At 38.8% G+C, this 125,049-nt stretch overlaps 6 protein-coding genes across 7 annotated transcripts; 3 read left to right on the forward strand and 3 right to left on the reverse strand.

The window, feature by feature from the left end:
* The first annotated feature begins 33,662 nt into the window (after positions 1-33,662).
* LOC134316853 (E3 SUMO-protein ligase CBX4-like) lies at positions 33,663-44,763 on the forward strand. Of its 2 annotated transcripts, XM_062997358.1 has the most exons (5): positions 33,663-33,884; positions 34,041-34,084; positions 36,409-36,474; positions 40,962-41,028; positions 41,816-44,763. In XM_062997358.1, exons 1-5 carry the CDS (start codon positions 33,816-33,818, stop codon positions 42,986-42,988), a joined length of 1,419 nt encoding a protein of 472 aa, XP_062853428.1. In that variant the 5' UTR covers positions 33,663-33,815; the 3' UTR covers positions 42,989-44,763. The 2 variants fall into 2 exon arrangements, with proteins under 2 accessions (XP_062853428.1, XP_062853429.1); XM_062997359.1 differs by lacking the exon at positions 33,663-33,884 and having other exon boundaries at positions 34,058-34,084; positions 35,569-36,474.
* A 10,837-nt stretch (positions 44,764-55,600) lies between these two features.
* On the forward strand, positions 55,601-59,588 carry cbx8b (chromobox homolog 8b). Its single transcript, XM_062997361.1, has 5 exons — positions 55,601-55,774; positions 55,953-55,996; positions 57,030-57,095; positions 57,211-57,277; positions 57,441-59,588. The coding sequence occupies exons 1-5, from the start codon at positions 55,706-55,708 to the stop codon at positions 58,236-58,238; spliced, it is 1,044 nt and encodes a 347-aa protein (XP_062853431.1). The 5' UTR covers positions 55,601-55,705; the 3' UTR covers positions 58,239-59,588.
* A 1,988-nt stretch (positions 59,589-61,576) lies between these two features.
* On the reverse strand, positions 61,577-66,332 carry c6h17orf67 (chromosome 6 C17orf67 homolog). The gene is given in 4 exon segments (XM_062996572.1): positions 61,577-61,662; positions 62,491-62,624; positions 65,025-65,113; positions 66,278-66,332. Coding segments are annotated over 3 exon segments (258 nt in total). The 5' UTR covers positions 66,330-66,332; the 3' UTR covers positions 61,577-61,662; positions 62,491-62,507.
* A 2,930-nt stretch (positions 66,333-69,262) lies between these two features.
* On the forward strand, positions 69,263-77,597 carry dgke (diacylglycerol kinase, epsilon). The gene is made up of 11 exons (XM_062997363.1): positions 69,263-69,699; positions 71,461-71,620; positions 71,730-71,849; positions 72,010-72,153; positions 72,519-72,676; positions 73,380-73,428; positions 73,529-73,642; positions 74,188-74,259; positions 74,940-75,067; positions 75,792-75,903; positions 76,911-77,597. Exons 1-11 carry the CDS (start codon positions 69,263-69,265, stop codon positions 77,130-77,132), a joined length of 1,716 nt encoding a protein of 571 aa, XP_062853433.1. The 3' UTR covers positions 77,133-77,597.
* A 2,239-nt stretch (positions 77,598-79,836) lies between these two features.
* On the reverse strand, positions 79,837-99,906 carry trim25 (tripartite motif containing 25). Its single transcript, XM_062997362.1, has 13 exons — positions 99,819-99,906; positions 97,711-98,338; positions 96,679-96,774; positions 92,588-92,821; positions 91,891-92,059; positions 91,699-91,797; positions 89,807-89,842; positions 89,164-89,232; positions 88,819-88,854; positions 87,008-87,121; positions 86,688-86,747; positions 86,147-86,283; positions 79,837-84,544 (listed from the first exon to the last, which is right to left on the reverse strand). Exons 2-13 carry the CDS (start codon positions 98,311-98,313, stop codon positions 84,152-84,154), a joined length of 2,046 nt encoding a protein of 681 aa, XP_062853432.1. The 5' UTR covers positions 98,314-98,338; positions 99,819-99,906; the 3' UTR covers positions 79,837-84,151.
* A 2,729-nt stretch (positions 99,907-102,635) lies between these two features.
* card14 (caspase recruitment domain family, member 14) lies at positions 102,636-121,063 on the reverse strand. The gene is made up of 21 exons (XM_062996573.1): positions 120,853-121,063; positions 118,829-118,966; positions 117,793-117,999; positions 117,257-117,375; positions 116,824-116,982; positions 116,528-116,647; positions 115,974-116,099; positions 112,276-112,419; positions 112,063-112,194; positions 111,112-111,218; positions 108,854-108,924; positions 108,558-108,588; positions 107,199-107,415; positions 106,985-107,111; positions 105,627-105,864; positions 105,478-105,541; positions 104,919-105,024; positions 104,650-104,814; positions 104,342-104,460; positions 103,691-103,806; positions 102,636-103,184 (listed from the first exon to the last, which is right to left on the reverse strand). The coding sequence occupies exons 1-21, from the start codon at positions 121,061-121,063 to the stop codon at positions 102,977-102,979; spliced, it is 2,925 nt and encodes a 974-aa protein (XP_062852643.1). The 3' UTR covers positions 102,636-102,976.
* Between the last annotated feature and the right edge of the window lie 3,986 nt (positions 121,064-125,049).

The raw sequence follows: 125,049 nt of genomic DNA on the forward strand, positions 1-125,049 counted from the left end.
GAGATGTTAGAAAAAAAAGTGATCTGGTTGGTCATCCTATACACCATGTTCTCCGTCAGTGGGCGGGTGCATGTTTGTTGAACAACAAAAGGCCAGTATGTACATCTTTCGAAACACTGGGTGTAAGACACCATGGACAGGCAGCAATGTATTGCAAGGCATCATTTACTCAGGGATTATTGAAAGCAGCAAATCTATCTTTTGCATGTTGTTGAGCATGCCAGATAAAACAATAGCTGTGTAATGAAACCCATGCAATCACTGGGGAACATGCAACATCTTCTTTGTTTATTTACCACTGCTGAATCCTGGTTAGGGTCAGAGTGGGTCTGATTTATTAGATAGGTAGGAAACACCTTGCCAGTCCATCACAGGGCACACACTTACACATGACAATAACCAGTAAATCCTAATGGTTTGACTTGATGTTTTTAGACTTGTGAAAGGAAACCGGCACACCAATAGGAAACCTACAAAGAGAACATGAAAGGACCCTAGGCGTGTCAGGAATCAAACCCAGGCCCTACTTGCTTTGAGGCAACAGCACTACCCACAGCACCACCATGTCACCTTGTAAAATACTTAAGCAGCATGAGTAACTAGACATCTGTATCTTTATCATAAAATGATAAACAAACACGTCTTACCTAAACCGATGCTGCTGCTGTAATGTTTCTGTTTCCTGACTGAGCATGTCTTGTTCAGAAAGCATGTGTATTCAGAAGTAGATCGGTTTACTGCAGGAGGCCTCGTGAATACCAGCACTGCATCACATTTCAGACTTCTGAATTTTTCAACAAGGAACACAGATCTGTCCAATCACAAACTTCAGGGAAGGTCCCTTCTTGTTTTATCATGACTGTGCCCCTGTGCACAAAGTGAGGTCCATAAAGACACTGTCAGAAGACTGACCTCAGTTTCACCTTTGGGATGGATCAGAACGCCACTGTGAGTCAGACCTGGACATCCAACATTAGAAAATGTAAATGAAATGCCTGACATCACACATTCTTGTTTGATTTAATGGGCACAAATTTAACTTAACTGCATTGAATTCAGCACCACCTGGATACACTTGACGCAGATTAAATAGTTACTTCATTACTCATTCACACATCTGCAATTTAGAGCTGCCAATCTACACTATATGGCCAGAAGTATTTGGACACATGACCATGAGCTTGTTGGACACCCTATTTCAAAAACAATTGGTATTAAAATAGATTGTGTGATCTTTTCAACACCAGCCACTCTTCTGAGAAGGCGTCTCACATGACTTTGAAATATGTCTGTAGGAATTTCTGCCCATTCAGTTAAAGAGCATTTGTATGGCTGAGCACTGAAAAAGCCTCAACTGACTTTCCAGGTCATTCCAAAGCTGTTCAGTGAGACTGAGGTCAGGGCTCTGTGCAGGTCACTAGAGTTTCTTTCAACCAGGCTTTTCTTTATATCTGTATAGACCTTAATTTGTGCACGGGGGCTCAGTCATGAGTGCTTTTAGAACATGGAAAAAACCTAAAGGAATCTCATACAGAAATTGGTAAAACATGCCATATTTGTCTCAGGTAGTGACCGGAGGTCCCCAAGACCCTGGTAACTCCAGTTTTAATTCTTTAATTTGCCAATAAAAGTCATATATTACCATCAATAGAATTAGTCTCTATAATAAGTGCAGTATGGTGCTCCAGTTCTCTTATTGTATTTTCTATACCTACACATCTCAGTCATTCAGAAAATTATTTGGCTTGAACTTGATAAATGATAAACATGATAAACAACGGATTCATTAGTAGAGATACTCTGAATGTTAGACTGGATGTAAACATATTTATATTGGATTGCAGGACTTACTAATTACTATCATGTTTATCACAGGTTAATTGACTACTATAATTAAACAACAATGAAAATGTTCATGAGCTGTTCAGTGTGGGATCTTCAGGACCTGGAACAGAAGACATGCAGCACACCACCATCCAATGGCACTGCACACATTAGTCCAGCAGGTGGCAATATTGACCCTATATTGTGGATTTGCCAATACAAGGTGGCCACCTGATCATGAGCCTAATGGACATTCCGTTCCAGTTACACTTAAACAGAAGTGGACCCTGTTCCAAAGCAAGGTCCATAAAAACATGGTTTAAAGGAACTGAAGTGGTCTGCAAAGAAGTCTGACCTCGATGAGTTTGTAATCCAGATGTTCTTGTGCAACATCAGTGCCTGACCTCACAAGGGCTTGTTGACTAAATGAGCACAAATGTTTACAGACACACTACAAAATCTTGATGTTACCGCTGATGGGGTAGGAGTTATATACTAATCTTAATGGTACTTAAAAAGGGCGTCCAACAAGCTCATGGTCAGTAGTCCACATACTTAATATTTCATAATTCAGTCATGTTATTAAAAACATATAATGTTATCAAGTCACAAATGAAAGGTAAATAAGGTTTTTTACTGGACAGCACTGGCAGCTGGTGTAGCGGGCGCACAGCAACATGGGTTTTGGGTTCAACTACCTCCTAAAACATGCAGAAGGTGGACTGGTTACTGGCTATAAGTGTGTGATGCACATTGCATATGTATGGACATTTACATTTTCGGCATTTAGCAGACGGCTTCATCCAAAGCGACTTACATTACAGTTACAGTATACAGTAACTATACAGTAACTAATATTTTTACCATATTTCTTTTAGTTTTTCATGCTCTTCTAAATTGTAGTGTATATTTTACTATATTTTCTTTTAGTTTTCATGTTCTTAATTTTTTTATCTCTCTTGTTTTAATTTCATATTCCCTAAATTATAGGTTATATTTTACAATATTTTCTTTTAATTTTTCATGTCATTAATTTTTTATCTCTCTTGTTTGAATTTTGTGTTGTCTTAATTGTAACTAAATGTTTGCAAGAAGTCTTTCTGAGGTTCTAGATCTCAGGAATGTTTTAATGCTTTTAATTAATTTTTTCCTTATGTAAAGCACTTTGAATTGCCACTGTGTATGAAAGGTGCTATACAAATAAACTTGCCTTGCCTTGCCTTACAGTCTGAGCAATTGAGGGTTAAGGGCCTTGCTCAAGGGCCCAACAGCAGCAACCTAGCAGTGGTGTGGCTTGAACCATCAACCTTTGGATTAGTAGTCCTGTGCCTTAACCACTAGGCTACGGCTTGCCCATCACAGTGGTAGCACAGTGATTAAGGCACTGGAATCGCAATTGGAGGATCAATAGTCCAACCCCACTGCTGCTGGCCTGCCACTGTTGGGCCCTTGAGCAAGGCCCTTAACCCCCAGTTGCTTGGAGTGTATTTGATTGCTTTGTATAAAAGCTTTTGCTAAATGTAATTGATGTTATCGATTGGTTGATGTCTTGTCTATGGTGTTTTACTGTTTTGCGCCAGTGTTTTCTGAGTGGGACCAGATTCACCACAACCCTGACCAGGATGAAGTGGTTCATGACATTAAAAAAAGATATATTTTATTTGTAGAAAGTGTAAAAATGATTGCATATTTGATATTGAGAGCAGTATCAGATGTCTCGTTGTTGATTTTGCTGTAGTGTGTGTTGACTGCACTGACTTCTTGAAAGGATTTATTATTGATGGTTTATAAATTAGTTTTCATCTCTGCTCTGTGCTGATCCTGTTCTCATTTCTCATCTGTTTCCCAGCATACTTAGGTCACTGTATTGTTTATAAATAAAGAATGAATAAATACATAAATTATCATATAAATATTACATTTGACCAAATCTAGAGCAGACTAGTTCGAAGAATCTATTGCTTTTTCCAGGCTGAATTTCTTTTTCCACTCTCTTGTTGCTGGGAAACATGACCACTGCTGTGTGTGTGTGTGTGTGTGTGTGTTTACCACTTGGGGTAACGGAAGTTTCTCCTCACATTTCCATAGCAGCTGCCCCAGGTTGCCAAGGGAGACAGGAGAGTGGGCCAGTTGAGGCGTCACTGGAAATTAGCCCTCGGACAATCTGATTTGAGTGTCTGGTTTCTTGCTGAGATCCCACTGCACAGATCGTTAAGGAGGCCCTCTCACTACACAGCTCATTTTGGAGGCCCCCTCACTGTAAAGTTAATCCAGAAGGCATCTTACTGTCTTACTGTACAGGACACTCAAAATGACCCCCAAGTGTACAGGACATCCAGGTAGACCTATTACTCTGCAGCTTGTCCAGGAGATCTTCTCACTGCACAAGACATCCAGAGGCCCTTCTAGTGCATAGCTTCCCAAACAGAACCTTTCACTGCACAGCTTATCCAGGAGATCCATGATGATCTGTTCATCTACAGCTTATCAACAAGGGTTTTTCTTAACTCCCACCAATCATAAAACACCCTTTCCTACCTCAGGGCTCATCTAAGGGGCCTAGTGTGATTCAATGGATGGATGGATAGAGGGATGGATGGATAGAGTGACCAATGGACAGTTGAATAGAAGGAAGGATGGAAGAATGAATAGATGAGTAGATGAATGGATGGTTGAATCAATGGATGGACAGAAGTATGGATAGACTAATAGATGAATGGATGGCTGGATGGATGAATCCATGGATAGATGGATGAATCGATGGAGTGATGAAAGAATAGATGGATGAATCATTTGATGGATGAAAGAATGGATGGTTGGATCAGTGGATGGATATATGGATGGATAGATGTATAAATTGATGGATCAGTGGATGGATGAATTAATGTAGATAGATGGATAAATGGACGAAATCGATAGATTAATGGCTGGGTGGATAGATGGCTGGACAGATGGATGGATAAATTAAAAAGTGAATAAATGGATGGATGAATAGATTAAAAGATGAATTAATAGATTGATGGATGGATGGATGGATGGGTGGATGGATAGCTTGATGGGTGAGATGATGGATGGATGGAGCCTTTTCTCAACTTTTAGCTCATGCTAACTCAATCTGAGGCTTTATATGGAGTTACACATGGCCATGGGCTTGTGATGTGGCCTGCATGCAGGCAGAATAAATTCCCACTGGATAGAACACAAGACTAACTCGATAAGCAGCCGAAGGCACATGAAGGGGGGCCAGCAGTGATGGATTGTGGGTTTGTGGGCCTTCATGTGAGGTTTTGGGCCTCTTGTGGGTTTGGATTGAAACAACAGACCTTTTTTGTTCATTGAGGTTGAAGTCTGCAGCCCTCTGAGAGTCCTTCAGTGGTTTAGAGGTTGCATGCTTTGAGGTTAACCAGCCAGACGTGTCTTATAATGAGGGACCTTTTAAGTCCTCAGTTCTAGAATCTAGTCTGCCAAATGGGGAACATGTTAAATATTCGAGCAAATTTAAGACAATGGGCTATATCCCAAACCTGCTGCACCAAGAATGATATGTATGTTCTTACTGTGTTCATGTGGGTTTCTTTCAAGTAATACACTACCATCTTCCAAAAACCTGCAGAATGTGAATTGGCTGCTCTGAAGTTCCGCAAATGAGTGAGGACGTATTGCCCTGTGGTGGATTGGTAGTTTATTCAGGGCGTGGTCCTGCCTTAATTACAGTTAAGGGGGTCGTGAAAATGACTAAAATAACTGAACTCAACAGAACTTCCCATCAATACTGTGAAGAAAACTGTCATAATTAACTGAAGTATTAATAAAATACTGGTATTGATTATTAACAGTGATGGGTTTTTACCATGATTTGGGGTAATTCAGTCATCAGTAATAATGCTTTTTGGGCAGATTTGACAGAAAAGACAGGTTTGTTTGCTCAAAACATTGTTGTTAGATCTTTTACCTGTGGTTGGAGAGTTACTGTAGCATTCAACATCAACCATCTACAAATAAAGGACATCAGGTGCAATTTGTGTTGCGAACCAATATTCAAACACACATTCATACCTTTATTAGAAGAAGGCAAGAAAAGTAGAATGATAATTTTGCAAAACATATCCACGTCCTGGTGCTGGGGTGGAGCAGTGCTAAATAATGCCAGCACACTACTGCTGGGATCCAGGGTTCTAATCTGCAAAGGTGCAATCGGCTGGTCGGGTGCAATCGGCTGATTGGATATGTCTGAAGAGGGGTGGCTGAGGCCCGGGGTGTATTCCTACACTGTGTCTAGTGATACCGGGAAGTCTGACCCACTGTGACCCTGACCAGGATAAAGCCGTGGTAAAACACAATGTTTTTTTCCTCAAACAATACCCAGGAGAAATCCTGCTGTAACATGCTTGGTAGAAATGTTGTGTTTATTTTTAAATAACCTTCTTCCCTCTCGTTTTACTATCTTGGTGGTGATTATGGAACCTAATAGACAAAATGCACTCGATTATTAACAAAGGGTTCAGGGTTTTACAGGGAAGAGGCTCTTGAGCAGGATATGGGTAATAAAATAAAGAACAAAGCAAACAGTGTAAGCATGTGATGGTTAATCTTAAGTACTGCAGAAATGCAAACAAATGTAAATTATGTGGGTGAACGACTAAACTTCTGACTGAAGTTCTCTTAGGATTCTGGCATCTTCTCATTTGGTTATTATTCTGGAAGTAATGCACATCCCTATTAAATACATAACAATACCAAATCACATAACGTTCAGGCTTTGTTTTTGTGGATTTTCCACCTGAAGGACATACCCAGTTGTTAAGGTTTTTATTTAGCAAGTTAATAAACATTAATAAAAGAATAATAAAAGTTTAATATTACAGAAAACCCCTTAAGGTATCAAAAACAATTAAAGGCCATGATGCTATTTAACCATGCTTTTATGATTTTTACCTTTTTGAAATCCAAAGTTTCAGGGACTGTATTTATTTATTAGGATTTAACATCATGATTTACACACTTTTGGTTACATTCATGACAGAAACGGTAGTTATTCGTTACACAAGGTTCATCAGTTCACAAGTTTAATGTCAAACACAGTCATGGACAATTTTGTATCTCCAATTAAACCCACACAGACACAGGGAGAACATGCAAACTCCACACAGAAAGGACCCGGACCGCTCCACCTGGAAATCGAACGCAGGACCTTCTTGCTGTGAGGTAACAGTGCTACCCACCGAGCTACTGTGCTGCCCTTCAGGGACTGTAAGTAGGAGTGAAGGTCTGGAATGCCATTACCAACATGTCTTTCATGTGCCAAAAGTTGTTTTCTTGTCATCATACCAAATTTACTATACTGCATGACTATATGGCAGAAAGTACTCCAATAAATGTGTAACATTAATTATTTGTATATTTTTTGGCTCATTTTACAATACATTTGTGCCTTTCTGCCTCTGAATGCCTTGCTGAAGTGGTACCTTGGTTTTAAGATTTAATACGTTTAAAGCAATAAAACAAATCAAATAACTAGCATAACAAATTTAAAAACTTGTACTTATTGTCTTTTTCAAAAAATATAGTGACTTATTACAATTCACTGCAAAACATTTGATAAATTGATAAAGTTAAGTCTAAAAGTATGTGGACACTCATGCTAATTACTGCCCATGGTTTTGTGTAGGCTGTAGAAACGGAGATCATTAATTGTTCCCTGTGTAACTGTTGTTTCAGTTGCTTTCAGGTCATTCTGCAGTTCATTTTGGGTACATGCTGGGTTTTTTTTAATCTCTTATTTTGCTTTCAAATTGGGACTGGCACGCCTGTCTGGGGATGACTTGTGGTTCCCTGAACTTTCCTTCAGTCTATTGGGGAAACAAAATGCAGTATGTTTGAAAAAATGTTCTGAAGCAGTAGCATCTATTTATTTTTATTTAACCATAAGATTTATTTATTATTTCTCTGCAGAAAAGCTAATCTGAACGCTTGCTTTGTTTCATGTAATAAAATGTGGTAACATGTATTATATGTAAAAAAAAAAGTCTTTAAAGAAAAGAGTGAAAAGCATGTGCAGCTCATTAAAACCCTGAGTGCTGTATTGACTGAAGCTCACGTACCCCACCTTTATAAATTCGTACCCGGCCCTTGTTTTAATCCTACAATCAATCACAACATCCAATTTCACTGTTAACAAGCCAATAGTGTGGCTTTAACCGGATCTGTCCAGTGAATCCTCATGGTTTAATCTGCTCTCCTCTCTCTGATGGATCATTATGTGGTTAAGAGGCCAGCACAGGTCCGGCTTTTCAATTCCTCCACTGATAAAAGACAGAGTTAATGGTTGGTATTGACGGAGCGAGAGTGTCTGATGGAGGGTGAGGTGTGAAATAGGTCTGCTGTGGTGATGTGGGCTGACAGTAAGCGCTAATAATAGATTTAAGGCTTTTCATCTGTCCTCCACATGAAGGTTATTATAGGCCCTGTTCAATTTAACTCAGGATACAGATATATAGTGACAGAACTAAACTACATGGTGAAAAGCATGTGCACAGCTGACCATGAGCTTGTTGTTGTTGAGTCTCATTACAAATTCATGGGCATTAATATATTGTGATAATAATAGTTAACACTTCTCTCTGAAGGCTTTCCATAAGATTTTGGGGTGTGTCAAAAAAGCCTTTGGAGGTCAGGCTAAGAGTTAAATGAGAAGTTTGTGTTGAGGTCAGGGCTCTGTGCAGTTCCTCATTTTCTTGAACTGTATAAAGTTGTAAGTTGTAAGTCGGCCTTGAAAAAAGTGTCTTCTAAATTCTGTAAACAGAAATGTATACACTGTACGTGATGTATCGGTTTAGTAGTTCTGGTTTGTTCTGAACACTGGTGTGTAGCTGGAAGGTTCTGAAATGAGTAATGCTGCAAAACATACAACAGTGTAAACAAAGCTATGAACATATTTACTCTACTGGCAACCCTACTTGTACAGTTAAAAGACCAGTGGCAGAAAAGGCCATGGGTGACGAGCAATGTGAGGCAAAATTACTACCACAGACAGACAGACACACACACAGAGTTATCCTCTCAGAGTCAATAATGGCAGGGCAGTGTCAGTGTGTGAGAGTAATGACGATACTTTTGGGATGCTGTGCTGTCAAGCCAACCTTTAGCTGTTAACGTTTCATTTTAGCAGCAATTTGGAGAGATTTCTGAAACTATCCCCCTCTTCACACCATCCTAATTCCCCCTAATGCCTAGTTCACACTACACAATTTTTGCCATGATTTTTGCTCGTCAACTGGTCGGTGCAAGATTTGCCGGCTTGGGAGCATCTCGGCGTTCGCTCTGCGATCGAAACTCGACTCTCAATCAATATGTGTGAACTATTCAACAACTCAGTCCGAGCGGCTCGCCTGAAAAAATATCCAGCATGTCAAATATCTGGATATGAGTCGCCCAGCTGGCAATGAGTGCTATGTCGAACAGCCAATGAGAACGCAAGATACGGTGTGCGGGGAAACGCAGGGGAGGAGCTGTAAAAAGGTGGGACAGGGGCATGATATAGTTTATATCAGAATACATCGGCGCACACACAAGGTTTACAGTATTTCTGACCTTATCGTTCTCTACAAAACATAACACCAATGCTGCATTGCAAAAAAATATGTATTAACCTCCGACTCACTATAGAACAATCCCTGTTGTTCACACAGCCAAATCCACTCAGATTCATTCATTTTTTATCCTTGATTTTACACTGCACATCAGCACACAAACTTTGATTTTTTTTGGACAGGCAGTGATGGCATAGTTACCTTTAAAAAGTAACTTAGTTACTTTATTGATTACTTGATTTTAAAAGTAACTAAGTTAGATTACAAGTTACTTTATTAGTTACATTCAGCAGCTGCCGTAATGCAACTGGAGCTGCGTAGGCAATTGAAGCAGAATAAGAAACAAGAAAGATAGCGGAAAACGGAGTCCTCTGTTCACAAGTGTAAGTAAGATAAATAAAATAGAATTTTTAGAGACAAATAAATAACAAAAAGACGATAAATATCCAAATTTTGGCCGAGTGGGGTTTGTAATGAGTCTGTAACAGTGGTGGCTGCTGGTCTTTCAAAGAGGGGAAGCTCATTGTCGGCTTACATCATAAAATTTGTCAATTTATTTACACATAAATTCTGCCCTCTGTTCCTTTTACAAGAAAATGGCCTGAAATGGGTTGCAGTTTGTCTTTCGACTTCACTCGCAAAATCCACGATGGGACTGAAGCTCCCAGTGATTAAGTGACTAATAGAGTGTATTGCTTTGGCAATACGAATGTCCCTATTTGTCATGCCAATAAAGCTTCTTTTGAGTTTGAGTTTGAGAAGTGACGGTGTAGTGCTCAAACTAGCTGTCAATCAAAACGGGATTCAGCCTTTCCACTGATCCTCCAATCATCTTGCAGAAGCTCAGCGTCCAGACCCGCCCACAGCTCCATTCACCCCCAGAGACGCTTAGCGTCCGGGGGTGGGACAAAATCGAGGCATTTATCCAATGACCGGCGAGTTTCGGAGCATAAAAAAAAAACCTCAACGCAGTCCCTTAGAAGTGAAGAGACGCTCAGCTTCTGCGGGCAAATGCATTGACGCTACGGGAAATGTATGAGTTAAGTTAAGAAAATCGAGTCGATTTGTGATAATTAGCTGATTCTGAACGAACTCGTCTTCGAGATGAACGTGTTCTAACGCATTTGTAGTCAATGAAATGTTAACACAACTGTACATATTTGACCATTTAATTTTGGACATTTTAGGGGAAGCTGAGCTTCCCTTGCAGTCTTAGAGAAATTGCCACTGGTCTGTAACTATGGTGATATTACGTCATCACGTCCCCACGTGTAGTACGTAGCGGTGTTGTTTGCATACTGCACACTTCTGTACTGAAAGTATGTACTTCTTTACCGGCCGAGTAGTGCATACTTCCTCCAATCTAGTGCATACTCTGTAAGTATGCGATTCCGGACGCAGCTCGTGACTTAATTGTCGCATAGGCCAGACGTCACTCCCCGAGACGCAAAAATAGTAACGCACAGTAACTTGGATAAGTAACTTTAATCTGATTACTGGATTGGAAATAGTAACGCGTTAGATAACTTGTTACTGAAACATTTGGTCAGATTAGAGTAACGTTACTTACATCAGTGTGGACAGGGTATCATTAAACTCCTTGTCACTTTGTTTGTTTCCGTGACAAAACGTAGACTGGGAGACCAGAGAAGCTCGTCTGCAATTCCAGTTGGTGATAGATCATATAGTGTGAAACCCCCTATTGCCAGTCAGTCGTGTAGTGTGAAAGCCACACAGACCTGAAAGACTCCCGATTACAAGAGATCCAGTTGTGTAGTGTGAACTGTACAGTGACCTGATGACTTGGATAGTCGTGTAGTGTGAACTTGGCATAAGTGTCCTGCTAATTCCCTCTATAACTCTGAGCTTGGTCTTTCACAAGCTGGCTGAGTTGCTTGCTTTCTCCATCATTTAATTCTTTTAATTCATGAACTAAGACATAAATTATATCTCATTCTCTTGTCTCTGTCCATAGTTCTGATCCTGCAGTGAAGCTGTTAAAGTGCACAAATCTGTTTGGCAACAAGTGTATGGCAAGAAATGTATGTGTGTGTATGTGGTCGTCTGTATTCATTAAACCTAGTCTGCTCCCTGTTGGCCGCTGATCCAGTAATTGATAATTAAAAAGCAATAACACAGCAGTCAGTGCAATCTCTCTGCAGGAGCTCACACACACACACACACACACACACACACACACACACACACAGTCTGGACACATGTGTTGCATGGGGGAGGGGTTGCTTAGTGTGTTAATAAAATGGAGCTTCTGCCAAACAAAAGAAATATCAAACAACTCTGAATTAATGTGCATTGCTTGGAATGGAATGTCCAACAAGCTCATGGTCAGGTGTCCACATACATTTAGCCATAATTATGTATATATTAATCTTTTTTTCTATTTTATTTATGCATTTTCTCCCATTTTCTCCCCAATTTAGCGTAGTCAGTTTATCTTCCACTGCTGTGGAATCCCTGATTGCAGTTGAGGAGGGTATATTGCTGCTCACGCCTCGTCCGACCCGCATGCAGCCCTTAGCGGAACCCTTTTTCACCTATGCACTCTGCACAGGCGCCTCTCTACCTGCCTATCATCGTCCTTACACAGTGTTTGAAGACTCCACCCACATATTCCGGTCATCCCGCCCTAGCAGAGACATGTCTGCTGCTGGCACTGCCAATTGGATGCCGCCCAACCGACCGGTGGCAACGCCAAGTTTTGAACCGAGGAATCGTGATTTCAGAATCGGCACTGGTGTGCTAGCGGAATATCCCGTTTCTTATGTAAAAGTGACATAGCTTATGCACCCACTAACCCACTAACGAGACCCTTGCTGGCTGAGCGGGGTCTAGAACATGCCTCCTCGGAGACAATCAAAGCCATCAATTGCATCTTTACACCAACTAATCAAAAATTCTCAAACCTGAGGGTGACAGCAAATGTATTTCTGTTTGATGATTGTTCTCGTAATTTTGTTCTCTGTACTATTTCATTACAAAGTGGCTTCTATTATTTCCTTTGTAAGAGCTGCAAGATTTATTCATGCTGGTTTAGGCAATATATTTTATTTCCTCCAACCATAATTTGTTCATCCCTGCATTTATTCATTCCATCATCTCGTCATCCCATCATTCCTCATCCCATCATCCCATCATCCCCTCATCAACCCCTCACTGTGTCTGAGATGGATGCCATGTAATGTAATAGGACAAGGCAGGTTTTCACCAGGGAGTTCCTCACACCACAATGAACCATCACACACACACACACACACACACACACACGGGGAGAATAAATCTGCAGTCAACTAGGCATAAAGACAGTGATGTGGAGTATTCAACTGCTTTTTTTTTTTTTTTTTTTGTCTACTTACAGTCTTCCTGAAAAGCACCCAGTATAGCCTTCCCTCGATAAATCACATTTACTGAGAAATATATCCGAGAAATATATCAAGAAAAAGCATTTTCTAAATTGCTGAACCTGCATGAATGCAGGTGGAAATGTTTTGCACAAGCATTACTGTGAAACACATAAAGAAAAATAATTCCCACATTTTTACTGCAAACTGCCTAAAATATTGTACTTCATTTTACAACTTTCCTCAGCTTCCATGTCATTGAGGAGATAAAAAATTTGAGCTCAGAGATGCCTGAGACTGGTGTTTAATTATTCATATGGGGGACATGAATGCCATTATTTTCACCTGAAGCAAAGTTTCAATTAGATCTTGGATGCTGACTCTGGGATTGTTTACTACAGAGGTTCTTAATCTGTGATATTCAAAGCTCACATGGAGATGTGGTCTGCATTTTTGTGCTATAAGCTTATTATTTCTACAAACGCATTTTTGAATAAATCATCACAAATTCCCAGATATACAATCCAAATGTCTGTAAAAATGTATCAGAGGAGTGGAGCTTTTTTAGCTGCAGGAATAGGGGTAAGGGTGCAACACCATATTAATACCCATGGTTTTGGAATAGGATCCCAAATATGCTCATCGTCAAGTGTCCACATACTTTTGGCCATATAGTTTAAAGTATTTAAATTGAAATAAAACATCCACACATTTAATCCCCCTATTGTGTGAGGTGAACGGGGTAAAACTGTCTCTGTTCCAGACTGTCCTCCTCTGCTCCGTCCTCCATCACGCTCTTGCAATTTACTCATCCATCACCATTATATCCATTGCTCCTCTCCCGTCCAGTCACCCCTCCTCCTCTCCACCTCACCAATTTACCTCCTCCTCGTTCTCCTCACCCTTTTCTCTATCAGGCCCTATTGTCATCGCCCATCTCTCTGTTTCCTCCCTCGTCCTACACATATTGTTCTACTGTAATGAGTTTATGTGGAGCATGCTGAGGTTCTAATTTGTGTGTGTGTGTGTTTGGGTTGGGTGGTTGGCATGTTGCTGACTATTAAGAAATTTCAGAATACAACAACAAATTAAACGCAGCATCTGTCAGTCGTCAAATAAAATGTGTGATGGTCGTCCCGTGGATCCACTAGCTGTTCTGCTAAATATTCAGAACAAAAGTGACAAGCAACTGCTCACAACACACACACACACACACACATGATCTGATATTTATTCATTTAATAGCCATGATGAGAATGTGTGACTGTTAAATGTAAGCAGTTTTATAATTGAATAGAAAGTGATCATTGTTCATTTGCTTCTTGTGGTTTTAATTTATGGAATTTATTAATATCACTGACCTGCAAAACACAGCGCCGTAATGCAATACACAATACAGGTGGTAAAAAAACAGAAACAGACAATAAAAAGCAACTTGACATTGAAATCACTAAATCACAGTTACAATCACAGCTGCCTATATCACAGTCCAGTAATAAAAATAATAATAATAATATTAATGATAATATTAATAACATCAACAACAAAACAACAGCTGCAGCAGCAGCAATAATTTTCATAATTAAACATAATATTATTATAATTATTATTGTTATTATTAGTACTGTAGTTGTGTAAAAAATCATAAAATAAAATAAAATATATGGAATTTAAATATTTCATTATTATTTTTTTATTATTATTTATTTATGTATTTATTATTTCTTGTATTTATTATTTATTATTGTTTATTAGTTATTATTTCATTATTTTAAATATTGCTGTTCTAATCTCCCTCAATAACTTGCCTCACTTGTTTTTCATCTCAACACTGAATTAACTTTTTTTTAACTTTCTAAAAATGAAACAAATAAATCTATTGTTTAAAAATTCTAAAATTTTATTAACTATGTGAGTGCTTGTGTAAAAACTTGTGCCATGAGGGATTTGTTTTGATCTGTTTTAATGGCACAAAATTTCAAACTGATGCTACACATTTTTACACCCACCTTTCAAACCTGTAAATATTGACAATTACAGTAATTTTCAGCATTTTATTCAAAGCAACCAACAGATAAAACAGATTTTAATCTGAGCATCTTAAAATCAGGCACCTTGTTTAGGGGCCAGACAAAGGCGGCTTGGTGGTGTTGAATCTTCAAACTTGCAGTTATTAGTTAATTAGTTAATAGTTAATAAAAAAAGTAATTTTCTGAGAACAGATTTCTGTGGGAGGAAACCAGAGCTCCCGGAGGAAACCCACGCAAACACGGGGAGAACTCCACATAGGAAGGACCCGCCTTGAAATCGAACCAAGGACCTTCTTGCTGTAAGGCGACAGTGCTACCCACCGAGCCGCCCATAAAACAACATAGAAGTATTTACTCCCCACAGTTCATTATTCAACATAAGAAAGAAATGCAACTATATCTGTTATTTAAATTCTGACCTCTGCATGACCTTGACACTTGAAACTAAACTGAGGATTTATGATGAATTTGAAACATAATTATGTGTATAAGCCCTGTTTTGAAGAAAACAGCAGTATAAAGATTTTGTTAAGAAGTTGAATGTTGGAGAGGAATCACTGTGAAGCTTCAACAGTTTTTAAATGTACCTATTTTATTGTTATTGATTTTAGAGTTACAGTATATCATAATGATGAGAATCAGCTGCTCTGTTTGCAATATAAAAAAATGTCAAGCAAAATATTGACTCAGTAAAAAATGTTCATTTTAAAATGTATTTTTTCTATGTAAAAACTGTTCTGCTGCTATTGTACAGTATTATCATGTAAATAGCAGAAAAGCTAAATCGGCTGTAAAATAAGACCTCATGGATGCATATGATCTTAATATCTCCAAATATACTGTGAAATTAAAGCATAACCCAGCAGCACTGTGGATTTCAGGAGGCTAGCTTGCTCTAATTACAGTGTAACATGAATCATGTCCTCAAGAGTCTTTTTGCACAAAGATATTAATGTGGTCCCCTTCAGGAGACGTCTGATTTCAAATAGAGACAAATACAAATTTGTGTGTGTGTGTGTGTGTGTGTGTGTGTGTGTCCTCGTCTGTATTCATTCAGTCAGTGCAGAAGAAATTCATTCCGGATGTCAGAAGGTGAGATGTTTTTCAGACGACGGGTGGTGAGAAGGTTTTATTGGTGTATAGGATCAGAGCAGGTCAGTATCAGACGACTCCTCCATCTCATCATCTCATTTTCTCTCCTACGGTTCTCCATCCTCCCCCTCCTTTTATTCACCCATTCATCTTCAACCACTTCCACACCTCCCATCTCTCTCTCTCTCTCTCTCTCTCTCTCTCTCTCTCTCTCTTTTCCCCAGATGCTCATTAGCAGTCATTAACCTCATCATGCTGGCTGCAGAAATTAAACGTCTGCAAAAATGAACTATCACATCTGCTGCGTTCTCATTACGGACGTGCAGAAATGTGTGTCTTTCTGTGTGTGTGTGTTGGTGTATGTTTCAGGTGTGTATATTTGTAACTTCCAGACAAAAAAAATATCTCACATCCACCAAACTAACCACATTTATGATCAGGATCAGTTGACAGGGATGGAATTGGTCATTTTGAGCCCAGTGGCTAGGTGGGTAACCTCACAGCAAGAAGGTCCTGGGTTCGATCCCCAGGTGGGGCGGTCCGGGTCCTTTCTGTGTAGAGTTTGCATGTTCTCCCCGTGTCTGCGTGGGTCTCCTCCGGGTGCTCCGGTTTCCTCCCACAGTCCAAAGTGGTAGCCATTATCTCTAAATAGAGAAGACCTGTAAGCAATCAAAAATTGATTTATTGGACAACAAAAAACACAACATGTCTTTCAAAGGGCAAAATCCAGCATTTTATAGTACCAGCCTTCTATCACCAGTCAGGCGTGGCAGTGGCATTGTGATGGCATAATGGTGTGCGGGTGCTTTGTGTCATTAGGTAAATTCTTACAACTGCATCATCAACATCCACCTCATGCAGAACATTTGCATAGGTCAGAGAAGGCCACAGACATGCTGTAATTCAAGTATTTATCCTCTGCTTGGGCAGACAACTTGACAGACAGTTGGACGTGACACCCCATTTAATCCTAGCTGTCTCGGGCACAGCTGTGTCAGTAAAGCATTAATTCAAGCTTCGATTTTTAAAAATATGTGATTTATCAGCATGGAACTATTGTAGATTAATGGTTTGTAAAAAATCTTCTGTGACCCCTAATCTGCATTTTAGACTACTCCATGTGGGTCCCAACTCCAAGATTGAAAACAGTTTAAAAAAGGCAACCAACAAAGAGGCAATTACAATTTCATAACTGTGATATGGGTGTTGGATATGTGTGTTCCTAAATGTATTTTATTATGTTTATTTAAGTATGATTGGTGTTATCTATTTTATGGTCAAAAGTGCGAGGGATCTTCAGAAAGTTTCCACACTTTTATATTTTGGTTGAAAACAGTGAGGGTGAGAGGAATTGTAATTGGTTGTGTCTGAGAGACTGAGAAAGAACTTATAGTCCGGATTTAGCAGCATCTGATTTTCACCTTTTTGGAAGCTCAAAGAAGCTTTAATTATTGACTTCAGGTGTTTGAGTCACACAGATTGTTAGCAGGTGTAGAAAATCATTTCAAATAATTTTAAATTCTTCTAACTTTAAGGCAACAGTTTATGGAAGGTCCTTTCATGTCTCAGCATGATCGTGTCACAAAGGCTTTAAGGCACCATCCTTTGTGAGGTCAACAGATGCAATTTGTTAGTCAAAGTTCAACAAATTGTAACTTTTTTCTTTAAATTCAAATGAAATGAATGTCATTTCTCACGAAACATGAAAGGGTTGTGGCATTCCAAAAATAGTGTGTGACTGAAACTATTCTGAAACCTGAGCTTGTGCTGAGACATTAGGAACTCTGTGGATTCTCTTTACTCTCAAATGGATCAGTTTTGATTTTGGTCATGAAGGAATTCACAGGCAAAACCAAACACGTTTCCATTCCACACCTTTATTTCTAAAGTATTTTTCTGGGCCATTTGGAAGGGAAGGGAAGGGGTAGATTTGTTCACCTAGTGTACTTAAAGTAGGAAGCTATATGATTTCATTCATTTATTTATTCATTTACTCATTGTCTGCCACCAACTGCTTCATCCTGGTCAAGGTCACAGTAGTTCCTTACCCTGAATGGAAGCCTGAGTGTGTGCTATGATTCAAGATTTCAAGATTCAAAGTAGCTTTATTGGCATAACTGTAGAAAACAATTGCCAAAGCTTTACAACAATAATGACAAAATTACAAAAGAAACAAAAGATGACAATAAAACAATAAACAATACAAATATTTTGGCTAATTTACAGAAAGACATACAGACGATATTTAAATGTCCTTTACAAACATATGTATGTACACACAGAACTGTTACTCACTGTCTCTACCCACTGTTTAGCACTGACACATACTGTGCGGCGAGGGGGGCAGTACGCCCTTCTCCCAGAATTTTTTTTGTAATTTTTCCAATTCTGTAAGAGTTTGGTAATTTGGGATCAGTTGTTTAAATCTGTCTGTAAAATTTTCTCATGTTGCTTTGAATTTTTGGCAGTGAAGAAGGAAGTGGATCTCTGTCTATGATTGTGCTATGTGTGCTATGATTGTGCTATGTGTGCTATGATTGTGCTATGTGTGCTATGATTGTGCTATGTGTGCTATGATTTTGCTATGTGTGCTATGTGTGCTATGATTGTGCTAAGTGTGCTATGATTGTGCTATGTGTGCTATGATTTTGCTATGTGTGCTATGATTGTGCTATGTGTGCTATGATTGTGCTATGTGTGCTATGATTGTGCTATGTGTGCTATGATTTTGCTATGTGTGCCATGATTGTGCTATGTGTGCTATGATTGTGCTATGTGTGCCATGATTGTGCTGTGTGCTATGATTTTGCTATGTGTGCTATGTGTGCTATGATTGTGCTAAGTGTGCTATGATTGTGCTATGTGTGCTATGATTGTGCTATGTGTGCTATGATTTTGCTATGTGTGCTATGTGTGCTATGATTGTGCTAAGTGTGCTATGATTGTGCTATGTGTGCTATGATTTTGCTATGTGTGCTATGATTTTGCTATGTGTGCTATGTGTGCTATGATTGTGCTATGTGTGCTATGATTTTGCTATGTGTGCTATGTGTGCTATGATTGTGCTATGTATGCTATGATTTTGCTGTGTGCTATGTGTGCTATGATTGTGCTAAGTGTGCTATGATTGTGCTATGTGTGCTATGATTTTGCTATGTGTGCTATGATTGTGCTATGAGTGCTATGATTGTGCTATGTGTGCTATGTGTGCTATGATTGTGCTATGTGTGCTATGATTGTGCTATGTGTGCTATGATTTTGCTATGTGTGCTATGATTGTGCTATGTGTGCTATGATTGTGTTATGTGCGCTATGTGTGCTATGATTTTGCTATGTGTGCTATGTGTGCTATGATTGTGCTATGTGTGCTATGTGGGCTATGATTGTACTATGTGTGCTATGTGTGCTATGATTGTGCTATGTGTGCTATGATTTTGCTGTGTGCTATGATTGTGCTATGATTGTGCTGTGTGCTATGATTGTGCTATGTGTGCTATGATTTTGCTATGTGTGCTATGTGTGCTATGATTTTGCTATGTGTGCTATGATTTTGCTGTGTGCTATGATTGTGCTATGATTGTGCTATGTGTGCTATGATTGTGCTATGTGTGCTATGATTGTGCTATGTGTGCTATGATTGTGCTATGATTGTGCTATGATTGCGCTATGTGTGCTATGATTGTGCTATGTGTGCTATGATTTTGCTATGTGTGCTATGATTGTGCTATGTGTGCTTTGATTGTGCTATGAGTGCTATGATTTTGCTATGTGTGCTATGATTGTGCTATAAGTGCTATGATTGTGCTATGATTGTGCTATGATTGTGCTATGTGTGCTATGATTGTGCTATGATTGTGCTATGTGTGCTATGATTGTGCTATGTGTACTATGATTTTGCTATGTGTGCTATGATTGTGCTATAAATGCTATGATTGTGCTATGTGTGCTATGATTGAATGGCTCTTTGCTTGGCGTGTGTTCCTGCCTTGCACCTACGTTTTAGGCTGGCACTGACAGCACCATGACCCTGACCAGAATAAAGAGGTTGTTAATGAATGAATGGTTGGGAAACCCTGCCCTGTATGAGACATTGTTGGACACTATTCTGTTGCAGTGCATTGTGGAAAATCAAAGCACTTGTGGAACATCATTAAATCAATTGATGGGTTCTGAAGTGATTTCAGACTCTTCCGCTTCCCTACCGCTAAATGCTAATTAGGTTAGCTATGGAGAGAGTGCTGAGGGCCCTGTCCCACTGTGAGCAGGTGAGGGAGAAGCACTTAGTTAAGAATCTAATCTTCAATGAGAAACACATCATTAAACCAGGCAAGTGTTAATTACCCATAATGAGAAGAAAGTGCCGGAAAGGATTGAACTTTAATCCTGTACAACATGAGCATAAAGAAAATGTACAATCAAAGTTAAAAGTTTACATACACTTGGCCAAATGTGGATGTGGACCATCAGCTTGTCTGACAATCCATCGGCAGCGTAACAATGGTCTGGGAACCCTGGAAACACTTCTGGTGCTCAGCAGTCCAGGGTCTCTGTTGCGCTTCATGATGCTCCTCATGTTTTTAATGGGAGACAGGTCTAGACTTCTGGCAGACCAGTCTGGCACATGCACTCTTCTACTTTGAAGCCCAGTTTGTATGACACATGGAATGTTGCTTGGCAACGTCTTAATGAAACAAGCAGGGACATTGTTGTACATAAAGACGCTGAACCCTGCGCCCCTTACTCAATGTGTGTTGTGTGTGAGTGCTGGAGTCAAATTAGAGAAATCTAATCTACATTAGTGTCTGTAACTGAATTGGTGGTGGTGCACTCAGACTTTCAGGCTCGGTGTATGCGAACAAGCACTTTGCATTGAACAGGTGAGAAAATAAATACACACACACACACACAGACGCTCAGGTGGCGCAGCAGTCTATTGCGCTAGCCCAGGATCTTTGAACCTGGATCTCTATCAGCTGGTGGAGCTTCTACACAGACACTCATACTCTCCATGAGAAAAGAGCTAAAGTTCATGTATTACATTCTAAAATTTTCTTTCCTCTCTCATGTCTCAGTTTTCTTTGGTTTAGTGTTTTGTCGTCAGATTTTACTATAAAATGAGACATGACGCTACTCACCTCACTCTCAGTTCACTGCTAGCAGGCACCGTTTGCACCTGGTTTGAGAACCATTTCATGTAAATGGGGATGGGGGGGAGTGACTGTGTAAATACAGAGTCTCTCTGGGTGTTAACTTTTTACCAAACAAGGTAAAGAAAATGTTTTTAAATAAATTGTTCCATTAATTTTAGGGCCCTTCTCAGTCACAGGCCCTTGGAATCCTAGTGTCCTAACACCACCCCATACGCCACCCCTGATAGTACATCATGTTCCTATTATTGGTAGATTTTAAATAAGCCTTGTGGCATCAGATCACAAGACCTGCAATCCCTAGTCATTACCAAAGAAAATCTGTTGAGCAACGATGAGCAATTTCCTCTGCAATAGCAAACTGGGTCAGACTTTTTTCGTGCACTGTATTGGTGACAAGTTAAGAGAGAGAGACAGAGAGAAAGAAAGAGAGAAAGATTCTAAATAGTATTATATTAAATTTGCATTTTGATAAAGCAAGAAGGAAAAATACAGCAATTTGATAACATTTATTAAAAGGGCATATACACCAATCAGGCATAACATTATAACATAACACCTTCCTAATACTGTGTTGGTCCCCCTTTTGCTGCCAAAACAGCCCTGAAACTGTGATGCACTGTGTATTCTGACACCTTTCTATCAGAACCAGCATTAATTTGAGCTACAGTAGCTCGTCTGTTGGATCGGACCACATTGGCCAGCCCTCACTTCCCACGTGCATCAATGAGCCCAGGCTGCCCATGACCCTGTCGCCGGTTTACCACTCTTGCTTTCTTGGACCACTTTTGATAGATACTGACCACTGCAGACTGGGAACACCCCACAAGAGGTGCAGTTTTGGAGAGGCTCTGACCCAGTTATGCCATCATAATTTGGCCCTTGGCAAACTTGCTTAAATTCTTACGCATGCCTATTTTTCCTGCTTCTAACACATCAACTTTGAGGAGATAATGTTCACTTGCTGGCTAATATATCCCACCCACTAACAGGTGCTGTGATGAGGAGATAATCAGTGTTAGTCACTTCACCTGTCAGTGTTCATAATGTTATGCCTAGTCGGTGTATTAAGCCTTAATAATAAACTAAATGGCCTTAAGTATGTCCTCTTATATTGTAGAGTCATGCACACTTCTAACTTTAACTAAGGCTAAAAACATCTTATTTGATTTTATTAATTATACGTATTATTATAATAATGTTTTATATATTAATCTGAGATCAACCATTGTGACAAATATGCAACAACAGGCAGTAATCTAAAGGGTGCAATTACTTTTTCATGGCACTGTATGTAGTCTCTCTATCATCCCCTCCCCCCAGTAATGGTTGTTGAGTGTCTTTTCACGACCCATGCCTCCCTCTGTTTGTATGTGTGTATTTGTGTGAACTTTGTGTGTGTGTGTGTGTGTGTGTGCTGGAGGCCCTAATGACACCAGTGCTGCTATTTCAGAGCAATGATCCAGAAAACACACTCACACACCCTACTCATTCATCTTTACAAACACACACACACACACACACATTGTATGTGTACATTTGTATGTGTGTGCGTATCTTGTTGCCCATGATTTATCATCATATTTGTAGCCACCATTTGACATGTTTTTAATAAACTCTATTGATTTTGAACAACAAGAAACACAACCAGCTGCACAGTATGACCATGGAGAGGCATGGAGACCTGAATTCAAATCATAATCAGGGCCAGTCTTTGCACCATGCAAAAAAGGGAGTTGTCTAGGGTCCCATGTGCTATGGCTCAATGAAAACACAAGTTAGACATATGTGTTATTTAGTGTTATATAACAGGTACTTCCCACTACAGAATCTGACTGACCGAAATATGTTTCAACAGCACAGTTATTTCACCATTTCTGTATTATTCTTTACAGTGACGGTAATGATCTTCTCACCTTTGGCAAACAGTTTAATTACATATGAAGATAGCATTGGATAGAATCATCTGTTTGACGTTCATTGAGAACTCATAGTAAGTACATTTTTGCCCCACTATTGATCTTAATCCAACATTTAGAAAACATTTAGGATGCACTGAAAGACATGAAGCAAGCCCAACAATCGTCCTACAGCTCCTATAAACTTTATTCTCTTTAACTGCACAATGAACTCAAGTATTAAAAAAGAAGAACAAATCTAAACAAAGGAAAAATCAGCATGTCTGTTCATCACTGCATTACTTTATATGATATTATGTTGCATAGCAACAAGCAACTTGTAGGACTACTGTACATTTCTGCTGGAAAAAAATAACTTGATTTAATTGTTTTATTCTTAAATTTAGGAATAAAACACTCAACGTTTGTGTGATCATTAACAACACCTGGGTGCCGTGAACCACTTTCCCAGTCCTTCACCCCTGATCCGGGTTCGAATCTCAGCAGTGCCATCCACCTGTGAGGTGTCTACACAGACATGCTGTCTGATGGGGGGGGTGGCTGAAGCTCTGTGACGCTTTGGCATCCTGTCCAGGGTATTCCTGTCTTGTGCCCAGTGTTTCCAAGTGGAACTGGAACAGTTGCAACCCTGACCATGGTGGAAGTGGTTGATAACAATGTAATAAAACAACATGAATAAATAACAGTTTCTTACAAAAACATAACAGCATGTTGATTCGTTGCTCATGATTTAAAAGAGGTTTCCTGTGACTGGTGCCATCTTCAGTGCATTCAAACTTTATACCCTGTTTCCATGATTATGCTTTGGACTTACCACAAACCTGACCAGGATAAAGTGCTTATAAAAGGTTAATTATATGTTGCATTTAAAAGCATTTACATCCATTAGGGATAAAATTATCTGCTTTTGCCTGATTCCATTTAACAAAGATTCATGCCACAATTGAAAGTATCGCTGTATTCATTATTCAGTGTATTTTCAATAAATACTCATTTATGTATTCATTCGTCGGAAAAACACTGGGCACAGGGTGAACAAAATCTAGTAAGGGCACTACTGGGAAACGTGAACTCATTTACTTACACCAAGGGGCATTTTTGTGCAGAGCAACTGATTGAGAGCAACTGACATTGGTCAAGGAAGCCTCACGCAGTCCGTTTCCTGTGGTACGCACGCTGAGACTGTAGCCTAGTTGTTTGTAACTATTAGCTAAATAACTAAATAACTTTTGATATACGTATGTTTTAAACGTATAATTTAAACGTTAATCTTTCGCGCGTAGTTTATATAGAGTGTTATTTTGTCTATCGTAAAAAAGCGCTTGTGTTTACGCTTGTGTTTACTAACTTAAATCCATGCTTGTTTTTGAAGTCTGTTACTAGGAAACTTGCTAGGTCGATGTCTGAGGCAGTAGTGTGCTCTGGCCCCTTACCGATTCGACCCAGTGGCGAAACCTACAGCAGGTTATTGTCGCTGAACCGCTGGATGTCTAAATGGTGCTCAGAAAACTGCATTGATTTTGTAGATAATTGGTCCACTTTTGAGGGAAGGCCTGTTCTTTTGAAGTGGGATGGTGTCCACCCCACGTGGGAGGGTGCTGCTCGCATTTCTTGCAGCATAGGTGAAAGGCTTTACCACCGTGTCAGTGTAGCGGCAGATAGTGTTAAATGACTACCCGGAGCCAAGACCAGGCAACAGACAAACAGGTCTAACCGACTGTCTGCGAGTCGCCATCGGACGTCACCCGGAATCCTTAGGTCACAAACCATTGAGACTGTGTCTGTTTACCGTGGCAGGTGTAAGCCAAAACTAAATCGAAAAATATGTCATAATAACTTAATTAAAATCAATCTAAATGAGCATCATGAAAACACTAGTAAGGCTAAACTAAAGTTAGGACTTCTAAATATCAGATCACTTGCATGTAAAACTGTAATTGTAAATGAAATAATTACAGATAATTGTCTTAAGATTTTTTCCCAGCTATTGTAGAGCCCCTGCTTACATTAATCAATGCATCCCTTAGCCTTGGGTATGTTCCTAAATTGTTTAAAAGCGCTGTTATTAAACCACTGATTAAAAACCTAATCTTGATCCACATGTTCTAGCTAATTATAGGCCAATTTCAAATCTTCCTTTTGTCTCTAAGATATTAGAAAAAGTAGTTTCCAAACAGTTATGCTCTTATTTGAATGAAAATTGTATTCATGAAAAATTTCAATCTGGATTTAGACCCAACCATAGTACCGAAACCGCATTAATTAGAGTAGTTAATGAGCTGTTAATGTGTTCTGATAATGGATGTGTCTCTTTTCTTGTTCTATTAGATCTTAGTGCAGCGTTTGATACGGTCGATCATAACATTTTACTGGAGAGGCTAGAAAATACAGTAGGTGTTAAAGGACTTGCACTCTCTTGGTTCAAATCATATTTGACTGACAATTTGTTTATGTAAATAATAAATGCTCGGAAACAACAAAAGTAAAGTGTGGTGTTCCACAGGGGTCAGTACTGGGATCGCTATTATTTACACTCTATATGCTTCCACTAGGAGAAATTATTCATAAACATGGCATACATTTTCACTGCTATGCAGATGACACACAGCTGTATATATCAGCCAAACCAAATGATACTGACACAATCAGTAAGATAGAAGATTGTGTAAACGACATAAAAAACTGGATGTCAGGTAATTTTCTTTTACTTAATTCAGATAAAACAGAGGTTTTACTTGTTGGCTCTAAAGCTGCAAGAGACAAGTTGTCTAACCTAGTTCTAAACCTAAACACTTTCTCTGTTACTCCTAGCTCTGATGTAAAAAACTTAGGTGTCACAATAGATTCAGATCTCTCCTTAATATTACTAGAGTTGCTTTCTATCATTTGCATAATATTTCTAAAATAAGAAATATACTATTTGTTAATGACGCTGAAAAACTGATCCATGCATTTATAACTTCTCTGTTAGATTATTGTAATGCTCTTCTAACTGGATGCTCTGGTAGATCCATAAACAAACTCCAGTTGATTCAAAATGCAGCAGCTCGAGTGCTAACTAGAACTAAAAAATTTGATCATATTAGTCCTGTTCTATCATCTCTACACTGGCTGCCAGTTAAATTCCGCATTGATTACAAAATACTTTTACTAACCTATAAAGCGCTACATGGTCTGGCTCCACAGTATCTGAGCGAGCTTATTATATATTATATTATTAATCACTTCGCTCACAAGATGCAGGGTTACTTGTAGTTCCTAGAATTAAAAAGATCATGGCTGCAAACTTTATTAAAGACTAGACCGAATAATAACTCTATTATTATTTATTTCTTTATTTATTGCCAGTTATAACTTTTAGTTCATTTAATTCTGTGTTTGTATGATTTGTGTAAATCCTATTTATTTAAAGTATCCTCCAGACCACCCAAGAAGGATGGGCCCTGCTGAGTCTGGTTCCTCTCAAGGTTTCTTCCTGTAATTTTCAGGGAGTTTTTCCTTGCCACAGTCGCCCTCGGCTTGCTCAACAGGGGTTTTTGTATCTGTTGGTGCTGGATTTTGTAAAGTTGCTTTGAGACAATGTCTATTGTAAAAAGCGCTATATAAATAAAGTTGACTTCACTTGACTTGCAGCCAGTTTACCTTCGAAAGGGGGGAGAAATTCAGAGTACCTAAAGGAAACATGGAAACAGGAAGATCTACTGTACCAGCTGTGACACCAAGAGAGAAAATGTAAGGGGGTAATAATGAAACACATAAAAAAACAAAAACTGACTTTAAAAGGAAAGTGGAAGACGACTAGACCAGATGATGTAGCTTGTAAAGGGGAACGGGGGCAGAATTAAAGTGGATGTGACATTTAGAGTGCTTCAGTGTGTCTCTACATGCTGTTGGCTCTGAGCTCTTGTGTGCAGAAATAATAGTTTTGAGGAACAGCAATAAACTGTTAAAAACTGATCATAATTTCCCAAAACCTAGATGAATTCTCTGTTGTTTAGAAACATGCCTGAGTGTCTGACACTGATAAATGTACTTCAGTGTGGTTTTCTATTCTATGCCACATTACAAGGGCTAACGATTGATTCATTTATTTGCAGTAACCGCTTCCTGCTAAGGACCTGGAGCTACGTTGAGTCTGAAGCGACGTTGAAAACCTTATAATAGCAAGGTCCATTCCTGTCAGTGATTTCCTTTTCAGCCATTGTTCCTTATTGCTGGAGCTGTCCATGTTTGACCTTCCTTTTCCAGACTGTTTCAGTATCAGTTTCACTATGTGGCCACTTTGCAATGTGTTGCATCATGTTGCTTTGAAATCTCACATATTAACGTTTAGTTTTTTAGCTTTTAGCTAATATGTCAACCTAACTGAGTCACCTGTAATAATCTGATAATCTAGTTATCAGATGAACCGCCTTTATTTGTCATATATACAAATACACATGTACAGTACAGTAAAAAAAAAATTCTGCATATTCCAACCTCTTTGGAGGAGATAAGAGCACTGGGGCACCCATTGTACAGCACCCCTGAAGCTCAGTGGCCCAACAGTGGCTGCATGACAGAGCTGGAATTCCAATCCACAGCTTTTCAGCTGGTAACCCACAGCTCTACCTACTACCACCATCCCACTGTGCACCTGTGACTGTGATTTGATCTCAATGGTGGTAAGATAGTGTAATAGACCACTTGATAGTCGTAGAGAATTAAGGTAAGAAAATATTATTATTAAATAATATTATTTAATATAAGAAAATATTATTAAATATATTTTAAGAGAAAGAAGTCTTACAAAAAGGTAAATGTAAAGAAGGCCACTCAGGTGGCGCAGCGGTAAAAACACACGCTGGAACCAGAGCTGGGATCTCGAATACATTGTATCAAATCTCAGCTCTGCCTACCAGCTAAGGCTGAGCAGCCACATGAACAACGATTGGCTTGTTGTTCAGATATGGGCGGGACTAAGCCGGATGGGGTCTCTCTCCCATGACTGGTGCAATTACGATCTCTGCTGGCTGATTGATGGCGCCTGCACAGAGATGAGAAAAGAGTTCTCTCAGGATGTGTCCTCTCCGTACGCAACGCTGAGCTGCACTGCACTCGTCAAAGTGCAGGTGATAAAATGCATACGGCTTGCTGCCCACATGTCGGAAGGGGCGTGGGTTAGCTTTGTTCTCCTCAATCAGTGGAGAGGAAGCATGATGCAATCGGGCAATTGGACGCGCTAAAAAGGGAGAAAAAGGGGAGAAAATGCATAAAGAAAAAAAAAAAGTAAAACCTGGAGGAGTGACAGCACTGTGTTTGTATGAAGACACCCTGCACAGAGAGCCAATCCATCACAGGACAACACACTACTCACTTAATTATTTACCCACAGCAAGAGGCAATATAATGTAGCCTGTTCACCTTTTGCATGTTTGTTAAAGGTGGACAAAAACCAGAATACCAGAGTACCATACAGACACTGCAAGAACTACCAGCTGTGCCATGCTTTAATAAAAAAAATCCTGATTGCATTGTTAGAGGTAGAAAGCAATGTGCAATAACAAAATAAAAAGCCAGTAAAAAATTGACCAATTACATCACTGTGTCTGATCAAGAATCAATGTAGCAGGACAATCTCATAGGACATGATGACGTCTTTAATTCAATTTACTGACATGTTTCATAAATCATAAAATTTTTTACTATGATATTACCAACCCCCTTTTTCTAATGAAAAAGTCAAATAAGACTCGTTTCCTTTAAAGATAATTAAGAATTATTCACTGAAGCACACTTGCTATGAACGTCATCAACACACCACATCTCCGCTCATTAACCTTTCTGTCTTACAGCCCCCAGTACGTCAGTGGTATGGATGAGAAAGGAGGCTGATGAATAAAGGAGAAGAATTTTCCATGATGACTCATTAGTTCCTCTCGTCATTGTTCAGTAGCTGCTCATGACGTCTAGCTCTGCTGGTTAAAGGCTGTCTAAATGAGCTCAGTTGATTCACGTTAATGGCAAGGCACCGTCCATTCCCTACGGATATGAGGCTTAATGGTGATGTTCATCAGTCATATCTGCTGAGGCTACTGATGCTTCTGCTGTTGGTGTGCATACATTCAGAACAAGAAACATTGGCACAGAGTGAAAAATAGGATTATGTTTAATGTTTGAAGTCTTAAAGGTCAAGATATTTAAATATATATATATATATATATATAAACTCAGCATCTATAAAGAGGAACAGTGGGTGCAAGTGAAAATGGACGCTCACTGACAGGGATAGAAGCCCCACTTTACAGGGCTTTCAGTATACCCCCAAAATCCTGATAGCCCTTCAAAATACCCACACAACTGAATAAGCACCTCAGTCCTTTCATTGCTGCTATTCCAAAATCTTTTGCAAAACAAACAGTTTTTTTAAACATTTTCTACATCTGAACGGCTTATTGTTACGCAGAGACCAAACTATGTTTATAGCCAGCAATGCTCTGCTGCCACTGCTCCGTATGGTTCAGGATCGATATTGGTAAGAAAAGAATCTGATGGAAGATTGCTTGGCATGATTTCTTTTAACAGCCAGCATTTTTACAGGACCAGGTGCACCCTATGGTGCAAGCACACCAGGTGATAATCTAATGTTATAAAAGATAACACATTGTGGCATGTTCGTAGTAACCTGTTGATTAGTCTGACACCAAAACCCAAAATATATATGCAAACATTAGTATCTGTTAGTGTATTAGTAAACCATGTGTAAGTGGTTTTACACATTACAAAGCTTTGTGTCTTCGAGTATTCATATATTCATCTTCAGTAACTGTTTTATCCACTGGGCCAAAGCCTACGAGCAAATAGCTGTAATACTACTATACACTCATGCACTTTACACCTCAGACAAATAGGCAACGCACAGCAGCCATTTCACTTACTGGCATGTTATCAGGAGGCTGGAGAGTACATTTATGATACATCTCATTAGATCCTAATGAAAAAAATCTGGTGTTAATCTTGCACAGTCATTTTTCAAAAGTGCTTGCAGTCACGTGGCACATTTATTCTGTTGCCTGTAAAAGGTTTTGGTGCATGGTTTAATAGATGCCTGATAATTTCATTGCATGTCCTTATAAGGAAAGTGAATGAATCGTGCAAGCCTGTAATAGGCTGCAAACTAGCGCGCGCTCATGCGGTTACACATTTTCAGACAGGGTTTCGATGAGGCGCGAGCAAATGTGCAATGTATGTGCGCGTGTGTGCGCGTGTTCTCAGATTCAGCGTCCAACTGCACGATATGTAAGTGCACATCTTCCGCGCGCACGTTTTTCAGCCTATTGCAGACGGGCACGTAGTTTTCACATCTGACTTTTAAATATCTGGTGCAATTACAGGCTGCACCGTGCAACACACATTGCTCAAGCTGACTGAAATACTACTGGAGTAATGCAAACCAAATTATGCATTTATTTCCAGTTCTAAAACTGAATTAAAAAACACGTTTGGTTTAACTAAAATAAAAATAACAGTAATAATAATAATCAGGTTTGTTTTATTGCTTTTGTTTTTTTTCTATCGATACACTTTCTACAAATAACTCTATAGTAAATATTCTCATTAATGAGCGAAAAATTGATTTTTTAGGGTTTTCTGAAAACCCTAATATTGTAAAAATAATGATCTAAAAATAAACAAAATATGTAGATGAAATCTGTGAATAAAAGGGCCTTTAATGTCTTTACAATTCGCTGATTGAAAGTTGGAATTCGTTAAACGGGTCGCTTTTCAAGAGAATTATCTTAGAAAGAGATAAAAATGTGCCAAGCAGCCACTAGACTTGCCAGATTAAGACTTTGCTCACTTTCAATTTTAAAGTAAGATACAGTACATTAATTCAGGCCAACAAACTATACCAATTAGTGTGTTGGAAATTGTCCAATGGTTGATGAGCTGGCAACCCTGTGAGTGGGTTAAAACTGCAAGCACAAAAACAGCAAAATAATAGAAACTTCATGGAGGGTCCTTTTGAAATTTTATTGAGAAATAGCTCAGCTTTAGAGAGATCAAACTACAGTATGCACAATATGAAAGCATATGCACTATTTCAACTCTTAAAAAAAATTCTACTCTTAAAAATAACAGGTTTGAACAGGTTGATGCCATAGAATTCATATAATGTTTGGTTCATGATCCTTTAGATTTTAACATATTAATTCACACACAAAAAGCTTCTATATGAACATTTGTAATAAACATGTATTAATTTTTGTTGCACCAAGTCCAATTATCTAAGCTTTTTAAAGAAATAAAGCATGGCTCTTTTGACAGTGGTGAAAACAGCTTTGCTGGCACCTTCAATGTGGAACACCCTGAGATAGGAAAGTGCAGATCACTCTTCAGCTTAATACAGAAGTGTTTGTGCTGGAGAAATGATTGGTTGTATTGCAGAGCAAATATCTGATTCAACTAAAAACTCAACATCAGAAATGATAAAAAAAAGACACATAGAATATGGACATACATTTATTATTATCCAACAGGTTCAGCCCATTTGTGTTAAGCTCAAGAAACAAAAGTGGTTTAATAGATTTTCAGTGATGTTAAAAAAAGAATCATTCGCTTTCTAATTGCCCGTTACTGCATATTTATAACACAGAAATCCATCAATAACAATCATTAAGACTCTTCTTTGTAGTTGCACCCAAGTGATGGAATACACTTTCACTGTTGGTTCAAACATCTGAGTCTCTCATCATGTTCAAAGTAGGACTAAAGACCCACCTCTGTACTAAGCACTTTTACTAAACCAACATGTACTTACTAATCTTTTACACTATTCATTACAAAAACACACTTCTATCTATACTATTGTTCTAACAGGGTTTCAGCAGTTATGTATTTTTCGTTGTTATTCGTTGTCTACTTAAACCAGAGTAAGGAAATGTCTTACTGAGGAAGCACTTTCGTAAGTCACTCTGAATAAGAACATCTTCTAAATGCTGAACATGTAAATGTAAATAACATGTAAATTTTAAACAAAAAACAACTAACCACACAACATTTGTAAAACTATTATAATTTATTTAAGGAAGTTATTCAACACATATATCACCCTCATTGACAATCCCCTTTAATAACTGGTTGGACCACATTTAGCAGCAATGAATGAAATTAAACACTTATATAATTTGGTCTTTTTAGACTCACTTACATTTTTTTATTTATTTTAATCAACCACTTTATCCTGGTCAGGGTTGCAGCAGGTCTGGTGTTTCCACCAGGAAAAATGGCCAAAAGGCAGAAATACCCTGGACAGGGCACCACTCCATGGCAAAAAAATTACTTATTACTCCTCATTAGTTCTCCCCACTAATGAAATTCCTCGCTCGTTGTTTTAGCACAATAAATCACATTAAGTTTTGCCACAGTTAGCGCAAAAGTGGTTTTGTCACTTCTCATGTGAATTACTGGGCTCCACAATCTCCACAATTAATAATGAAACAATCAAGTGAAGGTAAAGTGCAGGTTTTATTGTATGTTTATACAGATTTTTTCAAAAACAACTCCATTATTTTACACTAGCCTAAAATATATGCAGTTTCACGGCACCATGGAACGCATTAACAGGTTTCCTAAACATCCTTATGGGAAAAAAGATCTTTAAACTCAACGCCTTTAAAACTCAACGCCAGTCCCTGAACCAACTGATGTCGAGTTTCAAGGTACAGCTGTATTTCATTTATTTAAAGCAAAAACAAGTTGTCTAAAATGTTGTACCTTGGTTAAAAAGTAAATGTTTACTTATTCTAATTACTGGTTACCAATGAGGTACATATTTAAATGAATTATTCATTATTACAATGTAATCAGTAGGCCCCTAAGATCAAGAAGAACACAAAAGCAGAAGTGATCATTTTTTTTACTTAAAATTTATTAAAATTCGTGGCATTTAGCAGATGCTTGTATCCAAACCTACTTACAATTATGACTGAACTGATGGTTAAGGGCCCTGCTCAGGGGCCAAACAGTGGTAGTGGGGCTTGAATAGGCAACCTTCTGACTACTAGTTCAGCACATTGACCACCGAGCTACCACTGCCCATGTTTGTTATATTGGTTTTTATGTATTTATTAGGATTTTAACATCATAATTTACACTTTGGTTACATTCATGACAAAATGATTCATCAGTTCACAAGTTTTTAATGTCAAGCACAGTCATGGACAATTTTGTATCTTCAATCCACCTCACTTGCATGTATTTGGACTGTGGGAGGAAACCAGAGCTCCCGAAGGAAACCCACGCAGACACGGGGAGAACATGCAAACTCCACACAGAAAGGACCTGGACAGCCCCACCTGGGGATCGAACCTTCTTGCTGTGAGGCGACAGTGCTACCCACCAAGCCACAGTGCTGCCCAATCAAAGAATGTACCAAATGTAAAATAAAAGTATATACATAAAGAGGACAAGCTGTGACCAGCCCCGTCTCCAGCCCCGGTCTCCCCGATGTAAATTCAGTGACGCAGTAAGAACCAATGATTTGAATGCGCGTCATGTAAAAGTCCTTCACCTCTGCAAAACCCGGAACATGCGCGCTCAAGCGTAGCTGTGGTACTGCGCATGTGCATTTGATACACACCCCTCCTATTTTTGACGTCACACTGGTGCGTATTTGCGCGCAGTGTGTTTCTGCGGTTCAGTCCAGACGGAGAGCGCGGAGATCTGCGCGGATACACGGCGAGAGTAACCTGGACCCACGGGAGGATCTGTGCTCGGGATTTGTTCTAACACGGATTATACAGATATGCTGGCGCGCTGAACGTTTCTCTGTGTGCTCGTGTTTTATTTTTAAAGCATTTATCCTACTATAAACATGGAGCTGGCCGCGGCGGCGGAGCATGTCTTTGCTGTGGAGAACATCGAGAAGAAGCGCATCCGAAAGGTCCGCGCGCGTTTCTTTCATTTTCCCGTCATGCAGTCGCGTGCACGGAGAAATATATCACATAACATTCGTGCTTTGCTTTTTATTTCTGAGACATTTGCAGGTTTTACAAAACTTTTGCATTGTGTAACTGACGCATGTTCGTGCTTCTTTCAGGGGAGGTACGAGTACCTGGTCAAGTGGAGAGGGTGGTCACCCAGGTGAGTGGGGTATTTATGTCTGGAGCTGCACCAGTATGGTGCGTGTGCATGCGCGGTTGCGCTCCTGTGTTTGTCAGAGAGGAAGGAAGAAACAAAAGGAAACACTTTCATTCTGCGCGGTGCTAACGTGCCATTTCCTTCTGTTTGGAATGAATGAATAAATAAACTGATGGATTAATAATGCCCTTGCATTGGCTGCGCGCAACCTTGGTACTTCTCTTTCGGCGTGCCGAAGGTCTATGGATGAAAACAAGTTCTTACTGAAACCATTAATTCATTTTCACTAACAATTTCATCTTGGTCAGGGTCGCGGAGGGTTCGACACACGTCTAAAAACACCCCGCACCCCGGGCATGCCCTCACTCATAACTAGGAGCCTGCCGCATCCACTCAACCAGCTGCGCTACTGTGCCACCTAAACTTAAAAGCAAATTAAAATGTGTGGTATGTTCTCTTCAAAATATGTTGTAAATAAGTACAGCGAATTAAATTGGCTTGAATTGAATGTCTGTGGTATCTTCCTATCTAGCGCTTAGGAATGCCAGTAACACCTGGGCACACCAAAACCCTGACCAAGATGATGCAAATACAGCTATTTATGGTTTCAGGTTAGACGTAAGGTTGCCAGTTTCAAGCTATGTTATAGCAAGGATTAAAAGGCAACTGAAGGATCTAAAAGCACAACCCTAGTTTCTGCGCAGATGAAATCTGGCAAAACTCGTCTAAAGTGCATTTGATTATATTAACAATGACAGTAAGTTTCATTTAGTGTTTTAAAGTTTTTGCACTTTAACTGACAAACATAAACCCTTCTTTAAAATAGTATATAAATATATATTTTTTGTATGTTTTTTCTTTGTTAAAAATAATAATAGAAATCAAAGAGCAGTGTGAAAACATAGTGCTTTTTGTTTACATGTGGACTTCTTGTGCACTACTTTTATTTACAGTTTTGATTATAATATTAATAAAAAAGACCATTTGTGTTAGTTCTTAACTTCAGATTTAAAAATCATCGATTTTGATGGCTATGTTGGTGGTAACTGGTAAATCTTGTGCCCTTGGTTTGGTCAGTGATATTCCTGTTGCTCAGGCATGAATGACTTGAGGAAACCAGAGGAGGAAAATGTATGTGTTCAAACTGCATAAAATGAATGTTATGCTGTAAACAACCTGTTTTCAAATACATACCTGTTTTACTTCCAGTAACATCATGAGCACATCGCCTGCATGTTTTGCTAATCTGGAAACACCAACATTTTACTTCATTTAAAATACACTGCAATGCAGATGCTGCTTTCTGCTTTATATATAAATGTGCAAATAAATGCAAAACACAAGATACACTGCATGGCTAAAAGGACACTGTAAGGACAAAAAAATGTAGACACCCGTTTGTAATTCATGTGTTTCAGCCACAACAACTGTTAACAATTATAATAAATGAAGTATCTAAAGAAAATTATATGCTTTCAATTTTACAGCAACAGTTTAGGGAAGGCTTTTTGCTGTTCCAGTTTGACTGTGTCCCTGTGCGCAAAGCAAACTCATGAAGACATGAAGAAAAGCTTGTTTTAATGAAACTCCAGTGACCTGCACAGAGCCCTGACCTCAACCCCACTGAAGAGGTTTGGAATAAACTGGAACATCAGTTGAGATGGTTTTTTGACCAACATCAGTGCCCAGCACAAATAACCACAGACATACTTCAAAGACTTGTGAGAAGCCTCCTCAGAAAAATGGCTGTTGTTATAGCTGAAAAGATCACACAGAGGTCACTTTGTTTTTGTTTTTAAAATGAAATGTCCAACCAGCAAATACTTTTGCTGGAAAGGCTTTCCACAAGATTTGGGTGTTGTAAGGTCAGGCCATGATGTTGAAAAAGATGGCATGGCTTGCAATTAACGTTATAATTTATCTCTGTTAAGCTCATTAAGTGTTTAATGGGGTTGAGGCTCAGTGCAGGCCACAGAAGTTCCACCCCTAAACTGGTTCCACATTAAAAGCAGTAGCTTATTGTGTTTGATTTCTGTGTCTCACTAAAACACCTGAACTTATGATTCATTTTACTCACTTAGTGCAGGTCTTTCTGGTTGGTTTCATTACGCACTGTGTAGTCATGATGCTGCATGTCCACTACATAACATTTATTGCACATTATGCACATGCACTGTCCAACTGATACAATACTGCAGGAGCTGCAGAACTGCCCTGCATTTCTCAGTAATGCTGACACCCTTGTTAAACATGGTTTGGCACCAGAGAGCTGAGTGGACAAGCACACCCTTTGGCCTTTGTTAATTCCCTTCTTAATCTCATTACAGGTACAACACATGGGAGCCTGAGGAGAACATTTTAGACCCGCGTCTCCTTGTTGCCTTCCAGAAAAGGTGAGCAGAACCAGACTGGTGTTTTAGCACTTTCGGTGCTGTAAAACATTATTACAATACATGATGTTCATTCATTCATTCATTCATGCATTTTTAATAATACTTTTCTTACCTGGTCAGGGTTTTGGTATCACTGAGCAAAAGGCAGGAATGTACTCTGGACAGGGTTTTAAGCCATATCAGGGCAACACATAAAAATGCTCACATATTTACTTACTCGCTTACACCTACAGGCCATTTAGTGCAGACAATCGATCCTTTGCATAGTTTTGGAAATTAGGTGAAAATCAGAGTAAACAGGGAAAACCCATGCAGACACAAAAAGAACATGCAAAGCTCCTTACAGACAGTGACCAGAGGCCAAGACCCATTGTACTGTGCTGCTCCATTACATGTGTATCTCAGTAGTGACAAAAGTCCAGCAAAACGTTCATCATTTATTCATTTTTACTAAATTGCGGTGGGTCTGACGCCACCAGTTGGAATCACTGAGCGCTCAACAAGATAGCGTGCTCATCCATTCCAGAAACTCCTCTCAGTGACTTGAAGTGAGGATCAAACTTAGGTTCCCAAGATTTATCTCGCTGTGTACGTTGCACTTTACCAGCTGTGCCACTATGTCTCTTTTAAAGTGATTAGTAAAAACATGTAAATAATAGTATATTTTAATAAATAAATATAAAAATATATAACCATATTGTGGTAATGTTCATGCATAGGGTCAAGAAACAATAAAGCAGATAACTAAAGCAGGTAACTATTCCAATCCAGTGTCATAAAAAAAATACAAAAAGAGCATCTGGCAACCCAGGCAACATTACATGCTGGCCCTGTACAGGTAAAGAATGAGGTGGAGAATGGAGGAATTTACACTATAAGATCACATTGTCCACCTGATGGGAAAAGGGTGTGATGAAAAGACAAATGGGAAGAGCGTGCCTGTATGTGTCGGAATGGTGAATGAATTCAATCAATCAGAGGAAGGCATTTAGCTGGAAGCACGTCTAGAAAAATAGAATCACATCTCACATAACAATGTTACACTGAATAATCATTTTAGTGTCCATCTACAGCTGAGACCGATCAGATTACATCGCACCATCCAGATGTGTTGCTCATACTTTTTGGTGTCGGCATGTCCTGATAATCCATTAATTCAGTCACTGATTCATCTCAGTGACCATTTTATTCTGGTAAGTAATGTAGTGGGTCTGTAGCTTATACTGGAAACAGGAGGACTGGGCAGTCATTCAGTCATTTCTCACATACTTAGTCATTTACACTTACCCACACCTAGGGGTGATTTAGAGTATCCACACCACCTACTGACATGTTTTTGGAGGTAGAATGAAAAAGATGTAGCCCTGAGGAAACTTTGCAAATAAAAAAACTCTTTACAGACAGTATATGAAGACAAGGATCAAAGCTTCCTTGTTTGGCTGCATTTTTGACATACTGATATAAAGTGCATCTCATTTCAGAAAAGAATACATTTACATTGTAATGTAATGCAGGTGTAATACAGGTGCGGTTTTTTTTCCTTATTTAGTCATTACCAATGCATCTACACCAGCTGAACTCACTATATAAAGAGTCAACTCTGAATCATGAGTCAATGTACAAACTTGATTCAGCTTATATTTGCGATGTTGCACATGGTACGAACATGAAATCTATGCATTTGGGATTTTTATCCCCCTGCATGTGCCCATTTTTGCTTGGAGCATATTCCCCTCTCAAGGACCCGTTCATGCATATGATGTATTTAACAAATGTATCCATACAAACCATTTCTGTCAAACCCATTGCTAACCCATTCCTAGGTCCTATGCCAATCCAATGCAGTGCTTTGGCCACCAGAGACATTGCCAGTCATGTCTGTGTTGACACCCATCCGACTGATAGCTGGACTAGCACAATCGGCTGCTGTGCCACCCGAGTGCTGCTAAGAGTTGTATAAAATAATTTGCTTAAAATAAACTGTGTGCTTAGAAATGTTTTGGCAACAGTTTGCGAAAGGCTATTCCAGCTATACTATAAAAACATGATTTTGAGTTTGGTGTGTAGAAACTGCTCAGAGCCCTGACCTCAGCTATATTAAACAACTTTGGGATGAATTGAAACATTAATTCCAAATCATGCTCTCTCTTTTAACATCAGTGCCTGACTCAGTGTGCACAAATTTCCGCAGACACACCAAAATCTTGTGGAAACCCTTTTCAGAAGAGTGGATGCTGTTGTAACCTCAGTCAGGGGCAACTCTTTATTAGTGGCCATGGTTTTGGAATAGGTCAGGTGTCCACTTACTCTTGTCAATATGACATGTCTTGTCATATAAACCTGTTTTTGATTACTGACACCACACAACATGGTTGGGAGTGTTAGCTCATTACCTTTGTTGCTTTAGCAAATAAAAAGTGTTTTGACAACAAGCTTGCTTCATGGATGGGCTGATCCACAACATTTACAACATCTGTTAAGGGGAATATAGTGTATTCAAACTATTCCTTTAATGTTTCACTTCAGTGGCTAATCATTTCTGCGGTGATTTATATAAATAGATCCGACATGGGCCAAAACACACACAGCATATTTTCCATTATTCGGGTTCAGCATTTTCACCCACGCCGTTTAACTGCACGGCCCTGCACAAATGAGCATTTTCCGTGTCGCTACATACATTAGTGCCACCCCCCTCCCTTAAAACACCCCCGACCATTTGCACAGGGGCATTCTGCACATTTAACTGGCATCTGTTTGCACCATTAGCTGACGGGGGAATTCTGCTGTGAATAATTGCACGCCTCCCTCGAGTCTTTGCAGTTTCGCCAGCACCTAATTAGCTTTTTTTTTTTTCAAAAGAAAAGAAAGCGAGCTGTGATGATAACCAGTTAAACCAAATCAGATTTCTCACAGTTTCTTACTTTATAGGCTGGTGGGGTAAGGAAAGGGGACAAAACAATAAAAGACATTAGTCAGTGCAGAATGTCCAGCTGGGTTGTACACAGCAGCGCTTTTCAAAACCTGAGAGACAATTATTGGGAAACTGGACAGCATTCATTACTGAAATATATTGAAAGTCATTTATTTGGACAATTTGAGAAATCGTGCTGGTGCTTTGTGTCTCACATGCATGCTAGCCTGTTAAAATAAGCTTAACACAGTTTTCTACTTAAATAATTGACAATAATTAAATTCTGCATATTATTGTTTTTAAACATTAATAATAAAAGGATGGATGGACAGACTGATAGACCTTTTGTTTCTTCATGCCCTTATGTGCTGTTTTCTGTAACTAAGGTACAAATAGCAACGGGAATGTTTAAAAATAAGATTCACACCTTAAAGGGGCGGCACGGTGGTTAAGTGGGTAGCACTGTCGCCTCACAGTAAGAAGGTCCTGAGTTTGATCCCCAGATGGGGCTGTCCGGGTCCTTTCTGTGTGGAGTTTGTTCTCCCCGTGTCTGAGTGGGTTTACTCTGGGTGCTCCGGTTTCCTCCCAGAGTCCAAAGACATGCAAGTGAGGTGAATTGGAGACACCAAATTGTCCATGACTGTGTTCGATATAACCTTGTGAATTGATTAAACTTGTGTGTAATGAGTAACTACCGTTCATGTCATGAATGTAACCAAAGTGTAAAACATGACGAAAAAATCCTAATAAATGAACAAACCTTAAAGAACAACATTTAAAAAGTTGCTTTAAAACCAATCAGTGCATCTGTCAAATCATATTAATCTGTTTAAATTTATTTGTTGGTGCTTGGGTGGTGCATCAGTCTATTATGCTAGCCCACCACCACTGAGATCCAGGTTCAAATCTCAGCACTGCTGTTAGTAGATGGAGTTGTGTTTCTTGGTGGCCAATGCCCTCAGTGGACTGGCACCTGGTTTAAAGTATTCCTGCTGGTGACTTCCTGCTAACAGCTAACTCCTTCACGTGTCTAGCTAACTTCATGTCCCTGTGAATTAAAACTGTTTTTTTAAGCATTTCAGGTAGATATTTTAGGATATAACGTTTGGGTCATCAGTGTGAATATATACTGCATCTGTGTTTGTAGGAGGAGTACTTTGGAGGCGTTTTAAGGGTACAGGACTGTAATAAGTTTTGAAACCTCTGTCTTTAGGGAAACTGTTTTTATTTTAAAGCTCCACAGTGCAGGAAGGAAGTTCAGAAACAGAAATACTGCCAGGAAACATTTGATAATGATACGATGTCAATTTATTTTAGCTACAAAAATTAAGTTGACTTAAAAAGTTGTTTAGTGTCATATCTCAGGTTAAAGAAGTTACTATATTATTCATATAATAATTTTTTAATATTATTATTATTATTAATAATTATTATTTACTATGATTACTTTTTGCTACACTATGCCTGAATCCTCTAAATGTTGAATGTGCTTAACAATTCCATTAATGAATGATGGAGTTGGTGGGACACAAATGTGTTGAAGTGCTTTAAATAAAACTTGTTTTGTTTTCAGGGAGCGTGAGGAGCAGATAATGGGTTACCGCAAGAGAGGTCCAAAACCAAAGCACCTCCTCACACAGGTGAGAACCGACCTCTTTACCCGCTCTTAAGCAACAAAAGTTCTTTTGGTGTATGGGTTACTTTTGCAATGCAAACAGAAGTGGGGTTTTTGTAGATATTTTATGCAGCACAGCTGGCTTTTCCTATTTCTATTTATAGGAGTATGCAAATTTGTACCAAATTCTTATAACAAGCCGCCATTAGTCAATGGTTAACCATTTCTTGACAAGCTCACTGAGCTTTATATGAACAAGGTTTCAGACTTTACTGATGTGGTATTGTTTTATTTTTGGCTGTCCTGGTGTAAGTATATCACAAAGTTAGATAAATGTCACTGCATGTCATTACATGACACCAAAGTATTTTTTCATCAGTCAGCTGGAGATCCTTTCAGAACGTCTCTGCACATACAGAGGACCATGCTACTCTTTCTGTATTCTTCTTTCTAAAGAGTATGAGAGTAGAAGCTGTTGCAGCTTTTCCTAATTTGGCCTCTTCTTCCTTAAACAAAACCAGTTGTGTCTGTAAAGCACCTGACCAGACTGGTAGCATTGCGTTAGTGGTCTGGCGTGTCACCCACTATTTCACAGCAGCATTTTAACTTAAAATTCCACTAGTTGGGAATACAATGCAAATTAGTTTGATAAGCTACAACTTTAATATATTAAACATTAATGTAAGAATGTACATCTAAGCCATAATTTGAAGACAATAAAACTGACACAGAACTTAAACATTAATAGTTGATGTAGAAATGTATGGAACTTCTTCAAAAAAGCCTAAATCTCTATTTAATTTTGTTCTCAGCTTCCGTCATTTGCTCTGAGATCCAACGTTCTCTCCGGCCTCCAGAAAGCATCACAGGATAATGTGGTCTCGATGAAACCAACCACGGATGCAAAGCAGATGCATCAGTTTGAGCTGAACAGCAGGAAGCAACACCAGTACCAGCAGGTCTGCAGAGAAAGCCCAGATGATGTTCTGTCTACCAGCAAAAGGAAGCACTTCTACCAGCTGAACAGCAAAAAGCACCACCACTACCAACCTGATCCTAAACAGTACCAGAGCATGAAGGAAGCTTTAACTCCTGAATGCTTGGATCTACAGCAAAAACAGATTGAGGACACAGATTTAGGATGTCTCAGGAATGTAAAAGACAACAGTAAGGAAGACAAAAAGCTTATGGGTGAAAGTGGCTACCAATCAGAATTTGCTGAGGATGGATTAAAGTCTGTGAATGAAACAAGCAGTAAGCTAAAAATTGTGAAGAACAAGAATAAGAACGGACGGATCGTCATCGTCATGAGCAAGTACATGGAGAACGGAAAGCAAGTTCAAAATGGGGAGGACAAAGTTCTGGGGAGTGAGACAAATAGCACAAATGGCACTATGGACACAACCAAACACTTAGACAGAAATGGATTTAACAATACTGAGCCTCCTAACTCTGGATTTATGCATGGATTAATCCACCCTGACTCAGCTACTTCAGTTCAGACAAACAGAGCAGAGGATTCCCAAAACCTGAAACTACCTGATGGAGAGCCAGTACAGCTGACAATCCCAAAGGATTTGACAAAGGGCTCCCAAAAGCGGCGCCACTCTGATCCAGTTAGTGACCCTGGACAGGCGAAAAGATTCTTAAATTGTCGAAGTATAAGCGCACCACATACGAACACGAGTCACCATGCAAGCAAGTCCATGCATGTCAGTGGACACCAAAACTCTACGCTTGATTTCTTGAATGGCTGTCAGGACGAGCCAATAGATCTGAGCTGCGCTCGGGTGCGGGATACAAGGAACTCTAGTGCAGACACTCAAATCAATGGGAACCCCAAACCAAATGAGAAAAAGGCAGTGCCTTCTCAGCAGGTGTCAGAACCTTCAGCAAGTTTTTCACCTTTTCTTGGAAATATAATAATCACAGACATCACAGCAAACTGCCTCACTGTAACTTTTAAGGAATATGTGACTGTTTAGAATGTCCAAAAACGTGTGGTATGATCATCCTTTTGTAAATCTGTAGAAATGTAAAGAGTTTTCAGAATGTTTTAATATAAAAAGCAGGTCTTGATAGAGCAAGAGCAAGTTTAACCTGCAGTGATATTTTATTCAATTTATTAATGTATTTCTATTAAAATTGAATGTTGTTTTTGTTTGTTTGTTTTCCAGCTGCATTGCTTTTGATTAACTCAAAGTTAAACCTGACCATGGCAATATAAAAAGTGCAGACTAAACATTCATTTATTTATTTTCACTAACCGCTTCATCCTTGCCTAAGTCATTTAGTGACACTAGGCGCAAGGCAAAAATAAATCCTGGACAGTTTATATATGGGCACTTTACACATACCCATTATTACATACTTACTCCTAGAAGCAATTCAAAGCAGCCAATCTACCTTTTGCATTATTTTGGGTGCATTTCTTTCCTCTATATAAATTTCTTTGGGGTAAAAACATCAGAAGATTGGATTGTTGATTGGCTCCAACAAATTGCTCCTAGTTGTGAGTGAAGTGCTGTGTGTGTATTTCTGCCCCGCTGCCACCAGACCCACCACAACCCTGATCCGCATAAAAAATGAATTTTGAGTGAATTAATTAAGCATTTATAAATTTTACTGTAATCCATGAAGCTGAAAGTCAGGGATTAAATTCCTGAACAAGTTTAGTAACATAATTTATTAACAGATTCAAAAAGTACCAAAGTTATTATTTTGCCATCACCATAATAATATCACTGTTTGTTGTATCTTGCACATATTTACAACGCTGGAATTCTCAATTCTGATTGGTCAGAAGGCTTGGCTTTTATGATGTAGCATTGTATCAGTGTGTCAGTGAACATAACCTTAATATTTTTATATTTACAAAGAGTCTGTATAGTTGGAAAAAGGTAAAATTGCAGACTCTCACTGTGAACCATACAGAATGCACTTTTGACCAGGGTTGCCAGATTTGCACCCCCCAGAAACGGGTTGTGTTTTGTTTCATACACTGAATGGCTAAAATGGTTTCAAAAAGTTTCCAGCCACATCCCATGCTAACATATTTATAAAATCAATTATATTGAAAAGAAATGAAATGCTACCAACTGTGTTTCAGTTTAGACATCCAGTCAGATCTGGTAAATTTTATTTTACTTGTTTTGTAGAAATAAAGGTAATTTTTGTGTCTGCTTCTTATGCTGTGGCTCTATAAAGTGGAAAATACATGTACATGTAAATGTTGTGATACAGGATTTTCTGTCACTGAATTGTTTCAGTCGTCTGCGCTTGATCAGATTGCTAATATGTAAAAGAAGCACTTACATATGCAATGCTAATTTTCATGTCCTGTCTTTTGTACAGCTGATTTTACACACAGCGTGTGTTTATCATTGTCTCAGCATATTAAAAGCTTATTTTAGTGTAAAAAGATACTGTAAACATCTCTCTGTTTCTCTTTCTTTATGTGTGTGTGTGTCTGTGTGTGTGTGTGTTGTATGAAAGATCAGACTGTGTAAACATTCAGAGAGATAATGAGACATTTCTTTGTTTCTTCTTTGTAATTATACAAGCCGTTGGTATCGGACTGCACTTTGCACTATCTGTTTAGTGTTATCAGATAAGAAGTCTGCAATGTTTAAAATCCTTATCACGCCTGCGTTTTTGCACTGCTACTTTTACTCACTCACACAGAAACAGAAACAGGAATGTGCTGATGTTTTCAAAGTCCTACTGGTTCTATTTTGGAATAAAAGAGCTTTTGGTATTATATTGGAGCCCTAGATAATTTAATGGGAAGGGTCCAGAAAAGGAAATGCTGTTCATTCACCAAAAATAATTAATGCATTTAAAGAAAATGTCAGAATAAGCTACCATGAGCTGCCAAAACAGTTGTAGTTAAAAGTTTACATAAAGTTGTATAGTAAGGGATGCTGACAGTATTGAGATTTCATTGTTTGTTTTGTTTAATTCCCTTTTTTGCATTGTCTAAATCTCTGCCTTTTGCATGCCATCCTTGGTTGGCAGCAGGTTAGCACACACCCTATTTAACACTTTCCAGTGGTGGATTCTTACAAAGAGCCTCAGCTCATATGGAGGACCACACTCCTCTTTTTGTATTTCTTTAAAACTGGCATTGTATTTTTCCACTCTTGGTGCCATAGCTGTCCAGACAGCAGGAGTCAATGATTTGATTTGATTTACCACCTACCTACCTACACCCTGGTAGCTAAGTGGTTGAAGTGCTAAAATAGTGTAAAGAAGGTTGCTTGTTCAAGCACCCCCTCTAAGTTGCTAATGTTGCTAATGAGACTGTGGTTTAACTGACTGCTACAGAAACTGAGTGAATCATTTCCAAACTGTAATAATTTCTGAAACTTTTGTTGGTGGCTGAATCACTGCAGCACTATCAAACAGACAAGTAAAACTGATACTTAATTAAACCCATGCAGATCATTTAAGTCTATGACAGTCTATACAGTCTTACTTTACTGGATAAAAAATGATTAATCATGATCAAATTATTTCAGTTTTTTTTTTTTTTTAGATCAGAATACATATTTAATTTATCTGCCCTCCCAGGGCAGTCCCATCACATGGCCCAAAACACTGCGACACCAGAGTGAGTTTCCAGAAAGCTAAAGAATTCTGGCATCACACACCAGGAAAGTACCAGACCGGGCTAAAGTACCATAGCTTCAGAGAAAAGCAAGTGTGCCAACAAAGGAGCTGGCAAGTGTGAAAGGTAGAAACTGTGACATATAGAAGAACCTCCATCTGGAGCAAATTAATGCTCATGAAGCACAGGTTATTATCAATCAAGGGAGACTGACACATTAATCATGTGCACCTCCGTGCCCCCTCTGCTGACCAAAATGGCAACACAGAAGGACTCGACTCTTAAAGCCGCCAAAGTATATTCAGCAGCTGCCACATTACACACTCGTTGTCTTTCAACAGACTCACTTTTGTATGGACTAACCCTGGATTTAGCTACATTTAAAATAGCTTTATTTATATTTGTTATTTCTAGGTTTAAGCTGAATGGTTTAAAGACAGTTGCTTATTGTAACAGAGCAAAAAAATCTCCTAAGAAGAATATGAACATGTCAACATGTCACTGTTCTTGTTTGTAGCTTTGTAAAAAACAAGGATGTCATTGTAGAGCATGAAGTCTTCAGCTGTATTAAAAAATTCCCCTCACACACATTCCACCTCTAATAAAATCTGCCTGATTATGATGGAGCCCGAAGAATCACAGTCCTGTAAGGTCCCTCCAAAAATAATTTTATTTTAAATTATTTTCTTTGTTGTGTTTTTTTATAATTTCACCATTTTACCCCCAAATACAACAATATAAGTCAAAGTTAAATTGTGGAGTAAAAGTAATATGGTGGAATGAATGCATTCATTTTAAACAAATCTCTTTGTATGACATTAATTAGGAGTCTGGTTTGAAAATATGAATTTGGGTCTATAAAATTAAATAATAAAACTCTAGGAAGTAGAAAGTCACCAGGAAAAGAATATTAATGCACAACAAATAAACCATAAACATCAACAGCTGATTATTTTCAACTTTTTATAGAAAATCTACTGAAAGGTGACCCATTTTGCTGAATTTTTATGACCTGTCCTGTAATCTCTAAAATAACTACATCTGTCTAATTACTATAAAATGGTCAAATAAAACTGGTAGTTTTTTAAACCCACACAGAGGACTTTACACCAGTCTGTACTCACAGTGCAAATGAAGTGATTTTACTGCTGGATTCATTTAAAGTAAAATCCAGTTTCCACATAATTTTATTATATTCATTCCAAAGGCAACTTTTAAACACTGTAAAATGATTTAATAATATTACTAGTTTATTCAATCAATATTTGATTAATATGATTTATATTACTGCTTGTACCAATGTATGCCCACTAAACGAAGTTATTGTACCACAGGGTTTTAAAGTAATTACTATCCAAGACTATCAGTCTATGGTTTTATTATAGTTATAATAGTTAAATAAGATATTTTGTCAAATCAACACAGATGACCCATACCATATTTAAAGTAATGTTACTCTAGGGTTATTTAATAGGCTAATTAAATCCCAAGCATACCAAACCAGCTTCATTTTAGCCATGGAAGCATGTTCCAAACACCGCAAAATGTTTAAATAAAACTAGTAACATCGTCAACAGTGCCAGTCTAAACCCAGAGCAAAAATAAAGCAATTTCTAAAGGATTATTAATTAATGAAGTAAATAAATACAAACACACATTTACAAAGAAGGACTTAGAAAATGTATTTGTTTTAAGCTTATTATACAAACAGTTCAGACGAGAAAGAAATTCTCTAATTGAAATTTTCTAATTTTTTAATTTAATCCTCTAGAACAGAATGATCAGTGATTTATGATTTGCTAAACTGCCGCAGTTGATCATCTTGCTAGTCTAATAACTTTAACTTTAGTTTGGCAGCAGATTAACTGATTGGTTGATCGAATGTTTGTCATCTCTAATCTCAGAAACTAAATATTGAAATATACCAAATATTCTGCTGGGAATATAATGATATTCATCAATTATATAAATGATGTTCATCAATTGATGCAAGAAGTATCAACAGATTGAAAAGCATCATTTATTCGTATAATTTATATTATTTGCACAATTCATGTTTGATTATGCTTAGATTGCACAGCAGAAACGTCCCAGTTGACTTAAAGCTGTGGAACAGCGTTTTTAATCAAATGAGCTGCAAAAGGCATTAACATAGATTCATCAGCTATAGTATCTACGTAAAGAATGAAGGTTTCATTGTTAAACATCAAACCTCTTGAATCCTAGTCCGATCTGTGACAGAGAGATTCCTTTCTTCATTCCTCAACCACTCAAAGCTTGTCACACAAATACTTAATTCATGTATTTCAATTTAACTCAATTATGGTGCATGGTACAGCTACACTCTGGACCTATTTAAGGAGCCATGTACATCCTCAAAATCCTAGTTTTTAGATCATTAGGACTTAACTGACCAGTAATTACTGACCAGTAATGATGAATGTGCAAACACATTACACAATAAATCAACAGCTCTACACAGCAACGCAACACAAAGACTGTAATTATTCATTGTTTTTTATTCATTGTCATTCCTAATAAAAAGTGAAAATTAGATTTTTAGCAAAATGAATTTAAACATCTTTTTATTGTGACTGAAACGCTTCGACCTTCTTCATGTTTATTTCTGAAATCATACCGACATTAAAGCGGGACGGAAGTTTTTCTATAGCAACCGAATCCACAGCTGTGTGTGTGTGTGTGTGTGTGTGTGTGTGTGTGTGTGTGTGTGTGTGTGAAGGAAGTAGGCAATGAGCTTCCTTCACACATACACACAGAGATATATCACCACAGGGGTTTGGGTTTGACTATACAATGTCCAAAATTGCAAATGATAAAATATTGAAGTAAACGTGTGCAGGTTAATGTGACTTGAATGCAACTTGCTTATACAAAATCCACACTGAGCTAAAGTATGCATTATATGTTAATGTACACTTTAAACATTTATTCTACATAAGCTGTATGACATTCTTAATCTTAATTAAACAACGAAACCAATGAAACCAGCAAGCTGTTGGTGATCTGCACCGTTTACTTAACATGGGTCATTCTTTTATTTCATGATCCAAGTCATCTAGAAAATGTTTATTTGAAAGGAATTTATGTTTTTATACTTATTATCATTATTATATCATTATTTTTTCCGATTTTATTTTTTTTATTATTAAGTAAGATTTTTTCAGCATGACATGAGCCTATATACTCTATGTATAAGTTTTAAAATGTAAAAAAAAAAAAAAAAAGTACAATTATTTGTTTTGATTTGTTTGAAAAGGCTATTTAGTCCAAAAATCAATTACAAAAATAATATACAGCCTATTACAAACCCCAAAGTCTTTAATCAGGTCTAAGTAACGTACAAAATAACGTACTAAGTAACATGCAAAATAACCTGGTTTGGTTTCTTTGCATTATTTCATGTCATTGATATATTTTTCAGCATACCATTTTGCTATAACATTAAGTTCTGCTCATTACTTTAGATACTTCTGGGAGAAAGAGAATCAATAGACTAAATCAATAGATTAACCAAAATTATTTAAACCTAAATGTACTGATCCTGTAAAAGCTTTCACTCTGCATCCTTTTCATTAGATTACTTATTATAAGGGATTTCATTAAAAAGCATAACGTACACAAACATTCACTAGCTGTTAAAGACTATTTATTAAGCAACCAATCAGAATTCAGATTTTTATTTTAACTCTTTGGATTTTTATGCATATTCAGGCGTAGTGAGGTATTAAACAAAGCCATTAAAAAGGAGAAATATATTTACTTTGCAAGAGAACTGATTAGTTTTCTCAGTAATAAGATCAAAATAACACAGTATAAGTATAATTTAACAACAACCAAACACTGCAAGCAAGTCAAAAACAAGTACTATCCACTACATTTGTATCAGGAATTGTTGTTTGTAAAGTAAATATATGATCAAAATGAGCACAAACAATGACATTTTATTTAGTTGGGATTACATGTATTGTTTTCGAAGACAGCTCTTATAATGTAAATATCCATTTAGCTACACATGCAAATACCAAGCTACTCATCGATCTGTGGTTGAGAAAGGGGGTCAGACATGAAATCCCTGTAAATGTTGTTTTTTTTGCATCCCTTTATCCACCAAATTCGATGACTGTATTATATTTAGACTTTTACTGATGAGATTTGTTCCAAATAATCGGAAAGACCGTGTCAGTGAACTCTCAGTGTTGTGTTTTAAATGGATTGAATGATCAGAATGAAGCTCTATCTGATGCACACTCGAGCACAGAGGTGATTCTGCTGAGTCGGATCATTTCCGTTCTCGAGCTGTGCGCAGGGCTCTGTTGCTAGGCGCGAGCCACGTTGCCCGGAAACGCACGGACCAATCATTTTCTTACAGCTCAACTCGCGCGCCCACGTACGGATGTCACCTCTGCTGCACTGCGACACCGCAGCGGCCAACCGCGCGCCTTCCGCTCCTCTGACGTCACAGCCCTCACCTGTTCATTAACCTGTTCACTAACGCAGAAAGAGCTTTCACAAACAAACACCAATAACCCTGACTGAATGAGTGACTGAATGAGTGACTGAATGAGTGACTGAATGAGTGAGATTTTTTATTAAAAATCTAATGATACGTTTTCTGTATAGAGCTTTAAAGATTTAACAATTGTAAAGCGAGCTGTATATATATATATATATAATAAATATATATATATATACGTTTATAAATATAACTATATATATACAGTATATATATATATATATATATATATATATATATATATATATATATATATATATATATATATATATATATGGATGGATGGATGGATGGATGGATGGATGGATGGATGGATGGATGATGGATGGATGGATGGATAGATGGATAGATGGATAGATGGATGGATAGATGGATAGATGGATAGATAGATAGATAGATAGATAGATAGATAGATAGATAGATAGATAGATAGATACTTTCCTGTATACAATATTTTTTTTTCTATACTATTTTTTCTATATTTTTAATATACTATTTACTTTTCTGTCTATATATATATATATATACATGTATATATATATATATATATATATATATATATATATATATATATATATATATATATATATATATATATATATATATATACATATATACATATATACATACACATATATATCAATATACTATATACTTTTCTGTCTATATATACTGTACATTTCTGTCTATAAAGACTTACCAATAGGTACCACGAATTAGAACATGTTCGAACACGTGACTCGACAGTCAGGAGGGCTTGGCATGACGTTTGGTCGAAATCTACTAGATGGGTTTAACTGAAGGTAAGAAATTTGACCATCAGTCCAACATCTGTATAGTCTGGTTCCAAATTAAGGGTAAGGAATCAGTAAATAAATATTAAATTACTTTATTTAGAATGTTTCTTTGTTCTGGTTGAAGAGGAACATTGTTGTATGTACATACATCACTGATCCTATGACACTTGCTGTGTGTCGTTTAGCACGTTTTCCTGGGATCGACGTTGGTTACCGGATCGTCGTTTCCTCCCACTTCCCCAAAACAAACCATCAAATGAAATGGCTGCTCTAACTTGTCTCTGTAGATGTAAAATGTAAATAAGGTGGGTGACTGTGTAAGTGTGTGTTGGCCTGCCATGAACTGACCCCCTGTCCAGCGTTCCTGCACTGCACCCCTGTCCCGGGAACAAACAAATAAAAACACACCCCAGTTACCTTCCTACTACCATTAACTAACTGTCTGTCTGTCTGTCTGCCTGCCTGTCTGTCTGTCTGTCTGTCTGTCTGTCTGTCTGCCTATGTGTGTGTACAAAACTTATAAAAACAACAATAAAACAATGATGATACAAAATATGATAATTTTTTGAGGGAAACAAAACTATATATTTCATAATTAATTAAATAATTATATAATTAAATAATTCATATATAATTACTGCTTGCATGAAGTAATAATTTGTAAATAAATGTAATAAAATTTTTATGCTTTAAAATGTCTTATTTATTTATTATCACAGTAAGCAGGCTAACAGACATAGCTAAATTAAACTCAACACACCTGTGTCTGTTAAAAGAAATAATTATCTACAGATCAGATATGCTGGCAGATTCAAATCAGTGAATTTTACCTGTTCACATGGAAATTCAAAGGACATGTGAATAATCAATTTATTTATTCTACATAGGTAGCTATTTGATGTCTGAGAGATTGTAGCCTCTGGTACCATTTGGAAGAGTGACCAAAATATTTAAGATGAGAGCAGACGTACAGGCAAAACATGTCCAAATTCACAAAATATAAATTAAAAAAATAATTTTAGTGAATTTACTTAATTTTACTTTGGCCATGACCATGGTTCATATGCAGATTTATTGTCAAGTCACAGTTTAGTTACACTAGTATACAGTATACAGGTTTGTGAGATACCTGGGAGCAGGGTATACTGTACAGTATATCATTTCATTGTTTAAACGCAGAATACATATAGGCTAAAAATACAAGAAATAGGAAGAAAATTCATTTGAAAACATGCAAAGCATTCAGACACTGAATTAGCTGAGATTATTAGTATTTAAAAGTTTATTTGAATTTTTCAAATATGAAGTGGCTGTAAATGCCTAAAATAAATTTGATTGATTTTTTGATTTGATTGATTGATTGATTACTTATTTGCAGCAAAAACGAAACAGGTGAGTTGTAATGATTTATTTATTACTTTATCCGTATATTGTGGTTGTTATTATTGTTGTTATTTATAACAATACTACAACTAATAATAATAATAATAATAGTAGTAATAATAATAATAATAACAATAATAATAATATTAATAATAAATTATTATTATTATTATTATTATTATTATTATTATTATTATCATTATTATTATTATTATTATTATTTTTTTTATTATTATTATTATTATTATTATTATTATGAAAGGTTTTGATAATATATTTACTCTGTGAGGGAATTCCAAGGTTGTTTCTCTACAACTTCTGTCTTTACTCAGTGGATGAATGATCTTCATTAACATGTGATTTCCTTAGAGCAGATAAACAGTGACTAATTTCCAGACTCGGGACCTTGTGTCGGTCACTAATGCTATAATCTGAGATGTATAACAGTAAATGTATCTCCAGTGACATTAGATGAAGCGGCTTTTCCTTTTAATAAGGAACAAATGCTGGTTGGCTGCGCGCCTGCTGGTGCATTTTACGGGAAATTTTAAATCAGTTTCACTCTTCACACGTCCTTCTTGGTTTGTGGAAAAATCCATTTTACATGAATGTGATTGTGTTTCCCCTTCGTAATTAGTGAAAACCTAAAGCGGCTACACTAACCCCCCGTCTGCGCTCGTATTTGCGTATAGGTTTTGCATCCTGTATTGTTTAGCTTTTTTCCACAAACCAAAACTGAGTCAGATTTTCTGTGGTGCGTTTTAACGTTTTAAAGCTCGAATCAAGTCCGGATTTTCCGTCATGTGGCTGTGCCTGGATTTCCCGAAGTTTCTTTTTACATGCTACATAAAAATCATGTTCATTTGATTGATTAACCAACGTGTGAGTGATGTTTGTTTAATGAATGTTGCTGAAGTTAATGCAATCATGTGAAATTATGTTTAGTTCAAATGCAAAAACAAAGAGAATCAGAAAGGTGGTTATTACATTTTCACATCACAGAATAAATATACACAATACTATTCTACATTAACTTGCTGATAGAAGTATAGTAAAAACGTTACGTAACACCAAGAAATTTGCTTACATTTAAATCATATTCCCATTTAAATATGTGCATCATTTCCATTTCCACTGTTGCATCAGGACAATTGTTGGAAAAAACATTATTAAACATAAATTATGTTAAACATTATTAAACATATTATTAAACATAAGGCAAAGTCATTTCTCAGTGCATATTAAAATTATTTTCTTATGATAGATAATAAGATTTAATTATTATTATTTTATTAATTACTATTGTATTTTATTTCTCAGTTTTACAATTTTCCATAATCTGATTTTGTGTTGGTGGATAAAACTAGATAGTTCTCTAAATTTCATTCAATTTGAACAAACAATAATAATAATAATAATAATAATAATAATAATAATAATAAAAATAATAATAAAAATAATAATAATGCTAGTAGATTAAAAAAACCTTCCATTAATCACTCAAAAAGATTCATTTAGTGCAACTTTTTATACAGCGTAGGTGTGTTTATTGAGTGCGTTTGGTGGATCAGTGGAGACATGGGAACACTGGCATCCAGGTTTAATTAATGTGGATATTTACCAAAAATTTTGTAAATTTTCAGGAAACATTTTAATAAAAAATGACCTGGTTACTTCAGGCTTACTGAACTTTTCAATGAGTTCCAATGACAGCAAGACACCATTGGGCCTTTGAGCAAGACCTTTAACTGTCCACTTCTTTAGTTCTGTCCTTTTATTAATAATTGCTTTAGCTGTGAACTGTTTAAATAAAAGCATCTTCAAAACAAATAAAGATTATTTTAGCTAACAACCACAAAATGAAGGTTCGGAATGTTTTGAGAAATTTTTCAGTTCTACTTAGACTATGTATATTATTTCGTGTATGATAAATTTGGGTTAAATGTTGGATTCTTAGGTCATTTTTTGATTAGTCTCCCAGATCAGCTAAGAAAATCTTCAAACAATTATTTTTTAAATAAAAAACATCCCATCTTTATTACACTAATTTAACTTCTTAATAATCACAATAATTAAAAATAATCTGTGATGCCTTCATATTTAGACTGCTATTTATTTACCTGTCTGCTTGTTCTAAATGTATGACGTCATCGGTAATATTTACATGTTTCATGTTACATGATTCATCTGATGCAGCATTAATGTGACGTTAAAGATGTCGCTCACGCCAAAGAAATGAACACCAAAGATTTAAACTCGCTTAGCCCTAAACCAGAGGGATATGAACATATATTATTTACAATCACTGATACATTCAAAACACAAACTAAATGTTGTTAATGACACTGCAAATAAAAGCCACGTTTGAACATCCCAGATTTAATCATTTTGGGTTAATTTATTTAAAAATATAGGAATTAATGTCAGCCAGGCCCCTTTAAAGATGGTGGGTTATTGCAGAGCCTTTGTTAAAGTTGTTTACAAACAAATTAAATGTCATTGAAGACAACTGAAATAAACATGACCATTAAACAAGAGTCTTAAAATATGTTTCTCATTTTCATTTTTGTTTACATCTAGACATGCTTTCTAAATGTATAATTTTTGGATTAATTTGAGTTAGTAAAGCAAAGTGCTCTGGTAAGTTTGTATGCTTATATTAAAGGCAAGAAAAATATTTTATGCTACATAATCTTGCAAAACGTAATTCAATATAAATTTAGTATCTTTATATATATTTTACATGTTTTTGCTTTATATATTGGGATGAGGTGATCGGATGTTGCTTGACCCACTTGTGGTAAAATGTGCACTGAAAAAAATAAATAATGCAAAATAAATTGCATCGACTTTATTAAATGCAGGAGTTTGTTTTTATTTTTGGACAGTGTTTTGCGTGGACAGTGTTTTGCGTGGACAGTGTTTTGCGTGCACACTAAACCCCTTTCTGATGAATTATCGGTGCATTTGAAATAACGAGCCCGCGTGATGGTGCACGTGAAAGTGGGAAATCAAGGCTGTGCGGATTGGTTGGTTAAGAGCAATGCAGATATTTACTACATTAACGCTGCACATTGTTCACGTTTACGGTGCAGATCGTTCACGCGCTGGGAATCATTTTGCAAACCCGACCATTTGCATTTTGCACCGCCGAGCGCCTAGCAACAGCTGAACCAATGAACCTCCGGTAAAATGGTTCCGTCCGGAGCAAGCGTGATGACGTCTCGCGCTGTATGTTGCACCGGCTGACTATTATGGGCTGTCTGGAATTGTGCAAGCGTCGCGAGAAAACGGAGAGAAGAGACGGGAGCGGAGCGGAGCGGAGCGGGCGGACTGGACTCGGCTCGCACGCCTCGCGCGGCTAAAGCTAGCGATAAACATGGAGCTGTCTGCCGTTGGAGAGCGCGTGTTCGCCGCCGAGTCCATCATCAAACGGAGGATCAGAAGAGTGCGTGCTGCATGCGTGCTTACACGTTGCATTTGTGTTTCCTGCATGCATGCATGCACGCATGTGTATGAACTGGTATTGTCATTATCGCCGCTGCTGTCGCTGCTGCAGCCTCAGCCTAACCCAAATATTCTCTTGTATTTTTTCTCTCTTGCATGTCTGATGATGGCGCGTGCAGGGTCGAATGGAATATCTGGTCAAATGGAAGGGTTGGTCATCCAAGTGAGTAATGTCGGACTTCATGACGTTTCAGATTTTTGTTGATTTATTTTTTGGCTGCCTGTCAAATCAGTTAGATAAAGCTGAAGCGGCGCGAGTGAACGCAAACGCACACAGGCTGGCAGGTTACTTTACACACGCATGCGCGCACACTTGGTTTTACCATATTTTGGCAAAATTATGGCGACGATTTAACCAAAGCGCCTTACAGTTGTGACCAGTTACAGAGCAAGCATTTAAGGGTAAAGAGCCCAACAGTGGCAACTTGGTGGTGATGGTGCTTCCTCCGATTACTAGTCCATCACCTTATTCACTGGGCCACCACTGCCCAGATAAATAAAGCTTTACCTACATACACCCAGACAATATAATGCAAAACAACAGCACACATACCTTAAAAATTTGCCATGCATTTAGTCACCTGGTTGCGTGGTAAAACAATTTATATATTAACTTGATAATAAATTCAAATCTTGCAGAGGCCATAAAATGCAGCTTTGCTATGTGAAGTATTCACCAAAGGAAACACCAACAGGGTAAACAGAAAATGGTCCACTCTGAGTTGATTACCCTCGAGGGGACTTTGTACTGTTACTCACGCACCAGTCATTTGTGCTGTCACTCCAGACTGATTATAGGAAAAAGATTCATTTAGAAACTATTTAATGAAGTTCACCCTACACCCATTCCCAGGATTCTTTGCAGTGTTTTACTCTTTTTGTAATAGTGACAGCAAACAGTGAGTTTTCCTTTAATTGCTGTTTAAGTACTAATCATAACATTTATTAATATTAAACCCTTGTGGGTTTGAAACAGACGTTGGAAGTGTGTTCTATGTCTGTCTTTCAAACCCCTTCAGTCTGAGCCCTTCAGATTAATCACTGCACAGGTTGTAGCTTTCATAAGGAAATTGGTCAGTCATGATCCCTTTAGAATTACACATTGTATTAATCAGGGTTAAAACAAGTGGAGTTGTGTATATATGTATTTATAATTATATTGCACATACAATATTTTTACACATTTTTAATGACAGGTACAGTACATGGGAACCAGAAGAAAATATCCTGGATTCACGTCTTTTTGCTGCTTTTGAAGAAAGGTAAGCTAAAACAGGTTGCATGCTGTAAAATCTGATTGTGACCTCAAGCTGTGGTGGCTTGAGGTCACAATCAGACTTGTACTTGACTTTCAAGTGGGCCTACCTGCCTTTTCAGGGAACGTGAACGGGAAATGTTTGGACCCAAAAAGAGAGGACCGAAGCTCAAGACATTTCTTCTAAAGGTAAAGCAAAACCTCAAGGTGTCTTGTCATTTTCAAATGATCAATCACACCAAGCATGTATGTAGGCTGGGCACTATGGGTATATGATATTAAAATCATGAAATTACACTAATACACTTTCTGGAAGTATCCTGAGTTAACTCTTAAATTCCTTTCTGTTTAGGCCCAGGCAAAAGCTAAAACAAGGTCTTACGAGTTCCGTGGTGAGTCTTCACGCAGCATTCGTGTGACCTACCTGAACTCGGAGCCTTTGGTAACACCAAGAGCCAGAGAGGGTCTCCGTGCTGTTGTTCCAACCATCTTCCCCCCCAGTACAGTAAACCGAGGAGAGAGCGTTCGTCCTGTCTCTTCAGAACTGTCTCGAGACCATCGTCACAGAGACCTTCAATCTCCAAATCCTATGAACCCTTTAGATGGGATCATTCGTGTGCCCAAGAAACGAGGTCGGAAACCCAAACTGTGGTTTAGGGAGGGTTATGCAAATGCTCAGCACTTGGAAAAATGCAAAATGGATGATTCCATGTCTGGAATCCCATCTAAAATGGCACGTCTGGAACTCGGGGAAGATGATGAGGACAGACAAAAAGCAAAGGTCCAAAGGCACCAGAATTCTCCTTTTCACCCCAGGACAGTTACTTCTGTAGACTGGAGAGGAACACGTGACCATTGCAAGCCTAGGGAAAATTCAAATCATTTTTACCACAAGCATATGAAGTACCTTAAACACATTAACAATCAGCATAATCAGCCATCTCTTATCGCCAAGATTCCTATGGCACGAATACATGGCACAACAGAGAGGCAAGACAAAGTAGAACAAAAACGAGAGGAGGAAGATGTATGGAGGCCCTGCTTCAGCAACCTAGAGACGGTCACAATCACTGATGTGACGACAAACTTTTTAACAGTGACCATCAAAGAGAGCAGCACAGATGAAGGATTCTTTAAAGACAACAGATGAATTTCTTCCAAACAGGCATGTGCCAATAATCACACAATATTTTACAACATTTGCAGTATTATGGAGACCAAGAAATACCATTGACTGCCTTAGTTGGCAGCAGTCTTGGGGCAGGTGAAGCCTGTCTCATTCTGCACCTTACACCCTTTTCAGAGAAGGCTCTGATCACATGACTTTCTTATAACACAAATCACAATGTGTAAATCTAATGGACATAAATAGAACATTTAAAAATCACATCTTTTCACTACTGTTGTCGATTTACCCTGCTTTTTCATAAATCATTTATTGTCCCAGCATTCTATAAATTGTATATAAAAGATATTTTATTTTACTTCTGGTGTTATACACTGAAGTGTGTGAAGCATCATGGTGGACAGGTGATGAAATAGGCCAGTGGTGAGCGATCTGCATGCACTAGAAGAGGTCAGCTGTGAGCTGACTTTAATGTTCAGATGTGTTACAGTATGTTTGACTCACAGAGTCTGTTTCTGTAAAATAGACACTTTTTATCAGAACGTGTATACTAAATACATAAAGCTGCTGCTCTTGAGTGTTTGATGTCATGAGAATTTCTAAATATTTTTAGTTCTAATATTTGTAATTATCTGAATTATTTCCTTGTGTTTCTGAAAATGTGCACATTTAAAAAGCATCTACAAACTTTAAACATTTGAAGTTTGGATCTTTCATTTCTGATCCCTCAGTAAAACCTTTATTTTTCTGAAGTTAAAAGTTGGCATACACTTGTAAGGGACTCGCAGGTCATGCTAGTATTTGGGGTTTAATCATTTCTACAACTGTTTAAGTGACTGAATAACTGGAACACATACTTTATAAAACAAAATGAACATACATAAAGCTAAATAGAGGCTGTCCTACAAAAAAGAAGCTGCTCTGATTCTCTTTTTTTACTCTGTGAACAGCAGCAAAAGTAAAGCTTTAAAGTATTAATTTTGGAGAAAGAACCTCTTTCTTTCACAGCTACCTCTAAGACCAATATGATGCTTGTCAACAGTGACACCAAAGTCGAAGCAGCTTTCAATTCTTGCCAGACCAGTAATCTTCCCCTCCCTGTTCTTGAATTACATTTGACTATATAGACACATGTCCTCTCAGTGTAAAATGACACCATTGTTCCATATTATTTGTAATAAGTGCAATCAAACTAGACATATTTACATGGGCACTAAGAAGACACCAGTTATGGTCCTGCATAATCACTAATAAGAAATGTGAAGGTCATGTCACAAAATTTAATGGAACTTTGTACACCACTAAATGATCCATCTAATGTGCTGTATTTTTAACGTAATTATTAAAAATATCTTGATAAAATTATTGATAAAATTTATTCTTTGTGTTCCAATCATTTACTCACAGATCAAGAAGAGTATCAGAAATTACTGAATATGTGTGCCGTCACTATAGCGGTGTTATTATTATTTTTTATTATCTTTGTGACGTGATATGCAGTTTGGAATGCAGCAGTGCCCTTTGGAGAAACATGCTGATTGTTACAAGGTCTGGGGTCTAGAAAGCAATTTAATTGAAGGAAAACTTTGTGCCAAAGAAAATATACTTTGGCACGCAATAAATAACAAATATATATATATACGTTTTGACATGATGTTTTGCTCATGTTGGACTGTAATATATTAGTAAAATTCTTAAATTACTGAAGCGCAATTACTAAAGTGCTACTTTATTTTTGTACTATTAAAAAGTCACAAAAAGAAATTATACATGAAAAACTAAGAAACATACTGGGTGTTTATTTCATATAGAGACTGTATAAGCAGAAAAGCTCCCTCACATGGTATTAAAAGAATTAAGGTTGCTTTGAAATCTAAGGTCTCCACAGATTAAAATTCGTTCTGAAAGTCTTGTAAACGACAACTTCTTTCAAATGAATTATTATTGTTAATCATTTTTACTGTTCCGAAACATGACAGCCAGACAAGGCCTGGATTATACTATACAGTATATTATTTACATCAGATTATGTTAATATGACTTTGCATGTTGAGCCCTATAAAATCCGATTTATTTATTTTACAGGCGACTAAGCTGTGATCTATATGTCTGTAAATCTTTTAAAACAATAATGAAGGTTTAAACACGATTTTACAAGGTTAAGATACTACTTTACTCAGAGCTTCTGTGACGGATTAAAAATGATCAATTACCGCTCGACTCATTACTCCTCATCTCTAAATGACGCTCAGTAATGAACATTCTGTGCAATATAAACATAGTGACGCACTGGGGAAAACCCATGACGAGTGTGACACGTTCATGACTTTTAAATAGTCACTTTTTTAAAAAATATTTTAAAAAAATTCCTGTCTTACCTCCAAAGATCAACACCATGCATTTTCCATCACAAGCGTTTTGCTCCGCGTTCCAAAGGAAAACACTTTCAGCTAACTGAACTCACAGAAAAGTCCCGTATTGATAAACATTACACCAGGAGTTCTGTTTTAAAACGCATTGTGAGTGCGTTACTGATTTTAGGTTAAAACTATTTCACTTTCAGCCATAAGAACATAATTATAGTATTTACACAATCATGGCAGGTTCTCTTTTATTCTCTGAAGGTCTTGGGTTCGATATAAACTTGGTCCTGGGTCCTTTCTGTGTGGAGTTTGCATGTTCTCCCCGTGTCTGCGTGGGTTTACTCCGGGTGCTCCGGTTTCCTCCCACAGTCCAAAGACATGTACGTGAGGTGAATTGGAAGTACTAAATTGTCCATGACTGTGTTCGATATAACCTTGTGAACTAATGAACCTTGTGTAATGAGTAACTACCGTTCCTGCCATGAATGTAACCAAAGTGTAAAACATGACGTTAAAATCCTAATAAACAAACAAACAAGCTCTTATTCTCTTCAGTAAACATGTAAAGGTGATAAACTTTGATAAACTGATATTGGATTATTTGCTTGAACATTTAAGGTCTTACTTAAAGATTTGATATACGTGCATTATTCTGAAGAACATAAACATCTTCTAAATGCAACTAATAAACCATACAACTGGATTATTTAATGGTTGCATAGTCTGCTCATTTTTTAATTTTCTTGAAATAGTTTAGGACCACAAGACACTTTTGTATTTATCTGCAAAACTATTGTTTATAAGAATTTGCTTTATTACTTGCTCAGGAACTGTACAATAATAATGATTATACAACGCATTATGAAATAGCTTAAGAATTAAACATAAAAGTCACCTGAAGACTTTCAATCGTATACTAAAATAAACATTAGAGTTAAACTTGTTTTTAAGCAAAGACAGTCTAAATACTTGGTGTCCTACGAATAAAGAAACATTAAAAAGCAAAGCAGACGTGAGCAAAGCGAAAAGACTGTAAGTACAGTTCTGATAATCAAATCATCATCATCATCGTCGTCGTCTTCATCCTGCGGATAGAAATAAGAAGTTAAATATTAGTACATTTTTATTTATACTAAAACAAGATCCAACATATCCAACACATCCAACGTATCAGATTCAGGTAAAAGGTAATTTAAAAAAGATTCAACAGTAAAATATTTTTGTGGTGCAAATCCATTATACATTTGACCCAAACTGACTCTTTGGGGAAAATAGAAATGGAACACTGATAGGTCTTCAAAGACTGAACCAACATTTCTCAACACCAACAACTGAAAGGATTTATTCCAGTTTATTATTTTTTTTACATGACCTCATAGCCCACACTACATTCTACAATTAGTTAATTCTAAAACAAGCTTAAATTTGAGAATTCTAAAATCCACCTGAAATCTAATACTCCCAAAAAAACAACAGCATTTTAGAACTTCCAAGCCAACCAAGATCTCTAGGATTAAAATAGTAAAACCATGTATTGTGTAACAAAGTTTTGGAACACTGGAATGAATCTAACTTTAGTGCATTTCTTTGGGCCAGACCTCAAGAAGAAGAAAAAGAAGCTTTTTTTTTTTTTAATTTCTGGGTACAGCAAAATTGCAGATCTTTCAGCTAAGCATGAATTAGACAAATACCTGAAAGTTTTAAATGTTAAGTTTTTGATGTGTATTTGAGAACATTCTGGAAACACTGGGTAATGTTCATTTAAAACTTTTGCGTAAGTTTTAATACAAAATTACATTCGCATTTTTTGTTTCTGATGCCATAAAACAATCCCCCCCTCCCCCCCCACACACACACACTTAAAATCTTCTCGCCTTGACGTTGTTGTCATTGATGATGGGCATTTCACTTACACGATGCCACTGGGTGATCAAACTGGGTAACCATAGTTACGGTCACAACGAGGATAGCAGTGAGGGTTCAACCAGTTTTCTATATTGGTTTCACGAGCTCTCAGTTCCAAATGCTGCAAATACAACAAGTGCTCCTACAGACAGAGAGAGAAAGTAGAGGATTAGTGGGTTAATACTTTACATTTTAAAGATGTAGTCAGTGATTTTTTTTTTTCAGATTTAAGCTATTGTCTTGCACTTTTTGTTCTGTGTTGCACCCTGGTCCTGGAGGAACGTTGTTTCCTTTCAATATGTACTTGTATATAGCTGAAATAACAATAAAACCTCTCTTAAACTAAGGTTGCTTTGCAGCTCAAAATAATCCCCCAAACAAACACGTTTCCTTTTTATTGCCTTGCAGGAAAGTAGAGACACCTGGTGGTGACATGTCTTCATTGGCTGGCTGTTGGCCTGTTTAGAGAGCCCAGGAAACCACGTACAGCTGTTCGTTGTTCATTAAGCAGTTGTTTTATTAAGAGTTCACTGATTAATATTTTATTTTCACCATTACAAATAAAATAAAAAAATGAAGTACTTGATGAAATAAAATGATTAAAACTATTAACACCTGCAGCTTCAAAACAAAAATCTAAGTCTGGGTTTGACTTCTGATGTGTTTAATGGACATCCATACTGTTAGTTATATGATAGACATCCAGCCTAGAACCCTGCATTCCATAACTGCAAACATGTCAGACTCGCATAAAAACAGCTTTTTTTAATAGTTTATCTAGTAAACACTAAATTCTTCCAACTGCACCTTTAACAGCTGCTCAAATATAGCAGAAGGTTTACATAGAACTACATTCACAGTGTATGCTTATTATTTTCACATTTCCTACTACTTCTGGAGCTAATTAACATAAAAACACAAATTAATTTATGTTACATGCATCCTTTGTCAATAAAAACTACACTATATGGACAACAGTATTGGGATACCCCTTTTTTATTTATTGAATGTATGTGTTTTAGCCACAACAATTGCTAACAGGTTTAATAAATAAATATATACAGGAAATCATATGGTTCCACCTTTGCAGCAACAGTTTAGAACTTTTTTGTTCTAGCAATACTGTGCTACTGTGCACAAAGCAAGCTCTATAAAGACATGAAGAATAGCCTGGTTTAAAGAAACTTCAGTGGTCTGGACAGAGCCCTGACCTCAGCCCCACTGAACAGATTTGGAATTAGCTGGAACATCAATTGAGGCTTTCTTGACCAACATCAGTGCCCAGCCACACAAATGCTCTTTTGAGTGAATTGGCAAAATGTCCACAGAAATACTTCTTGTGAAAAGCCTTCACAGAAGAGTGGCTGCTGTTCTTGCTGAAAAGCTCTCGTAGAGGTCACTCTATTTTAATACCATTTGTTTTTGAAATGGGATGTCCAACAAGCTTATGGACGGTTGTCCAAGTACTTTTGGCCACATAGTGTAAATATGTATGGTTGCTCAGTGTTTCCTGGTGATCAAAAGGTTGTAACTTCTACATTAAACCCCTGAAAAAAAGCATGCTGCAAAGATAGGTACTAAAACAGGACTTGTTATTAAAAGCGAGCCCATTCGCACACTTAACTCTAAATATCTTTATATTGCTGCTCACCTCAGATTATTCCCTTTAAAACCTAACCAAATTCACAGCGTTATGGCTAGGAACTATTAATCCTTAGTTTAGACCTAAGAGTCAAGATAATTTAAATGTAATTTAAAATGAACTCTACAAATGTAAAAAAGCAACTACAATTACCTTTACTTATTTATTCACCATAAAATGTTAAACTAGGGGGTCTGAGCTGTCTTGCATGTAAAATACGGTGGATAAATTTAAATAAACGAGTTGCTCTCAAAGATAAGTACATCTAGTGTGAGTATGTTTGTGGTAACTTGAGATAAGTGTAAGGATTAGAAACAGTGGTAGCCTAGTGGGTGGACCTTTGGGCTATTAAACAGAAGGTGGTGGGTTCGAATACCGGTTCTGTCACTGTTGGGCCCCTAAGCAAGGCCCTTAACCCTCTCAGCTTCAGGAATGCCATACAATGGCTTCCCCTGTGCTCTGACCCCAGCTTTACAACAAGCTGGAATATGCAAGACTGTACTCTATGTGTAAAGTATTTACGCCTGATGCCATTCCTGACACAACACCTTCTATTTATCCAGGCTTGGGACCAGCACTAAGGGTGCACTGATATGTATCACCGTAATGGCTAGGTTCACATTACACCGTGCACCTTCTGTATTGTAAGCCCTACCAGGGATTCGAATCCTAGAACTGAAGCACTGCTGTTACCCTTATCATTACACTAAAGCAGCCTACTAAAAGCATTTCATCTACTCTGAATTATTACAAGCTTTAACTTTATAATCTGCAGGTAAAATGATAAGATCACATTAGGAGTTTTTTTTTAGGGGGGGGGGGGGGGTGCTGATATTTCTATATAATAATGTGTAGTATTTGATGTGTTTGGTGACTGCAGGTGCAGGTTGGCTTTCGTACCCTCATAGGCTCGTCAGGGTAGCCTGGCTTCTGTCTCTTACTGCGAAGAAGTTGTTTAGCAAAACTTTATTTGATCACAGGATTGGCTTCTACATGAAATAGAACATTTTACATTAGTTCATATGTACTTGAATATGTTATAAAATGTAAGAAAATTATGCTGGTCCAACTGAATGAATTGTGATATAAAACACAGTGTAAAAGGTGCACTGGTCAATATCTAGATGCTAAAAAACCACCCAATGTAGCTTTAAAGCTTCATGGTCTGCATTTGTATTTTCCAAATATTGCTGGAGACTGGAGTTCATGGCTTTGGTTTCACTTCGTTCAGCATGGTCAGTGTGTTCCATGTACCCAAGTACAACAAAACAAAATTGATTGATTTATTTATAAATGCCTGAAATGTTTTTGGCTTTCCTATCCTCCATCCTGCCCCTCTCTCTTACCATCCCTCACCCTCTCTGTTTGAACACAAAGTGCTCATTCATTCCCCCCTCTGTCCCCGGGGAGCCCCTCATGACCTGCAGATCAAACCTGGAGGCTCAGTACTGGCAAAACAGCCACGTAGCACAAATATTCACACCTTCATTTCCACACAGTACACACTGCATGCAAAAACAGAGCTTTCATATAATATATTATTATAATGTATAATGTTTTGTATAATTTTATTACAATGTATTATATTATTTAAATGATTTAAGTCGTATTATTATTATTATTATTATTATTATTATTATTATTATTATTATTGTGTATTCAGTACAGCAGCAGTAAAAATATAAAAGATCACACTGTAGCACAGTGAGTGATTATAGATTTTTGTGCAAATATAGTCTAAATAAATTCAGTTTATTATTGAATCATACATATTATTAATATTAATAATATTTATAATATGAATATTATTTTATATTAGATTAACTTGGATTTGAATGGTTCATTTTACTTTCAAATGACTTTGTATCAATGTTTATTTATGCACAGTTTACATTTTTATTACAAGCTTTAATACATTGTTCAATTATTTGTCCCTATTAATCATTTTATTAATTTAATTAACATATGTAACTGAAGCAATATATAAATATAAACTTACATTTATATCTCAACATTTTACCAAAATGTATTTGATTCTTAACAGATTTTTCTTGCACCAATAACAACCTAGCCTAAAATACAAACTTTTTAAAGCACAGAAATTATATATTGTTTTGCATTATGAAAATAAGGACAAGAAAAAACATGCAAACCTGCGCAGAAGGTCAGTAGGACCACGCAGAGCAGCAACACCAGCAGCTTCATGATGAGATTTTGGTGCAGGAAAGCTCCTCCTGTACTGATTTAAACCAGATCCAGACGATCAGGTAGAACACGTCACATGAAACATGATCATTGTGGTCCTTCTGAAATTCATTAATTACATACAAACGCCCATAAATCATGTATTTATATACAGGCATCTAGTTACAAACTGTAAAATTAAAACTAGTGACGCTGGTTTTACCTTCACATCTAAACTAGAGTTGTTGTAACTAGGAGTGTCCACTAGAGGGTACCATTCATTAACACAGACATTAAGGCCAAAACTACTGTATTTACCTCCACTGTTTTTAAATGGCTTGGGGATTTGTGCTAATTCATAAGAGCATTAGTAAGGTGGTTGCAATGATGTTAGTTCACCTAGAACCTAGTTCACCACCTCCACAAGTCCAATTCATCTCAAATTTGGATGAAATTAAGGTCAGGGGTGTGTGCAGGCCACTTTAGTTCCTCCATACCAAGTTTGTCAAACTTGCTGGAACAAAAAAATACTGTTTTACCACCGCTTTATCTTATTCAGGGTCATGGTGGATACAATTCACCCGGTGAAGGGTAGGAAACAACTCAGACAGGTCGGCAAACACACACACGGCTCCAATTAACCTGACTGCATGTCTTTGGACTGTGGGATAAGAAACAATGCGCTCAGAGGAAACCCCCACAGATACAGGGAGAATATGCAAACCACACACAGAAAGGACCCAGACCACTACACCTGGGAATTAAACCCAGGACCTTCTTGCACACATTTTAGCAATAGGTGTGGCTAAAATACCTAAACACAGTAATTAGAAGAGGTGCCCCTATGAACAAACAAGGCCCATAAAGACATAGTTTAACAAATCTGGTGTAGAGATACTTCAGTGTCCTGTATGATGCCCTGACCTCAACTCTACTGAATACTTATGGAAATTAAAAATGCTCTTTTAAGTGAATTGACAAACCCTAACAGACACATCAAAATCTTGTTTAAAACCATTGCCAAAAAAGGGATGTCAGCTCTATGTATGTCATTACAAGCTCTTGGTCAGGTGTCCACTTATTATTGTCCATATAGTATAAATAAAAACCAGTCATTGAAAGGTAAAGCCCTATTCAGATTTTTCTAGGGAAAATCAATATTTCACACTTCAGATAGTTTGTTTATGTATTGAACGTGGTGCCTCCACAAACCACATGCAGCTGCTGATTTTATATGCAAACCCTGTTGGTCGGATGAAGGTTAGACCTTCTCCACACTGGCACATTTCATATCTGATTGTTCTTTTCAAGTGAACTTGGGGAAAATCTATTTCAGGTAGCTATTATTGCTCTTTCATTCGCAACCAAGAGGAACGAACCAGCAACGAACTAATAAATTTGTATAACTTGTATAAATTATAAAACCTGAATGTTTTGATAAACCTGTTTAAATCTATGCCCTGTTGTTTTTTATTTAAATCACTGTGATGATTGGTCACTCCCACCTTGCAGACGCTACAGTCGTTCTAAGGGTGTGTCCCAAATCGAATTGCACTTCTGTGGGTAGGGTAGTGCTTTACTATTCACTAAGCACTTTGAATTCACTAGAACGTTGTTTGATTATAATCAGAGAACATATTTGAGTGTACATATGTTGTATCTAATGAATCTTTTCCACACATATTCGAGATCTTTTTAGATTCTCTTGCATGCACTGCATGTTTAGGATCTACCCACAGATTTCAGGGTGTGAACCACATGATAAGTCAGAGAACGTATTACTCCCTGGACTTGTCATCAGTTGACAAACCCTTAAGACCATTCCTGACATGCCCAGCAAGTATGACTGTGTCAGTTAAGGCCCAATAATAAATAATAAAGGGAATCAAACTCAGGTGCCAGCTACTGTGCCACCCTCTAACAAGTTCTAAAAAAAAATCTAAAAAGTTTGCTGCAAATTTTGTGTTCACTTTGTTTTGTTTGTAAAATTTGTTTTAAGGGTAGTGATAGCTCAGTGGTTAAGGTACTGGACTAGTAATCAAAAGGTTGCCGGTTCAAGCCCCACCACCGCCAAGTTGCCAGTGTTGGGCCCCTGAGCAAGGCCCTTAACCCTCAATTGCTCAAAAAATTGTGTTCAGTCATACAAGTAAGTCGCTTTGGATAATAGCGTCTGCTAAATGCCGAAAATGTAAATGTAAGATGGTAATAAAAATGCAATAGGCGCTCGGGTAAAGCGGCGGTAGAACCTGACCCGCCGTGACCATGACCAACATTAAGGGGCTGATGAAAAAGAAATTTACATTTACCAGACACCTTTATTCAAAGAGACTTACATTACAGTTACAGTATACAGTCTGAGCAATTGAGGGTTAAGGGCCTTGCTCAAGGGCCCAACAGCAGCAACCAGGCAGGGGTGGGGCTTGAACCAGCAACCTTCTGATTACTAGCCCAGTACCTTAACCACTAGGTCACGGCTTGCCTTGAAATGAAATGAAACAGTGTGTTAAAAGACGGTAGCTTCTGCCACGAGATTTAGAGTCACTCGCTGTGCACTACATAGGGAACTAAGGGAGATTTGAGACGCATCCACAATGGGCGTCATTGTTTCCGTTTCCCCATACTAATGGCGGAGGAAGCAGCAGGGAGGTGTTTTGAGATGTTGAGCAGCTGCTTCGGGTTTCGGGCATTACTTTCGGGTTTCATCGTACCTGTGTTTTGTAGTGACGCTGTTAAATGTATCATGTGAATGGAGTTCGGTTGGTGATGCGGGGTGTGAGACTGGCATTGCTTCCAGATTAGGATCAGTAGAGATGGCAGCAGTCGGTCAGCATTAGGTTCGGAATTTTGGGTTAAGCTATTTCACGATCACACTGGTTTGTGATGCGCACTGGTGCGGGTTGGTTTACAGCACCATGCCAGTCTGAATGATCTGATTGGTACCTATCAGCACTCATATGGATGACGAGGTTAAGAACGCGCAGGGGCAGTGGACCCCCCTGCTAATGTGGACCAGTCTCGCAGTACTGGTTCCGGTCCTGATTACGTTGTGGTGTGGGCTGCGGCGGGCCAAGCGAGCTTTGCGTCTCCGACACCTGTGCCGCACTAGCCGGCACGCCTGGCGCTACACGGACCTGTTCGGCAAACCCACCTACTGCAGCTCGTGCACGCTGCCCCTCCTGCACGGCGCCTTCTGCGATTGCTGCGGGCTGTGCGTGCACGAGCGATGCGCGCGACCCGCAGAGAGGGCACACATCTGCAAGGAGATCGCGGCCCCGGCAGAACCAGGTGGAGGGTTTCGGCACCGGTGGGTCCGCGGTAACGTTCCGCTGGCCAGCTATTGCACAGTCTGTACGCAGCAATGCGGCACTCAGCCCAGTCTGTGCGATTACAGGTGAGATTAAAGGTGCAGTCTGTAGTTTTATCAAGTCTTTTAACTGTACAATAATGACTTCATATCAGAAATGCATTATATTGGAACTGTCAAACTGTAGTTTGTTCTACTTCTGTTTATGATGGAAATTCAACTTATTGTGGCTGCAGCAACGACTCCTGCTGTCTGGTCAGGGCGCTGGTATGAGTAACTGAGGTTTACCTGAGTATACTGTGTTCTTCAGCACCTGTTACAGCTCTATGGCAGATAAAAAGAAAAAACCCAGGCATTTCACTTAAAGGGGGCTTTGCTTGTGGGTGGGGGGTGGCAGTAAATTGGACATGCCAAATACAGGGTGTCCCAAAATGCTGTCATTAGTAAATGTTGAGGTTAAATCATGAAAGGGTACACAATTGAACAACGCGTAGAAATTGTAAAAATTCACTTTAAAAATGGTGATGTGAATTGGCCGCCAAGATCATGTGACTTGACCCCGTTAGACTTCTTTCTTTGGGATTATCTTAAGGGTAAAGTGTACACCAGCAAACCACAATCCATTGAGGACCTCAAAGAAGAAATTCGACACAACATTGCTGAAATTTCTCAGCAATTATGTCAACGTGTCATGTGCTGCCACGGTCGAGGCGGTCATTTGTCAGATGTTTTGTTTCATAAATAATCTGCATGTCTTTACTTTCGAATAAAGCAAAAACATGAGTAGTGTTCAAATAAAAAAATGTGTTTTATAAAAAAATTCATGTCAGTTCATTTTGGGACACCCTGTATATTAAAACCAGGGAACAGCATCAGAGAACAGCGGGGCCAACCCAAAAATCTAGAAATTAAGGAAAGCTTCACTTTAGCATGATGCTTCACCTTATATAATCTTATCTTAGATGAACGACTTTGTCTAAAGTCACAGACTATACTAACCAGTTTACCAGTACATATACACCATTACATACTGGTTTCATATAACGATTAGTACAGTAGAAGTTTGAGACACTTGGTATTTTTGTCCCCAGTGTGCTCATGCACAGACTGATCTTAGCTGAATTACACATCTAACCACTTTAAGAACATTGGAGCTGTAGGAACAGTACTGGTTTAAGACATGAACATTAAATACAGAGCTGTAGGAACAGTATTGGTTTAGGACATGAACATTGAACATGGAGCTGTAGGAACAGTACTGGTTTAGGTAATCATTAATTATGGAGTTGTAGGAACAGTACTGGGTTGAGACATGAACAGTGAATATGGAGCTGTAGGAACAGTACTGGTTTGAGACATGAACATTGAATATGGAGCTGTAAGAACAGTACTGGTTTGAGACATGAATGTTGAATATAAAACTGTAGGAACAGTACTGGTTTGAGACATGAACACAGAATATAAAACTGTAGGAACAGTACTGGTTTGAGACATGAACACAGAATATAAAACTGTAGGAACAGTACTGGTTTGATACATGAACATTGAATATGGAGCTGTAGGAACAGTACTGGTTTGAGACATGAACATTGAATACAGAGCTGTAGGAACAATACTGGTTTAGGACATGAACATTGAATATGGAGATGTTGGAACAGTATGGCTTTAGGACATAATCATTGAATATAGAGCTGTAGAAACAGTACTAGTTTGGGACATAAACACAGAATATGCATCTGTTGGAGCAGTTCTGGTTTGAGAATTGCTTTGATCTGGACAGACTGGATCTGTAGACCAGAAGCTTACCTTGTTTATTAATGCAGAGTAACGTTTGAATCGTGTGTGCAGGTGTGTATGGTGTCAGATCACGGTTCATGATGACTGTAAGCCGGCTCTGAGCATTGAGGAGCCATGTGACTTTGGTGAGTTCAGATCCGTCATAATTCCTCCGTCATACCTGTACCAGGTGAACAAACTGCGGCGCAGACACCCGGACGAGTACTGCAAGGTAACTGCACTAAAGGAACAAATTTCGAATAACAAATATGTCTTGGCTGACAGACTCCTGCTAGTTTAATGCTGATAAAATTAATAGCTGGTGTGCATGTGTGTGACAGCTTGCAGTAGCTTGTGGTGATGGATGGACCCCCCTGCTGGTGCTCGCTAACACACGCAGTGGAAACAACATGGGCGAAGTGCTGCTTGGAGAGTTTCGTACCCTCCTAAATCCAGTGCAGGTATTAAATGATTGCAGTTCTGATGACACGTTTTGGTCATCACATTGTATTTTACATGTGTTGCTGCAACAGCCAGGCATCAACATAACAGGGTCGAAGGATCAACACAAGCAGCAGAAGAGTACAGAAAGTATAGCGTGTTGCTGTGTGTGTTTTGCAGGTATTTGATCTATCCGAGATAGCCCCAGCTAAAGCGCTGCAGTTGTGCACTCTGCTACCCCCTGGCTGTGTACGTGTGCTGGTGTGTGGAGGAGATGGTACAGTAGGCTGGGTGCTGGATGCCATTGATGGCATGAAACAGAAGGTACTCACACACAGGGGTTGGAAGCGGTATTTAAATGAAATAAATGTCTGTGGCTGTTCGGGTGGTGAGCAGTCAAATATGGTAGCCCACCACTGCAGAGGCCTGAGCTTGAGTCTCAACTGTGGCCTAGTCATGTGCTCTACAGACACAATTGGCTGGATGGTAGGAATGCAGAGAGCATTGCATATTGTTCTGTACATCTTAAAGCTCTCTGTAGGAATTCACCGCTGGTCTGTGAAAAGAGGGCCAGTTGGTTATCGGGACGCTACTTCCCTCCTCATTTACATAAAAAAGAAATGATCTTAAATTAAGCTATGTTATGCTGTGGTTGTGCTTGATAAGTCTCTGTTTCTGTCCGTGGTTAGGCTCAGGATCAGTTCATTCCACGGGTCACCATCCTTCCTCTTGGAACAGGGAACGATCTGTCAAATTCTCTGGGGTGGGGTTCTGGATACGCTGGGGAGATTCCCATTGAGCAGGTGATCAGGAATGTGCTGGAGGCCGAAGTTATCAAGATGGACAGGTGAATAAACACTAATGAAACTGCACAATGAGCAGAGCATAGATTAGCAATAGAAACATATCAGCAATATGAAAGATTATGTTTATGTATTGCATCTCTAAGTGGTAACATACCAAGTATAATGGAACTACAGTGGTCCTAAAACAGAGCCCTGTGGAACATTACGTTTATTTACCCTTTTATTTTTCAGATAATACTACAAAATGAATTTACAAAGTATATTTGCTTTACTAGATCGACATTATACAGACAAAAGTACATTTTGAACGCATTCAGACCTTCTCTTTAGTCATTGGTGCATGACCTCACAAATGCTATTTTGACTGAATGAGCATAAATTCCCACAAATACACTTCTACAGCTTTGTAGAAAACCTCCCCAGAAGAGAATGTCCACATCCTTTTGGCCTTAATTATATAATGTAATTTAAACCAAGACATACATACAGACATGTTTGGCTATGTCTGAGGGGTACATCCCATGGCATGGACATTTCATTCCAAATCATAGTTGCCCCTTGTTTGTGTCTGTGAAAGCTTTTCAAATGATTTTGAAATGTATCTGTAGGAATTTGGTTCGGGTCTGTCATTTGCTGTTGGGCAGTAAGGGTGTCTAGTGTAGCAGGGGTGTCTACATACTTTTGGCTATATATTGTATTAGTTATTTAGTGATTCCACCTTTATGATGTGCTTAAATCCTCCAGGTGGAAAGTTCAAGTCGCCTCTAAAGGAAACTACTTCCGCAAGCCAAAGGTAAAAGCATGTTAGTGTTAAGCCTTTGAGACATTGCAGACTGTTGATTGCTGCATGTATTGATGTTAGTATGTCTCCATGTGTCTTCATGTCTCTGCAGGTTTTGTCCATGAATAATTATTTCTCTGTTGGTCCAGATGCTCTGATGGCTCTAAACTTTCACACACACCGTGAAAAAACACCGTCCTTCTTCTCCAGCCGCATCGTTAACAAGGTCCAGTCAGTCTATAAAACAGCCATGTTACCTATTTTAATCTAATAAAATAACTACACATAACATTATCATTTATTACACTATATGGACAAAACCATGTGAACACTCATTCAAATTAATGACTTTGTTTCTACAACACCAACCAATCATATAAAATAAATTCTGCTTTTCCAGATTTGTGCATGAAGTGAGGTCTGCAAAGGCATGGTTTGACAAGTTTGGTTCGGAGCCCTAATTTCAACCCTGTTAATAACCTTTGGGATGAATTAGAACAAAAAAATTAAGGCAGGCTTTCTCATGCAGCGACAGTGCCTGACCTCACATATACTTTCTTAACATAATAGACACAAATTCCCACAGACACTCTAAAATATTAAAGGTAGTCTTCCCAGAAAAGCCGTATGGGAAAGAGAGGTCTTTTAGAATTGGATGCTCATGGTTAGCTGTCCACATACTTTTGGCCATATAGTGTATGTATTTACTGTTATGGGATCCTCCTCCAGGGTGTGTTTAGTCAATTTCCTGTGTAATCTCTGATCTTTCAGGCGGTGTATTTTATGTATGGAACCAAAGACTGCCTTGTGCAGGAATGCAAGGATTTGGACAAAAGGATCGAGGTGATGATTTTGACTTTTTTAGGTGCACAGATTAAAACATAAAATTAAGACTTAAAAATCCCAACAACACTGCTGCACCTGCTACATTCATACCAGAACAACACACACTACCATTTTATTACTATGTTAGTGTAAAAGCAGTGTTGGGAATAGTCCAGAACCCAAACATCATCTGGTCTGTGGGGTTCTCTGAGATTGGGGCACAGGTGGGTAACGAAGTGTTCAGAGGAACAGATGGGCTTAATCAGTAATTGTATACCCACAAAGTCCATCTGTATGTTAGGTAGCTTATAAAAAAATTAATGAATATATGTACTAGAATGCACACAAGTGCATTAAAACACATCTAAAAGAACTGAATCAAATGGTAAGTCTAATAAAAGCTGGGCTTTTTAACAAAAGTTAAGTGCTGTTTTCTGTGTGGTTATTAATCTCCTCTGACATTAAACCTGAGAGGATTTCTAAAAAATTGGGCACATCTGCACTTAAATTTACCACCTCTTACAGCCAACTTTGCAACAATTTTACCTAGATGCCAAATCTTGTAAGAGAGTGGCAGCTGGCCTCACGTGACTGTAATCCTATAAACTCTTAAGTTAGCTGTAAGCAGTGATGACACAGCCTGTGCTTGTTTCACTTTCTTCATGCCTGGGTGTCAGACCTGTCTGTGTGTGTTGCAGCTGGAGCTGGATGGAGAGCGGGTACCCTTACCCAGTCTGGAAGGCATCATTGTGTGTAATATTGGATTCTGGGGTGGAGGCTGCCGGCTGTGGGAGGGCATGGGAGACGAGCCTTGTCCTCCAACACGGTCAGTTTAAGAAAACAAAAACACACCAAGATACACTATATGGCCAACAGTATTTGGAAACCTGACCATGAGCTTGTTGGATCCCATTTCAAAAAACAAATGTTATTAAAATAAAGTGACCTCTGTGTGATCTATTCAGCTATGAAAACAGTCACTCTTTTGAGAAGGCTTCTCACAGGACTTTGAATTATGTCTGTGGGAATTTGTGCTCATTCAGTCAAAAGAGCACTTGTACGGCTGGACACTGATGTTGGTCAAGAAAGCCTCAGATCATTCCAAAGCTGTTTAGTGGGGTTGAGGCCAGGGCTCTGGGCAGGTTGCTGGATTTTCTTTAAACCAAACTTTTCTTCATTTCTTTATAGAACTTGCTTTGTGCACAGGGGGAGTCATGCTGGAATAGAAAAGAGCCTTCCCCAAACTGTTGCTCCAAAGTTGGAAGCCAATAATTTCCTGTATATTTGATGATAATTGATGTATTACACCTGCTAGCAATTGTTGTGGCTGGAACACGAGTTCCAAAATTAGATGGGGTGTCCCAATAGATTTGTCCATATAGTGTGTTTTTAACAATCCACTTTACAAAATAGTATGTCTTGCAGTTTGTTTTTTGTTGTCTTGCACAATCACACTGCATCTAGTTTTTTGTTTGGGTCAGAGCCTAAATCTCACTATCCAGTAAATCTCCTTATGTAATGGTTATGTAATTGTATGTGTGTGTGTGCAGGATGGATGATGGACTGCTGGAGGTGTTAGGGGTGTTTGGTTCATTCCACTGCGCTCAGATTCAGGTCAAACTCGCCAACCCTGTTCGACTCGGCCAGGCTCACACAGTCAGGGTAAGAAACATCTGAATTCTCCTGGAAGTGGAAAAACATACACGATAATAACGACACTTTATTTCGTCTGACACCTGTCTGCATACACCGATCAGCTAATATTGTGTTGGTCCCCCTTTTGCTGCCAAAACAGCCCTGCAACTGTGATGCACTGTGTATTCTGACACCTTTCTATCAGAACCAGCATTAACTTCTTTGAGCTACGGTAGCAATTTGAGCTACGGTAGCTCGTCTGTTGGATCAGACCACACGGACCAGCCTTCGCTCCCCATGTGCATTAATGAGCCTTGGTCACCCATGACCCTGTCGCCGGTTTACCACTGTTCCTTCCTTGGACCACTTTCGATAGATACTGACCACTGCAGACCAGGAACACCCCACAAGAGCTGTAGTTTTGGAGGTGCTCTGACCTAGTCGTCCCAGGTGCTGTGATGAAGAGATAATCAGTGTTGTTCACTTCATTTGTCAGTGGTCATAATGTTATGCCTAGTCGGTGTATACACTATTTGTCCAAAAGTATGTGGACATATATTCTTTTTGGAAAGCTTTCCATAAGATATTTGTAGTGTGTGTGCATTCCAATTCATCCCAAATGTGTTTAATATAGTTGAGCTTAGGGCTCTATGCAGGTCATGGGTGTTCCACCACATCAAACTATGTGTTTATGGACCAGGAAATAATGTCATTAATTCCAATCATTTTTATTTGTTTTGTTGTTAGCATTGGTTGTTATTGAAACACCTGATCATAAGCATTACTAGGGGTGTCCACATCCTTTTGGACATAGTGTATACAGGCCAAACTGTATGGATGCTGCAGACCACTGAAATATTAGTCTTTACGTGTATGGAAGTGATGGTCTTGTGATTGCAGTGTCCGCTGTCGGTCAGGCGGTTGTGAATGTAATGTCATGTGACTTCAAGCTGCAAGTAATCAGACTTTATATCTGTTTATGATTCTGACCTTCATTATCTTCCTCTGTGTCTCCTCTTTTGTGAATGCTGTAGTTGGTCCTGAAAAGTTCACGCATGCCCATGCAGGTGGACGGGGAGCCATGGGCTCAAGGCCCGTGCACCATCACCATTACCCATAAAACCCAGGCTTTCATGCTGTACCATAGCGCCGAGCAGACTGACGATGACGACGATGAAGAGTCCAGCGCCTCCGAGTCTGAAAGGCCTTCAGCTGAGACCAATCACACTCCAAAGAAGGGGTCAGTCTGTCAGTAAGACTTCGGCTGTGTCCCAAATGCAGCATTTGCAATGCAGTTTTGAGTATGGTAAACAAGTGGTTGCTTCAAACGGAACAGCTCTGTTGGTAACCATGGGAAATGAATCATTGTAACTTGGGGTGATGGTTGGTTAAAACCTACATTACTGCATTTTCTCATCCATCTAAAACTCTAAGCTAGGTTAGCGATGATTATCTGCACTGGTTTTATGCACTGCGTTAAACTATCTGACCATAGTTCTGTAGAGTCGAGCAGGGCGCCTAAATGTTTTAGTATTGTACACAAACTAACCAGCTGTGTTGTATGTACATTCATTGGGCATTATAAGCAACACCAACCACATAAATGTACTTTGTGGGTATACAATTACTGACTGTAGCCCATGTGTTGCTCTGTACACTTTGCCACCCCCTTTTCCTATCCGTTAATAAAAAGAGAGTCTCAGACCCTCACTGACAAGGTATTGTTTAGGTTGTTTATAGTCATTATACTATGAGTGTATTAGGTGCTGCAGTGTTGTTGGGATTTTTTAGTCTATTTCTGCATTTTCCCCTTTTTATCCCAATCTAGTCGTATTCAATTATCCAGTCGTGTTTTTCCTCCATTGCTACAGACCCTCATTAAACTCGGATCTCAGCGATGGTGGGCATGTTAATTACCATGTAGTGTTAGTTCAGTGCTGAAAATGATCCATCACCCTAACATCATCTGTTCAGTAGGGATCCTATGAGGGTGACAGAGTAGACAGAGCTACAAATAAACCACAGCTTCTAAGATGGCCTGGCCCTCTCATTGAACATCAGTGCACTTTTGACTAAATGGACACAAATTCCCACAGGCACATTCCAAAATCTTTTGGAATGCCTTTTTTACAGAGTAAAAGCTCATGGTCAGGTGTCTATATATTTTGGCTATATAGTGTAGGCTCTTTTTCAATTCATTTTCAGCAAACTGGTCAGGGTCGTGGCGGGTCTGGTTTCATTGGGGAATACTGGGTGCAAGGCAGTAATACCCTGGACAGGGAACCAATTCATCACAGGGCTTAAGCCACCGAAGAAATAAAATGGTTATATTTGAGTAGACACCTGGCAGGCTGATGGCACCGCTGAGCTATAAACCCGGATATCAACGAGTGCCCATTATTATAGGATCTACATGGTAAAATAGTGTAGCTTTGATTCTGAAATCTGTGCCACATGGTTATGAGCACATGCCCAGTGTAAAGCTGTTTGAAATCACAGGACCAAAAATTTGCTCAGATCCATTTTTTTGTCTTTGTTTTTATTTAGGATGTTTTTTATTAGCTGTTGCACTGACAGAACTCATCACGTTTACGTTTTTATTTTCCGTTTAAACCTGAGTTACACTGAATATTTTACTCCTTAGTTTATGTTTCCTGTTTATTAGTTGCAATGCTGCTTCTACTCTCTCTATCATCAGCATATTTATCCAGTGTTTCTCATGAGTATTAGCTTTATTATATTTATATACTTACTGTGATTGTATTCAAATGTGTTTAATATTATGTTAAGCCATAAACACAGAAGGATTTTATACCAAAACAGAAATAAGTTTTTGTAGTAATAAAGCAGGAGAGGAAATCTATTATTTTATCATTACTGGAAAAGCTTGATGAGTTTATTTACATCTGAAGTCGAAAGTTTACATACGCTTTGCAATGATTTCTTAAGGCTAAATGATTGGGACACATACTTCTTTGACCAAAAGTTTAATGTTTTGGCATGTATATGAGTTACAGCTAATACAAGATACAATCCAGGCAACTGAGGTTTTCAAGACTTAAACCACCTACCTTTTATTTAATATTCCAGAACTTTAACTACTAAGCGACCAATGTCAGAAAATGTGCCAAAATCTAGGTCAAACATTTACATGCAGCACACCTAATATTTGATTCTGTTTTCTGTCTGATTGGATCTTTCATAGTTTCATAGTTTTGGTTTTATAGGAAAGACCCATTTTAAGGTTGAGGTCAGGATTTTGGAAAAGTTATTCCAGAAGCTTTATTTTAGGCTGGTGTATTGATCACAAACCCAGTTGTAAGATGTTTCGGGTCATTTTTCTGTTAGAAGACCCAGTTGGGTTCTTGGTACAGTGTTGTTGGGGTTGCTTCACCATACTTCACCATACATCGTGTCTCAAACATACTTCTGGTTATTGTGCTGCCTTCAAGCCAATGTAAAGGTGATGCAAAGCATGCTTGACTGTACACAGTGACCCCTGTGTTCCAGCAGCTTTTCATTTATGGCTAACTTGTTTTTTAGGAGGTCATGGGTAATATTTAAACCTCTGGACTGTTTTTTTGTTAGCATAAGGTGACAGTTTGTGTTTTCTTTTTCTTTTTGGATTATTTATGGACAGCCTTGAAGACTGTGACAATCCTGACTTGTGATGTTTTTAGATCTGTACAGAGGTTCATAAACTTTCCTATTGTAATGCCTGTGGCTCAGTCTGATGGGTGCAGTTAAACTATTTATTTGGGTACAGAGAAATCACCAGCTGTTGCTATAATCATTTATAAGAAATGAAGAGGCCTGAATGTTGTTTTGTATTTTATAGAAGTATGTATTCCAAATATTCAGATATGCAGAAATCATTGAAAACCCAGGACTGTAAATCTGGTAAATGATAAAACCTTTGACAAATTTGACTACTGTTAAAAAGCAGACAGTATAAATGTATTGTTTTGCTTTCATGTAGTTTATTTATGATTGAATGTTACAGAGATGAAAGTATTTATTACAGAAATATTACAGATATATAAATGCTTTTAGATCTTATAATTTACAGAATGTTTTGTTAATTGAATAAATTAAGCTAGATCACAATCTTAAGTTTTCTATATCAGAAATATTACCTAATGAGACATCCAGAAAATACACTGTATGGCCAGATGTATGTGCACAACCATTTTAATAACTGGGTTTAGGTGTTCTAGGCAGACCCAATGATCACCTGCAGAAATCCCATTTTTGGCAACCATCTGGGGAAGTCCCATGACTGTGCCTCTGTGCACAAAGCGAGAACCTCTACATCATTCTCACAGACACAGAAGAAAAGACTGTTATAGCTACAGGAGGTGAATGAAATCCTGTCGTATTAAACCAGAGTTTTGATGTTGGATGTCCAACAAGCCTGTGGTTGTGTGAGCATACATTTTGCCCATAGATTGTAGACCATAACGTTTCTTAAACTGCTAAAGCTTGATGTTAATAAAACTGGTGAATATAATGGTGATCTGATTATACATATGTATAATGGTGTGGAGGTCAATGTAGAAATGAAGATTTGCTGCATAAATATTTTTCCTTCACTTGTGTAGTCAAGTATCTTTATTTATTTATTCATTTTCTTAAGGTGCTTTATCCTGGCCAGGATTGCGGCAGGTCCGGTTTTACCGGGAAACACTGGGCACAATCCATCAAAGGGCTCTAGCCAACCCCCCCTTATTCCATTCCCACGACATAGCCAATCATGTCGGTGTAGATGCCCAGCCAGCTAAAAGCGCTGCTGAGATTCCAACCCAGATCCCAGTGATGGTTCCCTGGCGTAATAGACCTCTGGGCCACCCGAGCACATCTAGTATTTGAATTACGTTATTTAACATCTTTGATATACCATCAAAGCTTATGCCACCAATCTGGTCTTACACTCGGTCACATCTATGAGAAAAGGTCAGATGACGAGATATCTACCTGTGCTGCAACAGCAACTCCTGCTATCTGATGCCAGCAAGAGCGCTGAAGGAAACCAGAAGGCAAAGCATGTTCCTCCATACGAGTTAAACTCTCTCTAGGAATCCACCACTGGTTGATGTAACAATGCGGCCAAAGAATTCACACATTGGAGAAGGGATGACCTAACCTGCACTGCTTCTCTGCCTGTGATGCTGGGGTTGCCAAAGTGCATTAAAAGTCTGAGACTAAGTCAAATCCCAAACCTCAAAGCTCTATAACAGCTACATAAGAAGCAAAGAAGATTAAGAATTTTGGTTGCCTTTGACTTTCTTTTACAGTCACCTGATCTAAACCCCAACCAGGACTTATGGGAGCAGCCGAGGATAGAGAAAGCCGAGCATTAAGTAACGTCACAAGATGCTTTTTTTGGAATATTGTGAAATAGATTTTGTGCTCATGCTGTTATTACAGCAAAAAGGGGGTAACATTCCAAATACTTTTTTTTCACCATTTATTTTAGACTTTTTGCCAGAATTTTATTAACATACAAAAATGCATTTAATATTAAGAAGCATGATACACCCAACACACATATTCAGTCCTGCTTCTGATCTGTGCCAGTAGGTACTGCCAGTTTTTCTCAAGCTCAGAATATGGGTTTGCCTATGTAATTCTGATCCTAGATCAGAAAAAGCATAACTCGTATTCAGTTTGTACATCAGGGGCTGTCCTAAATGGAATTATCAGCCATGTCTGATGTAAACAATCGGTGATGTCTAAACAAGTCTGGTCTTATTTAAAGACCTGCAAAATGCACCCCAACTACCCCAGCTACAGGTATTTCTTTACCAAATACCACCATTACCTCCTGAGGATTACAGACACATTAACTTGCCCCTGTCAAACTCTGGATTGGATTTTGAAGCCACTCTACACCACTGGCATGTACCTTGGTGGCGTGTTTGTCCCCAAAATATAAATCTGTCCCACTGAGAGGGTGGAATAAGGACAGCTGGTTAAATCGTTACAATCCTGGCCACTAAAAACAGTGAAGATGAACTGCAGTTTATTCATCCTCAATAAGCGATCTGTCCTCAGATATGCTCTGACCTACTTCCACATTTACTTACAACTGTGGGTAATTTACAGCAGACAATCCACCTTCTGCATGGTTTGGAGAGCTGAAGATTTCAGAAGGCACTTTTTACATTCCATGGGAAATGTGGCAAAACAACCCCTCTAACAAAGGGGTTCTAAACCTGTGCCATGTGAATCATTTGTGGTCCTGCAATAATTTGATGTTTGGTTCACACTTCTTTGCCCGAGTTAAAATTATTCTTTACAGCCAGTGATAGGCCGGCTTTTGGGGACTGGTGCCACCCAGGGCAGCCAAGCTGATAAAGAGAACCACCGCCCTGAAGAGTGGCATGACTGGGCACTGCATAACCTCCTTCTCTACATAAGCAATTTCAAGTTCATAGAAAAGAAAGACATTTTAAGTCTGATCAAACCCAGGTAGGTCACTTCTCTGTTTGCTTTCAGACCAATAAAATGGCAGAAGAGCAAACAATAACAAAGCCAACTGGTCAAATACTCCACTATCATTAATGGATAACCAGTAGAAAGTGAGTGCATCACCGTCACTGAGCTGTTTATTTATTTTTATTGTACAGAGTATGATAGCTGTGGACTTTATCCACGTTTACCTACTGGCACTAAAACCTTAGTGATGAGTCCAACGTGGAGCTCATGAGTCAACACTCACTAAATAAACACAGGCTGATCATCAGCAAGGACCGATAAGCAAATAAAAAGTAAAAAATACAAAACATGTACCTTACCACCACAATATCGTCTTAATTAATGCCAGCAAAACTCTATTACATATACAGTATAGGAGCAAAGGTTATCCAGATCCCACCATTAAAGAAACCTAGGGTTGTGGGTCTGAACCATAACAGGAGAGAATCGACGTGTATGTCAATTCCTTTCGTCCTACGTTCCAAATCTACTACCCATGGTCATTTTCTGATATTGACACTTATAAGAATCAACAGTGCATTAATGACCCATTATTTCTGATACATAATCACAGAACCAGAAGTAAAACAAGCATTGGTATGATCAGGATATGATCAGCATCTCAAAAACAACATTTGATTTAATTAATTCATTTTCACTAAGCCTATCATCCTATTTAGAGCCTTGGCATGTCCTGCAACACAGAGGCAGGACAAGGCACAAACACACATATTTCCCACTGCCAATCCACCTTTTGCATTATTATGAGAGAGGGAAGGATTCTGGGGTACCCAGAGGAAACCCAGACAAACACAGGAAGAATGGTGGTTCATAAATATGTCATGTATCTTATATATATTTAATTATCATCCATTATTTTGAAAACATGCCACCATGTTATCATTATAAAACTATATGTAGTAAAGCAGGAACACCCTGGACAGGGCGACAATCTCAAGGCTTCGGTCATTCCCACAACAGACATAGCCAATCATAGCACTGTAGCACCGTTGAGATTTGAACACCGATCCCAACGGTGGTGGGCTAGTATGATAGACACTGCCTGAGCGCTCTGACAACAGTAAAACGCTTCAATCGATCAGACGCTTACGTGAAGAGTGTACAGTTTTATAATAATGCAGTCTCTGCAGAGTGAAAGTGGATATATCTCAGTCTTAGAGGAGCCTTTCAGTTGATAGCTGTTATATGTCTGTTTAATACTTGTAAAGATGCATTGGGCAGTGTTTTTATTATTGCAGATTTCTCTGTATTGGTGGGCTAGTGTGTTTGAGTGCCTAAATTCCAATTTAAATTCTAATGTATTTTTATACACAACTTGACAATGGCATTACAGAAAATGTTTTTATTAATTACAGATTCTTCTTTTATTTTTCTTCTAATGTATTTATGCACAAAACTGACAGTGGCTGAGGAGGGCTGCGGGCTAACCCACGCCTCATACAATGTTCAGACAATCAGCCTCTTTGACCAGCCAGTACTGTGTTGTGTTGATAATGTTGAGCTTGTGAAAAATCTTTTGTTGTTGAATGCTAACTAAATGATTTTCTTGTACAATAAAAATCCCAACATGAATTGTTGCTGTAAGAGAGTAAGCTCACTAATTTGTTTTTTTAGATAATTGAGAGAACTTCTTAACTCCTGAGACATGCCCACTTCCACTCCACAGAAATAAAAGTAATGTTTTAGGGTAAATCCGAGATTTGCTCATGCATTTTTCATTAACGTGTACAAATTTAATAGTACATTAGCCACCACCTACACACTGACCGAAGATGCTTCAATTAGGCTTGCACAGAGAAATGGATGATCCACTGGAGAACATCCAGAATGCAGGATACACAGCCTCAGTAAAGGGGAAGACGAAGGTGTGGAAGGGGTAGGCACGGTCGCTCACGTTGTAGAAGATGGCGGTTCCGTTATTACAATCGAGAAAGATGCCAACACGGGTCGGGTTTGGGTTGGGCAACACCGTCTCACTGCTGTTGTGCCAGGCTGACAGCTTGATGTTGAACCATTCGACGCACCAGGACTGGGCGTTTCGGCCCAGGCGGCTAGACGGACCTTTCCGATCGATGGAGCCGTACGCCAGGCCCAAACCACAGAAATTATTACTGCTCATTTTGACCTCCCAGTAATGCTGACCACGGGAAAAACTTTGCATGCAAAGAACCTGTCAGGAAGACATAGCAAGTGCTCATCAGCAATAATTCAGGTACACAATCATTCATTTTCATGTTTTTACCATCATCAAGGTTGTGGTGGGTCCAGTTTCTCTGGAATCACTGGGTTTGTTTGTTTATTAGGATTTTAACGTCATGTTTTTACACTTTGGTTACATTCATGACAGGAACAGTAGTTACTCATTACACAAGGTTCATCAGTTCACAAGGTTATATCAAACACAGTCATGGACAATTTTGTATCTCCAATTCACCTCACTTGCATGTCTTTGGACTGTGGGGGGAAACCGGAGCACCCGAAGGAAACCCACGCAGACACGGGGAGAACATGCAAACTCCACACAGAAAGGACCCGGACCACCCCACCTGGGGATCAAACCCAGGACCTTCTTGCTGTATGGCGACAGTGCTACCCCGGAATCATTGGGTGCAATGTAGTACCACACCCTGGACAGACATAAATGTCTTTATGGAAACGGCCAACCATCCGATAGCACCGCTAGGGATTCAAACCCTGTATCCCATCAGTAGTGGACTAGTGTAATTTACTGCTGTGTCTCATGTAAGACATGTCATTTACAATATCATGCCAAAAGCATGAGGTCTTCCCTTTCTAACTATTGAGTTTAGGAGTTTTAGCCACAGTCATAACTATAAAATCAATTATAAAACAAATTCAACTCTATGGAAACACGACTTATTCCTAATTTGGCATAATCCTGCAGTGTGGTTAAAAACAAAAAACTCAAGCAACCTGCACAGAGCCCTGACTTCAACCCTATTAGACAATTTAGGAATGGATATGGAATGTCGGTCCCAGAAGGGCCACAAATTCTCACAGACACACTCAAAAATCCTGTGGTACGTCTTTCTATTATGAGGAAGCTATCATAGCCGCAAAAAGGGGCGGTATATTAATCCTCATGGTTTTACAATGGGATGTCCAACAAGCTTGGTCAGGTGTCCATATACATTTTGTCTTATAGTTCATTTCATTTCAGCAACCACTTTATTCTGGTCAGGGTCAGAGTGGGACCGGTTCACCTGGAAACACTGGGTTTAAGGCAGGAATACTCTGGACAGGGTGCCATAACAGAACTTCGGCCATATGCCCCTTGGTCATAGTCATCATGTCTGCATAGACGCACAGCCAGCTGATAGCACAGCTGAGATTCGAACCCTCACGTAATAGATCACTGCGACACCCTAGACGTCTGGTCTCATAGTATTTATCTATTATTTTGCCCATTAAACATAAATGTAAAAACAACCCTACTGTCTTTCGTCCAGGATTCATTACTGAAACAGTAACCATAGCCATTGTGCAAACTGTGCATAAATTAATGTGTCCCAATGGGCACCTGTAATACATACTCCATAAATAACTTTATAGATCACATTATGGTGCTAAATAAATCTTTGAATAGTTTTTTATTAATTAATTATTTTCTGAAGTTTTAAAATTACACATTCATCAAGACAAATGTACATTTTCCTTACGTAATCCTAATTAACAGCTATTAAAGCTCTCAGTTCTACTCAGCTCAAATTTTATTGTAACTGCACAGCTTTACAACTGTTAATATTTGTACCTGTGAGCACACAGTGAAGCGAGCTGGACCATCCGGGTATGAAAACAGCTCATCTGATACGGCAGCTTTGGTGTTATTCTCAGAGAGCATCACTCTCCTGTGGGCCGTCTTGACATCAAAGGTGATCGCTCTGCCATCTGGATTAAAACACACACACTTAATCACATCTGTATTAGGCTGCAATCACATGGACGTTTTTGGCATCCTGTGGAAACATGATGATACTATCGATTTTTAAAAAGAACGTTGTGTTAATGGACCACATGTACCAACGCATGACCACGCCTGAAAATCACGCCCCGTCATCCCTTAAACAAACTGTTGACGGAACACAGCATGACCTAATTGTCTATCAAATTGTCTAGCAAACTCTGCCAATCACACAGCACCTGAGTATGCTGAGGGTCTATAGGGCCAGGACAGTTGCACCACTGAGATTCAAACGATCCAACATTTTTAACGGAAACCAAGAACATCCATGTAAACATGGTCTTATTCTTAAAAATCAAGTAGGTGAATTTATTTCTGCTTAAATACTTACGCTGCAGCAGGTCACTTCTCTTTACAGGATTGGACGTTGCTACACTCAGATCGATGGGAACTGAGCAGCAGAAAGAAAAAAAACACCTTATATTACAATTTTAAAAACCAGAATATCAGTTTTCTCCATCATTACTAAAAAGGTCAATAAATCAGAACTGGACATGTCAATATTTCATTCTTCTCATAATAATAAAAATTCAAACATATAAAATCCTGTACAGTTGTAAAATTGTTTTTGCTTTTGTAATATTGCACTTATGTCTGGATAACAAAGTGCGTAATACATATTCATGGTATTAAATTATTTTAGGGATGTACCTGCGTGTACAGGAGGTACGGTATGTATAGAAGGTCCTTTATCCAGGATGCCCCCCAGATGGTCCATGCTTTTGGAGAATGCAGGATTCATTCCTTTGTTCGGAACCCTTTTATCTTTTAGAAGAAAAAATAAATAAACAGGTTAAATTTGCACATTTTACTGTGTTTTAAGTTTTTATTTGTGCTTCTATTTTGATAAGAGTAAAAATACTTGTATATTTTGATTGTTTTTAAAAAGGAAACATACAAAGACATTTTAATACAGCATATCAGTTTTTATTGCTATTTAATGCTTTTGGGGGGTTCAAATCACTTCAAGTACATTTCCCAGTAAAAATGTGGTAGTGTCAAATCAAGTAGTTTTGGTCGCTCAGCTGGCACAGCGGTCTAACGGGCTAGCACACCACAGCGAAGTGTTCTAACTTCACACAAACACAAATGTCTGAGGTTGAGAGAGGGAAGGTCATCAACGTCTCTTCCTGCTGTTGCTGCAATGTGCTTTATCTGGGACTGGTCTGAGTCACCTGTGCAGGTGGTTGGGGTGTGACATAGCGCTTAGCATACAAACATACAGGTGCTGGTCAAGCTCTTATGCCTTATGTCCACAGCTATAACAACAGCCACTCTTCTGAGAAGACTTCTTACAAGATGTTGAAGTATGTCTGTGGGAATTTGTGCCCATTCAGTCAAAAGCATTTGTATGTCTGGGCACTAAAGAGTAAGCACAGTCATGCTGGAGCAGGAAAGGGCCTTCCCTAAACTGTCACTGCAAAGTTTGAAAAATATATATTTTTATACGTGCTTGATTTATTACACCTATTAGCACCTGTTGTGGCTGAAACACATAAATTCAATAATTAGAAGGGGTGTTCCAATACTTTTGTACATGTGGTGCAGTTTGGATTTGCGTTTGTACATTAATATCATGCGCAGGATAATGGAATTGGGGCATCCTTACAAAATGTTGTAGTGTTGTGTTTTGCTTCGTGTTCATAAACATGGTTATATACACTGATCAGCCATAACATTAAAACCACCTCCTTGTTTCTACACTCACTGTCCATTTTATCAGCTCCACTTACCATATAGAAGCACTTTGTAGTTCTACAATTGCTAACTGTAGTCCATCTGGTTCTCTGCATGCTTTGTTAGTCCCCTTTCATGCTGTTCTTCAATGGTCAGGACTCTCCCAGCACTCCCAGGTATTATTTGGGTGGTGGATCATTCTCAGCACTGCAAATTTTTAAACACCTCATTGTCACTGCTGGACTGAGAATAGTCCACCAACCAAAAACATTTGCCCAACAGCGCCCCGTGGGCAGCATCCTGTGACCACTGATGAAGGTCTAGAAGATGACCAACTCAAACAGCAGCAATAGATGAACGATCGTCTCTGACTTTACATCTACAAGGTGGACCAACTAGGTAGGAGTGTCTAATAGAGTGGACAGTGAGTGGACTCCAGCAAAAACTCCATCAGCGCTGCTGTGTCTGATCCACTCATACCAGCACAACACACACTAACACACCACCACCATGTCAGTGTCTACCGTGCTGAGAATGATCCACTACCTAAATAATACCTGCTCTGTGGTGGTCCTGTGGGGGTCCTGACCACTGAAGGACAGGGTGAAAGCAGTCAGTTACAGTCAGAATTACAGTCAGTAATTGTAGAACTACAAAGTGCTTCTATATGGTAAGTGGATGTGATAAAATGGACAGTGAGTGTAGAAACAAGGAGGTGGTTTTAATGTTATGGCTGATCAGTGTACATTAATAGTATAAAAACAAAGGAAAATCCAAAGACTTACACTCGAATTTCTGATCTTTGTTGTCTTTCTTTTCTCCTTTAAAAAAAAGATATAAGTATAAACAATGCAGCAGTACAAAATCTGAATCAAGTCCTTAAACAGATGTTTCAGGTGGTGCAGCATCTAGCCCACCACCACTGAGATCCAGGTTTGAATCTCAGCTGTGCTATTGGCTATGATGGGCAGACGAGCATCTACACAGACATGATTGGCTATGTCTGAGGAAGGGGGCAGATGGCCGGAGCCATGTGATGGACTGATGCCCTGTACAGGGTATTCCTGCCTTGTATTTCCGACCCTGACCAGGATACAACTGTTGATGAAAACAAAAAAAACATTTCTTACTTGGTGGTTTCCGTCTGGCTCCTGCAGAAGGTCCTTTGTTTTGTAATCCATAGCTTGGTGGTTTAAAGTCTGAGACGGATCCAAACAAATGAATAATTAGAGGTGCAACAAAATTACAGTCAAACAGAGAGATATCTAACAACACACATACATTATATGGCCAAAAGGATTTCGACACTTGACTGAGTTTGTTGGACAACACAAAATTTGTTAAAAAAAAGTGACCTCTATGTGATGTCTGGGGGAATTCGTGCCCATTCAGTCAACAGAGCATTTGCATGGCTGGGCACTAATGTTGGTCAAGAAAGCATCAGTTGATGTTCCAGTTCATTCCAAAGCTGGTCAGTGGGGCTGAGGTCAGGTCTCTGTGCAGGTCACTGAAGTTTAAACTAAGTTTTTGTTTTTATGTTTTTATAGAGTTTGCTTTGTGCAGAAGGGCACAGTCATGCTGGAACAGAAAAGGATTTCCCTCAAACTGTTGCTGGAAAGTTGAAAGCATATAATGTCCTTTATGTAATTGTTCTATTACCTGTTAGCAATTGTTGTGGTTGGAACACATGAATTCAATAATTAGAGGATGTTTCAATAGTGCTGTAAATAATAATAATAATAATAATAATATAGGAAAGCCAGTGTAACTCACCTGATCCTCTCTGATTTGGCAGATGCTCACCAGCATCTAAGTTACAACATACCAGAAAATTACATTTGCAAAAAGTTCTGACATTAAATAGTCACGTTCATCCAATTACCTACAGCTACACCATATGGCTAAAAGTATGTGGACATCTAACAATAAGGTTGTGCGTCATCTGCACAGACCTGATTGCCCTGTCAGTGCCGGTCCCCCCCCCCCAAACAAAGGATTTTCCCTATGTACCAATGCCCATAACATGATTATAGCCAGAGCTCTGGGTAGGCTACTGGAATTTCTCAAAACCAATCCATGTGTTTATGGACCGTCATGCTGTACCATTAGAAAAGCATTTGATTTTTACACCTGTTATCAAAATTTGCTGCTAAAACATCTAAAACTATATAACTGGGAGGAGGTTTCACATACTTTTGACCATATAGTGCATATTGGAATAAAAAATTTAACTGTTCATTCTTGAGATTAGTGTGATCATGATTAGTTATTATTATAATAGTGGTACCACCGGCCACAGGAGCCTAACAAGTAAATTTAATTAATCTGAATAAAACCAGAAAACCAGTAATTTGTTTCTTTGACAATTTGCATTATTGTTAGTAAAAGTGGTATGATTTTTCTTTCTAATACATTTACAACAAGAAGAACCCACATGGTTGCCTATCAGAACAATGTCAAATAATCCAACTTTCAAAAATGGATCATATGGTGTCAGTGCTCCTGTTCCAACTTTTGGAACACATTTTAAGCACTGAATTTTAAATGAGCATATATTTACAAAGAGCATCATGTGAACATGAAATACCATTAATACAGAATCACAAATCACTGCTTTCTGGTCCCATTCTGTCCCAGTACCAAGTCCCATATGTATTAAAGTCACCCTAAACTTGTGTTTTTATAAATAAATCCTTTTATGAAAATCAGTTTGAGCATACACTGTGAAAAAGGCACTTATGTGGTTTGTCCAATCTTTAAAAACAGTATTTCTCACAGGAAAATCTACTAAATATTGAACAGGGGAGACTTTGGGACAGTGGTAGCACAGTTGTTAATGTACTGCTAGTATTTGCAAGGTCACTTGTTAAAGCCCCACCACTGCCAGGTTGCCCCTGTTGGACCCTTGAGCAAGGCCCTTCACCCTCAAAAAAATATTCTGCCCCAATTGTAAATCATTTTGGATAAAAGCATCTATATGCCTCAAATGTACACAATGAAATGTTATTGCATCATAAAATATAATGACTAATCAGGTTCCAGTACACAAATGCAGACACTCAACATGGTGCCTTTTTACAATTTCTGACTTTTTGTGGAACTGCTGGATTTATTCATTCATTTGATCTCACCGACCACTAGACTGCTTCATCCTTGATTCAGAAGCACCGAGTGAATGGGTGAGTGTGTGAAGGATTGGTGTCATGTCCAAAAAGCATTCCTACCCTTCACACAGTCACACCTAGTATGGGCAATCCAGCCCAACCAGACATGAGTAGAACAGACAGGTGACCAGTTTGTGCATGGCAGGCACGTTGCCACACAGCATCAAGGGTTTAATCCTGACCTCTGGATACTGTCTGAAACTAGTTTCATGTTCTCCCCATGTTAGTGTGTGTCTGCTAAATGGTTCTTTTGTTTCCTCCAGCCTCCCACCTGCCAAAAACATGAATGAAGTGAGTAAATGATGCCCTGTAGTAGACACAGCATGTCCATGGTGTTTTCAGATGATGCTAAAGCCAGCATAACCCTGACCAGGATGAAGCAGTTAGGAAAAGTTAAGAAAAGAATGAATGAATGAATGAATGAATGAATGAAGAATATATTGTGTTGGTTGTGTTTTGGGTGACTTTAATGCAGTTGGAACGTTTCCTGTCTGCAGCCACCTTTGCAAGGTCTGGGTATCTCGTTCACTGAATCATTTTTTTGTTTGTCAGATACAGATGTGCTTGTCCTCCTTTCCTCAGAGCTGGGCGTTTTCAAATCTGTAAAACATTTTAATATCAGATCTCATGCACACACATCTAGTGATACTACATGCAACAAAATAACACATTAGATCCAGCACACTCACACACCTTGTTTGAAAAAGGAGATCCTGTTCTCCACGGACTCATGCAGGTTTTTAGATATGTGCTCCTTTAGGTTAACAATGTTAGAGTGGTACGCAATGACGTTTTTGGAGTCCAGGTTGATACGGGGAGCATAAGGGTCAAAGTTCACCACTGAGGGCATTTCCACCATCGCCTAGAGCAAACAAAATGTAGCAGACGCTAGAACAAACAATCACAAATCGTTTTCTGTTTGTCTACTTTATATCACGTATTTAAGGAGCTTGCTTTGTGTGCAGGGGCTGTTGGAACAGGGAAGGGCCTTCCCTATACTGCTGCCATATAGTTGTAAGCAAATAATTTAGTTTATTGTACTGATCTAGCAATGGGTGTGGCTGAAACCTCTTTTAGTAATTAGAAGGAGCGTCCAAATACTTTTCTAAAATGGCTCAAAGCTGAGATTTCTTCTGTGTTATTTGAACAGACTTGGTTTACCTGGTGATTCTAATTGTTAGCATGCAATGAGATTATTCTTGTTCATGCTTCAGAAATAATAAGAAAAAAAAATCCTTGTCACCTGTTGCTCACCTGATCAGGGTTATCCAAAGCTCCTAAGGCCATCATAACCATAGAGGCGTTATTACCTGTTTATGGCTACCTGAGGTTCACCTGGCCATAATTACCCTAATTACCTGATCACTGACCTGTTATAGTTTCTACTCACCTGTAAGAAATCCAGAGAGTGGGATCTAGCCAGTAGGTTGTTGATCTCAGCTTTGGTTGAGGTCATCTTCTCCACATTCTGGTAAAATTTCTTTATCAGGACGTTGAGTCTGCTGTTGCCAGTGTCCAGATCTTTATCCACAGCCTCCATTGCCAATCGCTCATCCTGTTGCAGCATCTCCCTGATCTGCTGGTACTCTGTCTGCAGAGCACGCTTACGCACCACAGCAATTTCCTGTAGAGGAACGCCAGTGTTCATTAATCAGATGGGCCAAAATTGGCACATGTGCAGCTTCTGATCAGTGGCTATTAAGTATTGTAGATACCAGTTACTTAGACTCAGACTCAGACCCAGCTTTATTGTCATTCAACCACGTACATGATAGAATGAAATACAGTTACCCAGGCCTCGGTGTGTGCGACATGAATGAAATCAGAATAAACTAAGATAAGTATAAAAAAAGAACAATCTAAGAAACTGGAAAAAAAAGCAAGTAAAAAAGTATTTACATTTTAAAGTATTGCACAAAGAACTGCAGCAGCTTATTTTGATCTACAGGTAGAAATGGAATTGAAGAATAAAAGATAAATATACCGTTGTATTCAAAAATGTTGAACCAACCCCCAACGGAAGAAAGGATTTAAAAGTCTAAACTGTTGTGCAGAGCAAGATTTTGCTTTAAATGCCGTCTTCATGAGTTGAAGGATGCAGCAAAGAATGAAAGAAAATGAATGATGGAATATTGATGCAGGAGATAAAACACGCACACAAACACACATATTACATAAATATATAGAGAAACACAATTACATATGAGCACAATGTGTGTGTATATATATATATACAGTGTATCACAAAAGTGAGTACACCCCTCACATTTCTGCAAATATTTCATTATATCTTTTCATGGGACAACACTATAGACATGAAACTTGGATATAACTTAGAGTAGTCAGTGTACAGCTTGTATAGCAGTGTAGATTTATTGTCTTCTGAAAATAACTCAACACACAGCCATTAATGTCTAAATAGCTGGCAACATAAGTGAGTACACCCCACAGTGAACATGTCCAAATTGTGCCCAAATGTGTCGTTGTCCCTCCCTGGTGTCATGTGTCAAGGTCCCAGGTGTAAATGGGGAGCAGGGCTGTTAAATTTGGTGTTTTGGGTACAATTCTCTCATACTGGCCACTGGATATTCAACATGGCACCTCATGGCAAAGAACTCTCTGAGGATGTGAGAAATAGAATTGTTGCTCTCCACAAAGATGGCCTGGGCTATAAGAAGATTGCTAACACCCTGAAACTGAGCTACAGCATGGTGGCCAAGGTCATACAGCGGTTTTCCAGGACAGGTTCCACTCGGAACAGGCTTCGCCAGGGTCGACCAAAGAAGTCGAGTCCATGTGTTCGGCGTCATATCCAGAGGTTGGCTTTAAAAAATAGACACATGAGTGCTGCCAGCATTGCTGCAGAGGTTGAAGACGTGGGAGGTCAGCCTGTCAGTGCTCAGACCATACGCCGCACACTGCATCAACTCGGTCTGCATGGTCGTCATCCCAGAAGGAAGCTGACGCACAAGAAAGCCCGCAAACAGTTTGCTGAAGACAAGCAGTCCAAGAACATGGATTACTGGAATGCCCTGTGGTCTGACGAGACCAAGATAAACTTGTTTGGCTCAGATGGTGTCCAGCATGTGTGGCGGCGCCCTGGTGAGAAGTACCAAGACAACTGTATCTTGCCTACAGTCAAGCATGGTGGTGGTAGCATCATGGTCTTGGGCTGCATGAGTGTTGCTGGCACTGGGGAGCTGCAGTTAATTGAGGGAAACATGAATTCCAACATGTACTGTGACATTCTGAAACAGAGCATGATCCCCTCCCTTCAAAAACTGGGCCTCATGGCAGTTTTCCAACAGGATAACGACCCCAAACACAACCTCCAAGATGACAACTGCCTTGCTGAGGAAGCTGAAGGTAAAGGTGATGGACTAAACCCAATTGAGCACCTGTGGCGCATCCTCAAGTGGAAGGTGGAGGAGTTCAAGGTGTCTAACATCCACCAGCTCCGTGATGTCATCATGGAGGAGTGGAAGAGGATTCCAGTAGCAACCTGTGCAGCTCTGGTGAATTCCATGCCCAGGAGGGTTAAGGCAGTGCTGAATAATAATGGTGGTCACACAAAATATTGACACTTTGGGCACAATTTGGACATGTTCACTGTGGGGTGTACTCACTTATGTTGCAGCTATTTAGACATTAATGGCTGTGTGTTGAGTTATTTTCAGAAGACAGTAAATCTACACTGCTATACAAGTTGTACACTGACTACTCTAAGTTATATCCAAGTTTCATGTCTATAGTGGTGTCCCATGAAAAGATATAATGAAATATTTGCAGAAATGTGAGGGGTGTACTCACTTTTGTGATACACTGTATATATATATATATATATATATATATATATATATATATATATATACACACACTGCTCAAACAAATAAAGGGAACACTAAAATAACACATTCTAGATCTCAATGAATGAAATATTCCAGTTGAAAATCTTTATTCATCACATAGTGGAATGCGTTGAGAACAAAACAACATAAAAATGATGTAAATCAAATTATCCCATGGAGGTCTGGATTTGGAATCATACTCAAAATCAAAGTGGAAAATCCAATTACAGGCTGATCCAACTTCAGTGGAAATTCCTCAAGACAAGTTAAAATGAGGCTCAGTAGTGTGTGTGGCCTCCACGTACTTGTATGACCTCCCTACAACGCCTGGGCATGCTCCTGATGAGGCAGTGGATGTTCTTCTGAGGGATCTCCTCCCAGACCTGGATTAAAGCATCAGTCAACTCCTGGACAGTCTGTGGTGCAACGTGGCATTGGTGGATGATGTCCCAGATGTGCTCGATTGGATTCAGGTCTGGGGAACGGGCAGGTCAGTACATAGCATCAATGCCTTCATCATGCAGGAACTGCTGACACACTTCAGCCACATGAGGCCTAGCATTGTCATGCATCAGAAGAAACCCAGGGCCCACTGCACCAGCATATGGTCTCACAATGGGTATGAGGATCTTATCCCGGTACCTAATAGCAGTTAGGGTACCCCTGGTTAGCCCATGGAGGGCTGTGCGGCCCTCCAATGAAATGCCTCCCCACACCAATGCCAAACCGGTCATGCTGGAGGATGTTGCAGGCAGCAGAACGTTCTCCACGGCGTCTCCAGACTCTGTCAAGTCTGTCACGTGCTCACTGTGAACCTGCTCTCATCCGTCAAAAGCACAGGGCGCCAATGGCGAATCTGCCAATCTTGGTGTTCTATGCCAAATGCCAATCGCCCTGCACGGTGTTGGGCTGTAAGCACAAGCCCCACTTGTGGACGTCGAGCCCTCATACCACCTTCATGGAGTCTGTTTCTGACAGTTTGAGCAGAAACATGGATATTAGTGGCCTGCTGGAGGTCATTTTGCAGGGCTCTGACACTGCTCCTCCTGGCACAAAGGAGGAGGTAGCGGTCCTGCTGCTGGATTGTTGCCCTCCTACGGCCCCCTCCATGTCTCCTGGTGTATTGCCTGTCTCCTGGTATCTGCTTCATGCTCTGGACACTGTGCTGACAGACACAGCAAACCTTCTTTGCCACAGCTCGCATTGATGTGCCATCCTGGATGAGCTGCACTACCTGAGCAACTTCTGTGGGTTGTAGACACCGCCTCATGCTACCTCTAGCATGTGGAGGCCACACAAACTACTGAGCCTCATTTTAACTTGTCTTGAGGAATTTCCACTGAAGTTGGATCAGCCTGTAATTGGATTTTCCACTTTGATTTTGAGTATGATTCCAAATCCAGACCTCCATGGGATAATAATTTTGATTTACATTGATCAATTTTATGTTATTTTGTTCTCAATGCATTCCACTATGTGATGAATAAAGATTTTCAACTGGAATATTTCATTAATTGAGATCTAGAATGTGTTATTTTAGTGTTCCCTTTATTTTTTTAAGCAGTGTATATATATACACACACACACACACACAAACATGTACCAATACACATCCAAATGCACACACACTGACCTTGAGCTTGATTTGCTGCTCTGTCATCTGAGAGATGACCAGTTGGTTCTTTTCAATTTTTCTGTCAAGGGTGCTCACCTTATCTCTCAGTTCAGTCTAAAATGAAACAGAACACAAAATACACACATCTTTACACCAGTCAGCAGAGGAGTCTTACAGATCACTGTCCTGCTGCATAGTTTAATTACAACTCCGGTTCACGGACAGCTGATCATTTTGTCCAAGCCGTGATGAAGCAAAGAACCCCTCCACATTATCACACCTAGACCATGTTTAACTGTTGCTATAATGTTATTACTATGAAGATCTTTGTTTGTTGTATCGACTCCTGGGCGTGTTCACCACTGTTTCCACACACCACAGTTTTCTCCAGCTGGAAATAATTGGCTCTCACTCTGGTTTGGTTTAGTCCTAAAGCCTAAAGTTAAGCCTAAAATTAAAAACGTATTTGATTGTTGCATAGTTGTCCTTTAAAAATTTAAGGCGACTACATGTTTCTTTTGTTTTGGTGTAAAGTCTCGATACTTTTGTGTGAAAATCCTAGGGGATTAGCAGTTTTTGACACACCTATACCAGTCTGACGCCAACAACCATGCCGTGGTCAATGTCACTTTTTATTTCAATGGTTGATTTAATCTGAAGTGTCCGTGTGATTTTATACACTGTGGTGCTACTATATGACAGACTGATTGGATAATTACATGTACAAGTGTGCATTGCTCCTAATAAAGTGTATTCATTTATTGGGTTTCTATCATACAAAATGTTCCTTCGCTGTTCTGCCCCATTATGCAAGAAGCTGCTTCAGGCCCCCAAATAGTCAGAAAATGGCCCGACTTAAAGTATATAATCAATGTAATATTTAACATTGCAAGTAATTTCCATGCCAAGAATGAAAAAGATCAAATAAAAACAGGACAGAAAAGTAGAATTATAGTATAATATTGAATACAATAAAGTAAAACAGAAAAACATGAGAAACAGAAATGAAAGAACAGAACAAAAGAGAGAAGACCTTTTTGGAAGTGGTACCTCTTTTTTCTGCCGCACATCCTCAGGGGTGGAGAAGCCACAGTCCTTGTGGGTCTGTTGCAGACAGTTGCTACAGATGGCACGCTCGTGACGGGGGCAGTAAAACTCCATTAACTTGCCATGTTCAGAACAGAGGTGCTCAGTGAGGTCAGCGAGTGGCTCTCGGAGCTCGTGGGCACGGAACACAGGGTTCTCCTGGTGCGGACGCACATGCTCAGAGCAGTAGGATGCCATGCATGTCAAGCAAGTTTTCACTGCCTTGACCTCCATGCACGTGTCACATAGAATGGGCTTGGGCTCGTCACGTCGCACTCGCACTTCACCATCAGAGGCACCGATGCTGGCTCCAGCTTTGGACTTGAAGGTTTCCACCACGGCACTGAGAACCGTGTTCTTTTTCAGCTCAGGCTTGGTAAGGAAGTGATTACGACAGTGAGGGCAGTAGTAGGAGGTCGTATCTCGCCATGACTCCTCAAGACACTGCAGGCAGAAACTGTGGCCACAGTTCAGACTCACCGGGTTCTCAAATGGACACAAGCAGATGCTGCAGGTGAGGTCTTCCTCCAGGCTCAGCAGAGCCATGTTGTCTGTAATATCCACCATGATGGAGCAAAGGAACAAGGCGAGCCTGTGTGCAGAAAGAAAACAAAATACAAAAATAGAAACATACTGAAACAACACAAAACTGTGGAAGGACATACATTCATTCATTCAGCGCTTTATATCTGTCACTGCGAAACGGTAAAGCTCCTTTTTTGGTTCCTAGATAATTGCTTCTAGAACAGATGGAAGAGTCGCTGGGTCAACTTTTGCAAATAGACACCAGTGATCACTGTCGCCTCACAGCAAGAAGGTCCTAGGTCCGATCCCCAGGTGGGGCGGTCCAGGTCCTTTCTGTGTGGAGTTTGCATGTTCTCCCCGTGTCTGCGTGGGTTTACTCCGGGTGTTCCGGTTTCCTCCCACAGTCCAAAGACATGCAAGTGAGGTCGATTGGAGACACTAAATTGTCCATGACTGTGTTCGATATAACCTTGTGTGAACTGATGAACCTTGTGTAATGAGTAACTACCGTTCCTGTCATGAATGTAACCAAAGTGTTAAACATGACGTTAAAATCCTAATAAACAAACAAACACCAGTGATCACAAAGAACAAACACAGTTTTCTTGTCATATTGACCCCGCAGACAGTGATGCACTAGTCAAAGATGTATTTTATAGACAAGCAAGTTTCCTCTTGGATTTTTTTTAGTTGGAAAACATCTGATTTGTAGAAAAAGTACTGTAAAGTACAGTACAGTACAGTAAAGTTGCTTGGCTTCAGTTAAATCATGGCAACCAAACGCCCACAGGCCATGATGAAGCTGAGGGCGATGAGAGATCAGAAATTTGGGTGACAAGAAGTGAAAAGTCGTTGCAGGTGTGAACACAGGGTTTCATTTTCAGCCTTGGTGTGGCTTAGTGTGGTGAGGCCCAATGTATTTTCTTTTCATGGGGCCCCTCCTTATAACGCTCCGGTTGTTGCAGCAAAGATCTGCTGCTATTCTTCACCTTTAAACCACCAGAGCCAAAGTTTCCTACTTCAACTTTAATAACCTGAAATCATTCAGTGTAACAACTAGGAACAAGTAAGAGGAAGCTGTACAGAGCCACAGAGCTGTGAATAATCCAATAAACTATTGCAGATTCCAATGTATTTGTGTAGTCAAGCTTTATTTAAATTTAATTTTAAAAGATTATGAAAGTAAGTAAGAGTATTTGTACTTTACTGCCTCATAAATAAGAAAATGATTGTCCGTGTACAGGCGTCCTAACAGCTGTAATGCACGAAGTAGAGTACTTAAGATAATAAAACACAAATTTATTACATAAAAAATAACAAAAAAATAAAATAGAAAGAAAATGAAATAATGTGAAATGATTGGTGAAGGAATGATGAAGGAAGTTGATGAAATGATTTAAAAAGGTGTAGCTGTAATTATACTGAGCTTCAGCGTAAAACGAAACTTAACCAAACAAAACACCGCCTGTTTTTCTGCATCTGCGCCCACACATTCTATAAGAATAAAGTATTTTAGATAGATTGTCATAATAAAATGTTTCACTTACTCAATATAGAGATATTAAATCCTCTGAACAGAAGAACAGCTGAAGTCAAACACACAGCTTTCAATATCGTTTCCTCATCTGACGCACTGAAGGAAAAAATAGAGAGAAGAGGAATCCTTCTCGGAAGGTCGTAAATATACAGGGCGGGCTATAACCATAAATACCGGCTATAAGCGCACCATGATTACACAAAACCATAAATACCGGCTATAAGCGCACCATGATTACACAAAACCTTAAATACCGGCTATAAGCGCACCATGATTACACAAAACCATAAATACCGGCTATAAGCGCACCATGATTACACAAAACCATAAATACCGGCTATAAGCGCACCATGATTACACAAAACCTTAAATACCGGCTATAAGCGCACCATGATTACACAAAACCATAAATACCGGCTATAAGCGCACCATGATTACACAAAACCTTAAATACCGGCTATAAGCGCACCATGATTACACAAAACCTTAAATACCGGCTATAAGCGCACCATGATTACACAAAACCATAAATACCGGCTATAAGCGCACCATGATTACACAAAACCATAAATACCGGCTATAAGCGCACCATGATTACACAAAACCTTAAATACCGGCTATAAGCGCACCATGATTACACAAAACCATAAATACCGGCTATAAGCGCACCATGATTACACAAAACCATAAATATCAATAATAACAATAAATAATAATAATAATAATAAAACAATTAGTATTATTATCATCATTATGTAGTTTACACCTATATTTTAGCTATAACCGTAAAATAAATAATTCATATAAACTGTTTATTTCAGTCCAGTAGGTGACGATATTAGACTGTACTTATTCGTGTCCTAATAAAGTTACAAAACCATTTTATCAGATCTAACTCATCTGATTAATCTAACACACCACATCTAACACATAAGCTTATTAGCACACTTTTACTGAGCATGAATAGACTGACATCGACTAAGAAGTGTGGCAGATGGTGTTACACAGATTAAATTAACCTTTTACTCTTGAATCACATCAGCTAATGCATTTACCACCCCCACACACCTGAAATAAAAAAAAAAAATTTGAGTTGTAAAATACGCTAGCACACCAGAGCTGTGATTTCAAATACATCGTATAAAATATTAGCTCTGCCATTCGGCTGGGCTGGGCAGCTATATGAACAATGCTTAATTGTTGTTCATCCAGGGAGGGAAATGCTGGATAGAAACCTCATAACTGATGCAATTACGGCCTCTGCTGGCTCATTGATGACGTCTGCACAGAGTAGAGGAATAATGCAATTAGGGTGTGGCTCTCAGGGCACAGGACTGATCCACATATGAACTCACCTTGTGCAGGTGAAACAATGCAATCGGGTACTGCACACATGTCGGAGGGGGTGGGTGTCAGTTCGCTCTCCTAAATTGGGGTGGGGGTCAGCAGCAGTAGAGAGGAAGCATAACGCAATTGGGTATGCGCTAAAAAAAATCGGGAGAAAAAGGGAGAAAATGCATAAAAAAATTGTATGATCTGCAAAAAAGTTTTTAAAAAATCCTCTTTTTGAAGCAAATCCAACATTTGTTTTGTCTGAAATAAAATAATAATGTATGCCCTTTCATTCCCAGATGTTGAGTCAGCTGTTTAAAGAATTAAGTGGTTGTTAAGTTCTAGCACAAGGCTTGAAGAATCAGAGGCTTTATTTTGCCTTTTAAAACAGACGGACTTATTTTTGAAGCTGAGGTGCTTTTTAGAAATCTTGCCAGGCAAACTCATCTGATATATGTGTTTACTGTCACAACATACAGTATGACTGACTGTCTCATAGACTGAAAAGTTTTAGGACAAAGCAGACTATGTCATGCTGGTTTGGTGGTTGGGCTCAATTGTTCCAATCACAAGAAAATTGGTGTGTGTGTGTGTGTGTGTGTGTGTGTGTGTGTGTGTGTGTCTGAAATTATGTGTATGAAATATTAAACATTAGAAGTTAACCATTAATATACAGTAAAACAGAGCAGTATTTACTGCCTGGAAAACTGAAAAGAATATTGTTAAAGCTCGGAACTTACACATTTCCATATTTATATTATGCAAATAATACATATGAACCACACTGAAAACACCTAAACCAGTGTAGGTAGGGTAGGGAGTTCTAAGCAGTCGATATTAGGCAGTTAAAACAATTAGCTTGTTGACATTTTTGTGTTACACAAATATCACTGGCAATCAAACACAAATCAAATGGCTTACCTTATGTGTGAGTCCTTCTTGCTAGGCCAAATGAACATGTTACACAGATACACTATATGGACAAGTATTGGGATGCCCCTTTTCCTGTTTGAATTAATGTGTTTCAACTACAGCAATTGCTAACAAGTGTAATAAATTATGTAATAGATATGTAGAGGAAACTATATGCTCCCAACTTTGTAGCAACATTTTAGGGTAAAGCCCTTTTAAATTGACTGTGAAGCTTTGTTTAACGAAACTCCAGTGGCCTGCAAAGAGCCCTGACCTTAGCCCTACTGAACAGATTTTTTGACCAACATCAGTGCCCAGCCATACAAATGCTATTTTAACTGAAGAGGCACAAATTTCCACAGACATACTTTAAATTCTTGTAAGAGTGGCTGTTGTTATAGCTGATAAGATCACACAGACGTCGCTGTATTTTATTACCATGTTTTTTAAATGTATTTAATTTTAGTTTTATTTCTTTTGTAATTAATACATGATGATTATTATCCTGGTTAGTGGTGTGTATAGATAAATTAATCACAACACTATTAAAATGTGCCAACAAAATGATATTTATTAGTGCAGAATTTATAATTTTTATATACAATATTTATGTACACATATTTCAGATACTCATTGAGCATACAGATAAAAAATTATAGTTATGAATACATTTATTATATACAGATAGTTTTTAATATTAATGTTATATTTTATTATTACTATGCAGAATAAATCAAACCCTGGTTTGGGGGTCTTCAATCAATCTCTCCATTAACTAATTTTTATTTTTATTTTTTAACCTATGGAGTCGTGGGAGAGTCACAGAACATTAAGACATAACAATATAAACGTTTTCTTATATTTATTATATTGCTTCATGTGACTCGCTGTTGATAATCCAGGCAGATTTTTACCCACTGATCCTCACCAGAGATCAGGTTCAACCCAAACGATTTTCCTCTGCTCCTCGTGGATGATGGATTGCAGATGTTCCAGCAGGCAGGTGGTGTCGTTCCAGCTGTCAGGAGGAACAGTACGGTACAGACAGGGCAGTTTATCCAGCAGAGGTTCTTCACTCCGGGAACACTCCAGTAACTGAGCTTCTGTCACAAAGTTCTGACGGAGTTTGTGTCTGCAGAAACAATGTAGAACAACCATGAAGGTTTTCAGTCATTTAGATACAGGGTATGTCATGCCAGCTTTGGTATTTTAATAATTCCCACATCTGTTTCTTTTTTGTAACTTGATAAGTGAAACATATACAGCTCTGAGGGTTTTTGGGGAGATCATGTTAATGCTCATGGGCTTTCCAACAAGGATGTCCAACATGGTCATGATCAAGTGTCTACAAACTTTTGTTTTTGGTAAGACTGAAGGGATCATAATGCTGAGCATTGGTAGCTCATCAGTTATGGTACTAGAGTGGTAATCAGTAGGTTGCTGGTTCAAGCCCCACCACTGCCATGTTGCCATTGTTAGGCCTTTGAGTAAGGCCCTAACTCTCAATTGCTTGAATTGTACTCAATCACAAATGTGAGTCACTTTGGATTAAAGGGCCTGCTAAATGCCATCAATGTAAATATTCTGGTGAAATGTGTACTTTAATGCTGTGGTAAAAGTGTAGTGAAGGTTCCGTACTTGAGTCTGCGTGCACTGCGTTCTGTAGTTGCTATAAAGATGATGATCGGAAAAATATCAGCACGATGCAGCCGCCGTACACAGTCCAAACCCAGAGGAAGTACACAGTGAGTACCCTACACACACACACACCAAACAGTTATTAACTTTCTACATGCACCTACAGCTCAGCGAAAAACTAAATGCCCCCTGTCTGATTACCCCTTTTTGCATATTTATCACATTAATTGATTTCAGTTCATTACACAATATAAGACACAGAGACACTGGGGTGGCGCAGTGGTAAAGCACACTAGTGCACAAGCACTGCGAGGTTTGAATCTTAGTGGTGCTATCGGCTGGCTGACAAAACATCTGCCATCAGAAGCTCTTCATTTCACTACCATGTTTATTGTGCACAAATACCTACCCTTCATTTCTATCCTTTTTGTTTGCTAAATATTTCAAATATTATAATATTTTAAATAATATGAATATCTTGTTTCCTTATGCATCTACTCATATCACCTACTTACAGCACCTACCTACCTAGGGTAAGCCGTGAGTTTGTCACATGCTTAAATTACAATGTCAGTCATATAAAATATAGTAAAACTGTGATCATCTATTATGTGTTTTATTTAAGATGAGGTTGGATAAAGAGCTTTGTACCCGTTTCATGACCTTCTCAACTCCGGGCATGGTGTAACATCGGTGTGTGTTGGGGTCACACTCTTCTAAAACCTCACCCTTCTGCATCTGAAGCGCATGTTCAGACACACTCAGGATCTCTGGTACAGTTATGGGGGGAAAGGCATTAACAGATTAGTAGTAGTAGTCGTAGTGTTCATTTTATTTCAATTTTTCTTCTTCTTCTTCTTCTTCTCACTATTATTATTATTATTATTATTGCTTAACCCAGCTCAGTTTTATTCACACATTTATCATTCATGTATTTAGGTGACTTTATGGTGCAGTACCAGGTTCACAGAGCTGAAAGCCCTGCAGCTCAGCCAGACGTTTATTAATAATGCCACCAAGAATTGTGGGAAGGAGGAGGACCGGACGGCACACAGGGGGGTGATGAGGGGTCACCAGTTTGTAGGGCATCAGGCTCACAAAACTCCTGGAGGTATTACAGTCACCTAAGGGGAAAACACACAACACACGCAATAGAATAAATGCAAACTCAGTTTCTTCTGTAAATAATAAACAGGGGTGTGTTTATTTTTATTGAGTTTTTTCTCACCAGTCGATGTGTTTTTATCATTATCCTCCTCCACGCTCACCCACAACGGGTTCCTCCCTTGTCGAGCTGTACTGACAATCCTCACAGTCTTTTCTTTCCGTACCACCTACACACACACACGTTTGCATGTTTTAAGTGATAATACACTATATGGCCAAAGCTATGTGGACACTTGACCAAAAGTTTGCCATCCCATTCCCAAAACATCCAAACTTTGGGCAAATATTTCCAGGACGCACTGTGCATGGAATTAATTTACACATAATTTTTGTGAGGTCTTAGAAAACAAGGGCACTTAAAGAATACATATATAGAAAAAGGAAAAGCTGTCAGTCTATGCAGATAGTGGCTACAGGCAAAGATTGAACCCAGACCCCCAGAACTCTGCAGCTATACTCAACCAAACACTATCTGATGTTCCACCATGCTGCCCTACGTTACATTTAAGTATTTTAATAATAATAAAAATGACACAATATTGTTTGTGACAACCACTCATGACCTGGTGAGAAAACAGTCTGATAACTTGAGTAAAAAGTTATAGCAGGAAGTGGTTTACCCTGCTGGTGGCTTGGTGTTGGAAGGACATGTCCTCAATTGCTCTGATTAGCTGGCGCTGTGCTCTGAAAACAACACAACACAAAATGTAACTGAAACTCTGTTCTCACACGTCACATGACTTTAAAGTACAACTCGGTGCTATTGTACCTGTAGTAATTGGGCACAGTTCCGCTATTCAGGTCCATTAACTTGCTGCTGTGGACGTGACTGGCCCACCAGTAGCCATCGTTGCCATGGTGACTGTTCGTGATGTGCAGGATGTTGTTACAGGTGACGGATAGCGCCCCGGCCGAGCTCCCAGGTAAAGACATGTTCACACGGACGTAGAAGGAGTCACCTGAGGTAACCTCACCTTTCTTCAACTGCTGCAGCAGATTCTGATAGGCTGGAGAAATAAGGAGATAGGGTGAAGTATGAGAGGGGTAGATTGAAATATATCAGCTGTTAAAATTAATGCTAATTGCTTTATTACTGATATTCAAGTTGACGTGAACACTGAATAGTTTCAGTTTGCACCCTAGAACTGCCCCCTGTATGTCTTGCAACTGGCTACTGGTTTTATATGCAACTGTCCAAATCAGGCCCACAAGTGGTGCTAACCCACAAATGCCAAGACTTGGGTTCAAATTCTCAGTGCTGCCATAAGCTGACATGATTTGATTTCCTAAAAAATAGACTTCAAGTTTGTTTTAAGGCCTTGAAGTTTACAGGCCTAATGTCTGAACCATATAGGGTAAAGTAATTTATTTTTTATTATTAATCGTTTTCTTGTGGCTTTCAAATCAATAAATCAAGTAATTGTTCTTAAAATTATGTTTAAATTATAACATTTTAAATATTTTGATAGTGTAAGCTTGTGGTGCAGTTACATCTTTACAGTTTTTATTGTCACTCCATGTTGACTGCAATCATAAAGACCATTTAAGATCAAGCTTACTTTTTTGTTGTTTATGCCTTATTAATATAATGAGCACTAGTAAAATAATAAAATGAAATAACAAAATAATCCAATCCCAAAGGAATCGTTTCAGACCGCAAACATTTGTCTTCTGTGTCCAATGAAAACACAGCGCACACATTCTAATATATTTGAAGATAGACTTTACTGCCACCTAGTGTTTGTATACTTAACCATACACTAAAATGTGTAAGAGTTGCAAAACAAGTGTGTACTTGTCACTCAAATTACTATCGCTTTGAGTGTGTTTGTTTTTATTCTGAGCACTGAAGCTGTTTTTTTTGTTTATAGTTTCACCACAAAGTGCAGTGAATTTGCAGATTTTAAAGTACCAAATCCCTGTTGCATATTGTTATAATGATGTTAGTCATTTTGTAATTTAGTTTAAGCATTTTTTTTATTCATTTTTATTTATTAGCTTTCACTCTGCCCTCTTAATGTTGATTTACTTTTGTTATAGAATTCCCTGTTTATAGACCCCAAGGATTTAAACAAAGCTCTTGTTCTCAGTTGATCATGTGTTAAAAATGCGTTTCTCCGTGCTTACCATCCTGTTTGGGTTTCAGTGAGAGGTTGCAGGGTCCGTTTACCTGCCCAAGCGCCCACAGCGCCTCTTCCATGGTGGAATCTTCCAGAACCATTCGAAGGGCTTGCTGCTCCCTCTGGCACTTCACCTAGAGTGTTCACAGTCTAGATTAATAATGATGTTCATATTAAAGCCTTCATTATGTTAAACACACACACCATCACAGTGATGGTACCTCTAGAATCTGTGCACCAGAGCTGATGCCCGCATTGTAGGCAGGTGACCCTTCAGTGACATGATGAACAAAGACACCCGTCTTGTTGCCCCCGATGACCTGCAGCTGGCTCAGCAGCACCTCCCCCTGAAAAGAGATGGTAAGCGCTCGACCTGAAATCCGCAGAGCCTGAGGACGAGAGCGTACCAGAAACGGAGGAGCCGACGCCCGACACATGCTGAGAGACAAACAGAGAGAAGAGAAGAACTAAATATATTTTGTATTTTTTTAAACATATAGGCTAATATAAATTCCCCTATTCTCAGATTTAGCGTTTTGTACCCGAGAAGGCAAACAAATATTCTTTCTAATCGAACAGAAAACAAAGAAGAAAAATTTTCTTATGGTATGTCTTAAAATAAAAATAATTGTCAGTAATCAGGAGTGTAAAAAAAGTCATAAAAACTTCAAAATTGATGCACTTTAATTGGTTTATTCTTTGTCATGGTTATGGTGTATATAGGCCTGACTGCATGTCTTTGGACTTGTGGGAGGCAACCAGAGCACGTAGGAATAAAACCCATGCAGACACAGGAAAAACATGCAAATTCCACACAAAAAAGACCCTGGCCATCTGACCAGAGAATCAAACCCAGGCCCTTCCTGCTGTATGGCGACAGCACTACCCACTGTGCCACCACGCCACTCCTTAAGGCAATTTAATTAGTTTTATTTTATTTATTTTTTTTGATTATTTAAGCTCAATCAGTTTCCACTTTCACCCACAGAATATAGAATAAAATAATTTAAAGTCACATACCACCACCCCCTGTCCAAAATTAGATCTGCACTGCACTACCTGAAAGCTTCTGTCTATGCTCAATAATCCCACTCCTTTAACTTGGTGTCCTTATGTGCAGTGATCCCCAACCACGGCGCCACAGACCGGTACCAGGTTTATTACCAGGCTGCACAGAAAAAATAAACAATAAAAAATCGCTACATCAGCAATTACATTTCCAAAACTTTTCTGGTGTTATTGTCTCCAATCACCACTAGGTGGGAGCAGCGTCTCGTTGCATCGAAAAAAGCTCCGAGATCCCACTGATTTTCCATTCTATAGTTAGTCTATTTTAAATCCTCCCACCCCTGCCGGTCTGTGAAATTATATCTTATATGAAACTGGCCCGTGGTGCAAAAAAGTTTGGGGACCGCTGCTTTAGTGCTGAAGCAACTTGTTTGAATTTCTGAAAGCTTAGATTCTCAGCTAAGCAACAATGAATTATTTTAATTTCATCATGACACCCAAACTGAGAATTAATAATAAAACAGTGTTTCAAGGTGAAGAAAAATTTTCCTGCTGTGTGTGTGTCTATTTACCCAGTAATTTCTGGAGAATTTGGACAGGAGAGAGAAGGTGAAGACTTTGCTTCGTCATCGTCTGGAATAAATGTAATGTATTAATGTTAGAATTACAAACAACTGACATCATGGTAGAGAGATTAGCAGTGAGCACACTGTGTTAGATCCTACTGACTAATGAGTTCAGTCAAGGTGAACAAGTTAAACAAAATAAAAATGTTAATACTAAACAGGAATTCGCTGCATTTATTAACTAGAACAAATCATGTATGTGTGTGTGTGTGTGTGTGTGTGTGTGTGTGTGTGTGTGTTTTTACCTTTACAACCAGCCTCAGAATCACTCTCCAGATTGAAGATGCAGAATGTTTCATCACACAGGTCCTGACTACAGAAAAACACAGTACAATTTTAATTTAATGCAATTTTTTTCCCCTTGGTCTTTAAAATGTTATCTACTATATGTCCGAATGTATGTGGACACCTGGCAAGTTTGTTGTACTGTACATCTTACACTGCTCAGCCATAACATTAAAACCACCTCCTTGTTTCTACACTCACTGTTCATTTTATCAGCTCCACTTACCATATAGAAGCACTTTGTAGTTCTACAATTACTGACTGTAGTCTATCTGTTTCTCTGCATGCTTCGTTACCCCCCCCCCCCCCCCCCCCCCCCCCTTCATGCTGTTCTTCAATGGTCAGAACTCTCCCAGGACCACTACAGAGCAGGTATTATTTAGGTGGTAGATCATTCTCAGCACTACAGTGACACTGACATGGTGGTGGTGTGTTAGTATGTGTTGTGCTGGTATGAGTGGATAAGACACAGCAGCACTGATGAAGTTTTTAAACACCTCACTGTCACTGCTGGACTGAGAATAGTCCACCAACCAAAAATATCCAGCCAACAGCGCCCCGTGGGCAGCGTCCTGTGACCACTGATGAAGGTCTAGAAGATGACCAACTCAAACATTTACATTTTCTACGTTTGTATGGCTGGGTACTGATGTTTTTATAGAGCTTGCCTTGAGCACAAGAGCACAGGCTGGAACAAAAAGGGCCTTCCCTAAACTATTGCTGCAATGTTGGAAGCATATAATTTCCTATTTATAATTGATTTAATACACCTGTTAGTATTTGTTGTGGCTGAAACACATTAATTCTGTAATTAGAAGGGGTGTTATGGAGCTCAAACGCTGCCATAAGTATCTGAATCTGAATTTTATACATTTGAAATATTTAATGGCGTAATTTATAAATTTGAAATATTTCAATCTGAATTTTATAAATTTGAAATATTTAATGGCGTAATTTATAAATTTGAATTTTAACAATGCTTTTTTTGTGATTTGAACTTGTGAGGTGGTGAAATTTGCTGTTGAAAAATGTTCATTTCAAAATTACAACTAGCAATTTTCAGATTTTAAAAATTCAGATAAAAAAAATTCAGATCGCTCAGATTCAAATCTCAAAAATACGAATTCAAGCTTGAGGTGAAACATCCGGGTTTCCCAGGAAAAGTAAACTTTCCAGAGCGATCGAACGCAGCATTTAACCAATCACAGCGCTGCCTCACCTGCGTTCATGTCTGTGGAGGAGAAATAAATCCCAATGAGGAAAGTGCATCCAAAGTTCTTCAGATCCACACAGTCAGCTAATTATTTATATTTCTGGTAAATACTCAACGTGCTTTACGAAAAGTTTTATATTTTGCGTTATGTAACGCTGGTGGCGTGATAACGCGCGGGGTAAGGTTAGTTAGCGTTAGCTAGCTTCTTGGTAGTGGTTAGCTAAAAGTTTTGCTTGGCATGAGCTGGTCTGAGTTTAGGAAGGCATGGATATTCCGTTGCTTGCACATATTAAAACGGGGAGTTCAGAAATGTTGTGAAACTTCTTTCCTGGTGTGCCATATAGCACTTCAGAGTTCAGTCTTTACCTCATTTACCTAACACACCTGGTTCGACTCATCTGGTCAGTTGAGGTTGACACTTTGGATGCACTTACCTCATTGGGATTTATTTCTCCTCCACAGACATGAACGCAGGTGAGGCAGCTCTGTGATTGGTTAAATGCTGCGTTCGATCGCTCTGGAAAGTTTACTTTTCCTGGGAAACCCGGATGTTTCACCTCAAGCTTGAATTCGTATTTCTGAGATTTGAATCTGAGAGATCTGAATTTTTTTTATCTGAATTTTTAAAATCTGAAAATTGCAAGTTGTAATTTTGAAATGAAAATTTTTCAACAGCAAATTTCACCACCTCACAAGTTCAAATCACAAAAAAAGCATTGTTAAAATTCAAATTTATAAATTACGCCATTAAATATTTCAAATTTATAAAATTCAGATTGAAATATTTCAAATGTATAAAATTCAGATTGAAATATTTCAAATGTATACAATTCAGATTCAAATACTTATGGCAGCGTTTGAGCTCCATAGGGTGTCCCATTACCTTCATCCGTATAGCGTATATTTAATGATCTGAAATCATCCAGTGTAACAAATATGCAATGACAGAATCAATCAGAAAGGGAGTGATTACTTTTGTACACCTCTCTGTATTAATCTTACATGTGATCCTCGAACCCAAGCTCCATTTTTCTTCTACACAGTGAATCAGCACATGGAGGCTCCACCATACTGGATCGGGTACTTCTGAATCCATCGTCGCTCTCCTGCTGCAAGTAAACACAAAAACCAGAAAAAAACATTTGGAAAAATAAGTCGATAACTGTGATAAATATATTACTTCCATTATAAACTAAATGCCAAAAGTATGTGGCCACCTAATGACTATTGATGAGTGAATATTCTGCACAGGGCGCCGATCCATCACAGGGCTAGGTCCATCAACCCAACCCTCCCAAACCCAACACAAGGTCAATCATGTCTGCGTAGACACCCAGCCTGCCCATAGCACTTTCGAGATTTACACTGTGGTGCCAGTGGTGGTAAGCTAGCATAACAGATCGCTGCTCAACCTGAGTGTCTTTGCAAATGTATACAATCCTATAGGTAATTAATAACTGCAATGGATGGTGCACTGTTCAGGGTAATCCTGCCTTGGGTGAACCTGACTCACCGTGACCAGGATAAAGAAAAAATCATTATGTTGACAATCTGCACCAACCCCAACTATTTGTGTTGACCCCACCAGATGGTGCCACGTCACCCAAGCCTGACCAGGTACTGTGAGTGGTTCATCTAAAAAACATCACCACCATCAAGCACCGCTTGGCATCATGGGTAAAAACCTTAATCCAAGGGCCCCTCCTATATCTTATTTATACATTTCATGGAGGTCTGTAGGACCAGTTGCTCTGTGGTTTACTAAGGTACACGTGCCCCTTCACTATAACACGTTCATGAAGGAGAAAAAAAATCATGATCCAGTATATCCCACAGCTGACATGGTAATGTCTTGGGATCACCCAGAAGAAGCTGAAATTTGTGGCAAAGGATGGAGAATCCATGATCCTTTCTAAAAGAAGCAGATAAAAGATAAGACTTAATAAAACATACTCTACTGGATTCCAAGCTGCCTGATACAGGATTGATTGCCTTCATACGGCGCAGTTTGGGCCGACTGTTTGGGGTATCTGGAGGGCTTTCGGTGCTCAGCTCCCCACAGCTGTTCCAGCTCAAACTTGTGTCCTGTAAAATGAATGATAGACGAATAACCAAAAAGAAGGGAGTAAACAGAATGTAGTGAATAAGTGAATGAATGTTGCTTACTAAGGTCTCATCAGGCTCCTTCTTGTTCATGGCTTTGAGAGTGAAGATCTTCTGCTGCAGATCCACCAGCTGTCCTCTCAGCACATCTTTCTCCGCCAGGCTGCAGGAAATCTGGGCCTGAGCTTCATCACGCGCCAGGTACGCCTGCACCCACACATCCAGCATGAAGAAGCTTTTACACACAGACATTTAGCTGGCTGTTACCTGGGTATTATACTATAAAAATCTACTCAAGTAAAAAGTAAAAAGTAACTCATTTAAAATGTACTCAGAGTAAACGTTATTTCGTTACTTTTTTAACAGAAGGAGGGACGTCATTTTCCAACAGAAGTTGATGAATGATAGAGCAGACTACACACAGCTCACCAGCCATGCAGCATATTAGCAGTTCATGTGTGGATTTAACCTCTACACACCTAACAGACTGCAACTGCTGTTGTAAATTCAAAACAGCATTATTTCTGTTTATCCTCAATAAAAGGGTTAGGCGGTTAGGGTTGCACCTATAAAAAATATAACGGGTCTTACACCGTCATAGGAACATGATCAAAATCAAAAACAAACCAGCAGAATCACATTTATGCTGTCCGTTTTACTTAAATAAATACTCAAAAATAAATGAACATAAAAAATCACAATATTTCATAACGCTTTGCTATCGTTGCAAAATGAAAGCCAACTGTAAACAGCAGAACCGCGACCCAGATCAGTCACACAGCAACAGAAAATCATAACCACTTATCTGCTTACCTGATCTATATCCATGTGTTGTTCCATTAGGGATATAATCCACTTTATATAAAACCATCTTGTATGTTTCCAGATTATATAAATCCATACCCAACTGTTTTATCCACCAAACTAATGAAAACTATACTGGTGCTGGTCATAAAATTAGAATATCATGAAAAAGTTGATTTATTTCAGTAATTCCATTCAAAAAGTGAAACTTGTATATTATATTCATTCATTACACACAGACTGATATATTTCAAATGTTTATTTCTTTTAATGTTGATGATTATAACTGACAACTAATGAAAACCCCAAATTCAGTATCTCAGTAAATGTAATTCGTTACTTTCCACCTCTGCAACTAAGTTAAGCTCCCGCTGACCTTTCATTTAATCTCCTGTCTGATCAAAAAGCCGGAAGATCTGTTTACAAACAATTCTTGAATGAATATGAAGATTTGTGGAATCTGATGATAAATTGCATCTCAAAATCTTAAAATAATTGTGATGAGGTTATAAAATTATTGTGATGGGCCCAGCAGTAATAAATCTCACTCTGACATCCTGGACTGAGATGATTTAGCATGTGTAAACATACTCTTCAGATCTAGAACAAATGAAATTGGTCCTTAGTAAACTCAGAATGAGGAAGTGAGAATTAATGGCATGATTGACATTTTTAGTTTGAAACGCTTTACCAGTTTTGAGATAAGAATACACATGTGGTTTTAGCGCAGTAGCTCAAAATAGCCGTCATCTAAAATCAGAGGTGGAAAGTAACGAATTACATTTACTCGCGTTACTGTAATTGAGTAGTTTTTTTTGTGTACTTGTACTTTTTAAAGTAGATTTTACAACCTGTAATTTTACTTTTACTTAAGTATGTTTTGTATTAAGAATTGTAATTCGCTACATTTTAAATAACATTCGTTACTGAGTTAAAAAATAAATAAATAAAGAAAACAATAAAAAACTCGACAATAAACCGGCCTGTTTGATCCGGCTCGCTGAGCATTTATGCATTTGTGTGCTTTAGAGTCGGGCTTGCGAACTGAATCACTGAGTTAACGAGTCAGAAACGACTCACTCTGTTTCATTATGATGTTGTGCATAAACAACTCCATGAATCGGTTCATTTGGTGAAGAGATTCAGATGTATAAAGCAATCAGAGCTTCAGAATTCAGATTCTGGGCGGAATTTCAATCTCTTTCTTCATTAGTTGTTCTATAAATGACAGTTTAGTGAACGAATCACCAATTTAAGCTTTTTACCGGGAAAGCCGAGAGAATAAATGATCTACAATAGTTTTCATTAGTTTGGTGGATAAAACAGTTGGGTATGTATATAAAGTGGATTATATCCCTAATGGAACAACACATGGATATAGATCAGGTAAGCAGATAAGTGGTTATGATTTTCTGTTGCTGTGTGACTGATCTGGGTCGCAGTTCTGCTGTTTACGGTTGGCTTTCATTTTGCAACGATAGCAAAGCGTTATGAAATATTGTGATTTTTTTATGTTCATTTATTTGAGTATTTATTTAAGTAAAACGGACAGCATAGATGTGTCGGGAGATTCTGCTGGTTTGTTTTTGATCATGTTACTATGACGGGGTAAGACCCGTTACATTTTTTGCAGTCTGTTAGGTGTGTAGAGGTTAAATCCACAAATGAACTGCTAATATGCTGCATGGCTGGTGAGCTGTGTGTAGTCTGCTGTATCATTCATCAATCAACTTCTGTTGGAAAATGACGTCCCTCCTTCTGTTAAAAAAGTAACGAAGTAACGTTTACTGTAACGAGTACATTTTAAATGAGTTACTTTTTACTTGAGTAGATTTTTAGACTAGTAATTTTACTCGTACTTAAGTAAAAAATCATTAAAGTAATAGTACTTTTACTTGAGTACAATATTTTAGTACTCTTTCCACCTCTGTCTAAAATCTAAAAGCAGGAATGCAAAAAATGAACATACTCATTACCTGATAAGCATGTGACCTTGTTTACGAACAAAACTAATATCTACTCAATGCTCCTCCCAACCCTGATGTGGTTAATTAGTCAAGACCTGTGGGGGTTTTTTTTGGCTAATATTAATAATAGGTGAATAATGCATATAGCCTTATATTTAGCATCATGCAAACTAGTATGCTTTAATTTTATATTTGTTTATGTATTTCCTAATTCCATAGGCAAGATTTGACTGCAGGTCCTCAGGATTCTGGTGCACCAACTTTTACTATTGCACCAGTTTTTTAGTGAGTTGTTTAGGTGACACAGCAGTCCAATATGCTAGCCCAGCTCTAATATGCTACAGACTCCGAGTTCAAAACACTGCAATGTCACTGGTCTGGCTGGAGTCAGTTACATACTGTTCTGCTGAGGCAACGGCCAGAGTGGTAAAGGAATGAAGATAGCATTTAGAGCATTCTCTCTAAAAATGCGACACTGTTTGGTAAAAATAAAAGCATCCAGTGACTCAACACATTAGGTGGGGCATGTGCAAGACTGTTGACCTCTCCAAGTGTGGGAGAAGTGAAACCGGCAAAAAAATTAAAACAGGGAACCAAAACTGTCTAAACTAAAAAAAATTGAAAAATACAACAACAAAAAGTTACAATTTTAGTTTTAGATTGTCGTCAACTTTTAATACTTCTGGTGCAAACTGCAGGGGAATAAAATATGGCTGATTGCTCATGTGTGTGACTTATTGTGGTATACTGGGGACCTGTCCGGGGGGTTTTATGCCTTTTGCCAATTAATCAAACCCTTACCAGGATAAACAAAGAATGAAAGAATGAACGAACATGATGATGTTCGATCAGGAACATAGATTTAAAACTATGTTTAAACTGGGCTTTACTGGTGTAAGGGATTAAAACACAACAGTGAGCCAATCAGAAACAAGGACTTTTCCTGGAGAAATAGTTTAAAACTAATAAACAAGTTTACTTGACACTGACCCGGTCTCTCTCAGCCTGAAGCTCTCCAACCTGGTTTTGAAAAAATGTACTTTTTTGTTCGTACATCTCACAATCCAGAGTCAACTTCTGTACCTGCAGAGTCAAACACTCCTTCTCTTCCAACAACTACAAATACAGAAAGAAAGAAAAAAAACCTGAAAAAATATGATTAATCTGTAAATAATTACCATGCTGGGTTAAACAGGTTGATACAGAGGAATTACGCATATTTATACACACATATGACTTCCCTATTCCTTTTCTTTCTTTGAGAATGCGTGTTGTCTCAGCCAGTGGCTCAAGCAGTCAGCACAATCTTTACAACCTACAGGCTGCTGATGGTTTTTCATGCATTTATTGCAATACTAAATTCATTTCTGATATTTTGGCAACAACATTATTCTTTTTAGTTTGCGGCCCTTTAGACACAGTATTGTCTACCCTGGTTTATCATCCTGCATATTGGCTTCATTCCCTAATTCTCAAGGGTACAGGGCTTCACCTGACTCCTCTGTGGTGAGGTGTGACCCACCCTACCAGATCCTTTTTCTTACCTCGTCTTTCTCTCTCGTTAGCGTTTCATTTTCCTCATGAATTCCCCTCAGCTGTTCAGCCAGTTCGGAGTGCTGATCCTTCGCTTCCTTCAGATCCTGTGCCACAATGTCGTGACATGCCTAATAACACACACACACACACACACACACACATAGGTATCTAAAATCAATTATCACTTTCAATATTTCACCAACTTTTCCAACATAAAGAAGTGCTCTGTGCTCTGCTGTGTGTGTGTTTGTGTGTGTGTGTGTGTGTTTGTATGTTTGCATGTGTTTGTGTGTGTGATTCTCACTGGTGCAATTTTCTCGCATTGTTGCAGTTGTTGGCGCAGTGAGTTGATCTCATCACGTAGCTTCAGTGTCTCATCAATGGAAGTGTTCTTCATAGAGCGCTGCCTCTGGAAATCTGTCTCAGTCTGAGCTTTTTTCAGCTCACACTGCAGCTGGTACACCTGAGAGAGGGGGGCATGACTTTAATTGGAGGGGAAGGGGGGGTGTAACTAGCATCCCATGGGCCACATAAGAAACTCATCAATCAGAAGTGAGCATAATATTTCCACTCTTCATTTATGAAGAGTGGACCAGATCAGTGGTGTAACTAGCATCCCATGGGCCACATAAGAAACTCATCAATCAGAAGTGAGCATAATATTTCCCAGAGCTCCAGTAGGTTTCGAAAAGTTAATTCTAAACTTTAGTAGACACATCCAGCAATCGAATACACACCTGTAGGTTGAGATCTCTAAGGCGGATGTTCACCACTGATTTTTCCTCCACTGCTGCTGCATATCGTACATACAGATCACACTTCTCATCTTTTAACCTTATCAGGTCTCTTTGATGTTCTGCACACACACACACACACACACACAGAGTGAGTATCCTACTTTTTAAGAGTGTGTATTTGAAGAGTATCTTTAAGTGTATATTTTAAGAGTATCTGAGAGTGTCTGTGAGTGTCTAAGCATCTGTGAGCTGATGCATCCCTCCTGGTAGATTTGCCTCCCTTCTACCCCAATGTTCACTTTATGGTTTTGGTAGTGGGTCAAACCAAACATTTTCCTGCTGTTGCTATCACAGCCTCACCTTCAGTGAATATGGCACAAATAGCTCTGGGTTCAGATGTGTACCATATTGTACTGCAGCATACCATGTAATAAAAAAGGGGGATTTTGTAAGAGGGTTTTGAGAGAGAACCTGTAAGTGCTTGTGGATATACTGAGAAAGCACCTGTAGAATGTGACAGTATTTTGAGAGACTACCTGTGGCACTGGTTCGCAGGCGGAGTATGTCGGACCGCAGTCTAGGTTGCTCCTCCACCTCCTTTCTGAGCCGCGAGACTTCACCCTGCATGCTGCTGCAGCGCGTCCGTAACTGAGATGCCTCCTCACGAGCTTCCTGCAACTCCTTCTGCATCCCTGTCACCGCCTGAACCAAATACTCAGTCAATTCTGAGTACTTAATTAACCCTGTTTGGATAGAAAATAAGAAATAGCTAATTTTCATAAATGTTTCATGAAGATTTTAAGAATGTACACAAGTGTCAGTCCACTTGTGCTAATAAAGAAATACACTAGATAAACTCCATTATTGTGACAACCGAAATAATAAAATCACATCATATTACTATGTTGCCATCACTTGGCTGATGGTTAACCAAGGCTAGCTGCACAGATGGGTCAAATGTTTCCAATGCCCTTGGTCTCATGTCACCTGCAGCAGACTAGCCCTGATAATGCAATCAACCAATATAATTAATTTGCTGCACATTTACTTTATAAATTAGCAAAGTATGTCATTTGACTCAAACTTTTGCATACAACTGTTTAACTAAATGTCAATAAATGTAAAAAGCAGCAAATCCACCTCAGTGGAAAGTCAAAAACAGTACTACAGATCAGCACAATGAGAAATCAGATAACTGACTGATTTCAGATTACAGAAGTGTAATATACAACCTCATTTCTCAAAAAAGATGGGACAGTAAAAGAAATACCATTTCCAATACCCTGCATTTTGTTTTAATTTGCATTTTACCAACCTTTCTTTGAATTACATTTGAATTATATTTTAAATGTATTAACTGGGTTATTGCAGAAATCTAAGTTGTCACAGTTTTCTGAATATTTTGTCCATGTAAGGACATAGTTGTGTCCCAGATCCTTCAGTGCTGGTAAAACTTAGAACAGGATTTGTGTATTTCATATTCTAAATACTTCCCAAACCCTAAAGTTTCTGAAAAAGTTCCTGAGCCTCACTGAAAATGAGTGCACGTAATAAGGTACTGTTAAGGCTCACCGCTGAAGTGGCTTGGCTTTGTGCTGGGTTGACGGCCAGTAATCTGAGTGTAGAGACACGGGTAGTGGATCATCAGGCCCTCCAGCAAAGCCACGGCACCATTACGGCCCTGAATCCGCAGCAGATCCAGCATGTGACCTACACACAGACACATGTAAGGCAACTGCGGTTAAAGATGCAGTAAGTAACTTTTCAGAATTAAGGAATTTAAAGCCTCTCTGGTAGAAAAATGTTACTAAGCAAACTCATGAAAGAACATTTTGTAATTTCAGTCATGCTGTGCCGTGTGACTAAAATTATGATTGCAACTGGCATAAAGAATTAGGTCTAAAAGTTTGACCCATTGACTTGAACACTGACTTACAATATTAATAAAAGCATTGTGACCAATCCAGGATTGTGATTCATTTGTTCTTCACTGTTTAATAAAGCTTTAATATAGAGAAGTTACATTGGTGTGAAAAAGTTATTGCTTTATTGTACTCTCATTGTGGTTTGGTGGAGTCTCAGATGCATAAAATGGCTTTAAAAATGATGCCAGACTGATATATTTGAACAATATTTTTCTCAGCTTAAACTAACATAAAACCTGGCATAATGGTGGCACAGTGGTACAGTGGGTAGTGCTGTCACCTCACATCAAAAAGGACCAATTTTGCAGCCAGGGTCCTTTCTGTGTAGTTTGCATGTTCTCCCTGTGTCTGTGTGGGTTTCTTTCCTAAGTTCAAAGACATGCAGTCAGATCCGTTGGAGTTACTAGATATTGTCAAAGCAACGTCAAAGCAAGACTGATTGTAAAAGATTCCATCCTTATTAGACCAAGTGTTTCTAGCCTAGTTTAAATGTAAAAGATTTGGAGTTTAGTCTCTGCACAATCATAATGAAGTAGTCAGTAAAGATGCTTCTATAGTAAAGTTCAAGGGGCATGCTGGAGCCTATCCCAGCTTTTCAATGGGCACAAGGCACACAATAACACCCTGGACGGGGCGCCAGTCCATCGCAGGGCAGACACACATACACACACCTATTTACCTACGGGGCAATTCAGTGTCTCCAAATAACCTGACTGCATATTTTTGGACTGTGGGAGGAAACCGGAGCTCCCGGAGGAAAAACAAGCAGACACGGCAAGAACATGCAAACACGGCACAAAAAGGACCCGGACCGCCCCGCCTGGGGATCGAACCCAGGACCTTCTTGCTGTGAGGCGACAGTGCTACCCACCCTAATTAAATACAGTAATTATTAAATATTTGCCCACAATTAATTTGTTTACCACTTCCATGATATGTACATGCAGTTATAGATTTTTTTTCCATATTCAAACCAGGAAACAAATTATTTGAATTACTGTGGAATCACTTGCGTCACAGTAAAAGTAAAATAAACATCAGATGACATCAGGAGTTTATTAAAAGCCTATTGTTATGCAACACTAATATGCATATTATTATTATTATTATTATTATTATTATTATTATTATTATTGTTGAAAAAAAAATCTTATTATTTGAAGAAAAAAACAACAACCATATTTACCATATTTAACCATATTTGTGGCCCGTGAAGGGCCCCTAAGGCCCTAAGCAGCTGATTAAGTTTAATCCTGCTCGAAATAGCTGCTTAACAAATTAAATGTATCAATATACAGTAAAAGCTACACCTTGGTTTTCATGGTATTGATTTTTCTTATATCGAGATTTATTGCACTCTCCTAACATCATCAGGGGTGGTGGTGGTTGATATTTACGGGTGTTCCCAACCCCTAGAAACATGCAGAAGGTGGACTGGCTGGTCTAAATTGCCCCTGGACGAATGGGTGAGTGTGTGTGTGTGTGTTGTCCTGTGATGGATTGGTACACTATCCAGTGTGTATTCTTGCTCAGTGTTTCTGGGTAGCGCCAGACTCACCGTGATCTTGACCCTAATTATGCGAAAAAAAAATTTTTATTTCACAATAACTGCACAAACATCTACACTGCAGCTGGTCACAAACATTTGTCACTCATAATTCATGCACTCACTGGTCCTCATGCTGCGGTTGGTGAACTTCAGGCACGAGAGGATTTCATCCTCGTCCAGGTCGGTGAGCACGCGAGCCTGCCGCAGGTACGGGATCAGCAGGCACGGGCGCACCTTCAGCGAGATCGCGTGCCGGTTGTCGTTGATCATGTCCCACAGCTCCTCTTCCTCCATGTCTTTAAAGTCCTGTGGCTCGTGCATTACTTCCCCCATGCTTTCAAACACACATGCGCGCCCAGGTACAGAACCCCAAAATAATAACAACAATAATGAAGACACGTAGCACGACAAAGTACTCCTGCACTCGAGAAACTGGCACGCGCGCGCCTGCAGACTCACGCGCACAGGTGTCTGACAGGTAAAGATACACCAAACACTGCAGAGTTGATAGAGGACGCCTCTTTCACCCGTGTGCACGCCCATCAGTCGCATGGGAAAACCTGAAAGACGAGAAGCCATGTGTCATTTCCTTGAAATTACGCACGCACGCACGCAAACACACACACACACACACAAGGCGCAAAGTAGAGATTTGCATTCTCACAATCACTCACACTTAGCACTTCTGTGGGAAAAAGGAGGAATCTGGAGTACCCAGAGGAAACCCACATGGGACCAAAGTCATACCAAATTCCTCATATACAGCGTGTAAAGGCAATATAGAAGCCAGTTTCCCAGGACCCATGTTACAGTGTTACACCATCATGCAATTTACAATCTTTCTTAGCTGCGGGTGATTATGAGAGGTCAAAGTCCTGTGATGTTCAGGATATTCCTACCCTGTGCTCACTGTATCCCAATGGAACCGGACTTACCGTGTCCCTGACCAGGATAAAGATATTAATTAAATGAAAATGAACATTTCCCACACCACCACCACAACACGCCTGAACTGTGGACACAAATCAAGCAGGATTCCTGGATTAATGCAGTCAATCACGCTCTCTCACTCACTCACTCACTCACTCACTCTATCACTCTCTCACTCACTCACTCACTCACTCACTCACTCACTCACTCTCACTCACTCACTCACTCACTCAATCACTCACTCACTCACTCACTCACTCACTCTCTCACTCTATCACTCTCTCACTCACTCACTCTCTCACTCACTCACTCACTCACTCTCACTCACTCACTCACTCAATCACTCACTCTCTCACTCACTCAATCACTCACTCACTCACTCTCTCACTCACTCTCTCACTCACTCACTCTCTCACTCACTTACTCACTCACTCACTCATTCACTCACTCACACATTCGTGAGGCCTGGCACTAATGTTGTGCAAGAAGGCCTGGCTCACAATCGACATTGTAATTCATCCTAAAGGTTTACAGTAAAGAGGGGGGCAGGCCACTAAAGCTCTTCCCTAGCAAACTTATCAGACTTATATGTCTTTATGGACCTTGCTTAGTGCATATGGCCACAATTGTGCTGGAACAAAAAAATGCCTTCTACAAACTTTCACCACGCATCTAAAAAGCGTATTTTATGTAATTGATAAATAGAAGAGGCATCAACAACTTTTGGCCATGTAGTATGTATATATGCAGCTACAGCCACACGCCTCATTAATGAGCCTTTACTTTCTGTACGCAAAGCAAATCTAGCAGGTACAAAGTCCTGCAGGTGAGGAAATGAAAGCGTTCTCTAGCTGGAAGTGAGCAGTCTGGAGGAGAGGGTTTACGGGAAGCTACGCACACACACACACACACACACACACACACACACAATACTATAAACCTAATGATGACACAGATTTTCCCATGCCAGTCATTTACTCAGATTAGCAGAGACACACCTGAGTGTGAATACCTGTTAAAAACCTGTCCTCCTGCCCTAAATACCAGCCTCAATTCAAAAAAACTTGAGACAAGGGTGAGATGCTAATAAAACAAAATGCAGTGATACTAATTTCTCTTTCATCTCTATGAATGTACACTATATGAACAAACGTAATGGGACACCCATTCTAATTTTTGAATTCACATGTTACAGCCACAATAATTGCTAACAGGTTTAATAAATCAACTATGTAAAGAAAATTATATGCTTCCAACTTTGCAGCAACAGTATAGGGAAGGCCTTTCCTGTTTCAGCATGGCTGTGCCAACACACTATTTTAGAACAAACCTATATTACCATTCGCTCATCCCAAATATGCAATTTTGACTCTTAAGCAATTTCTTGTAGCTTATTTTTACCAGAATTAGAACAGAATAAGATTTCAGTGTGTGTTTTGTACAACAATGCTGTGTTCTCACCAGTGAGATTAAGGTGTGATTAAACACAAGTAAGGTATTAGCATTGCACTCAGGTGGTGGAACATGACGTCAATTAGGAACACAAGAACAACAGAATAATGGAATGCAAAATATTGTTTGTATCATGAAGTGTCTTTCTTAGTGATGAGGTATAGATGAGGAATGAAGAAATGACTCCGTCGACACTGTCCTGGTTTTACAAGCAAATTATTTATTTCAAACCAAAACAGTATCGATCCGAACACTCGAGTTGATCGGGAGAGGAGTAGGCCAATATCTTCTCTCTCTGGCTCTCAGCCGAAACTCCTCTCCTTAAATACTCAGGATTTACAGACAGGAGAACATCTGTTTTCAATATCTTTCAAACACAAAGAAAGAGAGCTGGACCCTTGGTCTATAGAGGACTTGGCTCCCAACTCCCAACTGCACCAAGAGAACCCAAATAGAAATCTGATCTTACCAGGGGCCTCCAGGCTCCTGCGGCAGAGTGTATACATTAAGCAACCATCTCCTATAGAAGAGACAGATTCTCCATCATAACCCGTAGCACCAGCAGTGGACAAGGCCTCCCAAGTAATGCAATCCAGATGTGAGAATGCCCCAAGAGGGGCACACAGAAAAGTAATTTCTACAGAACTAACAGTTGAAGAGAAACGAATATCACACAAACTGATATGTTCTAAAAGGGGTTTCTGAAGAAAATATTTCATATAAAACTTCAGATACATCAATCACAAGGCAGGCAGTCTCTGAAATATCTAAGAAAGCCTTCCTAGGAGAAAGGAGGTTGTTGACACAAAGAAGGGGCCAACTTCATTTTCACACTAATGGTTTTGGAATAGGTCCAACAAAGCTCATGGTCAGGTGGACATGTAATTTCGGTATTTAGTTTATGTTCACATGTATCTATTTCTACTGAGCAGCATTTTAAGAAAACCTAGCAGTGTCACTGGGACATTTTTATTTGACATTAATGTGACCTCACAGCAGTGCTTTCCTAAGCCTCCTCTACCATCTAATGCGATGACCTGATTTAAAGCGTTAACTGAGAATTCAGGGTGTGTCGTCTTATTACATATATAACTGGTTATTTCATTTATCACTGGCATAGATGCCAAGTAGGCATACATGGCATCTACATGATAATATTCAATTTCTTTATTTCTGATTACATTTAAGACATTAGGGCATGCCAAATACTCAGTCATGACTAAAGTTGACTTGGTTAGGCAGTATTTCTTCATGCCTTCATTTGGCTAAAGATGACCAGCCTGTTTTTAATATGAATCACTGATGAATCACTGATCATGATGGATCACTGTAGAAACTGTACTTCTAGTTTTAGCAAAAATACACAAAACTTGATTTACTTTTTCCATAAAAGGAACAAAAAATTAAGAGATAAAAATTTACAGTTGAAGTGAAAAGTGTTGCAACAGTCAAGATTTCACTATAATGTTACAAATGTTTATTTTCTGTGACCACATGATTTTCCGCATGTTTCTTTTAGTTTAAAAAAAAATCTGGGTCAGAAATATACGGACAGCAACTTAGATGGCAACTAAATTGGGGATGTAAAAAGTTTTACACTGATAAGCCAAAACATTAGGACCACCTGCCTACTAGGCCCTTTACTGTCTGTATATGTTGAGATGTATAGTCCTACAGTGCATCCTTCAGCAGGTAACAATGCACAAATGCCCGGCCGTCTGCTAGATCTTGGACAAAAAAATAAAAAGCTTCATCGGACCAGTCAGACTTCTTTTGTCACTCGAATAAGATGTCTCAGTGGAAGAGTAGTCAGTAGTGGACAGGAGTTTTGCATCTTCTATAGGTTTTATTTTTGACTAGTCTCTTTGTAAAAATGGAATTATGGGTGTGTACGTTATTAAACCCGAATGAGGACTGGATATCCTTAGATGTATCCT

Source organism: Trichomycterus rosablanca, chromosome 6, assembly GCF_030014385.1.
Source record: "Trichomycterus rosablanca isolate fTriRos1 chromosome 6, fTriRos1.hap1, whole genome shotgun sequence".
Lineage (NCBI taxonomy): Eukaryota > Metazoa > Chordata > Actinopteri > Siluriformes > Trichomycteridae > Trichomycterus > Trichomycterus rosablanca.

What these genes read in the sequence shown, in the direction of transcription:
- card14 (XM_062996573.1), bottom strand. Translation starts at nt 121,063, where the DNA reads ATGGGGGAAGTAATGCACGAGCCACAGGACTTTAAAGACATGGAGGAA. An exon ending in TTCAGGCTGAGAGAGACCGG is followed by an intron (nt 112,420 to 115,973) that starts GTCAGTGTCAAG and finishes GTGTGGGTGCAG; the next exon opens with GCGTACCTGGCGCGTGATGA. An exon ending in CTGGTGCACAGATTCTAGAG is followed by an intron (nt 107,112 to 107,198) that starts GTACCATCACTG and finishes TGAACACTCTAG; the next exon opens with GTGAAGTGCCAGAGGGAGCA.
- LOC134316853 (XM_062997358.1), top strand. Translation starts at nt 33,816, where the DNA reads ATGGAGCTGGCCGCGGCGGCGGAGCATGTCTTTGCTGTGGAGAACATC. An exon ending in AGAAGAAGCGCATCCGAAAG is followed by an intron (nt 33,885 to 34,040) that starts GTCCGCGCGCGT and finishes TGCTTCTTTCAG; the next exon opens with GGGAGGTACGAGTACCTGGT. An exon ending in CAAAGCACCTCCTCACACAG is followed by an intron (nt 41,029 to 41,815) that starts GTGAGAACCGAC and finishes TTTTGTTCTCAG; the next exon opens with CTTCCGTCATTTGCTCTGAG.
- cbx8b (XM_062997361.1), top strand. Translation starts at nt 55,706, where the DNA reads ATGGAGCTGTCTGCCGTTGGAGAGCGCGTGTTCGCCGCCGAGTCCATC. An exon ending in TCAAACGGAGGATCAGAAGA is followed by an intron (nt 55,775 to 55,952) that starts GTGCGTGCTGCA and finishes TGGCGCGTGCAG; the next exon opens with GGTCGAATGGAATATCTGGT. An exon ending in TTTGCTGCTTTTGAAGAAAG is followed by an intron (nt 57,096 to 57,210) that starts GTAAGCTAAAAC and finishes CTGCCTTTTCAG; the next exon opens with GGAACGTGAACGGGAAATGT.
- trim25 (XM_062997362.1), bottom strand. Translation starts at nt 98,313, where the DNA reads ATGGTGGATATTACAGACAACATGGCTCTGCTGAGCCTGGAGGAAGAC. An exon ending in GATCTCCTTTTTCAAACAAG is followed by an intron (nt 91,798 to 91,890) that starts GTGTGTGAGTGT and finishes AATGTTTTACAG; the next exon opens with ATTTGAAAACGCCCAGCTCT. An exon ending in GCTTCACTGTGTGCTCACAG is followed by an intron (nt 84,545 to 86,146) that starts GTACAAATATTA and finishes TCTTCCTGACAG; the next exon opens with GTTCTTTGCATGCAAAGTTT.
- dgke (XM_062997363.1), top strand. Translation starts at nt 69,263, where the DNA reads ATGGATGACGAGGTTAAGAACGCGCAGGGGCAGTGGACCCCCCTGCTA. An exon ending in TTGATGGCATGAAACAGAAG is followed by an intron (nt 72,154 to 72,518) that starts GTACTCACACAC and finishes GTCCGTGGTTAG; the next exon opens with GCTCAGGATCAGTTCATTCC. An exon ending in GCCAGGCTCACACAGTCAGG is followed by an intron (nt 75,904 to 76,910) that starts GTAAGAAACATC and finishes TGAATGCTGTAG; the next exon opens with TTGGTCCTGAAAAGTTCACG.